Source organism: Hyla sarda, chromosome 3 (genome assembly GCF_029499605.1).
Source record: "Hyla sarda isolate aHylSar1 chromosome 3, aHylSar1.hap1, whole genome shotgun sequence".
Taxonomy (NCBI): Eukaryota; Metazoa; Chordata; class Amphibia; order Anura; family Hylidae; genus Hyla; species Hyla sarda.
Window position 1 is genome coordinate 81,897,469 of NC_079191.1, and position 121,896 is coordinate 82,019,364.

General features: G+C 43.1%; 1 protein-coding gene across 1 annotated transcript; it reads left to right on the forward strand.

Moving 5' to 3' along the window:
* Window positions 1-45,602: 45,602 nt before the first annotated feature.
* Window positions 45,603-120,738, forward strand: RAB6B (RAB6B, member RAS oncogene family). Its single transcript, XM_056564407.1, has 8 exons — window positions 45,603-45,951; window positions 87,638-87,696; window positions 90,582-90,635; window positions 93,885-93,990; window positions 103,087-103,198; window positions 114,088-114,181; window positions 115,047-115,113; window positions 120,117-120,738. The coding sequence occupies exons 1-8, from the start codon at window positions 45,882-45,884 to the stop codon at window positions 120,179-120,181; spliced, it is 627 nt and encodes a 208-aa protein (XP_056420382.1). The 5' UTR covers window positions 45,603-45,881; the 3' UTR covers window positions 120,182-120,738.
* The last annotated feature ends 1,158 nt before the right edge of the window (window positions 120,739-121,896 follow it).

The window sequence follows — 121,896 nt, forward strand, 5'->3', positions numbered from 1 at the left end:
CAGAGCATTTTACGACCACATATGGGGTATTTCCGTACTCAGGAGAAATTGCGTTAGAAATTTTGGGGGTCTTTTTTTTCCTTTTACTTCTTGTGAAAATAAAAAGTATGGGGCAACACCAGCTTGTTAGTGTAAATTTTTTCTTTTTTTACACTAACATGCTGGTGTAGGCCCCAACTTTTCCTTTTCATAAGGGGTAAAAGGAGAAAAAGCCCCCCAAAATGTGTGGCCCTAAACTGTTTCCTTGAAATTCAACAGGGCTCCGAAGTGAAAGAGCACCATGCGTATTTGAGGACTAAATTAGGGATTGCATACTGGTATTCTACGCCAGTGATTCCCTTACAGGGTGCCTCCAGCTGTTGCTAAACTCCCAGCATGCCTGGACCGTCAGTGGCTGTCCGGAAATGCTGGGAGTTGTTGTTTTGAAAGAGCTGGAGGCTCCGTTTTGGAAACAAAGCCGTACAATGCGTTTTTAATTTTTTGGGGAGGGGACAGTGTAAGGGGGTGTATATGTAGTGTTTTACCCTTTATTATGTGTTAGTGTAGAGTAGTATTTTTAGGGTACATTCACACAGGCAGAGGTTTACGATGAGTTTCCCACTAGGAGTTTGCGTTGCGGTGGAATATTGAAGCTGGAAACTCACTGTAAACCTGCCCGTGTAAATGTACTCAGTATTTTCCAACCAGTGTACCTACATCTGTTATAGTTTTGCAGCATCTGGAGGGCTACAGTTTAGAGACCACTGTATAGTGGTCTCCAAACTGTAGCCCTCCAGATGTTGCTAGGCAACTCACCGGCTTCCGTAGTCTACACCAGGGAGCCAGCCGCACATCATCACCGCCCTTTGCCGCTGATAGTAAGTGGAGAATGGAAACAAAAAAAAAAAACACAAGGCGCCTACTGCGTTATCCCAATATTCCATAGTTTTTTTTTTTAAAAAGCTAGTAATGTGCTCACCTTGAGCGCAATATATATGCGCATATCACCCAAATACATTGGGTACAAGAGTCCAGTGGATTCCTAGGAGTGCTGCGATGTCGTAGGGTTGTGAGGACAGGTGTAAGACTGTCCACAGGTAGAACAGAAAGTAGCGGGGAAAAAATCCCTCTCTAGGCGCTGCTTCTCCCAATGGAATCACACAGAAGAGGTAGTCAGGCGAATAGGTATTCTTTATTGACCAATGACACGTTTCGGGTTTAACCCTTCCTCAGATTTGCATAACAATACATACAATGTGATGAGGTATATATGCACTTAAAAAGCCACCAATGTTTTGGCAGGTAGGACTAAAAAGGGGAGGGGTTACATGTTCAGGTAAATCACGTGGTAGCAAACATGTACAGGAATAAATTCATTTATTGTTAAAAGAGAAAAAAAGAATGAAAAATGGGGTCTACTGAATTTAATACAATGAAGTAATGGGAGTATTAACTTCTAGAACATAAAATATACAAGTTAAATAACACAGCAGATTGTTAGTTCTTGCCAGTGGTATTGAAGATGAGGCTTGTACCGCACGTTGATGTTAGTATTACGGAGTGGCAGGATGTTGGTCCTTGCAAGCGGTGTTTGAAGATGAGGCTTGTACCGCACATGGGTGATAATGCGAAGGACGTCAGGATTCTCAGTGAAGCTGTAAATGAGGTATAATGATCACAGTGCTCTAAGCGATGTATTTTTTGCACATTCATTAATAATAGGTACATAAGTTTGTGGTACCCGGCTTTCCCAGGTGCAGAAAACACTGCTGTAAGGTAATATATAGAATAAGTAGCGGAATCAGATGATATAGATATCACCTCTGACAGTAAGGTGATCAAAGTGGTCGGAACAAACCGAAAGAGCAGGTCTACCCGTAAAGTGTAGAGTGCAAAGGATGAATTGAAATTATAACATGGAATATGGTAATATATTGCTAAAAATCAAAAAATCTAAGTCTCCATGAAGGGTGAGAGGAATAAAATATTTTACTTACGATCTGTATGTATAACAATGTCGGCAATAAATTATTTGTTAGCTAAAAGATAGTAAAAGGAAGCAATTTATCATAAAATTTTGAATGGCAACTAGAAAGCACAAATTTTAAAAAAACCTCTGGAATATTGGGATAATGCACTAGGCGCCTTGTGTGTTTTTTTTTTGTCTCCATTCTACATTAACAACAACGGTTTTCCGACTCTTCGGATTTACCGGATTCAACCACGGCGATGGCGTGTTCCCTCCACCTCCATCATGGAGTTTAAAGCGTCCCGTTTAACCAAACAGAAGACACACTTTCAAGATATCTTATCTACGTCTAAGAAAATTAACCCTGGATCTACAACCAAACCTTCCAACCAAGGTACTGTACCTAACGAACCTAACAGATTGGAAAACATGAAATATCTTTTTAATAATTTAGGAAGACTATGCATAGATGAAATTCAACACTCCCTGGATAGTTTATATTTACATATTTATTTGGAAGAAAATATTATACCGAGAGGATTAAGACTGAGACCAGAACTTTCTGTTCGATCCGATCAGCTAACAGTGTGAGGTCTGGATTTAATCAGAACCCCAAGCCAAACAAGGAGAACCCACTTCATCCAACCAACTCATAGCTGAAGAACACACCTATACATCATAGCCGCAGCCATGGTTACCATCTGAGGGGCTCATCTTCTACCAACAAATACCAATTCACAGCTGCCAATCACCATACCAATACTACCAAGAAATCCAAACCAACCTTCAATGGCACACAAACCTTTACAGCATACAAACCACAGATCCTCCAGATCTAATTCACCCCATATATCATTCAAGACTACCAAACCTTCAATCTCTAACCGCTCACATTTTAAGTCCTCCATCATCCAGTTCAAACTCATCTACACACAGCTACCAACCCAATCAGACCCATACTAATTCATATTCATCCTGTATGCAACCATCTCCCACTCATCCCCCACCCAAGAATAGACCCTATATATCATGTGTCGCCCATATACACTTTTCAGCTATAGAAGCTGAGAAGAACTATCCATTCACAATACCAGTGTCATCCATGATGTTTCTGATGCATCTTAAAAAGATTCTCTACTCCCCATCAACATCACCCCCTCCCTACCACCCAGCAGATGACCCTCAGACCCCTATTTCACTCCTAAGGGAGCTAACAATACATCTCTTAACCGTACACAACCCATTACAGACACTACAGTTTTTTTTATGACTACCGATCACCATAACATCTCCTTTCCCACAATCCCTCAACGACCTCGAGACCCACACATCCATAGAACATGTGGCCCCACCAATCAGACCAAAAAGAAAATTGTCCGAAAGAGAGGACGTAGAGGAGGAAAAACTGAAATCAAAAGTAAAAGAAAAGAAAAACCATTAGCATCAAAAACAGTTGAACCCAATACAGTTAAAATACTTACTGTATCCACCTAAAAACTAAATACTACTGAATTATCGGTTCTAGACAAGGGACTATCGTTTTGCCCAACAAACAAAAGCAATGATTTTGATCTATTTTTGGACATCAATAGATTGGTTAGAAAACAAACAAAAGAGACACTTTGCTATTAAAGATACAGAACCCAATTTTTCCCAGTCACCCTCCCTCCTACCCTATCATGTCCTATCCAACCCATCATCCCTGCCCCCATTCATACACACCTGAAGCCAAAGTCTGATTTCAATCCTGTACATCATGAAGGCAATTTTCTTGATACATTTTCCACCCTAGTTCTTTCTGGTTTGGAAAACCTCACTCAGTCTCCATCTACTTTTCATGCTCAAAATGTCACTCCATCTGAAAAACAAGCACTTAAATCCCTGGCAAATAATGAAACAATAATAATTAAGCCTGCGGACAAATGTGGAGGAATAGTCATTATGAACAAAACTGACTACATAGCTGAGGCTGATAGACTATTGTCAGACACAACTTTTTATAAACCGTTAAAATTTAACCCTATCCATGAATACTCCTTGATTTTGAAAAAATGTATCACTTCAGGTTATGAAAGCGGAAAAATAACTAATTAGGATGAACTATGAACTATATATATCGGTTAAAGAACCCTCATTGCCAATTTTTTACTTCCTCCCCAAAGTATATAAAAGTATCACAAAACCACCAGGCCGACCGATTATTTCTGGTATTAATTCACTTTCATGTAACCTGTCACACTATGTCGATATCCTTCTACAAAAACATGTTACTGCACTTGCATTGCACTTAAAGGATACCGCTGAATTTATTAAAGACATTGAACTGCTAAAATGGGAAGAAGATTATATATGTTACCATGGATATAGCATCCCTTTATACAGTCATCGATCATGATCTGGGTACAAAAGCTGTCGGACACTTCCTTTCCCTGGATACAACCATGCCCAGTTTACAAGGAATTTTATTTTCAAAGCCATCATGTTTATTTTAACCCCTTAAGGACCAAGCCCATTTTCCCCTTAAGGACCAGAGCGTTTTTTGCACATCTGACCACTGTCACTTTAAGCATTAATAACTCTGGAATGCTTTTACTCATGAATTTGATGCCGAGTTTGTTTTTTCGTGACATATTCTAATTTAACATAGCGGTAAAATTTCGTCGATACTTGCATCCTTACTTGGTGAAAAATTCCAAAATTTCCTGAAAAATTTTACAATTTTGCAATTTTAGAACTTTGAAGCTCTCTGCTTGTAAGGAAAATAGACATTCCAAATAAATGATATTTTGATTCACATATACAATATGTCTACTTTATGTTTGCATCATAAAGTTGACATGTTTTTACTTTTGGAAGACATCAGAGGGCTTCAAAGTATAGCACCAATTTTCAAATTTTTCACAACATTTTCTAAATCTGAATTTTTCAGGGACCAGTTCAGTTTTGACGTGGATTTGAAGGGCCTTCGTATTAGAAATACCCCATAAATTACCCCCATTATAAAAACTGCACCCCTCAACGTATTCAAAATGACAATCAGTAAGTGTGTTAACCCTTTAGGTATTTCACAGGAATAGCAGCAAAGTGAAGGAGAAAATTCAAAATCTGCATTTTTTACACTCGTATGTTCTTGTAGACCCAGTTTTTGAATCTTTATAAGGGGTAAAAGTAGAGAAATCCCCCCCAAAATGTGTAACCCAATTTCTCTCGAGTAAGGAAATACCTCATGTGTGTATGTCAAGTGTTCGGCGGGCGCAGTAGAGGGCTCAGAAGGGAAGGAGCGACTATGGGATTTTGGAGAGTGAATTTTTCTGAAATGGCTTTTGGGGGGCATGTCACATTTACGAAGCCCCTATGGTGTCAGAACAGCAAAAAAACCTCACATGGCATACTATTTTGGAAACTACACCCCTCAAGGAACGTAACAAGGGGTCCAGTGAGCCTTAACACCCCACAGGTGTTTGACGACTTTTCGTTAAAGTCGGATGTGTAAATGAAAACATTTTTTTTTCACTGAAAACTGAAAACTTTTTTTCCCCAAACTTACCATTTTTACAAGAGGTAATAGGAGACAATGCCCCCCAAAATTTGTAACCCCGTTTCTTCTGTGTATGGAAATACCCCATATGTGGATGTAAAGTGCTCTGTGGGCGAACTACAATGCTCAGAAGAGAAGGAGCGCCATTGGGATTTTGGAGAGAGAATTTGTTTGGAATGAAGGTCGGGGGTCATGTGCTTTACAAAGCCCCCCCGTGGTGCCAGAACAGTGGACCCCCCCCCCCCCACATGTGACCCTATATCGGAAACTACACCCCTCACAGAATTTAATAAGGGGTACAGTGAGCATTTACACCTCACTGGCCTTTGACAGATCTTTGGAACAGTGGGCTGTGCAAATGAAAAATTAGATTTTTCATTTTTGCAGACAACTGTTCAAAAAATCTGTCAGACACCTGTGGGGCGTAAATGCATACTATACCCCTTATTACATTCCACGAGGGGTGTAGTTTTCAAAATGGAGTCACATGTGGGTGTTTTTTTTTTGTGTTTATGTCAGAACCGCTGTAACTATCAGCCACCCTTGTGAAAATCACCTCAAATGTACATGGTGCTCTCACTCCTTAGCCTTGTTATACGCCCGCAGTGCATTTTATGCCCACATTTGGGGTATTTTCATACTCAGGAGAAATTGCGTTACAAATTTTGGGGGTGTTTTTTTCCTTTTACCTCTTGTGAAAATGAAAAGTATGGGGCAACCCAAGCATGTTAGTGTAAAAAAAATGTAAAAACATTTTTACAATGACAGCTGGTATAGACCCCAACTTCACCTTTTCATAAGGGGTAAAAGGAGAAAAAGCCCCCCAAAATTTGTTAGGCAATTTCTCCTGAGTACGAAAATACCCCATATGTGGCCCTTAACTGTTTCCTTGAAATACGATAGTGCTCTGAAGTGAGAGAGCGCCATGCACATTTGAGGACTAAATAAGGGATTTGCATGAGGACGGAACCGGATGCAAGAATTACACTTGCCTCCGATACCAAAAATACCCTATGGCAGGGTTTCCCAAACAGGGTGCCTACAGCTGTTGCAAAACTTCCAGCATGCCTGGAAAGTCAATCGCTGTCTGGCAATACTGCGAGTTGTCTTGCAACAGCTGGATTCTCCGTTTTGGAAACAGTGTTATACGAGAAATGTTTTATTCTTATTTGGGGGGGGGGTGAAGGGGGGCTGTGTAGGGGTAGGTGTATATTTAGTGTTTTACTTTTTATTTTGTGTAATGTAGTATAGTGCAGTGTTTTTAGGGTATACTCACACGACCGGGGTCTACAGCGAGCTTTCCGCTGAGAGTTTGAGCTGCGGCGGAAAACTTGCTGCATCTCAAACTTGTATCATGAAGTTCGCCGTAGACCCCCGCCCGTGTGAATGTACCCTGTACATTCACATGGGTGGGGGGGGGGGGGGGGGCTCAAACCTCCAGCTGTTGCAAAACTACCATAACCAGCATGCCCTTTGGCTGTCCGTGCATGCTGGGGGTTGAAGTTATGCAACAGCTGAAGGCACACTGGTTGAAAAACACAGTTTGTTACTTAACTCAGTGTTTCGCAACCAGTGTGCCTCCAGCTGTTGCAGAACTACAACTCCCTGCATGTACAGTCTATCAGTGCATGCTGGGAGTTGTAGTTTGAAACAGCTGGAGACACACTGGTGGCGAAACACTGAGTTAGGTAATAAACTTCGCAACCAGTGATCCTTCAGCCGTTGCAAAAACTACAACTCTCAGCATGCAGTGACAACTGAGGGCATGCTGGGACTTGTAGTTATGCAACAGCTGGAGGGATACTACTAACACTCCCAGCATGCCCTCTGGCTGTCCGTGCATGCTGGGGGTTGTAGTTATGCAACAGCTGGAGGCACACTGGTTGCAAAACACTGAGTTTGTTACTTAACTCAGTGTTTCCCAAAAAGGGTGCCTCCATCTGTTGCATAACAGTTTGGTGACCACTGTGCAGTGGTGTCCAAGCTGTAGCCCTCCAAATGTTGCAAAATTTCAACTCCAAGCATGCCCAGACTGTCCAGGCATGCTGGGAGTTGTAGTGCTGCAAAATCTGAAGGGCCACATGTTACAGAACTACAACTCCCAGCATGCCTGGACTGTCTGGGCATGCTGGGAGTTGTAGTTTTGCAACATCTGTAAGAGCACAGTGGTCTCCAAACTGTGGGCCTCCAGATGTTGCAAAACTTCAACTCCCAGCATACCCAGACAGCCTTTGGCTGTCTGGGCTTGCTGGGAGTTGTAGTTTGGCAACTCCTGGAACGCATCAGTGAAGATCACTTACCGGTGATCTTCACAGCTCCGTCCGCCGCTGCCTCCGCCGGTCCCGCGCTGTCTGTCCGGTACCGCCGCGGGTCCCGCTGCTATCGCTGGCCCCGGGACATGATTGCTGGTCCCGGGACATGATCGCTGGCCCCGGGACCCTCCGCCATCTTCCCCCCGCTCTGCCCCGACATCCAGGGGCGGGGCAGAGCTGGGATTTCACCTTTAACCTCCTGCCCCCCCTCCTGCCATTGGTCGCTAGTCCTAACGACCAATGGCAGGGGTTTAGGAGCGATGTGGCAGCTGCCACCTCGGTCCTAACCCTTCAGGATGATCGGAGCGGTCTCTGACTGCTCCGATCATCGTTATTTTCTGGGCGATCGGGTCACCAGAGACCCGATCAGCCCGGAACCCCCGCAAGTCCATTGTCATTGACTAATGACAATGATCTGCAGCAGGGGGCCAGTCTGATTGGTCCCCAGCTGCATAGTGTCATCGGTCAGCTGTCCAGGACAGCTGAGATGACGTTTCTATCACCATGCCAACGGACAAAAAAATTTACGTGTATACACGTCCATTTGCGGGAAGGGGTTAAAGCACAGTTATTTTGAATGTAATCAGGTCATCTTCGAACATCATCGGGGCACAGCGATGGGGACGCACTTCGCCCCAAGTTTCGCTAACCTATTTGTAGGTCTGTTAGAAGAAATCATTATTTATAAACACCCACTTTTTAAAAACTGTCTATTTTTTAAGCGCTATATAGACAATGGGGGATATTTATCAAAGTTGTCTATGTCCCGCATCAATATAGACCAAACTACAGAGGGTTAGTCTGGTCTATTGTGCACCTAATTTATCAAATGGCGCACAGCTCTTGATAAATTCTGTGCACAGACTGCATGATCTATGCTTTAGTCTATATTTAAACCTGCTCCAACATGGTCTGACATTTCGGCGTACTTTCAGCCTATGCGACTTGTCGCTGAAAAGTCGCTTTTGATAAATTCAGCACCAATGCATTTTCCAATGCATTTCAGTCTAAAATAGACTTGCGTGCATCATGTTCTAAAAATCCTCTAGAGCAAAAGTCGCAGAAAAGTCGCACATATTTAGACTGCGACTTTCTGTGCGACAAATTTAGACAAGAATAACCAGTCTAAATCCTTTGATAAATCTCCCCCAATATTTTTATTGTATGAAAAGGATCCACTGCACTACTAGATACCTTCTTTACTGATATTAATAGCAATAACTGGGGTCTTACTTCACTCATTCCATTTTTCACAATAATGCAGAATTCCTGGATGTAGTGATCACACATACTCCGGACAAATTGATCACCACAAAGTCCTTCTTCAAGAAAGTGGATAGTAATAGCTATTTGCACTTTAAAAGCAATCATTACAAAAAATGGCTAACTAATGTGCCTTACGGCCAACTTAAAAGGATTCGGAGAAATTGTACCGCCATAATGCCATTGATGATTATAATAAACAGAGTACAATAATAGCTGAAAGATTTAAGGCCAAGAAATATCCAAAATCACTAATCAAAACATCCAACCATCGGGCAAGTCTTCTAACACAAGATGAATGTCTTGCTCCCAGAAAACACCAAGTAAAAGAAACAGACTGGCAGTGTAATTTTATTACCACCTATTCCAGTGATCATTCCAAAATTAAACACATTTTGGAAAAGCACTGGCACATCCTACTACGAGATACTTTTTTATGTCAACCACTTCCAGATAAACCCGGTATAACTTTCAAAAGAGCCTGTTCTTTGAAAAATATTCTCGCTCCCAGCCATTTTAAAAATTCCAAAAATTCTAAATTTCCAGATAACCCCACTACAATTTTCTCCAAAGAAGTCCTAAAAGGTTATTTTAAATATGGACAACAGAAATGCAAATGTTGCATGAGCATCACACATAGAAAAAGGACTTTTTGCTATAACATCACAAAGCAGGAATTTAAAACAGACATGTTTATAAACTGTGGCTCATCTTTTGTCATCTATTTAATAGATTGTGGTTTGCAATACATTGGCCGCAGTTGCCAATGCCTACGAAGCCACATTAATAAACATAGGAGTAACGTTATTAATAATTTCCCCCTACATAGCATTTCCCGGCATTCCACTATGCATCACAACAGCTGTTTACCCATTGAATGGATCCCAGAAGGATTCAACAGATTTGAGAAACTCAAATAGAGAGAAAATTATTGGATATTCAAATTAAGCTGTCTTACTCCCTTGGGCATAAACGAGTATATAGAATGTGCTACATAATCAGTGAAATATCAATATTTCCTATTTTACATACAACACAGTTATATTTATTCTCAGGCATATTTTATTATATCTACCACCAGAAATTGCTTTTTATACCTCTAGATATTGTCTTCTGTCCCAACTGTTATTTAATTTTTAATAATTTTATTACTAATATTTTCTATATATATTATATACCCTTTTCTCTATATTTTTATTTTCCTCTAGTCATATATTCATATATTTTTTTTCTATATAATTTTTATATATATTATATATACCATCTTTTTTTAATGCTACATAACTTCTAATACCTGCCTGTAATATCTACTAATCCATCTACTAATCCATTTATATACGGTATTGTATTATCCCAGCCCTCTTGGCCCATCCCCCTCTATGATTATTTATTCTTTATCTATTTCTTATTCAAACACATCAAATTAATTTGTGCTTTCTAGTTGCCATTCAGAATAATATGATAAATTGCTTCCTTTTAGTATCTTTTAGTTAACCAATTATTTATTGCCGACATCGTTATACATACAGATTGTAAGTAAAATCTTTTATTCCTCTCACCCTCCATGGAGACTTAGATTTTTAGCCTGTTTAGCGATATATTACCATATTCCATGTTATAATTTCCATTCATTCTTTGCACTCTACACTTTACGGGTACACTTGCTTTTTCGATTCCATCCGATATTATCTAATGAGCAAAGAATACATGGTTCCGACCACTTTGATCCCCTTACTGTCGGAGGCCGGAAGAAGCGCTTTCTTGCGCAAAATTGACGGCAGTTGCCCCTATGAGCGCCCCACGCCAAGTAACCTGCCAGCCGGATGCTTCTTCTTGAGAGCAGCTGAATATACAGTACCTGGGCGGTGAGTGCAGGATTGTCTTTATTCTTAGCTTGTAATTTTGACTCTTACACTGGTTTGTGTTAAGTCCTAGCACCACCGCAGGACTGATTCTTCAAGTCTGAATATCGGTTCTGATTATTAGATACACCTGTCTAGTACAATTAGTGGTGCCACTCTGCTCTGTTCTTTCCTGTGTGATTCCATTGGGAGAAGCAGCGCCTAGAGAGGGGTTTTTACCCCGCTACTTTCTGGTAAATAACCTCCGGCGCCAGTCACAGGACAGTTCCGGAGTTCTGCCCTGACTACTGTGGGTGGGCAGAATGGGGGAAACAAACTTTAACCCCCCCCCCCACCCCCGATCTGCTATTGGTCGGTCACTTCTGATCGACCAATAGCAGGGATGGGAAGGGTGGCACCCCTGCCACCTCACTCCTATCCCTTCAGGGGAATCGTGGGTGTCTTGGACAGCTCCGATCCCCCTCATTTTCTGGGTCAATGGAGACCCATATGACCCGGAATCGATTTGCAGCGATATCCGACATGCGGAGGGTCTCATGGGCGTTGTCACGGGATGCCTGCTGAATGATTTCAACAGGCATCCCGGGTCCCCACTCGGTGTGCGACAGGGACCGAAATTCCCACTGGCGTACAGGTACGCCCTGGGTCCTTAAGTACCAGAGAGCAAAGGCGTACCTGTACGCCCTGGGTCCCTAAGTCGTTAATGGTATGGGAGGATTACAGGACCAAGACAGATTGTCAAGCTTGGGGTTATTAGTTTGGAGAAAAGACATCTTAGGGGCGATCTGATTACAATGTACAAATACATGAATGGACAGAGATCTTTCTAGTGATCTTTTTAACTCCTCTAGCAGGCATAACAAGTGGGCATCCTCTATGTCTAGAGGAAAGAATATAACACTGCAAAAATAAGTGTTAAAAAAAAGTTAATAAAGATCATTTAACACCTTTCTAATAAAAGTAAGAATCACCCCCCTTTTTCCATTAAAAAATAACTGTTTAAATAAAAATAAACATATGTGGTATCACCACGTGTAGAAATGTCCAAACTATAAAAATATATTGTTAATTAAACCTCACGGTCAATGGCGTATGCGCAAAAAAAATTCTAAAGTCCAAAGTAGCGTATTTTTGATCACTTTTTATATCATGAAAAACTGAATAAAAAGTGTTCAAAAAGTCTGATCAATATAAAAAATGGTACTGAAAAAAACTTGAGCCCCATACCAGCCCGTACGCGGAAAAATAAAAAAGTTATAGGGGTCAGAAGATGACACTTTTAAACATGTAAATTTTCCTGCATGTAGTTATGATTTTTTTTAGAAGTAATACAAAATCAAACCTATATAAGTAGGGTATCATTTTAACCATATGGACCTACAGAATAATGATAAGGTATAATTTTTACCAAAAAGTGTACTGCGTAGAAACAGAAGCCCCCAAAAGTTACAAAATTGTCTTTTTTCACAGAATAAAAAAAATTTCCGCTTCACCATGAATATTTTGGTAAAATGACTAATGTCACTGCAAAGTAGAATTGGTGGCGCAAAAGCCATAATATAGCATTTTAGGTGAAAACTTGAACGCGTTATGATTTTTAGAAGGTGATGAGGAAAAATTGAAAATGCAAAAACGGAAAAATCCTGTGTCCTTGTTTTGTGAGACTACAGAAGGTTCTCTTACCCACTCGATCCAAGAATTGGAGAGAAAAAATCTTTTAAATAATGCTGCCCAACAGGAAGATAGCGAGGTTAATAAAAAAATGGACATAATACTATTTATAGGCACTGGAAATTAGTATGTGTTCATGACTTAACATACATTTGTATATTTATGCTCTTTTTTATATAGATGTTGAGTCTTTTTGAAGAATTAGACAAGAAGTACAGTAACAAGAGATGAGCGAACTTTTGAAAAATTCGAAGATTTGTGGTAGCTAGTCCTACCATGAAAATTTGTAGGTAATGTCCCAGGCCCAGCAGCATCAGTACACCATATAGTGGCTGAATGACACAGACTGCAGCTCGCGGCAGCATGAGGAGACCATAGGGCCTTACAATCCCTAAGATTTAAAGATTAATTTTCAGCCTGGAGTTGGCTGAAGCATGAGGAGACCATATAGTGGCTGAATGGCACAGCCTGGAGGTGGTGAAGCATGAGGAGACCATATAGTGGCTGAGTAGCACAGCCTGGAGTTGGCAGAAGCATGAGGAGAACATATAGTGGCTGAATGACACAGCCTGGAGTTGGTGGTATCATGAGGAGACCATATAGTGGCTGAATGACACAGCTTGCAGCTCGCGGCAGCATGAGGAGGTCATAAAGCCTCACAATTCCTAAAATTTAAAGATTAATTTTAAAATTTAAATTGAATATTTATGGTAGCTAGTGCTACCATGAAAATTTGTAGGTAATGTCCCAGGCCCAACAGCATCAGTAAACCATATAGTGGCTGAATGGCACAGCCTGGAGTTGGCGGCAGCAGGAGTTGAACATATAGTGGCTGAATGGCACAGCTCGGAGTTGGCGGCAGCATGAGTAGAACATATAGTGGCTGAACGACACAGCCTGGAGTTGGCGACTGTTACGCCGTGCGCTACGGGTCCCTGCTCCTCCCCGGAGCGCTCACGGCGTTCTCTTATTCACAGCGCCCCGGTCAGACCTGCCGACCGGGTGCGCTGTGATAATGTTCCTAGCCGGGATGCGATTCGCGATGCGGGACGCGCCCGCTCGCGATGCGCATCTCGATTCCCTTACCAGACCCGTTCACCGTCTGTGCTGTCCCGGCGCGCGCGGCCCCGCTCCTTAGGGCGCGCGCGCGCCGGGTCTTTGCGATTTAAAGGGCCGGTGCGCCACTGATTGGCGCATCAGGTTTTCATCAGTACCTTCACCTGTGCACTTCCCTACTTATACCTCACTTCCCCTGCACTCCCTCGCCGGATCTTGTTGCCATTGTGCCAGTGAAAGCGTTTCCTTGTGTGTTCCTAGCCTGTGTTCCAGACCTCCTGCCGTTGCCCCTGATTACGATCCTTGCTGCCTGCCCTGACCTTCTGCTATGTCCGACCTTGCTCTTGTCTACTCCCTTCTACCGCGCTTATCTCAGCAGTCAGAGAGGTTGAGCCGTTACCGGTGGATACGACCTGGTTGCTACCGCTGCTGCAAGACCATCCCGCTTTGCGGCGGGCTCTGGTGAATACCAATAGCAACTTAGAACCGGTCCACCGAGACGGTCCACGCCAATCCCTCTCTGGCACAGAGGATCCACCTCCAGCCAGCCGAATCATGACAGTAGATCCGGCCATGGATCCCGCTGAGGTCCCGCTGCCAGTTGTCGCCGACCTCACCACGGTGGTCGCCCAGCAGTCACAACAGATAGCACAACAAGGCCACCAGCTGTCTCAACTGACCGTGATGCTACAGCAGCTACTACCACAGCTTCAACAATCATCTCCTCCGCCAGCTCCTGCACCTCCTCCGCAGCGAGTGGCCGCATCCAGCCTCCGATTATCTTTGCCGGATAAATTTGATGGGGACTCTAAATTTTGCCGTGGTTTTCTCTCGCAATGTTCCCTGCATTTGGAGATGATGTCGGACCAGTTTCCAACTGAAAGGTCAAAGGTGGCTTTCGTAGTCAGCCTGCTGTCTGGGAAAGCCCTGTCATGGGCCACACCACTCTGGGACCGCAATGATCCTGTCCCTGCCTCTGTACACTCTTTCTTCACGGAGATTTGAAGTGTCTTTGAGGAACCTGCCCGAGCCTCTTCTGCCGAGACTGCCCTGCTGAACCTGGTCCAGGGTAATTCTTCCGTTGGCGAGTACGCCATCCAATTCCGTACTCTCTCCTCCGAATTGTCCTGGAATAACGAGGCCCTCTGCGCGACCTTTAAAAAAGGCCTATCCAGTAACATTAAAGATGTGCTGGCCGCACGAGAAACCCCTGCTAACCTGCATGAACTGATTCATCTTGCTACCCGCATTGACATGCGTTTTTCCGAAAGGCGTCAGGAGCTCCGCCAGGATATGGACTTTGTTCGCACGAGGCGGTTTCTCTCCCCGGCTCCTCTCTCCTCTGGTCCACTGCAATCCGTTCCTGTGCCTTCCGCCGTGGAGGCTATGCAAGTTGACCGGTCTCGCTTGACACCTCAAGAGAGGACACGACGCCGCATGGAGAACCTTTGCCTGTACTGTGCCAGTACCGAACATTTCTTGAAGGATTGTCCTATCCGACCTCCACGCCAGGAAAGACGCACGCTGACTCCGCACAAAGGTGAGACAGCTCTTGATGTGAACTCTGCTTCTCCACGTCTTACTGTGCCTGTGCGGATTTCTTCTTCTACCTTCTCCTTCTCAGCTATGGCCTTCTTGGATTCCGGATCTGCAGGAAATTTTATTTTGGCCTCTTTCATCAACAGGTTCAACATCCCGGTGACCAGTCTCGCCAGACCCCTCTACATCAACTCTGTTAATAATGAAAGATTGGACTGTACTGTGCGTTACCGCACGGAACCCCTTTTAATGTGCATCGGACCTCATCACGAAAAAATTTAATTTTTGGTCCTCTCTAACTGCACTTCAGAAATTCTTCTTGGATTACCGTGGCTTCAACGTCATTCCCCAACCCTTGATTGGGCCACCGGGGAGATCAAGAACTGGGGTACTTCTTGCCTCAAGGACTGTCTTAAGCCTGCTTCCTGTACTGTCAGTCAAGACTCTGTGGTTCCCCCGTTATCTGGTCTCCCCAAGGCCTATCTGGATTATGCTGATGTTTTTTGCAAAACTTTACCTCCTCACAGGCCTTATGACTGTCCTATTGACCTCCTCCCGGGTACTACTCCACCCCGGGGCAGAATCTATCCTCTGTCTGCTCAGGAGACTCAAGCCATGTCGGAGTACATCCAAGAGAATTTAAAAAAGGGGTTTATCCGCAAGCCTTCCTCTCCTGCCGGAGCTGGATTTTTTTTTGTTTCCAAAAAAGACGGCTCCCTACGCCCTTGCATTGATTACCGGGGACTTAATAAAATCACTGTAAAAAAACGCTATCCCCTACCTCTTATCTCGGAACTCTTTGACCGCCTACGTGGCGCCCACATCTTTACCAAGCTGGACTTAAGAGGTGCTTATAATATCATCCGCATCAGGGAGGGGGACGAGTGGAAGACTCTATTTAACACCAGAGATGGACACTTTGAATATCTGGTTATGCCCTTTGGCCTTTGCAACGCCCCTGCCGTCTTCCAAGACTTTGTAAATGAAATTTTTCGTGATCTTCTATATACCTGTGTTGTGGTTTACCTAGACGATATTCTGATTTTTTCTGCTAACCTAGAAGAACACCGCCAGCATGTCCGCATGGTTCTTCAGAGACTTCGGGACAATCAATTATATGCCAAAATGGAAAAATGTCTCTTTGAATGTCAGTCTCTTCCCTTCCTAGAATATTTAGTCTCTGGCCAGGGACTCCAAATGGACCCAGATAAACTATCAGCCGTATTGGATTGGCCACGCCCCTCCGGACTCCATGCTATCCAACATTTTTTGGGGTTCGCCAATTATTACAGACAATTTATCCCACACTTCTCTACTATTGTGGCTCCTATCGTGGCCCTAACCAAGAAAAACGCCAACCCTAAGTCCTGGCCTCCTCAAGCGGAAGATGCATTCAAACATCTCAAGACTGCCTTTTCTTCTGCTCCCGTACTCTCCAGACCTGACCCATCCAAACCCTTCTCACTGGAGGTAGACGCCTTCTCGGTGGGAGCTGGAGCAGTTCTCCTACAAAAAAATTCTTCCGATGCTGTTACTTGTGGTTTTTTTTTCTAGGACCTTCTCTCCGGCGGAGAAAAACTACTCCATTGGTGATCGAGAACTACTGGCCATAAAATTGGCGCTTGAGGAATGGAGGCACCTGCTGGAGGGATCCAAATATCCAGTTATTATTTACACTGACCACAAGAACCTCTCTTATCTTCAGTCTGCCCAACGGCTGAACCCTCGCCAGGCTGGGTGGTCGTTGTTCTTTGCCCGTTTTAACTTTGAAATTCATTTCCGCCCTGCTGACAAGAACATTAGGGCTGATGCCCTCTCTCGTTCATCGGATGCCTCTGAAGTGGAAACTTCCCCGCAACACATTATTCCTCCGGACTGTCTGATCTCCTCTTCTCCAGCTTCCATCAGACAAACTCCTCCAGGGAAGACCTTCGTCTCTCCACGCCAGCGCCTCAGGATTCTCAAGTGGGCACACTCCTCTCACCTCGCAGGCCATGCTGGCATCAAAAAATCCATCCAACTCATCTCTCGATTTTATTGGTGGCCTACCCTGGAGACGGATGTTGTTGATTTCGTGCGGGCTTGTACAGTCTGTGCCCGGGACAAGACCCCTCGCCAGAAGCCTGCTGGTCTCCTCCATCCTCTGCCTGTTCCTGAACGACCTTGGTCTCAGATTGGTATGGACTTTATTACTGACTTACCTTTATCCCATGGCAACACAGTTGTTTGGGTGGTCGTTGATCGATTCTCCAAGATGGCACATTTTATCCCTCTTCCAGGTCTTCCTTCGGCGCCTCAGTTGGCGAAGCAATTTTTTTTACACATTTTTCGCCTTCACGGGTTGCCCACGCATATCGTCTCGGATAGAGGCGTTCAATTTGTGTCTAAATTCTGGAGGGCCCTCTGTAATCAGCTCAAAATCAAATTAAACTTCTCATCTTCTTATCATCCCCAATCCAATGGACAAGTAGAAAGAATTAATCAGGCTCTGGGTGACTATTTGCAACATTTTGTTTCCTCCCGCCAGGATGACTGGGCAGATCTTCTACCATGGGCCGTATTTTCATACAATTTCAGAGTCTCCGAATCCTCTGCTAAATCCCCATTCTTCGTGGTGTACGGCCGTCACCCTCTTCCCCCCCTCCCCACTCCCATGCCCTCTGGTTCACCCGCTGTTGATGAAGTGACTCGGGACCTCTCCACCATATGGAAAGAGACTCAAAATTCTCTTTTGCAGGCTTCATCCCGGATGAAAAAATATGCCGATAAGAAAAGAAGAATTCCCCCCATTTTTTCTCCCGGAGATAAGGTATGGCTCTCCGCCAAGTATGTCCGCTTTCGTGTCCCCAGTTATAAACTGGGACCACATTATCTTGGTTCTTTCAAAGTCAAGTGCCAGATCAACCCTGTCTCTTACAAACTCCTTCTTCCCCCTTCTCTTCGTATTCCCAATGCTTTCCATGTCTCTCTTCTTAAACCACTCATCCTTAACCGCTTCTCTCCCAAAGTTGTTTCTCCCACTCCAGTTTCCGGGTCCTCTGACGTTTTTTCGGTGAAGGAAATTCTGGCATCCAAGACGGTCAGAGGTAAAAAATTCTTTTTGGTTGACTGGGAGAATTGCGGCCCAGAGGAGAGATCATGGGAACCTGAGGACAACATCCTGGACAAGAGTCTTATCCTCAGGTTCTCAGGTTCCAAGAAGAGGGGGAGACCCAAGGGGGGGGGTACTGTTACGCCGTGCGCTCCGGGTCCCCGCTCCTCCCCGGAGCGCTCACGGCGTTCTCTTATTCACAGCGCCCCGGTCAGACCTGCCGACCGGGTGCGCTGCGATAATGTTCCTAGCCGGGATGCGATTTGCGATGCGGGACGCGCCCGCTCGCGATGCGCATCTCGATTCCCTTACCAGACCCGTTCCCCGCCTGTGCTGTCCCGGCGCACGCGGCCCCGCTCCTTAGGGCGCGCGCGCGCCGGGTCTTTGTGATTTAAAGGGCCGGTGCGCCACTGATTGGCGCATCAGGTTTTCATCAGTACCTTCACCTGTGCACTTCCCTACTTATACCTCACTTCACCTGCACTCCCTCGCCGGATCTTGTTGCCATTGTGCCAATGAAAGCGTTTCCTTGTGTGTTCCTAGCCTGTGTTCCAGACCTCCTGCCGTTGCCCCTGACTACGATCCTTGCTGCCTGCCCTGACCTTCTGCTACGTCCGACCTTGCTCTTGTCTACTCCCTTGTACCGTGCTTATCTCAGCAGTCAGAGAGGTTGAGCCGTTGCCGGTGAATACGACCTGGTTGCTACCGCCGCTGCAAGACCATCCCGCTTTGCGGCGGGCTCTGGTGAATACCAGTAGCAACTTAGAACCGGTCCACCGACACGGTCCACGCCAATCCCTCTCTGGCACAGAGGATCCACCTCCAGCCAAGCCGAATCCTGACAGCGACAGCATGAGTAGAACATATAGTGGCTAAATGGCACAGCCTGGAGTTGGCGGCATATGAGGAGACCATATAGGGGCTGAATGGCACAGCCTAGAGTTGGCAGAAGCATGAGGAGACCATATAGTGGCTGAATGACAAAGCCTGGAGGTGGCTGAAGCATTAGGAGATGATATAGTGGCTGAATGAGACAGCCTGGAGGTGGCAGCAGCAGCATCAGGAGTCCTGAAAGTGACCTAGTGACAGAGTGGTGCGGTGGGTGGCAATACCAGTACCCGGTGACGAAGGTGGGTGAAGAAAGGTCTGATGAGGAGGAATATTCGTAACTGGGGAGCAGTGCCTTAAATCTGTTTGGCACAATCCATATTTGTAAAGTGTTGGTGTGGCACCATAGTCAAACTACTCTGATGCATCAGGCATTGGTGGTTGGAAATCCTGGCTGATCCATGCCTGATTCATCTTCACAAAGGTCAGTCTCTCCACATTTTTCGTGGACAGACGAGTTCTCCTTGGGGTTACTATGGCCCTCGCCGCACTAAACACCTGCTAAAGAAATCGGTGATGGCTTTTCTCTGTTTGTATAGTTGGTCCAACATATGGAGGGTGGAATTCCAACATGTGGCAACATTGCAAATAAGACTATGTTGGGGGATACCGTTCTGAAGCTGCAGCTCAAGGAGGGAGAGCTTTGAGGTGTACGAGTGGCTGAAGTGCATGCAAAGTTTCCTTCCCATTGTTAGGATGTCTTGCAAATAAGGGGAACACTACAGGAACTGCTTGACAACCAGATTGAACATGTGTGCCATGCAGGGTGCATGGCTCAGCCTTCCATATCGCAGCGCAGACAAGATGTTCTTCCTGTTGTCAGTCTCCATGGTTTCCAATTCCAGTTCTCGTGGGGTAAGCCATGTTCCGATTTCTTTATGAATTACTTTTAACCATGTGAAGAACATCGTGACACTGCCGTGCCCTGCACACATGATATGCTGAAGGGGCACTGAGACTTGTTTGTGCAGTGGAGACTGAGGACACAGTTGAGGATGAGGAGGTGGAGTCGCACACTGTCACAGGACAAACAGCCTGAGAGCTTGGAGGAGGAAGCGGCGTGACCTGTCCAAGTTGGTGTTGTGGCTGTGCAGGAACCACATTAACCCAGTGGGCCATAAAGGACATGTATTGTCCCTGACCATAGTTACAGCTCCAGACGTCAGTGCTGCAGTGCACTTTGGTACACACCGACAGTCTCAAGGACTGGCCCACCTTCTCTTCCCCAAAATTGTGCAGGGCTGGTACTGCCTTCTTCCCACAGAAATGACGGCTTGGCACTCTCCACCTTGGCTCGGCACAAGCCATCAGTTCTCTGAAAGGTGCAAAGTCCACCACTTGAAAAGGGAGGGACTGCAGCACCAGCAACTTTGACAGGAGCACATTCAGCTTCGGCGCCGTTGGATGAGTGGGTGCATACTGTTGTCTCTTGGACATGGCTTTGTTTTTAGATTGTTGGCGGAATGACTGACTAAAAGTAGGAGGAGCAAGAGCATCTGGAGCAACAAAAGGAGGGTATGACACACAGCTCCCATCGGCTGAGGTGGTGGAGCCTTGGGTGGCTGAAATAGGGAGCGGCATGCCACTGGGTGATGCAGCAGGCTGGACCACCACATCGGAGCCACGATTCTCCCAGGCCACTTTATGGTGGTGCAGCAAATGTTGATGCAGGGCTGTGGTGCCAACATTGGGACCCTGGCCACGCTTTACCTTCTGCTGACACATCTTGCATGTGGCCATGTTAACCTCCTCCAGATGCTTGATGAACACACCACCGAGTAGCTGATTTTCCCACCAACAGTCCACACTCATTGACTGCTACTGCCGCCCTCTCCAGGAACCCCTGTTCTACTACCTCCCGGGAAGGTAGGCTGCCGCGAAGCGGGTGGTCTCCGCCGGGCTCCTTTGGCTCCAGAATTTCCACTTCTGCCACCATGCTGGCTGCCAACCATGCTACCACCTTACTGGCTCAGCTGCTGTCTCATGGACAACCTGCAACCCTCTTCTCCTGATGATGATGAAGCCCCTTCTGCACCCGACTCCCAAGTGCGATCGGCTTCATCATCATCGAGTTGTGTCTGCACGTCACTGATGTCCTCCTCGGGTTCCTCAATAGTGTCTGCTTCAGGACCCTGAACGCTGGCAACACCGCCTCCCACATCACTCTCCTCATCACTACTTGCCCGACTAGCGGAGGAAGCGGTGGATGTCTCCTCCACTTCTTGGCTGGGCAGTAGCTGCTGCTGACTGTCCTCTATTAGATCATCCTAACTGAATAGTGGAGCTGAACCCACAGCATAAGATACTTCTTTAGGGAAGGGAACAGCATAGGGCAGAGGCAATGGGAGGGCAGGGACTGCTCCCGGGCGATGCCAACTGAGGATTGTGTCTGAGGAACCCACCGACTGTTGACTGTGAGTATCAGATGTCACTTGTGATGAAGTGGATGACCGTGTTAACCAATCGATGATGGCAGATGGGTTACTGGTCGAGACACGACCGCTAGCTGATACCGGGTGCTCAGGCCTCTTGCTGCGACTCCTGCTGCCACTCGCCCCTAGTCTGCTGCGACCTCTGCCTGTGCCTGATGAATTTAGGCTTCTGCCACTGCTCTGTGCACGTCCAGGCACTTCTCTGCCTGACATAGTGCGTATATGAGGGGAGTACAATATGCTTCACTACGCTTAAAACAGTACTTGTCTAGAACAGCAGCAGGTGTGTACTTTTGGCTGTCCTTTCACAGTATCTAAGCCCTTGACAGATTAACAGGTACAAATTAGTACACTACTTAGATGTAGGTATGTGGAATGCACTTATGAGGGCAGAAAAATGGACTACAGTACGCTTAAAAACGTATTTGAGTAAAACACCAGCCAGTGATTACTTTTCCCTGGTCTTTCACAGTATCTAGGCCCTTGAGAGTTTAACAGGTATAAAATAGTTAAAGCGCCAAAAAAGAGAAGGAGATATGCTCATAAATGTATGGGGTCCTGTGGTAAGCACTCTAAATATAGAACCAAAAAGTAAAAGAAACCACTTGGAAACGGACTACGTATAGACTAAAATGAATTTTATTTAGAATAATACAAAGACATATAAAAAATATATATAATATACACACACAGCATGGACAAACATAGGTGGGAACCAGGGACATAGGCGTGCGCAGCCTATTGCATTAGGGTGTGCACCCTAAAGCACAAACTCACTCCAGGCATGCGTGTGTGTGTGTGTTTATGTATGTGTATATATATATATATATATATATATATATATATATATATATATACACACACACACACACACATACATATACACACACACACACACACTCTTGCTTGCATAGTGTAGGAGGATTGTATCCAGGGCCAGTTTTAGGCTTAACATGGCCCTGGGCAAAATCAGAAGTGGGGTCCCAAAAGTTGTAAAAGTGCACTAATCAGATTAGCACTATTAGTCACTTCAAATATCATAAAAAATATCTAAAAAGCAAAAAAAATAAAATGGTACCGATAAAAACTACAAATCACAGCGCTAAAAATGACCCTCACATCCCCATATACAGAAAAATAAAAGTGCTATAGGGATCAAAATAGTACAATATTATATTTTTGTATAGTTCCCCCACATTAGGTTGGCAGTATAAATCTCCCACATTAGGATGGAAATATATTTCCCCCACATTAGGTTGGCAATATAGTTCCCCCACATTAGGTGCAGTATAGTTCCCCCACATTAGGTTAGTAGTACAGTTCCCCCACATTAGGTTGGCAATATAGTTCCCCCACATTAGGTGCAGTATAGTTCCCCCACATTAGGTTAGTAGTACAGTTCCCCCACATTAGGTTGGCAATATAGTTCCCCCACATTAGGTGCAGTATAGTTCCCCCACAATAGGTTAGTAGTACAGTTCCCCCACATTAGGTTGGCAGTATAGTTCCCCCACATTAGGTTGGCAGTATAGTTCCCCCACATTAGGTTAGTAGTACAGTTCCCCCACATTAGGTTGGCAATATAGTTCCCCCACTTTAGGTGCAGTATAGTTCCCCCACATTAGGTTAGTAGTACAGTTCCCCCACATTAGGTTGGCAGTATAGTTCCCCCACATTAGGTTGGCAGTATAGTTCCCCCACATTAAGTTAGTAGTACAGTTCCCCCACATTAGGTTGGCAATATAGTTCCCCAACATTAGGTGCAGTATAGTTCCCCCACATTAGGTTAGTAGTACAGTTCCCCCACATTAGGTTGGCAGTATAGTTCCCCCACATTAGGTTGGCAGTATAGTTCCCCCACATTAGGTTAGTAGTACAGTTCCTCCACAGGTGCAATATAGTTCCCCCACATTAGGTGCAGTACAGTTCCCCCACATTAGGTGTAGTATAGTTCCCCCACATTAGGTGCAGTATAGTTCCCCACATTAGGTGCAGTACAGTTCCCCCACATTAGGTGCAGTACAGTTCCCCCACATTAGGTGCAATATAGTTCCCCCATATTAGGTGCAATATAGTTCCCCCACATTAGGTGCAGTATAGTTCCCCCACATTAGGTGCAGTATAGTTCCCCCACATTAGGTTAGTAGTACAGTTCCCCCACATTAGGTTGGCAGTATAGTTCCCCCACATTAGGTTGGCAGTATAGTTCCCCCACATTAGGTTAGTAGTACAGTTCCCCCACATTAGGTTGGCAATATAGTTCCCCCACATTAGGTTGGCAGTATAGTTCCCCCACATTAGGTTAGTAGTACAGTTCCTCCACAGGTGCAATATAGTTCCCCCACATTAGGTGCAGTACAGTTCCCCCACATTAGGTGTAGTATAGTTCCCCCACATTAGGTGCAGTATAGTTCCCCACATTAGGTGCAATATAGTTCCCCCACATTAGGTGCAGTATAGTTCCCCCATATTAGGTGCAATATAGTTCCCCCATATTAGGTGCAATATAGTTCCCCCACATTAGGTGCAGTATAGATCCCCTACATTTGGTGCAATATAGTTCCCCCACATTAGGTGCAGTACAGTTCCCCACATTAGGTGCAATATAGTTCCCCCACATTAGGTGCAGTATAGTTCCCCCACATTAGGTTAGTAGTACAGTTCCCCCACATTAGGTTGGCAATATAGTTCCCCCACATTAGGTGCAGTATAGTTCCCCCACATTAGGTTAGTAGTACAGTTCCCCCACATTAGGTTGGCAATATAGTTCCCCCACATTAGGTGCAGTATAGTTCCCCCACATTAGGTTAGTAGTACAGTTCCCCCACATTAGGTTGGCAGTATAGTTCCCCCACATTAGGTTGGCAGTATAGTTCCCCCACATTAGGTTAGTAGTACAGTTCCCCCACATTAGGTTGCCAATATAGTTCCCCCACTTTAGGTGCAGTATAGTTCCCCCACATTAGGTTAGTAGTACAGTTCCCCCACATTAGGTTGGCAATATAGTTCCCCCACATTAGGTTGGCAGTATAGTTCCCCCACATTAGGTTAGTAGTACAGTTCCCCCACATTAGGTTGGCAATATAGTTCCCCCACATTAGGTGCAGTATAGTTCCCCCACATTAGGTTAGTAGTACAGTTCCCCCACATTAGGTTGGCAGTATAGTTCCCCCACATTAGGTTGGCAGTATAGTTCCCCCACATTAGGTTAGTAGTACAGTTCCTCCACAGGTGCAATATAGTTCCCCCACATTAGGTGCAGTACAGTTCCCCCACATTAGGTGTAGTATAGTTCCCCCACATTAGGTGCAGTATAGTTCCCCACATTAGGTGCAGTACAGTTCCCCCACATTAGGTGCAGTACAGTTCCCCCAAATTAGGTGCAATATAGTTCCCCCATATTAGGTGCAATATAGTTCCCCCACATTAGGTGCAGTATAGTTCCCCCACATTAGGTGCAGTATAGTTCCCCCACATTAGGTTAGTAGTACAGTTCCCCCACATTAGGTTGGCAGTATAGTTCCCCCACATTAGGTTGGCAGTATAGTTCCCCCACATTAGGTTAGTAGTACAGTTCCTCCACAGGTGCAATATAGTTCCCCCACATTAGGTGCAGTACAGTTCCCCCACATTAGGTGTAGTATAGTTCCCCCACATTAGGTGCAGTATAGTTCCCCACATTAGGTGCAGTACAGTTCCCCCACATTAGGTGCAGTACAGTTCCCCCACATTAGGTGCAATATAGTTCCCCCATATTAGGTGCAATATAGTTCCCCCACATTAGGTGCAGTATAGTTCCCCCACATTAGGTGCAGTATAGTTCCCCCACATTAGGTTAGTAGTACAGTTCCCCCACATTAGGTTGGCAGTATAGTTCCCCCACATTAGGTTGGCAGTATAGTTCCCCCACATTAGGTTAGTAGTACAGTTCCCCCACATTAGGTTGGCAATATAGTTCCCCCACATTAGGTTGGCAGTATAGTTCCCCCACATTAGGTTAGTAGTACAGTTCCTCCACAGGTGCAATATAGTTCCCCCACATTAGGTGCAGTACAGTTCCCCCACATTAGGTGTAGTATAGTTCCCCCACATTAGGTGCAGTATAGTTCCCCACATTAGGTGCAATATAGTTCCCCCACATTAGGTGCAGTATAGTTCCCCCATATTAGGTGCAATATAGTTCCCCCATATTAGGTGCAATATAGTTCCCCCACATTAGGTGCAGTATAGATCCCCTACATTTGGTGCAATATAGTTCCCCCACATTAGGTGCAGTACAGTTCCCCACATTAGGTGCAATATAGTTCCCCCACATATATATATATATATATATATATATATATATATAATGCATAAATACAAACATAATACATACATATGCACACCATACATAATACATACACAAATCCATTATATATACACACACACACATCATACATAAATACATCATACATACATAATACACACACCATACATACATAATACACACATCATACATACATATTACACACACACCATACATACATATTACACACACACCATACATACATACATAATACACACATCATACATACATATTACACACACACCATACATACATACATACATAATACACACACCATACATACATACATAATACCACACCATACACACATACTACACACACCATACATACATATTACACACACCATACATAATACCACACCATACATACATACATAATACACACACCATACATACATACATAATACACACACCATACATACATAATACCACACCATACATACATAATACACACACCATACATACATACATAATACACACACCATACATACATAATACCACACCATACATACATACATAATACCACACCATACATACATAAATAATACACACACCATACATACATATTACACACATCATACACACACACCATACATACATACATAATACACACACCATACATACATACATACATAATACACACAACACCATACATACACACACCATACATACATACATAATACACACACCATACACACATACTACACACACCATACACACATACTACACACATCATACATACATAATACACACATCATACATACATAATACACACATCATACATACTACACACATCATACATACATAATACACACACCATACATACATAATACACACCATACATACATAATACACACCATACATACATAATACACACCATACATACATAATACACACATCATACATACTACACACCATACATACATAATACACAACATACATACATAATACACACCATACATACATAATACACACACCATACATACATAATACACACCATACATACATAATACACACCATACATACATAATACATACATCATACATACATAATACACACCATACATACATAATACACACATCATACATACTACACACATCATACATACTACACACATCATACATACATAATACACACATCATACATACATAATACACACATCATACATACTACACACACACCATACATACATAATACACATCATACATACATAATACACACATCATACGTACATAATACACACATCATATATACTACACACACACCATACATACATAATACACATCATACATACATAATACACACCATACATACATAATACACACCATGCATACATAATACACACATCATACATACTACACACATCATACATACATAATACACACATCATACATACATAATACACACACCATACATACATAATACACATCATACATAATACACATCATACATACATAATACACACATCATACATACTACACACACCATACATACATAATACACACACCATACATACATAATACACATCATACATACATAATACACACCATACATACATAATACACACCATACATACATAATACACACCATACATACATAATACACACATCATACATACTACACACATCATACATACTACACACATCATACATACATAATACACACACCATACATACATAATACACACACCATACATACATAATACACACACCATACATACATAATACACACACCATACATACATAATACACATCATACATAATACACATCATACATACATAATACACACCATACATACATAATACACACCATACATACATAATACACACCATACATACATAATACACACATCATACATACTACACACATCATACATACATCACACATCATACATACATACTACACACATCATACATACTACACACATCATACATACTACACACATCATACATACATAATACACACACCATACATACATAATACACACACCATACATACATAATACACATCATACATACATAATACACACCATACATACATAATACACACCATACATACATAATACACACCATACATACATAATACACACCATACATACATAATACACACATCATACATCCCACCCCCTCCCGTCCTCGATCTGTGCACTTTTCTTACCTGTGGCAGCCATGTTGGGGTCAGAGGCCGGGCACGTCCACTCCCATATGCTCCACACTTTGCACCATCGCCCACTTCTTCCTCATGCCGAGGAATGGACACTCGGTGCCAGGATCATCCCAGGAATGGAAGGAGACGTGCGCAGCTGCGGGGCAGCCCCTGCGTCTGCAGTTAGCGCAGCAGTGTGCGCGGCCGGGGAAGGGGGAGGAGCGGCCCGGAGGAAGGGGAAAAGAGTGGTCCAGAGGAAGGGGATAGAGCGGCCCGGAGGACGGGGATAGAGCGGCCCAGAGGAAGGGGATAGAGCGGCCTGGAGGACAGGGGGATAGAGCGGCCGGAGGACGGGGGATAGAGCGGCCCAGAGGAAGGGGATAGAGCGGCCTGGAGGACAGGGGGATAGAGCGGCCGGAGGACGGGGGATAGAGCGGCCCGGAGGAAGGGGATAGAGCGGCCCAGAGGAAGGGGGGATAGAGCGGCCGGAGGACGGGGGTAGAGCGGCCCAGAGGAAGGGGATAGAGCGGCCCAGAGGAAGGTGATAGAGCGGCCTGAGCCGCAAATAAAAAAAAAATGCATTTTTAAACATCCGGTGTGCCCTGAAAGTCTTTCAGGGCACACCGGATGTTTAAAAATGCATTTTTTTTTAAAATTTGCGGCTCCGGCCAATCTATCCCCCGTCCTCCGGCTGGTGATGTCGGGGATGTCCGGTGGGGCTGGGGTTTAGTAGTGAGGAAAAAAAAAAAAGTCCTGCAGCAGCGGGCCGCAGTGATTAGGGTGTGCCTGTGCACACCCGGCACACCCCGTGCGCACGCCTATAACCAGGGAGCAGGGGGAGACAGAAAGGGAGGTCAAAAATATATGTATATAGTGTCCAGGTGTGCTAAACAGTGGTGCAAAAAAAAGACAGGTATATCAAAGTAAGATTGAAGAAATTACATATACACATAAGGCACATATCAGGGCAACATTGCCTCATAAATATAATAATAAATGTGCACTTATTAATTACAGTGCAACTCACATGTTTTAAAGTGCCAACAGTGTGCAAAATAAATGAATAAGACCAATATGTTTAAAAACGCACACAAGACGGATCACAGAGAAAGCCACATGTAGTGGTGGCATAGATCAGTAACACTCCCTCCGCTCCCCAGTTACCCACCAGACCTCCAACGCGTTTCACCCAACGGGGCTTTGACTCCTGGATAAAGCCCCGTTGGGTGAAACGCCCCCAGGTGCCACTCTCAAGGGGGGTGCCAGGGGCGGACTGATCCGCCGCCGCTGCTGAGGTCCGGGACACTCGTCCCAGATCCCCAGCAGACAGCGATGCCTTCTCCTGTATGCGCGATACACGCACATACAGGAGAAGGCGTCCCCTCTGTGTGAGCCGCATCTGCAGCTACACAGAGGAGACATGACCTCCGCCCCCACGCAGCACGCAGTACTGGCGCCGGTGACGTCACTCATCGGCACCTGTACTGTGAAGGGGAGAAGACGCGGGCCCTGCAGCTGAGGAGATCGCTGTGTGGGATATCAGGTGAGCATCCTTTTTTTATTTGTTTTTAACCCTGCCTTTACCTATAGGGGGTGTGCTCTGCATATACTTAGAGGGAAGGGGGGAGAGGGGGCTGGGCTCTGCATATACTGTACCTATAGGGAAGGGGGAGGGGGGCGGGTGCTCTGCATATACTGTACCTATAGGGGAGGGGGGGTGCTCTACATATAATGTACCTATAGGGAAGGGGGGAGAGGGGGGTGCTCTGCATATACTGTACCTATAGGGAAGGGGGGAGAGGGGGTGCTCTGCATATACTGTACCTATAGGGAAGGGGGAGGGGGGTGCTCTGCATATACTGTACCTATAGGGAAGGGGGGGAGAGGGGGGGGTGCTCTGCATATACTGTACCTATAGGGAAGGGGGGACGGGGGGCTCTGCATATACTGTACCTATAGGGAAAGGGGGAGAGGGGGGTGATCTGCATATACTGTACCTATAGGGAAGGGCTGGAGAGGGGGGCTCTGCATATACTGTACCTATAGGGAAGGGGGAGGGGAGGGCTCTGCATATACTGTACCTATAGGGAAAGGGGGAGAGGGGGGGTGCTCTGCATATAGTGCACCTATAGGGAAGGGCTGGAGAGGGGGGCTCTGCATATACTGTACCTATAGGGAAGGGGGAGAGGGTGTGCTCTGCATATAGTGTACCTATAGGGAAGGGGGAGAGGGGGGGTGCTCTGCATATACCTATGGGAAAGGGAGGGAGAGGGGGGTGTAGCTCTGCATATACCATGGGGAAGGGGGGTGTAGCTCTGCATATACCTATGGGGAAGGGGGTGTAGCTCTGCACATACCTATGGGGAAGAGGGGGGTGTAGCTCTGCACATACCTATGGGAAAGAGGGGGGGGTGTAACTCTGCATATACCTATGGGAAAGAGGGGGGGTGTAGCTCTGCATATACCTATGGGAAAGAGGGGGGTGTAACTCTGCATATACCCATGGGAAAGAGGGGGGTGTAGCGTAGCTCTGCATATACCTATGGGAAAGAGGGGGGATGTAACTCTGCATATACCTATGGGAAAGAGGGGGTTACCTGGCTACCTACCTACCTGCCCTTTTACTGTGCAGGACACCAAGGAGGGAATTATTACAGTTTGTGGGCCTGTAGATGGAAAGATTGTGTAGAGGAGGGCACTGAATATATGCAGATTCTGACATGTTTTTCCTGCAGATATTAAGAGATCCACATGGCGGTCTTATCCAGACGGAGAAGAAAAGAAAAGAGGACGCCGCTGATCAGAAAAGACGTAATTATGAGTCCCAAAATGTAACTGTAATCACTTATATGGTATACACATCCTGTGTACAGCTGATATCTACCGCCATATGGTCTTGCATATAATCACTTATATTGTATACAGATCCTTTATAGTATACTGGTCTGTATATAGTGGTTTTATACAGTATGGCGGTATTATCCAGTTATTGTGTGGTGGTATATATTTACTCCTTGTATACCAATATTATTGGTCATGGAAATTTACCTTCGTTAAAGTGTTTCTTACATATATAAATTTTTATTTATTGTGTGTGGGATTTGGGTGGAATAGGAGCGTGGCAGAAGATTGACGAGCTGCAGAGCCTAGTAGGGGCCCTTGCCTTTTTTTTGGTCCGGGGGCCCCGAGTGTTTTCAGTCCGCCCTTGGGGGGAGGGGAGGGAGGGGGTGTAATTAAAGGGGGGGGGGGTGTTTGGGCGGGGGGTGCCAAACAAAGGGTCCACCCCGGGTGCCAAATGCTCTAGGTACGCCCCTGGGTATGTGGTATGCACTTATGAGGGCAGAAGAATGAGCTACAGTATGCTTATAAAAGTATTTGAGTAAAACACCAGCCGGTGATTACTTTTCCCTGGCCTTTCACAGTATCTAGTCTATTGAGAGTTTAACAGGTACAAAATAGTACACTACTTAGATGTAGGTATGTGGTATGCACTTATGAGGGAAGAAAATTCGGTACAGTACACTTAAAAAAGTATCTGAGTCCAACACCAGCCGGTGATTACTTTTGCCTGGACTTTAACTGTATCTAGGCCCTTGACAGATTAACAGGTACAAAATAGTACACTACTTAGACGTACATATGTGGTATGCACTTATGAGGGCATAAAAATGCGCTACAGTACGCTTAAAAAAACATATTTTGGTAAAACACATGCCGGTAATTACTTTTCCCTGGCCTTTCACAGAATCTAGGCCCTTGAGAGTTTAAAAGGTACAAAATAGTACACTACTTAGATGTAGGTATGTGGTATGAAATTATGAGGGCAGAAAAATGTGCTTCAGTACAGTTAAAAAAGTATCTGAGTACAACATCAGCAGGTGATTACTTTTGCCTGGACTTTCACTGTATCTAGGCCCTTGACAGATTAACAGGTACAAAATAGTACCCTACTTAGATGTACGTATGTGGTATGCACTTATGAGGGCAGAAAAATGCACTACGGTATGCTTAAAAAAAACATATTTTAGCAAAACACCAGATGGTGATTACTTTTCCCTGGCCTTTCACAGTATCTAGGCCCTTGAGAGTTTAACAAGTACAAAATAGTACACTACTTAGATGTAGGTATGTGGTATGCACTCATGAGGGCAGAAAAATGTGCTACAGTACGCTTAAAAAAACATATTCTTACACAACACCAGCAGTACACAACAGTGCTACATCACACAAAAGCTGTGTACTAAACCCAAAATTGCACTCTGTCAAAGACTATTAGGAATAGACTGCTGGGTTTTATACCATCTACAGACTAGTATAACCAGCAGATGATTTGTTGTGGAAAAAAGACACAGAATTGGGCTGAAAAATTATTCCTGCCTCCTCTGCTAAGGTTTATGAAGTTGAAGCAGCTTGTTGAAATGTATGAGGCAACACACAGCTCTCTGCCGCTCTCTGTAATACAATGCTGTACAAAGTGACTGGGAGGTTAATGTAGTAAAAATCCTTTTCAGTGAAAAAAAGCAATGCTCTTTGTCCACCAGAACACTGATGTGACTAGGAGGTGAAACGCTGCTGGAAAAAGCTTTTCTGTGTAACACACACACAGCAATGTCTGTCCTATCTCTCTGCAGTGTAATGAATGAAGTGACTGGTCGGAATATGGCTGCTGATTATATAGGGCTGTGACATCACAGGGGTGACTGGCTGCTGATTGGCTGCATCCTGTATGTGATTCAGGGTCATCCCACCTAACCGCCTTGTCTTCCCATCTTCCCAGAGTTCCTTGCTGTCACGATCACACTCTATCGGTCCAGCCAAGACGCTAGAGAGAGTGTGATGGTGCAAGGGTTAAAGCCCCCAGACCTCTGGGTATCCACTACTAGTCCCAGCAAGTCACCAAATTAACCCTTAGATAAACGTGTTTCCACCAGAGTTGCCTTCAGAAAGGTGAGCTCCTATATTTAGAGATCAAAGACCAGAGCTGATTAATTAAACATTTAATCTGATAAAAGGTATCACAGTGCTATGCATAAAAATACAGAAACAAATGACATACAGTTACAAAAATATATAAAAGAGTTTAGCAAGGCAAGTTCAGAAAACAAAAAATTAAGTTCTTACAGCATCATGGTATAGCCCTCCTTGTCAGTGAGGGTCCAGCTCTTGTCAGCTTTTGGCACAGCCTTGAACACACCGAGTCTAGCATTGTTAAATATTACATATCTTCCTTTTTGGAGGGAGACTCCATTCCCCCCCTCCCCTCTGATCCCACCAGGGGGGCACCTCTGTTCCTTGCCCTCTTATCTGGTTGATTATATGATGGGACCAGAGTGCCCCTTACATCCTGCTGCTTCAAAAGAGCCTTTGACTTCAAAGGAGATGTAAACAAACAGCCAGACCCCCCAATAAAATGCAATACACAAGAAGGATACACCGTCTGAATGACCTCTCACCCATGTCTTGGATAATACATCACACACAGTTATAACTATAATACACATATAGAATTCAATAATCAGGCCTTGGGCCTGACACCTCCCCCTTAAGATGGAGACAGAGAGATCTGGCCTCTCCAGGCTGATAGATCTGTCTCCATTAACCGTCTATTTCTTTTCTTGACACCACAGGCCCTGCATTCCCAGGCAAAGATGGCACTGAAGGGGCATATTTCCTCATTTAGCTGCCTTTTCTTTGCAGCTAAGAGCTGTGGATTGATCGCTACATCCTGAAGGGATCCCTGGCTCTTAGCGTCCTCCACTAGGTCTAGTAGGGGATCACTACCCAGCCCTTCCTCTGGTGCACTACATACAGGGTCATAGTATGCCATATTAATGTGGTATTGTCTCTGCCTCTGACCTTTCTCATCAAGGGCAACTACATATGTGGTGGGTTCTAGGCCCTGCAAAATGGGGAAGGGACCCTCCCAGGCAGCCTGCAACTTATTCTGCCTGATGGGGTTCAGAACCATTACCTTCTGTCCCACTTCATAGACCCGGTCCCTTAAATTGTGATCATACCAGTACTTCTGCCTGGACTGTGCTGCTATGAGGTTGTCCTGTACCAGCCCAGTCAATGCCTGCATCCTGTCCCTGAATATCAGAACATACTCCACAACAGAAGTCTCAGGGGCAGGTAGCCCCCCTTCCCATTCTTCCCTAACTAAATCTCGGGGTCCCCGCACTTTGTGACCATATAATAACTCAAAGGGCGAGAAACCTGTAGGCTCTTGGGGTACCTCCCTGTAAGCAAATAACAGATGGGGTAAATACTTTTCCCAGTCTCTGCCCTCCGATTCTACAACAGTTTTTAGCATTTGTTTCAAGGTGCCATTGTTACCGGACACTCTGTCCAACCAATGTAGAGGGTTGTGATCAGTTATGACAGTAAAATCCCTGCCATACAGGTATGGCTGTAATTTTTGCAAAGCCCAGACCACAGCTAGACATTCCTTCTCTATGACCGCATAGGCCACTCCCAAATGTCCTGCCAGGGGGGTCTCATGGGCCAACCTCAGCAGCTCTTTCCTGTACTGCCTAGGAACCACTAACGGCCTTTCTCCCTCCTGGGCCCCTAGCATGCCTTTGGAAAGGGACTCCCAGTACAAGATATTATTTTCCCAATATACCTGATGCCCCTCTGTGTCAACATCTGTATGCTCAGCATGTTGTCTCAGCCCTTCAAGGGAAGGGTCACTGCGCAGAGCTGCCCGGAAATGTTCATTTCCCTCCCCCATCTTGGGGCATCAGGGAGCACATTTCCCCCAGATGAATTAGCCTCTCCACCTTCCTCTCCCTCAGTTCCAGACATAACAATGTTACAGGCATCATACACAGGGCTATCACTCCTTCCCTCCTCCTCCTTAGGCTCACAGGATTGGGACATATCACTCACTGATGGTCCCTCATCCTTAAATGTCACCAGGGGCACACCAACCCCACCCCCTAGCCCATCTCCACTAGGTTTTGGCATTGGCAATGCATTGTCACCACATTTTACAATACACCCCATTTCACTTTTGGAAAACATTCCTGGTTCAGTCACAGGTAAACAATTATCAATCCCCTGCACTCCCTCCCAGTTACCACGTTTCACAATACACCCCATTCCACTTTTGGAAAACATTACTGGTTCAGTCACAGGTAAACAATTATCAATCCCCTGCAATCCCTCCCAGTTACCACATTTCGCAGTGTCTCCCAAAGTCTCGCACAGTACCTCAGAATGAACAGGGCTCTCTCCTAGCCCATCCGGTGTACAGGTAGTGTCCTCTGGAGCATAATGACAGAGCATCCGACCCAAATCATTCCCCAGCAGAACATTAACAGGGATGTCCTCAGAGACCCCCACCTCCCGCAAACCTTTGCCTGTACCCCAATCCAGGTACACACAGGCCATGGGCACAGCAGGCCGCACACCTCCAATTCCTTTTAAAGCCATGGTTCTTCCAGGGATTATGTCCTCTGTATCCACCACTTCAGGCCGCACCAAGTTAAAGGAGGCTCCAGAATCTCGCAAACCCACTGCCACCCGGTCACCCACAGTTACACTCTGCAGGTTATCCGCTCTTTTCTCCACCGCTCTGGACACCAGAAGAACGGCTGTGTGTCCTCCAGCTACTGGTGGAGAATTCTTTTTGTTGGGGCAAGTGGCACTCAGATGCCCAATATTGTTGCATCTGTAACATCGGCGGGTGTAACCCTTACCCAATGTGGATCCTGTTGCTTTTCGGAATGATGGCAAGAATTTCCCGGCTGGCCTGGTGGTGCTTTGTGATTGTGTGGCTCCCCTCCAGGTACTTGCTCCAGCTTGTGCAGATCCACGCTTTTCTGCTGGCGCCCGGTTATTGGCTAAGTCATCTCCTAGTTCTGCTGCTTCCATTGCTGTCTTTGGCTTGTGGTCCAAAATCCACTCTCTGGCTTCAAAGCTCCGTGTTTGGAGAAACTGATCCAGGACCATCAAGTCCTCCAGGGCCTCATAGGTAGTGACTTGTAGGCCCCCAGTCCATTGCCTGAATGAAGTCCTTAGCTGACCTGCATGTTCAGTGCAGCTTTCTGTGGCGCTTTGTTGCAAAGTCCGAAACTTTTTCCGATAAGTCTCTGTAGTCAGATTAAAACTTTTTAGCAGGGCAGATTTTATTGCCTCATAGTCCTGGTCACTCTCAGAGGAAAGAGAAGCAAACACATCCAGAGCTTTCCCTCGCAACCGTGGGGTTAGATATCGTCCCCACTGTTCCTTAGGTAGATGGAACTGCCGGCAAACCTTTTCAAATCCCCTCAGGAGCATATCCAGATCACCATCTTTCTCCAACATGGGGAAATGTTCCAAGCGGGGTTTGTTGTTTCCTTGATCCTGCACAACACTCCGTGCGGATGAAGCATCCCCTCTCAGCCTCAGAACCTCCAGTTCATGCCTCCGCTGGGCCTCTCTTTCTGCGGCTTGTGCCTGGGCCTCTGTTTCTGCGTCTTGTGAATTGGGCCTCTCTTTCTGCGGCTCGTGCCTCTCTCTCTGCAGTTTGGTACTGGAGAAGCAGTTGGAGTTTCATATTGGCATCCACATTTCCAAGGTGTTGTAAGAATATAAGAATCCAAGGCCTCATGGGGAGTACTGTCCTTATGGGGAGTAATGTTATATTCCCCAGGAGATATCAGTCCTTTGATGGCAGTTCAAGCTGTAGGACTTGGTCTCATGTCACTCAGCTCTTCTGCACGGGCATCATACTCCACAAGATCAGCAATAAGTTGTTCCTTGCTCTTTCCTGCAGTAGGGATCTCCTTTTCTTGGCACATTAGCTCCAGTGCAGGCTTGGACTGCTTGCGATATGCCTCCATATTTCCGAGATGAGACAGAGGAGGTAAAATAGGAGATGGGGAGGACAGAACTGTCTTGCACTCTTTTTGTATATCTTTTAAACCAGCACTGAGCTCTGTCTTTGGAATATACACACAAGAATATGTATGCAATTTATTTTTAGTGCTAAGATTTCCTTATAGGTAAAATCCAGCAAGCACTAAAAATCTCTAAACATATCCCAACGCTGCCACCAGTTGTCACGATCACACCCTATCAGTTCAGCCAAGACGCTAGAGAGAGTGTAATGGTGCAAGGGTTAAAGCCGCCAGACCTCTGGGTATCCACTACTAGTCCCAGCAAGTCACCAAATTAACCCTTAGACAAACGTGCTTCCACCAGAGCTGCCTTCAGAAAGGTGAGCTCCTATATTTAGAGATCAAAGACCAGAGCTGATTAATTAAACATTTAATTTGATAAAAGGTATCACAGTGCTATGCATAAAAATACAGAAACAAATGACATACAGTTACAAAAATATATAAAAGAGTTTAGCAAGGCAAGTTCAGAAAACAAAAAATGAAGTTCTTACAGCATGATGGTATAGCCCTCCTTGTCAGTGAGAGTCCAGCTCTTGTCAGCCTTTGGCACAGCCTTGAACACACTGAGTCTAGCATTGTTAAATATTATATATCTGCCTTTTTGGAGGGAGACTCCATTCCCCCCTCCCCTCTGATCCCACCAGGGGGGCACCTCTGTTCCTGGCCCTCTTATCTGGTTGATTATATGATGGGACCAGAATGCCCCTTACATCCTGCTGCTTCAAAAGAGCCTTTGACTTCAAAGGAGATGTAAACAAACAGCCAGACCCCCCAATAAAATGCAATACACAAGAAGGATACACCGTCTGAATGACCTCTCACCCATGTCTTGGATAATACATCACACACAGTTATAATTATAATACACATATAGGATTCAATAATCAGGCCTTGGGCCTGACACTTGCCCCATGTCCTCACATGTGAATCTGCCATTTTAGATGCCCTGGAGCCTGGACCACACTAAATGGAGTTTAATGAAGTGATTCATAATGAATTCGGATTCATCAGCTTCGATTCGCTCATCTCAAATTATTAGTGCAGGTGTTATTGCAGTGCCGGTGCCTTTTTGCCTTTGGACTGTTGGTGTATTTCATATAGTAAATAGATTCATGTATACATAATAGACAAGTCTCTATGGAATATCTGTATAATTAATGAGTTCCGGTCTTTCCTTATAAGCACATAGATCTGATGCTATCACATTAGGGCCCATTAGCTAAATGTGTACATTGCAAGGAACTACTCCCTCACTGTCATTTGGATCAGGCAATAGAAGCCACCCAAAATCTACACAGGTCTGTGTCTTTATAGAGACCGGGACAATCTGCAATATGTTATTATATGATATCACTATAGTGGAATGCACAGCACTGACTGTAGTCATACAATGATCAATTCTGAATATTGCATTACAATTTGTTCATGGTTATCAAGTTGTGAAATAAACTCATTGACAAAAACAAATAACATACAAAGAATGAAATGATGGAGTCAAATGAAACTTTCTATGTATGAATGTAATAATGATATATGGAAGTGATTACAATGAATATTATAATGAAAGGATATGTTTACTGGGGAAAACAGTACAATTGAAAGGAAGCTCTACTCTGTAAGATGCCTCTAGTTTGAATATGAGATGAGAAACGACTGGACATGGAGACACACATTTCTGTATAGCATCCTGTGGCACATGTGATCCTGCACACTGGTAGGTTGGTGAAGCTAGTGTTTAGGCTGGTCTCATAAATGCTGGATTGGTGATAAACCTGGTGACCACGCAGATCATGGGAGTGTTACAATTTGGAGAAGACATTCCTGGGAAACTCTCGCTGTGTGTGGGAGACCCTTATCCTGCTGAACAATGCTGTTGGCAGCAATGAGAGGATGTACTGCAAATATCACTGAGCTGTTAGTGACCCTCGTATGAGTAATGGTCTTATGAGATGGCTCTTCAAATCCTCACTCCAGCAGTTGGGGTAGTGTCAAACTCCACAGCAAAGCCAGGATTGAAGCGCTCACCACTAGGCTTCCATACTCTAACTTGTTGTAGCAGTCAAGGTTTCCTGCTCAAGATATCACTGCAAACGTAGTTGGCTGTCAATGGCAGCACAGGTAATGGGCACCGTGACTAGGGACAGTCGTCATTGGAGCTTTTAAAGCTCCACCTTCAGGCCTGTGTTCCTTGTTAAACGGGAGGGGGGGGGGGTATCAGCCCTGATCAGTGAGAATGGCAAGTCTGTGGTGTTCACATGGTGTTAGTAAGAATACCTGATCACTTTGTGACGCCAGGGCACCATTATCCTATACACAGTCCAAGGTTGGAGACAGCTTCTCCTGGCCCAGACACGGGGAGTAAATGAACACACCGACGTCAGGTTATGGATAACTGGCTTTACTGAGCTGGGGGCAAATGGTGAGAGAGTACAGCGTAACCACATGGAACCCCTGTTGCCTTGCTGGGACATATGGTGCTTACACCAAACAGATCAATACTGACTTGTGAGACGGAAGGTTGGGTCCTGTCAAGGTACTGAAGACATTTCCACAGCGGCATGAATTTCCTCCTTGCAAATAATCCTTGGAGGATAACCAGTTGAGATTAGATTTGAGCTAGGCCTCTCCTCGACACGACACACAACACCTGAGCTAAGCTGCTGCTAAGGAGCCACACTAGGGTGAACTGAAAAACTCCTCCCCCCCCCCCCCCCACTACACTATACAGGGGAGGCTTTAGGAGTTCCCATTGGCAGGCAGGGTCACATGGGGTTCACTGCTCTCAATTAAAGGTACAGTAACATGGAAAAACATATCTACATATAACAATAATAGAATTAATTGAATAATTTTTTTCTATTATATATCTGACATTATAATACACACATAATTGATTCAACTGTAGAACTTTGGTGGGCCCGACACCTTGTGCTGCCAAGCTGCCCGAGAGAGTCCAACGCCACAGGACGGCTATTGGTGCTGGGACACCACAAGTCCATGGATGAGTTTAGGTACAGCCATAGGCTCACACCTAAGAACTATCACAAGAGTGTATCCCCCTATGGGAGCTATAACCCTGCAAAAAAAAAAGTTACAAAAAAAAAGTTAATAAAGGTAATTTAACCCCTTCCCTAATAAAAGTTTGAATCACCCCCCTTTTCCCATAAAAAAAAACTGTGTACATAAAATACACATATGTGGTATCACTGCGTGCGTAAATGTCCAAACTATAAAAATATATCATTAACTAAACCACACAATCAATGGCGTAGACGCAAAAAAATTCCAAAATCCAAAATAGCGTCTTTTTGGTCATTTTTTACATCATAATAAAATGAATAAAAAGCAATCAAAAAGTCCAATCAATGCAAAAATGCTACCGATAAAAACTTCAGAACACGGCGCAAAAAATGAGCCCTCATACTGGCCCGTATACGGAAAAATAAAAAAGTTATAGGGGTTGACAAAGTACGACAAAATCAAACCTATATAAGTAGGGTATAATTTATGGACCTACAGAATAAAGAGAAGGTGTCATTTTTACAGAAAAATGCACTGCAAAAAAACGGAAGCCCCCAAAAATTACAAAAATGAAATTTTTTCTTCAATTTTGTCACACAATAAAATTTTTTTACATTTTGCCGTGGATTTTTTGGCAAAATGACTAATGTCACTGCAAAGTAGAATTGGTGGCTCCAAAAATAAGCATCACATGGAATTTTATGTGCAAAATTGAAAGTGTTATGATTTTTAGAAGGTGATGAAGAAAAAAGGAAAATGCAAAAACTGAAAAAGGCTGAGTCCTTAAGGGGTTAAGCGACTCTTTGAAAAGGTGCGAATATGTAGCGCAATTGGATCTCAAATGTCGCAAAATCACACAAGCCCAGGCCACAAAAACTGTCTGTGCTGACTGCAGAAAGTTATAACTGCCAAGGTTATATATGCCATGCGACAAAATTATAACTTTGGCACAAAGGCTGGGTGACCTCTGTCGATAATGTAGGATGAATAGAAAGGACATGATTCATTATACAATTGAATCCCAACCAGGGAGCCTCCAGCTTTTGCAAAACTACAACTCCCAACATGCCAAGACAGCCTTCGGCTGTCCAGATATGCTGAGAGTGGTAGTTTTGCAACAGCTGGAGGGACTCTGGTTGGCAAAGACTGCATTATGCAGATTCTGGAGCAAAGGGATAGCAGAAATACAAGATATACAGTGGGGCAAAAAAGTATTTTGTCAACCACCAATTGTGCAAGTTCTCCCACTTAAAAAGATGAGAGAGGCCTGTAATTTGGTTTCGTCTGACCATATGACATTCTCCCATTGTTACTTTGGTCCCAGCTCTCTGTGATAATTTTGACACCACAGGGTGAGATCTTGCGTAGAGCCCCAGTTCAAGGGATATTATCACCTGAGCTAAGCTGCTGCTAAGGAGCCACACTAGGGTGAACTGAAAAACTCCTCCCCTCCCCCCCCACTACACTATACAGGGGAGGCTTTAGGGGTTCCCATTGGCAGGCAGGGTCACATGGGGTTCACTGCTCTCAATTAAAGGTACAGTAACATGGAAAAACATATCTACATTGTTACGCCGAGCGCTCCGGGTCCCCGCTCCTCCCCGGAGCGCTCGCAACATCCTCGCTACGGCAGCGCCCCGGTCAGATCCACTGACCGGGTGCGCTGCGATTCCGCCTCCATCCGGGATGCGATTCGCGATGCGGGTGGCGCCCGCTCGCGATGCGCACCCCGGCTCCCGTACCTGACTCGCTCTCCGTCGGTCCTGTCCCGGCGCGCGCGGCCCGCTCCCTAGGGCGCGCGCGCGCCGGGTCTCTGCGATTTAAAGGGCCACTGCGCCACTGATTGGCGCAGTGGTTCTAATTAGTGTGTTCACCTGTGCACTCCCTATGTATACCTCACTTCCCCTGCACTCCCTCGCCGGATCTTGTTGCCATCGTGCCAGTGAAAGCGTTTCCTTGTGTGTTCCTAGCCTGTGTTCCAGACCTCCTGCCGTTGCCCCTGACTACGATCCTTGCTGCCTGCCCCGACCTTCTGCTACGTCCGACCTTGCTCTTGTCTACTCCCTTGTACCGCGCCTATCTTCAGCAGTCAGAGAGGTTGAGCCGTTGCTAGTGGATACGACCTGGTTACTACCGCCGCTGCAAGACCATCCCGCTTTGCGGCGGGCTCTGGTGAATACCAGTAGTAACTTAGAACCGGTCCACTAGCACGGTCCACGCCAATCCCTCTCTGGCACAGAGGATCCACCTCCTGCCAGCCGAATCGTGACATACATATAACAATAATAGAATTAATTGAATAATTTTTTTCTATTATATATCTGACATTATAATACACATAATTGATTCAACTGTAGAACTTTGGTGGGCCCGACACCTTGTGCTGCCAAGCTGCCCGAGAGAGTCCAACGCCACAGGACGGCTATTGGTGCTGGGACACCACAAGTCCATGGATGAGTTTAGGTACAGCCATAGGCTCACACCTTTCTAATAATTGCTCCACAGTTGATTTCTTCACACCAAGTTGCTTGCCTATTGCAGATTCAGTCTTCCCAGCCTGGTGCAGGTCTACAATTTTGTTTCTGGTGTACTTTGACAGCTCTTTGGTCTTGGCCATAGTGGAGTTTTGAGTGTGACTGTTTGAGGTTGTGGACAGGTGTCTTTTATACTGATAACAGGTGCCATTAATACAGGTAATGAGTGGAGGACGGAAGAGACTCTGAAACAAGAAGTTACAGGTCTGTGAGAGTAAGAAATCTTGCTTGTTTGTAGGTGACCAAATACTTATTTTCCACCATAATATGCAAATAAATTCCTTAAAAATCAGACAATGTGATTTTTTTATGGATTTTTTTTCTCGTTATGTCTCTCATAGTTGAGGTATACCTATAATGCAAATTACAGGCCTCTCTCATCATTTTAAGTTGGAGAACTTGCACAATTGGAGGCTGACTAAATACTTTTTTGCCCCACTGTATGTTATCCCAGAGCCAAGTATTTGTGTTCTGGGAGATTTGTCATCCATTTAAATGGCAAGACAAATGCAATTACTCAGCTATTATATATAGCTAGAAAGAAAAGACACAAAGTATTATGTATTTAAAAAAATAATAATAGTTAAGAGGGCTTCCTATTTATATTATTTATTATTTCTATTTGTATTATAGAAATCACAGTGGGAGTTGTAGACAATTTAAAACTTAGCTTTTAATAAAAACATACCCCACAAGTAACAGGTCCATCCGGACCAGACAGAAACCATAAGGATGTAGCTGCCTGCTGGAAACCACAAGCAAGTGGTCAACCAAGGAGACAACAACTATACATTCCAAACAATATAGGGCCTTTTAAACCTGCATGATGTAAGGAGGAGAAAGAAAAATGTTTTATCTCACCTGGTCCTGAAGTATCAGCAAATATTATGTGTCTTAGCATTAAGGGGGTCACCATATAATTGCAGATGGTAGAGCAATGGGAACCAGGTACCCCTGTCCTGTTATATGGTGAGCCCTCAATGCTGCCGTACATAATATATACACCCCACCTTGTGTTGAATTGTCCGGTTGTATCTGGAATAGTACTGTGAATTTGCTATTTATATTATATAATAAATATTTATAAATAAAAAATGAATATAAATAATCTGAAGATAAATGTTTATTAAATGAATTAGTAATGTGAATTTGCTAGTTTTATTATATAATACATATAAAAAAAAATACTGATAATAAATAATCTGAAGACAAACATTTATAAATATGCAATTGCAAAGTCATAAAATTGTTACACTTGTCCTGCAGGAACAACCTCTATTCTTACCTTATCTCCGTCTCCTCCCCTGCCCCGGACTGCTAGATGCTGGAGATGTAGGACCTGTGATGATGTCACCATCACATGTTGGGGCGGAGCTTAGATGTGGAGGAGAGGAAAGATCGTGGTTGAAGGACCTGTGTGATGCTGTGGAGGAGGCGGGGCTGAGCTGGAGGAGATATGTCACCCCAGTAAGGTAATTACATGGAAGGAGATTTGTTGCAGTGTGTCACCACAGTAATAGGGTAATTACATGAGGAGGAGGTTTGTTACAGTGTGTTACCCCAGTTGTAAGGAGATTACATGAGGAGGAGGTTTGTTACAGTGTGTCACCACAGTAGTAAGGAGATTACATGAGGAGGAGGTTTGTTACAGTGTGTCACCCCAGTAGTAAGGAGATTACATGAGGAGGAGGTTTGTTACAGTGTGTCACCCCAGCAGTAAGGGGATTACATGAGGAGGAGGTTTGTTACAGTGTGTCACCCCAGTTGTAAGGAGATTACATGAGGAGGAGGTTTGTTACAGTGTGTCACCCCAGTAGTAAGGAGATTACATGAGGAGGAGGTTTGTTACAGTGTGTCACCCCAGTAGTAAGGGGATTACATGAGGAGGAGGTTTGTTACAGTGTGTCACCCCAGTTGTAAGGAGATTACATGAGGAGGAGGTTTGTTACAGTGTGTCACCCCAGTAGTAAGGAGATTACATAAGGAGGAGGTTTGTTACAGTGTGTCACCCCAGTAGCAAGGAGATTACAAGAGGAGGAGGTTTGTTACACTGTGTCACCCCAGTAGTAAGGAGATTACATGAGGAGTAGGTTTGTTACAGTGTGTCACCCCAGTAGTAAGGAGATTACATGAGGAGTAGGTTTGTTACAGTGTGTCCCTCTTATACTCTGTAGGCAGCTGTATGCCTGTGACCTGTAAGAATCCTGGAACCGTGCAGGATCTCAAGTTTTAGCTTGGACATTTTTGTTTTTTGTTTTTGTTTTTTTTGCGCAAACTGGGGGGGGGGGGGGGGGGGGTGTATTAGAAATCTTGGGTGAGTTCCCACACTTTCTTTCCAGGACTTGAACCCTGAACATAATAACATAGTTTGTAAGGTTGAAAACAAACAAAAGTCTATCAAGTTCAACCTAATACTCTACTGGGTTTATCCAGAGGAAGGCAACCCATCCCCCCTATGAGGCTGGTGCCAATAGCCCCATGACAGAGGAAAAAATATTTCCTGACCCCAATATGTCGATCAGAAAAAATCCCTGGATCGACATTCCATCCCCATAAATCTAGGACCGCTTGGAAATGCATTTTCGACAATTTTACAAAAAACGCTGAACAGGTGCAATGTTTCTGCGAACACCGGAATTGGGATTTTCCATGGCAGAAACATCTGCGGTGGAAATTCCGCCGTGTGCACAGTGTAGCAGAATCCCATTGAAATCAATGACACTCCGCTGCAACAGAATTTCCAAACAGAATTTCACTTGGAAATTCCGCCGTGTGAACAAGAAAAATATTACAAATTTTATGATTTTGCATCTGTATCACTAAACTCCAAACTAATGTATAATGTGCAAACTGAAATGCAAAAGTCCTGTTTAATGCTGCCCGGCGGGACGACAGGAATTGTGTCTGCTCCAACTGCATAGGAGTGCAGGTATTTCTACAGCAGCAGTCTTCAGCTTGTCTGTCTCCCTTATTCATTCAGTCTCTGAATCAGCTTGTGCACTGACATCAGCAAAGCTTGGGCAGCAGTGTGTCTGAGGGGGAGAAGGAATACGCAGGCGTGCTGGATATGGGTGGGGAGGGGAGAGATGTTGAGCAGAGCAGCCTAAAGCATCCTTATTCACCTACTGTACTGCCTGCTCTGCCTCTCCTAGGGAAGATATTAACCTTTTCCTGCCATACTGCAGACAACACCCAGTAAACCCACATCTTTTCCTCCTCTCCAGCCTCCATTCAGCATCCCGGTCTCCAGAGCAGACACACAGGACCAAGAGGAGAGAAGACCATCCTGTAGAAAGGGATTTGGCTGCTCTTTTTCCTGGTCCTGTCTCCTGGTCCTTCCCCGAGCATCATGTCTGCAGGGGGAGATTTTGGAAACCCACTGAGGAAATTCAAGCTGGTATTTCTAGGAGAACAGAGCGGTAAGTGCTGCACTTTATCCAGTGTACTTTGCTGCTTTTTCCTTTCACAATAGGTTCATTCACGCTCCAGTATATTGCATTTACAGGTAATACCATACTGTATTTCCCAGCAACCTACCATTACAGGCATTGACTGGTAGATGTGAATTCTGCAGGTCTGAATGTCTCTCTCCACACCACCTTCTAACCTTTCTTCACCACCGAATACATTTCATCCTCATACAGGCAAAGCCCCAGAACCCATTTATAACCAGAGAGGGGCGCACAGGTGAGGTTTTAACCCCTCCCACATTGACGCAGAAGTGTCGCCCCACACCGATTAGTCCGTCTTGTGGGGTTTTTTATATGGTAACTATACATTCCGGTAAAAATTCCATTCAAATGTTTTTTTTTGTTTTGTTTTGTTTTGTAATTTCTCAATATATCATCATTTTTTTGCTGGTCAGCTTAAAGGAGTGTCACGATGAAGAGACGCCTTTGTAGGCATTAGCTGCGGTATAAAAATGTTATATCGGTCAAACCATTGTTTAATGTCATATCGAGTCAAGGCCTAATGTTGTTTCTTGTAAGACATATCATAAGTTGATTTTTGTTGAAAACAATGATATGAAATCAGGGAATGTATCTGATATCCTCGGCATTATTCTATTACCCAGCAGGTTGCAGGCAGCTTCCTATGGTGTAATGTACATTTTCTCCAGTCGGACACACCCTTAATGACTCCTGGGATATGTACGGGAGACACAGACGGCTTCTCTGTTATCTCTAGAGCAGGGGAGGATGTTAGTCAAAGGTGGTAGATATATATTCATACATATTTATTTTACTGTACTAAAGCCCCTGCCACCATCTACTTGACCTTCCTATACATAAAGAAGTGAATTACTGCATATTTACTGATTTCTATCAAGATGAAGCAGAAAACAAGCAGTTGTTTCAGGGGTTATTCATGGAAGGAAAAAGCCAGATCAATACATGATAACATCATACACGGCTGTATACCAATGGCTTCAACAGTGACTGATGATTGGGACACTATGCCGATGGTTAGCGGTGGATTATAATACCAATTATTATCTCTAACTTTCCAAGTATACGGTAATTCATAAGGATGATGAAAGACGTGACAATGATTCAGCCAAACTGTGCTCAGAGTCTGGGATGATGATCTTTGTGTGGACCAATGCTTTGGATCTATCAGTTCATCCGATGTATCCAGCTTGTTTCCATATTACATAAAACATTTAAAGGGGTACTCCGGTGGAAAACATTATTATTATTTTTTTTTTTAAATCAACTGGTGCCAGAAAGTTAAACAGATTTGTAAATGACTTCTATTAAAAAATCTTTACCCTTCCAGTACTTTTTAGCAGCTGTATGCTACAGAGGAAATTATTTTCTTTTTGAATTTCTTTTTTGTCTTGTCCACAGTGCTCTCTGCTGACACTTCTGTCCGTATCAGGAACTGTCCAGAGCAGCATAGGTTTGCAATGGGGATTTTCTCCTGCTCTGGACAGTTCCTGATACGGGCATCAGGTGTCAGCAGAGAGCACTGTGGACAAGACAAAAACGAAATTCAAAAAGAAAAGCATTTCCTCTGTAACATACAGCTGCTAAAAGGTATTGGAAGGGTAAAGATTTTTTAATAGAAGTCATTTACAAATCTGTTCAACTTTCTGGCACCAGTTCATTTAAAAAAAAAAGGTTTTCCACCGGAGTACCCCTTTAAAGTTTCTATGAACAAAATCTCCAAGCAGCATTGAAGAAGTTCCTGCATTATTTGGAATACAATGAGGACCATTATTTTGGGGAGCCATGGTAGTGGGCATCAAGGTTCAGTGCTCATAGGCCACTGCTGTTGGTATTTAGCTAAGATGTCACATGATATAATTTGCTGTACTGTATCCCTTTATTGGACCTGTCCACCTATTACAATGCCTTGTTCCTAGAAGGATTCCATGATATTTATGCACAGTGTCCTGTTGTGCTGACCCCTATTATTCATCTGTTATCTTTGGTTGAATTAGACAGCTAGTATTCAATTCCCCTGCAGCGCCACCACAGGAAAAATGAAGCATTGCACAGTGCTTATTGTAATCAGAAGGCTGTTTTTAAAGCACTTTTTGTAGCTGCTTTTTCCGTTAGATAATGTAGTAGGATTCAAAGTCATATAATAGGCCCTAAATGTGTGGTCATTCAGAAATACCAATTATCCTAGTGCAAAATGATATGTATTATGCACAGCAATATTTAATATATTTCACCTTCATTTCAATTTCCTAAACTCTAATTACCTCACCAGCAGAAATTAGTTAAAAAATAAGGTTTTCTTCCCTACCATGTATTATTCATTTCATCTGGGTTAACTGTCAATCAGATTTTGTGCTGCCTTATCTGTATTTTAGATTTGATATCATGACTGAAGCTCATGGCATCAAAAGTGTAATTTCCTAGTTAGGAAAAAAGAACTAATTAATTATTAGCAAAGCATCTCCATCTCCAACATGTTTCACAGTTACTTGGCATCCTCAGGGTTTGCGGGACTTTGGCCTTTTTTTCAACAATCAATTACTGTAAATGCATGATTTCCTAGCACCTCAACCTCTAAGGATAACAAGTAGCAGCACAACATGTCAGGGAAGCTCTGCAACTTACAAGTTTGGCTCCTGTTATATATCTATATACTGAAGTGTAATAGGTAATATATATTACTTTACATCTTGTTGCTGGAGTCTATGGGGCAGGGCAGCCTATAAGAAGTTGGTTGGGGATCACTGCACATTTCTGCATTGGAAAGTCTGCTGTGTGAATGGGACAGCGGAATCCCCATTTAACACAATTGTTGGTTTTTCCCTACAGGTATTTTTCCGTGTTGATTACTATGATGTTGCCCTTTTCCCTACATTTTGCTCTTTTCCCCCTTTGTCGTAGACACGCCCCTTCCTGACACCCTGCAATTCTTCTGTGATTTCGGCCCAAAGGTTTATATTTAACAGCATATAAATGAGTGTCATCTCACTGGGTTTTCCCAGGTTGCAGTGTGGCCCGAGACATTACATCACTAGTCAGGTGACGACAGGGAGCCTGTCTTTGCTTCAATGGGTGGAGCAACTGCTGTGTGGGAAGGAGATCATTCTGCAAATCATTTTTTTTTAACCAGGGTGCTTCCAGCTGTTGCAAAAATACAGTTGTCTTTTGCATAGAATGCAGCTCATTTGTCTTTCAACAGATGGGGTGGCTGATGTGTGGGAGGGAGAAAAGTGACCTCCCACTTTCAAACAAGGAACTAAGGGACTTGTAGGTGAAAAAGGGAACTCCAACAGGAAATTGTCAGTTCACAAAAGCTAGCCACAGTGTTGCGGTAATCTCACAACATAGTCATCAGCCCCAAGACAAGCGCAGATCCTTCCTAAGCATTTCCATTACTGTCTGCCAGGTACGTACTAAAATCACCTTATGGTGGAAAAACCTTTAACTCAAAATCCCTTTATAGGTTACATAAAAATACATTTTCTAAAATGGACAACCTCTTCAATAATACATGGTTGGAAAGGATGCAATATCGTTTAAGTAGTTCATGTTGATGAGGAAATTATATTTTTCATAGATGTGTAATAAAGATAAAATCTAAATAGTCCAGTATTCATGTCATAAGAATATACAATATACAGAGTAGAGCTATAAAAAAAAGACTAGAGAAGACTGAATCCCACATGGTTGTCCCATGAGCCTTTCTCATTAAGAATATTGCCATCTCTACATTCCACATAAAGCTTCGGGTCAGAGGTGACAGCTCTGGACTAATATTTAGGGACCTTTTGACCCCTGGACAATTTTTACTACTTGAGACCTTTATGAGCAGCTGTTAAAAAATGGGGCAAAAAGGTTTTCAGTTATTAATCTAAGTCTTGTCTTGTATGTGAATAGCAGTGATAGTGGAGTATATGTGTGTCTATTGGTGTGTAAGGTATATAGAAACCTTCACTATTATATTATACAAGGTACAGAGGGGGAGATTTATCAAAACCTGTCCAGAGGAAAAGTTGACCAGTTGCCCATAGCAACCAATCAGATCCCTTATTTCATTTTGCAGAGGCCTTGTTAAAAATGAAAGAAACAATCTGATTGGTTGCTATGGGTAACTGGTCAACTTTTCCTCTGAACAGGTTTTGATAAATCTCCCCCATAGTGCTATAATGTTGTAACAAAGTTCTATAGCATATAATAGCAGATGAATCTCTTTTAATGACCCCTACTTATATACACTTGTACTCAAAATTTTTCATTGATTTAGAAAAGATGACTGATCATACATAAAACTGTATTTAAGGATAGTGAGGGAGATTTATCAAAACCTGTGCAGAGGAAGTGGTGCAGTTGCCCATAGCAACCAATCAGATTGCTTCTTTCATTTTCCACAGGCCTCTTTAGAGGCCTGTGGAAAATGAAAGAAGCGATCTGATTGGTTGCTATGGGCAACTGCACCACTCTTCCTCTGCACAGGTTTTGATAAATCTCCCCCAGTGATCATATAAATCAATTTATCATTACATAATTGTTTGGCTTCTTTTTAAATCATAATGATACTCATCTAAAGTTTACATACCCTTGAATGTTTAGCCTTGTTAGGCTGGGTTCCCACCATGTTTTGTTAAATATGGTTTCCGTATACGGCTGGGAGGAGGGGCTTAATCGCGGTGCCCGCACTCAGCCGTATTCGGGAACCGTATTTAATGTATGTCTATGAGCCGACCGGAGTGAACCGCAGCCTCCGGTCGGCTTCGTTTTCATCCGTATGCGGTTTCCTGACCACAGGCAAAAACGTGGTCGACCGCGTTTTTGCCTACGGTCGGGAAACCGCGTGTGGCCAAAAACGAAGCCGACCGGAGGCTGCGGTTCACTCCGGTCGGCTCATAGACATACATAAAATACGGTTCCCGAATACGGCTGAGTGTGGGCGCCGCGATTAAGCCCCGCCCCCCTCTTCCCAGCCGTATACGGGAACCGTATTTAACAAAACGTGGTGTGAACCCAGCCTTACAGATACACAGGTTAAAATGGCAATCACATGTTAAAGGGGTACTCCAGTGCTCAGCGTTTGGAAAAAAAACTGTTCCGAACGCTGGAGCGGGTGCTGGGAGCATGTGACGACATAGCCCCGCCCACCATGTTTTGTTTCATGATTGCGCCATTCTGTTATAACCTACTGTTAAATATGATTCCCATAGGAAATAAAAATGTGTTTTACCTGGTAACTCAGGCTTTCTAAAAATGTTACATATATTACAAATTCTTTATGGGTATGCAAACTTTTTGGCAAAACTGTAGGTCACTGTGTTGTGCAGAGGTTTTGTTTCCTAGTGGTTGCTTGCTGTAAAGAATTCTATCCATATGTGATTTTAGGATGAAATAGACTGAGTATGGCAGGCAGTGTCAGGAGGACCATAGGCCGTCCATACTAGTGTTGAGCGGCATAGGCCATATTCGAATTCACGATATTTTGCGAATATATATTCGTCATATATTCGCTAAATTCGCATATTCGTAATATTCGTGGTATATTTTCACATATGTGAAAATTTGTATATGCGAAAATTTGCATATGGGAAAATTAGCATATAAAAAATTAGCATATGCGGAAATTTGAATATGCGAAAATTTGCATATGCTAATGCACGCCAGTCTAACTCAGTAGTATTAGAGCCTTCTTTACACCACACAAGCTGGAAGCAGAGAGGGATGATCACTGTGATGTGTACTGTGAAAATAAATAAATAAAAAACAAACAAAAAGAATATTCGTAATTGCAAATATATAGTGCTATATTTGCGAATAAAATTCGCATTGCGAATATTCGCGAGCAACACTAGTCCATACCACACAGCCCTTTAAACAGGAAATTAGTAGATCTATCGGTATTGAGATCTGACACCCTAGAAACATTACACACAATACAAAGATTAGATATAGTCTACATGCTGATGTTTTTAATAATAGGATTCAAACTCATGGACTCAAACCATCAAGGTAGCAGTCCAATAAGACTGTCCCATAAAAATACAATGGCCCAGTGATTTATCATTGAAGGCAAAATTGTTTCACACCATTTACAGTTCAGAGTCAATTCTTTAGTGAGACGTGTAAGGCTGGGTTCACACCACGTTTTTGCAATACAGTTTCCGTATAGGTTTTCAATTTGAAAACCGTATGGAACCATATTGAAAACCGTATGCATTGACTCTCCATTGAAAACCATTTGCCAAACGATGCATCCAGTTGCATCCGTTTTGCGTCTTGTACGGTTTTGTCCGTTTTTCTCCTGTACCCAAAACTGTAGCCCACCGCAGTTCGGGTGAAAAACCGCATTGAAACTGTAGACGTTTTTTTTAAACATAGGAGTCAATGGGAACCGTAGAGAACCGTATGTGCGTACGTTCCATCCGGTTTTCACCATACGGTTTTTTACTTTGCACAGGTTTTTTCTTGGAATTTCAGTCAAAGAAGTGAAACTTTATTCATAATGGAGTGAAAAGTTAATGTATAGGGTTTTTTCTTAAAAAACTGATGCAACCGGACATCATTTTTCACACCGTATACGGGTTAAAATTTGTACAGTTTTGATACAGTTTTGATACAGTTTAGTACGGTAATCCATTTTTCATCAAATACCTGAAACGGGAACTGTATTGCAAAACGTGGGGTGAATGCACCCTAAGATTTAGAGGCTTGTATCTTGAGGCAAACTCCCACTAAAGGTGTGAAAGCCTCAGCTGGTGGTGTGACCAGAGACCGGAGCCAAACTGAACATTTGCTTTAGGGTCATGCCCATGTCCCTGGAGACTGGACGAAGCTAGGACAGCCTTTTGCCCTTAATTGGCTGAAGGGCTGGACATGTGACAAATTACTGGTTCTTATACAAAAAGTATTGATTCTTGGGTAAAAAAATGAACCCCTAAGACTTATATAAGCTCAGTACATGTGTGGTAGAGGGTGTGATGCAGGGCAGATGGAATTACCCTAGGGGCAGATAGCATTAACCCCTTGTATTCGTGATGCCATGGTTTATCCTCAATTCCACCCGAAGGTATACCGCTGGATCCTGGACTAGGCACGGAGGCAATAGTGAGTCCAATGCCAAGTTACGGACAATGGTAGCTTTACTGAGGTTAGACAGGTGGAAAAGTCTATACAGTTCAGCCAGGCCCACATAGGTGACCAGTGACTTTAGAGACCTTAAGGGCTTGCTGGGACTTGTAGTAGAAGTGGACAATGTTGAGCAGGCCACTTTGACTAGACAGATGACTTTGACTTGACTGACTTGTGACTGACAAGACTGTGACTGTGGCTTACTTGCAGGTTGGTAGCTTGTGGCTGCAGACTGGACTTGAGGCCTCCTATGGCTCTGGACACACACTTAGGCACGATTTAACTGGACCTCAGCAAAGACTAAGAGAGCAGAGACTCCACCCAGGGCTTATATGGGGAGACTCAGGGGGGTCCCATTGGTCACTCTCACGTCACCTGGTCACTGATACCTCCTGGGTAACAATCACATGACAACTCACATGGTAAACAGTCTTAAAGTGAAAACGCTTTCTTCACACATTACACAATATAATACGTAATAAACATATTTACATGGGGGACAGATGCAAGTGGTCCCAGGGGACACTAAAGGGAGGCTGCCTGACAGGGCAGCAAGGATACGGGGTAAAACCTCCCGTACTGAGCCACCACACATGCAGATAGTGTTTAAACCCACAGAAAACCGCATTGGCATTGTAATAAATTTGAAGAAATAGGCCTGAGACTGAGCTAGAGACCTTTCTTTGAAGCTACAGCCGCAGTGTTACGAGTAGCAAAAGGTGACCCTGCTCCGGGACACCACAGTTGTACACATAATAGTACATCATCTTCCCCCTACTTCTCTAGCCAACCACAGCATAACACATCACATTGTCCTCTCTGCTTTGCCATAACAGAGTGCTGGTGAAGTGCACTGAATGGGCTTGCTCTGGGATTTACACAGTACACAGCTATAGAAGGGATGTGGCGGGAGAAGGGGTTACTAATGAACTGGGTTTTTGCAAGGTGCTATATCAGCAGACATTAAGGAAACAGCAGGACAGCAAAAAAAAAGGTTTCCTATAGATGGAAAGTAGCGAGAGAAGGAGTTACTCAAGCATTGGTTTTGCAAGGTGCTATGAGTAGATAGGTAAGTAACAGGAGCAACCTCAGCAATAAGGAAAGAAAAGGTTTACACTATAAGCAAGCACTGCTTCTGAAATGAGAGGGAAGCTTTCATTTACCTTGCATGGGCAGTGCAGGTCCTCTGCGCACTTACAGATGCAGGTATACAGCACAGGCTCTTTCCCTCTCTCCTGCACAGTGCACATGCTAAGTTCTGTTCCCCTGTAATCGGTCTTGGTGTCTTTGTTACTAGAGATGGATTTAAATGTACGGATAATATGAATGGTGCTATATGTCAGATATCCCTCACAATAGTGCCAGATAAGAAAAAACAACAATTTACTAGCTGGTAATCAGTAATTGATGGCACTTTCACCTAGAGTTTACAGATAAATGGCGCTAGTACTGGGTGATCCCTAGAAAGTGGCACTATAAGCTTGCAATGGTGGCAGCGAAGGGGGATCACTGAGAGGTGGCTCTAGTAGAGGGGGATCTCTGAGAGGTGGCTCTAGTAGAGGGTGATCTCTGAGAGGTGGCTCTAGTAGAGGGTGATCTCTGAGAGGTGGCTCTAGTAGAGGGTGATCTCTGAGAGGTGGCTCTAGTAGAGGGTGATCTCTGAGAGGTGGCTCTAGTAGAGGGTGATCTCTGAGAGGTGGCAATAGTAGAGGGTGATCTCTGAGAGGTGGCTCTAGTAGAGGGTGATCTCTGAGAGGTGGCTCTAGTAGAGGGTGATCTCTGAGAGGTGGCTCTAGTAGAGGGTGATCTCTGAGAGGTGGCAGTAGTAGAGGGTGATCTCTGAGAGGTGGCACTAGTAAAGGGTGATCTCTGAGAGGTGGCACTAGTAGAGGGTGATCTCTGAGAGGTGGCACTAGTAGCAGGGGATCAGCTAAAGGTAGCACTAGTGTCTGGTATTCAGTAATAGGTGGCACTAGTAGTTCATAATCACTGATAGGTGTTACTGTTAGCAGATGATCACTGGTAGGTGGCACTAGTAGCTGGTGATCACCAATAGGTGGTGTTTGTATCAAGCATTCTCTGATAGGTGGTAGTAGTATCAGGCGATCCCTGATAGGTGGCACTAGTAGCTGGTGGAGATCCCTGATAGGTTGAACTTATAACTGGTATGCACTGATACAAGGCAGTGGTAGCTGGCAATCACTAAAAGGTGGCTCTAGTGGCAGGTGATTGAGAACAGGTATCATTAGTAGCAAGTGATCACTGATCAGTAGCTCTAGTGACTTATATTCATTGTTATGTGGCAATAGGAGCAGGTGATCACTGAAATGTGAAGTAAGTGACTTTTAAGCAATGCTAAGAGAAGCTAGCTAATAATCACTGATAGGTGTTACTATTAGCAGATGACCACTGGTAGGTGGCACTAGTAGCAGGTTATACATGATAGGTGGAACTAGTGGTGAGTGTGGTGGAACTAGTAGTGAGGTAGTTCTTGTGACTGGTATGCACTGGCATGAGAGATGGCCCTAGTAGCTGGTAATCCCATATAGTGTAGCACTAGTAGTAGTGGATAACCAGTGTTAGATAGCACTGGTAACTGATGTGCACTGATAGGTAGCAGGTATTTACTGATAATTGCAATGTTTTCTAGCAACAAAAATGACTGGTGCATTTTTTTTTATTACAGGTTTAAAGATTTTTATTATCCAAATTAAAGGGATACAGGGAAATCAAATTCTTAGCTGTCATCATGAATACAAGTTGTGCACATCATTGTGACATCTGCTAAAGGATCATGTACCTGGTGACTGGTTTATTCAGCCCACTGTACGGTTGTATTCTGGTTGCCGCATGGATCCTGTGTCTCTGGTTCCAGGAACTAGAAACTCATAAACAAAAAGCGCTGGGTCCACTGCTTCTTTGTGTTTATGACCTGGTGACTGTACACTTCTATTAGCATCTACAGGGTAGCAGCGAGGGATTCGTTTTTTCTGCCGATAGACATTGGGAACCCTTCATTTTGTAGATGTTCTTATTTTTATTTACAATTAGTATCAAATAACTGGATCTATTTTTATTATCAGAAGCAACTTTTCTTAGAGAGTTCTAGCAAACATTTATGATCGACCCTCCCAGACCATATACAATCAGATGCCGATAGCCATGTCACAACTAAGCTCCTCATTATGCTGAATTTAGGGTACAGTTTTAAGTTATTTTATTTTTTTATCCCTGTTCTACATTTATGAAAACTGCCCTATAATGTAAATATTAGAGTTACAGCAAGTTCTATCACTCCATATCTAATCTTAATACCCATCCAAAATGTAACTATGACATTATTAAACATAATTTTAAAGCTGGCCAAAACACTTGTATTCATAGGATACAAGGCTGCTTGGAAATTAAATTCAGCTTAAATTAATTCTGGCATCAATATGCCCCGACAGGTGCCCAGTTATCAATTATTCTGAATTACTGGATGTCCATAGCAGAGTATATATTACGTTTTCTCATGTAGAGTAACTACAGGCTGTAATTTTGTTGCACCAGAGCCAAGAAACTCAGATGTTTTAGTGGACAATTCTTCTTATTTGGTTTAATCCAACATACATACAGGTACATCGTAATGGGATGTGAAAATAAGATTTGCACATGTCAATTCCATAATGTGGTTTAAGTAGCTATGTATTCGAATTTGAATCAGTTGAAGCTGCCACATGGCTGCCTTAAATGTACGTAGAGCAGAAGTCTCCATAATGTGCCCATCATCCAGCCATTGTTTGTGTGTACCCAAGTGTAAAGGGCATGGTGTGTGGAGTATCATGGTAATTTAGGACATTGGGGTCTGAGGAAACAGAATTATTGGCTTATGAAATGTGAACATGCTTGATTTTGGAGTAAAATATTCTAGAAAAATGGTGCCGTATGAACAATGTCTTGGAAATGGGAGGTTTAGATTATGGGAGATGTTAAAGAGTTACTCCGCCGCTCAGCATTTGGAACAAACTGTTCCGAACGCTGGAGCTGGCGCCGGGAGCTTGTGATGTCATAGCCCCGCCCCCTCAATGCAAGTCTATGGGAGGGAGTGTGATGGTTGTCACACCCCCTTCCATAGACTTGCATTGAGGGGGTGGGGCTTGACTGACGTAATGAGGGGGCGGGGCTATAACGGCACAAGCTCCCAGCTCCAGCGTTTGGAATAGTTTGTTCCAAACGCTGAGAAGCGGAGTACCCATTTAAACTGGCTGTACGTATCATATATAGGATGTCCATTATCCACTCTGCTGACAGCTATCGATCCCCCTAAAACATGCCTAGCCGAGCATGCATGTCTTTATCTGAAGAGTGAATGGGCTGAGGAGAGAAGGTCACTGGTAGACTCTAGTGATGGCTTATCTTCCAAACAAAAGGGTCAGCAATAAAAATCCAACATGTCTGATATTACTCTTCTTTCATTAGACCAGAGTCCTTTAGGTACCTGCAAATCCAAGATGAGTATTTATGTAAGATTAACTAAGGAGAGACTTCTTTCTGGCCACTTTGTCATAAAGCCCACATTTTGTGGCAGGGTGACCATTGGATTCTTGGATACATCCCTAAGACCCTTATTCCCTAATTTCATAGTTGGGAGTTGGGGGGGGGGGGGGGGGGGGGGGGAGATCAGTCAGCTCAGCTCTAAGATGAGTCCAGGTTGAAACTTCTTCCATTTAAGAATTATAGAGGACGCTGTGCTCTTGGAAACTTTTAGGCAGTTATTTTCCCTGCATTTAGTAGATGAGGGAAAATAAATGACCCGTGCAGCAGGTGCTGTTCAGAGTTCCAGTGGATGAATACAATTTTCAAATTCAGATGTAGCCTTTAAAGTACCATTTGCCATTATGTTTATTAAGGAAACCAATGACGCGTTTCGGAGGTAGAGCCCTCCTTCCTCAGATTGGCATAAACAGTATTAAATGGACAGCATATTCATAGACAAGAAAATGGAAGCCAGGTATGGGTGGGCGGAGTCGACCTCTCCCGCCTGAATCATAAACTGGCTCCATATAACATTAAAAACATTAAAATGAGATTACATAAAAAGTAAGGCAATACATAAAACGAAAATGCATACATATAAGTTGCATAAGTCAACAGTAAAACTGTAATGACTGTAGGTCACAGCATGCCCGTTCACTGCATGAACCGGCAGTGCTGTGTGAGAGGGAGGCTGAATGAGTGCAGATGTAAATAAACAGATGACGTTTTTACTACCTTGCTAAAACGAGGCTGAATGAATTAGGACAACACTGTAGTATTACATTGCCCGCATACAGGCTAAAGTGATCTATACATTAGTTTCATGAAAAGATCAAAAGCTGTGTGGGACGTAGGTGGCAGAGTGTTGCTGCAGATCGGAGGTTACTGAAAGTTACACCGATCGCACATACTTCCCTGTACTACAGCGCATATCACTGTGCTCTGTTTGGAGCCAGGTCCACGGGCATCGCTAACCAATGGGCACCTGATGCCGGAGACCGCGAGGAGAATGACAGCCCTGGTTCGTGTGTGTGTTGTGGAGGCTGGAGGAAACAGAGCGCAGGGGATACAGCACTTAACCGAAATGAAAAGAGATGACTGTTAAAATAGGATAGAGATGAAAAGAGATGAAAATGAAATGCGCTCTGTTTCCTCCAGCCTCCACAACACATGCACGAACCAGGGCTGTCATTCTCCTCCTGGTCTCCTGCTTCAAGCGCCCATTGGTTAGCGGTGCCCGTGGACCTGGCTCCAAACAGATCACAGCGATATGCGCTGTAGTACAGAGAAGTATGTGCGATCGGCGTAACTTACTGTTTATTCCAATCTGAGGAAGGAGGGCTTTACCTCAGAAACCCGTCATTGGTTAATAAACATAGTGCCAAATGGTACTTTAAACGCTACATCTGAATTTGAAAATTTTATTCATCCACTGGAACTCTGAACAGCACCTGATGTACAGGTCATTTCTTTTCCCTCATCTACTACATTCAACACGATTGGAGTCTCCATCCCTGTGACCCTTTGGGCTTTGCAGTTCACCTCTACCATGACTATACCCTTATCTAGGGGTGATAAGCACAGATTATTTACAACAAGGTGAGCGGTCAATCAAAAGGCTGGTGCTACCCATCCACCCCCTCCATTTTCCCTGCATTGGCAGCTGTGAGACCTTATATAGAAAGTGGTTTGTCTTTCCTAATTATGTCCAGTCACCTGAATTTACCACAGGTAACTCCAGTCAGGGTGTAGAAACATGTCAGAAGTGATATGGTAAATGGGAGGAGCCAGAGCTACATTTCAAGTGTCATAGTAAAGGGTCTAAATACGAAGTTTGCTAAAATGTCTATTTAAGCACAAGGCTGCAACATGACAAAATGTAAAAAAGGTAATAGAGTCCTAAGACTTCCCAAATGCATTGTATGCTCAGGAAGAATCGGTAGACGACCACACAGATTAAATGGTCAGCCTATTCTTTTGAACTTGACTGGTGTGGCCAACACTTATCTAATGTTCATGGTCAGCTTAAAAGAATACTGTAGTGGAAAATGACTTATCCCCTATCCTGAGATCCCAGATCTCCTGTATGGGGCCCCGGCAGTCCGCAGAAAGGGAGCGTTTCTGACCCTATGTGACACGGCGGCGCCCCCATGTACCCATAGAGATACATGGAGGGGGCATGTCAGCTGCGGCTTGCTGCTGGGGACAGCACAGCGCTTCCTGCAAACTGCTGCAGCCCTGTACAGGAGATCGTGCACGCGGAGGGGGGGGGGGGGGGGGGTCCAGCAGATGGATCCCAGCAATAAGTTATTTTCCACTACAGTATTCCTTTAAGTGAAAGAACATTTTGTCATGCTAATTATACGGCCCAAAAATGAATCACTATGTTTAATAGAATAATAGCATGATGTGTCCGCCATGTTGTATGTTCTAAATAGACCACAGTGTATTCTAAAGTTCTCCTCTAAAAGTACCAATCTGAGAGAAGAATACTTGCTGTCTCTTTAGATATTTATGGCTGTTTAGATAAGACAGATAAGAGGGCTAGTTAGCCAGTCTTGTGAATGTTATTCTGACTAACAATTAATTACCTAGACTTGGCACAGAGACATTCACACGTCTGTGTGAAAGAGACCTCCATGGTATTCTTATCTGTCCAATAAATGTGGACGTCTAGGTAGGCTCCAAGATGTCTATGAGAATCCAGGTTGTAATTACTTATATATATCAAAAATAATCCCTGAATTTATAATATAGTGCTCCATACTTCAAGTGTGGAATGTGGGTTTAAGACCAGTTATTGACAGTTAACCCTTAATGGCAATGATGCTAATTGTTTATGCAATAGCACCCCCTAGCATATGGGTAGTTGACATTACACCGACAGGAAAGGAATTATGGATGATATAGTGATGTCATATACATTACCATTAGAGATGAGCGAACTTACAGTAAATTCGATTCGCCACAAACTTCTCGGCTCGGCAGTTGATGACTTATCCTGAGTAAATTAGTTCAGCCTTTAGGTGCTCCGGTGGGCTGGAAAAGGTGGATACATTCCTAGGAAAGAGTCTCCTAGGACTGTATCCACCTTTTCCAGCCCACGGGAGCACCTGAAAGCTGAACTAATTTATGCAGGAAAAGTCATCAACTGCCGAGCCGAGAAGTTCGTGACGAATCAAATTTACTGTAAATTCGCTCATCTCTAATTACCATATGTACATGCCCAACCTACTTTCATTGGGGAATTCCAATTTAGGAGGGTGTGTCTAACTAATTAAAAAGTCTGGTAAACCAGATGTTAGGGACTGTAGAGAACACACAAAGACACAAGGGAAGAAGGACAAGGAAAAAAGAAAGACAAAGAACTCTCTCTCAAACAAAGGAAAGAGTTCCAACAAGGTGGAAAAGCCATGTGAGATCCCAGCAAGCCGGACTGATCACACGGTACCAGACCAATGGCTATCCATGACGATGAGATGGACCGTTTAATTTTCCTAGGACCAGAAACGAGGTTCTTCCATAGACTTGGTAAGAGACACAAATATGGTATTCCATTTAATTAAGACCAATTTGGTAAATGTGGATGGAATTATACCATTTAGATTGGCAAATAAATTAATTAAATAAAATAATTCTCTCCATATTGAGATTATAGTTTTAGTATATTGTAAGACTTCATTCTAACTGCAGAAGAATCAAGACTTATTATCTATCAAAGCATTAAATAATTGCTTAGACATAGTGATAGAACTCCTATACTCACCAAACTAAGTGTCATAAGTAAATTTCCCACACAGGAAACTTGTTTCCTCTTAAAATATAGTCTAGCAAGATCATAAAGCTCTGCTATTTATCTTAATGTGTTACCAAGATCATGTCTAGAAAATAGTCCAGAATGGGATGGAAGTATATTAAAGGGTACCTTTCATCAAAAAAAAAAAAACTTTTGATATATTATAGATTAATGTATGCAGAATAACTTTTCAATAGCATGTAATAAAAAAATATGCTTCTTTCTATTTCATTTTCAACTTAGAAAAAATGACCACTAGGGGTCTCCCTACCAGTCCTGGCCACAAGCCTTTTTTTTAAAATAAATTTTAGACTCATGCTGGAGTCCTAAATCTCAGACTGCAGCCTGGCAGGGAGCAGTGCTGAGCTTGTCTGTGTCCCGGCTGCAGGCTGAAATTTAGGACTCTAGCATGAGTCTGAAATCTATCAAAAAGGCTTGCGCCCAGGACTGGTAGGGAGACCCCTAGTGGTAATTTTTTTCAAAGTGGAAAATTAAATAGAAAGAAGCATTGTCACGATTCGGCTTACAGGTAGTGGATCCTCTGTGTCAGCGGGGGATTGACGTGGACCGTGCTGGTGGACCGGTTCTAAGAGGCTACTGGTGTTCACCAGAGCCCGCCGCAAAGCGGGATGGTCTTGCTGCGGCAGTAGCAACCAGGTTGTATCCACTAGCAACGGCTCAACCTCGCTGACTGCTGAGAAGGCGTGGGACAGAAGGACTAGGCAGAGGCAAGGTCAGACGTAGCAGAAGGTCGGGCAGGCGGCAAGGTTCGTAGTCAAGATGGATAGCAGGAGTTCAGGTAACACAGGCTTAGGACAACACTAAACGCTTTCACTGGCACAAGGCAACAAGATCCGGCAAGGGAGTGCAGGGGCAGTGAGCAGATATAGCCAGGGAGCAGGTGGAAGCCAATTAAGCTAATTGGGCCAGGCACCAATCATTGGTGCACTGGCCCTTTAAGTCTCAGAGAGCCGGCGCGCGCGCGCCCTAGAGAGCAGAGCCGCGCGCGCCAGCACATGACAGCAGGGGACCGGGACGGGTAAGTGACTTGGGATGCGATTCGCGAGCGGGTGCGTCCCGCTGTGCGAATCGCATCCCCGACGGCCATGTCAGTGCAGCGCTCCCGGTCAGCGGGACCGACCGGGGCGCTGCAGGGAGAGAGACGCCGTGAGCGCTCCGGGGAGGAGCAGGGACCCGGAGCGCTCGGCGTAACAAGCATATTTTTTAATAACATGCTATTGGAAAGTTATTCTGCATACTTTAATCTATAATATATCAAAAGTTTTTTTGATGAAAGGTACCCTTTAAATGTCTTCCATGTTTATATCCTTAGATGGATTTGCCCATTCATGTAGTCTTGTGATATGTAGTTGGTTAGAAGGGGGCAGGGAGTGCATTTAGCATTCCATATTGATATGTCTATGATTAGATATTGCCCATCATGATATCATAAGATTTTCTCTGAACACAGTGATATGTAACCTTTTTCTTGTATGATATTCCTAACCTAGTAGCTTTTGTTTTATTGTAACAAGTTACTTACTACTCACATGTATTGTTCTACTATATGTAGTCAATTAACAAGCTTGTAATGGTTATCAATACTGTTTATTACTCATTAATGTTTATAACCTTATAACCAATAAATCTGCATACTTTATAATACCTGCGTATTATTGTATATTGCAAAACTACATCCTTAAGCATTAATGTAACCCCATCATAAAAAGAACTTGTTGATATCTGAGGAAATAGTTGGATTCAGATGTGAATTGTATTCATTGGCTTTGTCTACAATTCACCAGGTCATAGTTTTGATATTTGTGATCATTTTCAAATTTTTTTATTTTTCATACTTAATTTTTTTATGACCATAATTCATAATTGAGTTATTACCGCATGACAATTTGAAGAAAGCAGAAGCGGGTAGGGTGGTAGACAGGGTTGGGACCAGGGCTCAAGTCCGGCAGGATTGCACAGAAACTGAGTTCCTGCACTTTTTTCACAGAAGGAACAATGTTCCCATTAGCAGAAGAAATGCATTTTGCTGCAGCATTTAGAATAGACTAGAGACATATCTCTGATTAGTAAAGAGTTTTACTATGTTCACATATTTCTTTTTATAGCATTTACAGAAGGGGTGCACGCCAATTAAAACATAACTTTCGAGGAGTGTCCTGACAGTCCCCTGTGTTAGCAGGGGTAGCTGCACATGTATGTATAGGGCACAACGGGGAGCTACCTTTCTGTTTTTGTTTTTTTTCGGTGACACTGCAAAAAAAATTGAAAACAGAACAGGGAAGAATACTTTATGGAGAAAGGTTACAAAAAAGAGGACCGGACAATGAAAATAATCCTACCATTTATCAACCAGTACAAAAAAGGTGAATAAATTATCAACAAGTACTGTCTGCTACTACAGCAGGACAAAGCACTGGCTCCAATTCTCACCAAGAAAGCAAAAATTGTGTACACCAAGATACCGAACCTTGGATTAATAGTAGCACCAAGCACAAAACAACCGATGATGGAGAAAGAGGACAAACAGAAAACGTGGCTATCCCTAAAGGGATTCTACAAATGTGGGAAGTTTAGCAACTGTAAAATAACAAACTTCCCTAAGAAGACCATCATGGCTACCTAAAAACAGCAATTCCTACCAACACAAGATCACAGATCACAACACTTCTGTTATCTACAGGATAACATGTCCCTGTAAAAAGCAATATATTGTCAGGACAAAGAGAAGTTTGAAGATAAAAGTCAGTGAACATATATAAAATATAAAAATGGGATTCCAGAAACTATGCACTTATCTATGCACTTTAAAGAATGCCATGGTTGTGACCCATCCGGATTATCGTTTACTGCCCCAAAATCAGTAAAGTGAGAATGGAGAGGAGAAGAACACACTCCAAGAATGTCAAGGGAAGAAAGTAAACTTATTTATGAATATAACACCTTGGCACCTTCTGGACTTAACGTCGATCTAGAAATATTTGGATTTTTGACGTAACCATTGTCTAAAAACATAGTTTTTATATTGCTTTTCTATAGTATTTTTAGTGTCTACTTATGAGTTTCTTATTCTTTCAAATAATTGCTTTCTAACACAATTTTTCTCCACTTATTGAACACTATGTACATAAGTGTACTTTTTATACACTTTTTATACTATTTAAACATTGAAAATCCATTTCTACTATATATTTTATACATATGTCATCTATTCTACATATTTATTCACCATCATTATGCTTATGACTTATTACCCTTTAAACGGTTGCCATGCCAAATCTCTCTCCATATATTGAACACTACATAAATGTACTCTTTATACACTTTTTATACTATTTAAACATTGAAAAATCCATTTTCTTATACATTTTATATGTATGTCATTTATACTACATATTTATTCATCATCATTATACTTATTGCCCTTTAAACTGTTGCTATGCCAAATTTCCCACCCTTTTATTTCATTTTCACAATCCAGTCCCATATTTTACTTTCCAGCCACCAAAAGTGTGTCCATGCAGAAGTACATTTCAGATTTTCCCTTGTTTTTTTTCTCCAATTGAGATCACTATAAATACCATCTGGTTTCACTACAATCTTATGCATCACTGAGGAAGGGCTAAGAGAGCTCGAAACGTGTCTGATGAACATTGATAAGATTTCACAAGTTACCGTTGAAGAACCTGCAAAGAAATTTATTGACTGCAAATTTATTGACTACAGAACCAGATTGAAGCATGCTCTCCACCGTTTACAGCCCAATACAGCATTGGGGCGCGTGCTCCTCCACGAGGACACACAGCTTCCAGTGCAGCGCACATCGCCTGTTAGTGCGGCTTATCTGTCAGAAGGCAGACTTCGCCGCACACCTCCAGGCGCTGCAAACATCCGGAGCTATTGAGGATCCATCTCCCTCCCAGACAAACATTTTGAGGTCAGGTGAGTGGACTGGTTCCCCGCACTTATTACAATCATGTCGACCGCCGTGTCGCGCTACATAATTACAGGACAAGCGCTCACTAGCTAATGCTCTGATTGCAAGATGAGTGCAAGATTGAGAGGCTCCAGTGCTTCTCCACTTGTTTTAAACACGCTTCTTAATGCATCTGCCTTTTGGCAGCACAAGCTCTTGCAATTGAAGGTGACTTTGAGATCAAGGTTTAAATTTGATTATTTTTGGGACTACAAATAATATATGTTAAAGATCATGCACACATTTGACTAATTAATCTATTTATTACCGTATTTTTCGTCCTATAGAACGCACCGGCGTATAAGACGCACCCAATTTTTAGGGGCAAAATCTAAAAAAATTAAGATTTTGAACCCAATAGTGGTCTTCAACCTGCGGACCTCCAGATGTTGCAAAACTACAACTCCCAGCATGCCCGGACAGCCGTTGGCTGTCCGGACATGCTGGGAGTTGTAGTTTTGCAACATCTGAAGGTCCGCAGATTGAAGACCACTGCATAGGAGGTAATACTCACGTGTCCCCGCTGCTCCGGACCCGTCACCGCTGCCCTGGATGTCGCTCCATTGCTGTCGCCGTGTCCCCGTCGCTCTGGAACGTCTCTGCTGCCGGTCGGGTATCCTCGCTCTCCGTCGCCGCCATCACGTTGTTACGCACGCCAACGCACGTACGCGACGACGTGATGACGAGGAAGGAGAGCGCCGGCATACAGGGGATCCCTGAACGGAGAAGACACCGAGGAGGCAGGTAAGGTCCCTACCGGTGTCCTGTAAGCACTAACCCGACTATTCAGTCGGGCTGTTCGGGACCGCCGTGGTGAAATCGCTGCGATCCCGAACAGCCCAACTGAACAGCCGGGTTAGTGTCACTTTCCCTTCAGATACAGCGGTCAGCTTTGATCGCCGCGTCTGAAGGGTTAATACAGGGCATCACCGCGATCGGTGATGTCCTGTATTAGCCGCGGGTCCCGGCCGTTGATGGCCGCAGGGACCGCCGCGATAGGGGTGTATTCGCCATATAAGACGCACCGACTTTTTCCCCCCAGTCTTATACGGCGAAAAATACGGTACTATGTTTTACATTATCTTAATATTACCTTTACCAGAGTGGATAGCCGGCATCCACTTTGGCTATGGTATTTTAATTTTAAAATAAATGTACTTTAGAACTCTGCATTTGTAAATTTTTGGATGTTTTTAGGCAATATATTTCCCCCTTTTTTCTTCTTTCCCCCCTGCCCCAGAATCTACATTATATAAATCACTACACGTTAACCACTTATTTTTTTTTTTCTGGCAGTTTTTGGATATCTGCCACTGCAGTTTTAAGCCAAAGTCAGAAGTGGATCCATAAGGAAGGAGACGTATAAGTCCTTCCTTTATATGTCCTATTCCTTTTGAATTCACTTCAGGCTTTGGCTCAAAAACTGCAGGGTCAGTATTCCAAAAACTGCCAGAAAAAAAACAAGTGGAAACTTAGCCTTACACCACTATCCATTGATTGCATCTTCATTGTCCTTGAGAAACCAGCACATTTTCTTTCATTTGTACTGTCAAGCATTCATTTGCACATTGGATGTAGCCATTTGGGGTCTACATTGTACTGGAATTCTCAGACGAACCTCAGATTGAGTAAACCCAAATTATAATTTTTTTGTTCATATTTTTTACTGCAAAATATGTGACAGAAATTCTGCAACATTTTACTCTTTTAAGGGTACATTCACATGTACGCAGATTTGATGCGCAGAATTTTCTGCTGCAGATTTCAATGTAAACGAAATGTCTGAACACAGCTTCTAACCTGCAGTTACAAATCCTGCGCATAAAATCTGCGCAGGATCCTGTACGTGTGAACGTACCCTAAATATGTTTTCCTCTTTTGACCATGTAACTCATTTTGACATATTTTGAAATGCACTTTCAAAAGAACATTCGCATAAAAAATAATAGGGCACGCATTACATGAGTCTTTCAGCAGATATTTTAGCGAGGGATAAGCTGGAAAAAAGAAGCAAAAAAATGCCATATGAACCTAGCCTTACTGTAATCAAAATGAGTAGACAGGAAAAAAAAAACTCTAACAGGGTTGTTAGAAAGTTTTTTCCTGTCTACTCCTTCTCATTGCATGTGAATAGTGTATATACGTCTGCCACCCTACAGCGAAGCTCTGTACACATCTCTACAACTACCCTTATTATGGGTCATATGCATATATTTTGTACACTCCAGGAGAGCGGCCATCTTTTCTCTATCCCTGTCTCACCCCCTGTATGTTAGTTAATGCACTAGGTGCCCGTTAGGTAATTTTTTTCTACTGGTTAGGGAGAAAATAACGGGAGAAATAGTACATGCTATTTCTTCCATTCTTTCTCCCGTCATAAAATAACGTCCGTTATTAAAGGGGTACTCCAGTAGAAAACTTTTTTTTAAAACCAACCGGTGCCAGATAGTTAAACAGATTTATAAATTACTTCTATTAAAAAATCTTAATCCTACCAGTACTTATTGGCTGCTGAATACTACAGCGGAAATTATTTTCTTTTTTGAACACAGAGCTCTCGGCTGACATCATGACCACAGTGCTCTCTGCTGACATCTCTGTCCATTTTAGGAACTGTCCAGAGCAGCATATGTTTGCTATGGGGATTTTCTCCTACTCTGGACAGTTCTTAAAATAGACAGAGATGTCAGCAGAGAGCACTGTGGTCATGATGCCAGCAGAGAGCACTGTGGTCATGTCAGCAGAGAGCACTGTGTTCCAAAAAGAAAATAATTTCCTCTGTAGTATTCAGCAGCTAATAAGTTCTGGAAGGATTAAGATTTTTTTTTTATAGAAGTGATTTAGAAATCTGTTTAAAGGGAACCAATCATCAGATTTTACCCTATATAATGCTTAGTAAAGCGTTATACAGGGTAAAATCTTTATTTTCACCATTCCCGGGGGACGCTCCTGCCCCCAGGGATGGTGAAGATATGAAGTTATAAACTAGTCACCGACGCCGCCGTAAGTAGTCACCTGGGCGGGGAGCTCTTCTCATCTACTCCAGTTCTTCGGCCGGCAGCGACGCCCCCTCCGCTTGATTGACGGGCCGCGTCATCACTCTGCTCCGTCTGTTCAGTGAGCGGAACGATGACGCGGCCCATCAATCAAGCGAAGGGGGCGTCGCTGCCGGCCGAAGAACCGAAGTAGATGAGAAGAGCTCCCCGCCTAGGTGACTACTTATGGCGGTGACTAGTTTATAACTTCATATCTTCACCATCCCTGGGGGCAGCAGCGTCCCCCGGGAATGGTGAAAATAAAGATTTTACCCTATATAACGCTTTGCCAAGCGTTATATAGGGTAAAATCTGATGATTGGTTCCCTTTAACTTTCTGGCACCAGTTGATTTAAAAAAAAAAAAAAGGTTTCCACCGGAGAACCCTTTTAACCCCTTAACCCCTTAAGGACCCATGACATATGCGTACGTCTCCGCAGTACATCATGGCGTTTTGCTGTCTCTGCCGCTCACCGGGCAAGATCGGAACGGCATGCCTGCTGAAATCCTTCAGCAGGCATACCGAGCAAATGCCGGGGGGGGGGGGGGGGTCCCGGGACACCCCCCCCCCCCCCCCCATGTCAGCGATCGCAGAAAATCGCATGTCAATTCAGACATGCGATTTTCTCCTATTCCGGGCTGATCGGGTCTCTGGTGACCCGATCACCTGGAAAATTGTGATGATCGGAGCTGTCAGTGACAGCCCTGATCATCTTGCAGGGCAGGAGTGAAGTCGCAATACTGCGATCTCCTCCTATCCCCTGCCATTAGTCAGAATCCCAGCATGCCCAGACAGCCTTTGGCCACAGTTTGGAGACCACTGTTACAGTGGTGCCCAAACGGTAGCCCTCCAGGTGTTGCCAAACTACAACTCTCAGCATGCCTAGACTGCCCAGGCATGCTCGGAGTTGTAGTTCTGTAACATCTGTCCCTTCAGTTTTAGCAATTTTCATGACATTTTTGAAAATTGCTGCTCTACTTTGAAGCCCTCTAATTTAAAAAAAAAAGCAAAAATATGTCCATTTTATGATGCCAACATAAAGTGGACGTATTGTATTTGTGAATAAAAATAAAATGTATTGGGAATATCCATTTTCATTACAAATAGAGAGCTTCAAAGTTACAAAAATGCTACATTTTCTAAATTTTCATGAAATTTTGGGATTTTTCACCAAAAAAGGATGCAAGTAACGCCGAAAATTTACTACCAAAATAAAGTAGAATATGTCACGAAAAAAACAATCTCAGAATCAGAATGATAACTAAAAGCATCCCAGAGTTATTAATGTTTAAAGTGACAGTGGTCAGATGTAAAAAAAATGGCCGGGTCCTAAGGTGTAAAATGGCTGGGTCCTTAACGGGTTAAGGACGCAGCCCATTTGGGCTTTAAGGTCGCAGACATTAAAATTTTAAAATTTTAGTTTTTTCCTCCTCGCATTCAAAAAATCATAACTCTTTTATATTTTCATTCACAGACTAGTATAAGGGCTTTTTTTTGCGCGACCAGTTGTCCGTTGTAATGCCATCACTCACTTTACCATTAAATGTATGGCGCAACCAAAAAAATACTATTTGTGTGGTGAAATTAAAAAGAAAACCGCAATTTTGCTAATTTTGGAAGGTTTTGTTTCCACGCCGTACAATTTACTGTAAAAATGACGAGTTCTTTCTTATTTGGGTCAATACGATTAAAATGATACCCATGATTACCTCTTTTTTTTATTATTGTTGCGCTTAAAAAAAATCGCTAACTTTTTAACCAAATTAGTACGTTTAAAATCCCCCTATTTTGAAGACCTATAACTTTTTCATTTTTCCGTACAAGCGGCGGTATGAGTGCTCATTTTTTGTGCCGTGATCTGTGCTTTTTATTTATACCATATTTGCTTATATAGAACTTTTAATCAATTTTTTTATAAAAAAAAAAATTGGGAATAAAATGTTATAAAAAAGCATCTATTTTGGACTTTTTTTTATTTTTATGTTCACGCCGTTCACCGTACGGTATCATTAACATTTTATTTTAATAGTTCAGATATTTACACATGCGGTGATACCAAATATGTATATAAAATATTTTTTTAACACTTTTTGGGGGTGAAATAGGGAAAATGGGACAATTTACGTTTTTATTGGGGGAGGGGGTTTTTCAAAATTTTTTTACTTTATTTTTTTACTTTTATTTTTACACTTTAATAGTCCCCATAGGGGACTATTTATAGCAATCATTCGATTGCTAATACTGTTCAGTGCTATGTATAGGAAACAGCACTGATCAGTATTATCGGTCATCTTCTGCTCTGATCTGGAAGGCAGATCAGAGCAGAAGACGCAGGGAAGGCAGCGGAGGCAGGTAAGGGGACCTCCATCTGCCATGCTGGATGATCGGATCGCCACGGCAGCGCTGCGGGCGATCCAATCATCCATTTTAGTGACCACGATGCTGCAGATGCCGTGATCTGTATTGATCACGACATCTGAGGGGTTAATGGCGGACATCCGCGGGATCGCGGGTGTCCGCCCTTACGGGTGGGTCCCTGGCTGCGTTCAGCAGCCGGGACCTGCCGCGCATGATCCGGGCATCGCTCCGATGCTTGTGGTTATGCTTAGGACGTAAATGTACGTCCTGGTGCGTTAAGTACCACCTCACCAGGACGTACATTTATGGCGCTCGTCGTTAAGGGGTTAATAACGGTCTATGATGGGTTAAAATGGATAATGTAAAAATCCCATAGACCATAATGGGATTTTGTAACGGCCGTTTAATGTCCATTTTTAATGGTTTTGTTAACAGATCATTATAATGGATCTTTAAAACGGATGAATTTATAGTGTGAAAGGGGCCTTACAGTAATCAAGACAAGAAAGAATCAGAATGGGTTTCCACAATAAAAAAAAAAACGGAGGACCCTGCTGATCTTTTTCTGTTTATGTGGCATTAGCATTCAAGGGATTAAACATAGGGAATAAAAAACAGATTTGAATCACACATAACCCCAAAACAACAGGCCAGCTGCCTAGGAGTTATGCCAATACCGAACATACTGTAATGGAAATATCAGGTTTAGGTAGGTTAGCTGTTGCATTATTACAGTGGTCCCTCAACATACGATGGTAATCCGTTCCAAACGGACCATCGTTTGTTGAAACGATCGTATGCTGAGGGATCCGTGCAATGTAAAGTATATGACAGTGGTCTACAACCTGCAGACCTCTAGATGTTGCAAAACTACAACACCCAGCATGGGTATGCTGGGTGTTGTAGTTTTGCAACATCTAGAGGTCCGCAGGTTGTAGACCACTGTTAGAGAAAGTTGTACTCACCTGTCCGCTCCGGACAGTAACCGCTGCTCGGGATGTCGCCGTCAATCGCTGTCGCCGCGTCCCCGAGGTGTCCCCGACGCTTCGGCAAGGCTCTCTATCCCCGCCATCACGTCGCTACGTAGGCCGCTCCTATTGGATGACAGGACGGCGTGCTCAGAGACGTGATGACGTCGATGGAGGGCGCCGACGATGCAGAGGATCCCGAAGAGGACGTGCTGGAGCCCCGAGGACAGGTAAGTGACCATCACCGGAGCTCGTGGGGCAACGTAAACGGCTATCTGGTGGCAGCTGAAGCAGTCAGCGCTGCCGGATAACCGTTTATGCGATGGCCCCGACATAAAAAAGCATTGTATGTTGATGCTGCCTTCAACATGCGATGGCCTCTGAGAGGCCATCGCATATTGAAATTATCGTATGTCGGGGCCACCGTAGGTCGAGGGGTCACTGTATTTACAACCCTTAGCATGTCCTCACAGTTGATGGAGAATATCTGATAGCGTCACTCTTCAGATGAAGATCAACAATTTTGCATCTATGGCGTTATGTAACGATGTATGGCGACGTCTCCCGGACAATGCAAGATTTAATACTACATGAGAAGAAAAAATAAACTGCTTACTATTACATCTGAGGCTCTTGGATGTTAAAGGTTGAATAGCGCAAATTCTTTAGACAACATTTTTTAACTGCCATCAAGCTGTGCATGTTTAATCCCGGAGTGCACCAATTTCCTTCCGAGGTGATCAATACTTAATGAGTCCTCGGCTGAATTCAGATGGTTAATGGCTTCCAAATGAATCTTCCTCCATCTTCGCACTCCCTCCTTCTCTCTCACTTACTGTCTCTCTCTCTCTCTCTCTCTCTCTCTCTCTCTCTCTCTCTGCGTTGTTACATTTGTTCCCTTTCCCTGCATTCTTCATTGAAATGTTATTTCATTTAACCCAATAAAACATGACTTAATAAGAAAATTCCACATCTGTTTCTGGGGACGTTGAGGGGGTCGGCTATATATGGTAGCCGTACCATGGCCTGTAACCCAATTTTACTAGCATTCTGCAGCAATATGAGTGTCATTGCTTAAAGGGGTACTCCACTGTCCCACCGTTTCGAACATTTTGTTCCGAAGAATGGGCGCGAGCTGCGGGGTTCGTGACATCACAGTCACACCTCCGTGTGATGTCATGTCACGCCCCCTCAATGCAAGTCTATGGGAAGGGCGTGGCTGCTGCCACGCCCCTCCCATAGACTTCCTTTGAGGGGTGTGACATGATGTCACGGGGGGGGGGGGGGGGGCATGGCCTTGGCATCACAACCCCCGCACCCAGCGTTTGGAATACTGGGGCAGTGGAGTACCCCTTTAACTGGGCAAGTTTACTCTTTAGGCATCCAGGATATCTGGAAGACAACCCCTAAAGAAATACCAAAATTGAATTCTGAAAACTTTTGGCAGGAAAAGGCAACTCAAGGGCTTCCTGTACTGGTAACTTTCTAATTTTAAAGAGGAGTGCCCTTTAGATGTCCTTGCATATGTTTTGCCAGTTAAATGGCCTCCTCTGTATTCATCTCTAAACAGAATAATAACTCCAGGTAGCTCTCGGCTTTCTGACAGCTAGGCTGTTCCTGGAGACAGTGCCAGTGTTGTTATAGGGGAGCTGTCAGTCATGCCGGCCAGACGTGGGAAGTGCTTTGTGCTGGCTACAACGCCGACTGCAAAGTGATCACCTTTCTATGGGATGCGAGGAGTTCACGGAAGGACACGACATCTTTGAGAAGAATCCTAATGACTTGCCCCGGTCTGGGATTTATTGTTAGTCGGTACCTCAGTTGACTAGAGAAATTATTCTTCCACCACTGAAGCTATAAAAATACATGTTGAAATCCAATATTTTACCGTTCCAGGAACATATAGATTCCGTATCACTTACACTTGAGCTGACGAGAGATATAGTTGCCCGGCCCTCTTCGTATAGTATATCTAAAGCATCTATCGATGGGCAAAACCTTTCCTGCAATGTAGTTTCTGAGTTAACGGAGCCAAAAGAAAGATTTCATTAAGGATATTTACTGTGAGGGTTGTTCTCCCGCAAGGTCTCTGGGGAAAATCTGAAGAAAGGCTGAAAGGTCCCTTCTGTCTTTGTTGCTAAGTTACAATACAAAAGAGACGAGCGGCTGTCAAACCATTTCGGTCAGTTAAGGTTGCTCCTCTGCTACAAATATATTAAGGTTTTTTTTTTTTTTTTTTTAACATAATGAATACTGTAACTAACTAGTGATGTGTAAAACAAAGGATCATCAAAGGATTATAGAATTAGGGGTTTGTTCATACATAGCGGATACACCACAGATTTTCACACAAGGAAATGTACAGGTAAAATCTGTATATTTAGCTGCATAAATCCTGCACTCAACACTGTGGATTTGATGCTGAAGATTTTATTGTGGATTTGATGCTGCAGATTTTATTCTGTGTCTGAAGATTAAAAGAAGAATTACGTGAATATTAACATCACAAACTGTGGATATTACCTGTGGATTTCCATGCATGAAATTTGCAGCATGCACAACGTGTGCACATTCTCTTAAAGGGGTTGTCCCACCAACAACTCTTATTTTTAAGAGTATGATTACTGGGGGTCAGACTGCTGGGATCCCAATAGGCCCTGTATGCTGTACCTTATCCGCCCATCATATGCATATTAAAGGGGTACTCCGGTGGAAAACATTTTTTTTTCTTCATCAACTGGTGCCAGAAAGTTAAACAGAATTGTAAATGACTTCTATTAAAAAATCTTTACCCTTCCAGTAATTTTAAGCAGCTGTATGCTACAGAGGAAATTATTTTCTTTTGGAATTTCTTTTTTATCTTGTCCACAGTGCTCTCTGCTGACACCTGATGCCCGTGTCAGGAACTGCCCAGAGCAGGAGAAAAACCCCATAGCAAACCTATGCTTCTCTGTGTCAGCAGAGAGCACTGTGGACAAGACAAAAAAGAAATTTAAAAAGAAAAGAATTTCCTCTGTAGCATACAGCTGCTTAAAAGTACTGGAAGGATTAAGATTTTTTAATTGAACTAATTTATAAATCTGTTTAACTTTCTGGCACCAGTTGATTTAAAAAAGAAATTATATCTATCTATCTATCTATCTATATATATATATATCCACCGGAGTACCCCTTTAATTTCTCTTCACTCTCATGTCACTAGGACGTGAGAGTGAAACAACTCTTCTTGGCTTTATTGGTAGAATATAGTAAGATTGTTGGTGTTCGTATTCGTTCAATGTATAAACATATACAGGCATCAGTGGCATAGCATGGTGTTTGTTCTTATTCACATGTAGGTTTCTATTTAAAAGTAAACAGATAAAGGCCAGTTTAATCCAGACAGATATGTTTCAAAAAGAATCTTGTTAGTTCAAATTTCAATTGCGGCACAGATTGGTGGGTACATTCATCCTAGGTGGCACTTTATCTTAAACGTTTCAGGTAATGTAAAGTTCACAAAATTATAACAATATTCGACAACTTATATTGGTCTTAAATTCCTGTTACCTTCACAGGAGACCCCTCCGTTGTTCTGTGTTGCTACACATAGGGCCATACCCTTCTCTAAGTTTCTGATGGCTGTCTAGCAACTACTTCCTTTTTCGCAGACCCTATTCTTAGGGTCTATGATCTAGAGATAGTTTATTGTACCAAATTACAGCACAGTAGACTGCCTCCCTCTATTAGCATTACTAGGCCTTACTAAGGCCTACCTACTGCTACTCAAAGACTGACAGGACACTCACCCTACACGGCTCACACAAATTACTGCAAGCCCCTCACTCCCTTTGCTATTCTCTTCCTAGCCCCAGGATAGAAGTAGTGTTAAAGGGGTACTCCACTGCCCCAGTGTCCAGAACATTTAGTTCCAAATGCTGGGTACAGGCTTTGGGGGTTGTGACGTCACACCTCGCACACTCAATGCAAGTCTATGGGAGGGGGCGTGACTGACGTCACGCCCCCTCCCATAGACTTGCATTGAGGGGGTGTGACGTCACGGGGGCGTGGCTGTGACGTCACGACCCCCGCACCCAGCATTCTGAACTAAACCTTCCGGAGGCTGGGGCAGTGGAGTACCCCTTTAATGTTACTAGCTCCACATCTGTTTGATGGTGTCTAGATCCAGCTTCACACAAGCTGCTTCCCATCTCCTGAATTCCAGTCACCAACATATTCTCAAATTTCTTATTAGTCTCTAGTCCTCCTACTGCACCTGCACATTTGTCTTTTGTCTACAAAACAGGAGATCATTCAAATTGAGAACAAGTGTATTTCTATTATATTGTTCTAAATGTTTTGTTAAACGAAACTCTTTTCAAAATCCCATTTCTAACCACATTATTAGATTTTTTTTGTTTTACGGCTTCCTCCATTTAAATGAATGAAAAGCCATGGAGAGGAGTTTGCACAGTTTTTAGTACTCAGAATATTTGGGCTGTTATTTAGGTATTCCTACCTCAGTAAAAGTATGCACGGAGGGCTCAGGGGAGTGAATATGAGAGGAACATACCCTAAATTGACAGTCACAGAGAGGAGAAAAGGGATGATAGTCATAAATTATATTTGCCTTTCTATGGGCACTCTTTGGTAGTATTGTTGGTATGTGAGCACTGTATGGTAGTGTTGCTTACTGTGTGGCCGTATCGTTAGCGAGACCCACTGTCATCTGAATATCTTTGCAGGGGAGACTAAGGTCACGCAGCAGCCAAGATGGTGTGCAGATCTTGTTGAGTGGAGACACCTCTGTAGCATATGTGTCAGGGTACTGTACCTATAATATGTTGTCCATGAGTCTGAAACGCGTTTCTCTCTTAAGCAAGATATTAATGCTTTAGTAGCAAACGATTTTGTGAGCTGAGAGGCAGGAGGGCCTGGTCTGTAAGTTCTGAGGGTATCTATCTCTTCAGTTCGACTCAGAGGCAGGGATACTTGTTTCTTGCTTCCACAGTTCCACAATTTCTATAATGCTGGGTGTGGATATTGTAGTTTTAATTATGTGGAAGCTATGCTGCACTAGGCCTAGTCTGAAGCCCCTAAAGGTTTCCCTCTCTCTCTCTGAGCAGCAGAGAGAGGTTAAGTGTCTGATTGGCTTAAGCTGCACACACCTCCCAGTTCTCAGCACTAAAGAGAGCATTACTCATCAGTGCAGGGTAGAAAGCACATGGTCTGTGTCTCTTATGAAGGTGGGGGCTGCTTTCAGAGAGGGATTTGGACAGAGTCAGAGTGGATGACTGGAGGATGTCATTCCCTCACTTCATGCATGTAAGTGAAAACCAAAGAGGGAAAACTGCTCTATATAGCAAATGACTGATACATAGACAATCAAATAGGTTGATAAGAGGGAAAGGATGGGCTATGGGTTAAGTTTCCTGGAGTAGCCCTTTAATTCTCCACCGGAGCCAGCTTAGACCTATGTGATTGTGGGTTTAGGCCTTGTTAGGCCTACTCTTTCTAAAGAAGAAAACAGTATAAAACTAATAAAACTTCCTCTGCCTAAGGGCAGCTATCCAGACTCAAGTAACTCTTGGGTAGACCTAAAGCTAAAATCCTCCCTGGCATGGAACATTGACAGTGTGAAGTGTATGTCGTTGAATGGATGACAGCACATAGATAAACATTATATAAATGTAAAAATTCACAGCAGAAGATAAATATACGTGCAAAAGAACATAAATAGTAAGACACCTAACCAACAACTGTACAACACACACACACATAGTGAGACACTGCAATCATACTGTATGTAGACTTCAGGAATATAATAGATTTTCAATGCAACAGCTATTGATTATATGACACCTGATATTATTACATCCTCCATTAGTTCCTCAACAAATACAGATTAGGTTTTACAATGATAAAATGTTGTTACTTATTGACAATAACAGGAGCAGGACCTGTTTGGTAGGCTGATCCAATAAATTACCAGTTTCTATTACCAAACTTATCTGTGGAGTTATATGAATATGGCGGAGGGCGGAGTAATGGAAAAAAAAAGAGAAAAACACAATTAAGCAGCTTTTGGGTGGTTTATTTTTTTTTATGTAGTGCACTTTACGGTAAAACTGGTAAAAACTTTGGAACAATATGATTAAAACAATACTCACACTTGTCTAATATACTATTACTTTTAAAAACAGTCAACTGTTTTGGACAAAATAAATATGTAAAAAATGTCCTATTCTGACCCCAAATATTTTATTTTTATTTTTCCATATACAGGGCTGTATGAGGGCTTATTTTTTGTGCCGTGATCTGTAATTTATATCAGTTCCCTTTTTGTTTTGATGGAGCTTCGATCGCTTTTTATTATTATTTTTTCTCTGACATTTGATCAACAAAAATCAGCAATTCTGACATTTAGTATTGGAAAAAAAGGGGGGGGGGGGCATTTATATATTTGTAAAAAAAATGTAATATTTGTTTTACACTTTTCCCCATAGGAGAATATTAGAGGCAAACATTAGATTGCTGTGTACTGATCAGTACTATTGTCAATCTTCTTGTGGGGGACATGCAAGGCTGGAAAAGAAAAATGTTTCCCCTAAAGAAGGCACTGATCCCACTGGATAGGACACATAAACTTTAATGCAGTGCATTTCGATCCCGGACAGGGATCTTCATCATGCCTGATGAAGATCTCTGTCCAGGATCGAAACGTGTTGCATTAAAGTTTGTGTCCTATCCAGTGGGATCAGCGCCTTCTTTAGGGGAAACATTTTCCTTTTCCAGCCTTGCATGCATCTACATCGGACTGACTGGCATCACTCCTGGGAGTTCCCCCTGGCGGCTATCCTGCTATTTTCATTTCCACAAGCTACCGTAGGTGTTGTGCCCTCAGCGCAACACCTAAGGGTAAGGTAAGGTAACCCTAAATTATCACTCTTTTACAACTATCTGAGCGATCTTCACTAGCAGTGCACCCTGCCTGTTGTGTTTTTTTTATCCCACATTTTCTTCTAGGAAACAAACTTTTTCTGCTGTTTAACATGTAAAATTGCATTGTATCATGATCACGTCACGTAGAGCAGGAAAGCAGTGCGCCTAAATTTCCCTAAAGCCACTTTCCATGCCTACTTGCAAAGACACCCTAAGCGGTAAATGACAATTTGGAGCCAGTCCATATACAGCACTAATGTGCTGGGAGGTCAGAGTCAAAATAAGAAAGGAAGTCTACACATCAAGAACACAAAGGGTTAACAAAATAACCAACAAACATGACTAAGGACCTAATATACAGCAGGAATGCTAAATAACAACAGACTGAAATATCAGGGCACGATATAGCATACTGACAATCATTTCAGGAACCAGAGACAAGTAAAACAGTAGATATGATAATAGGAACAAGACTGGATAACAGGATAATAATACAGCTAAACAGGACCAGGATATGCAGGGGGTGAACGGGTTAACTGATGGTCAGACACCAGCCAAACGCCATAACATGGAGGAATACGGTCAAGATACTAAACAGAAATACAAGCAGGTGTGAACACACACCAACAGAGAATACGAAATACGGAACACAAGACTGAGAACCGGATAAGTCTAAATAGACTCCAAAAACAAAACAGGACTGATAACAAAATACAATCTGAACACAGGTCTAAACAAGGTACACAAAATATATACAAGGCATAACAATAAAAGCCTGAGCAAAGTACAAACATAACAAGGCTAAAATCTAGATACATGGATACAGGACAGAAAGCCATGGCTGAACTCAGGATACATGTGACAGACATAGACCAAGGAGCTGTGTGAAACTTTGTGCAATTAGCAGCCAGGAATAACCCAACATAAGGGCCTATTGGCTGGGAAAATTAACACTAATACTGACCAAAGCACAAAACATGAAAATACTGGTCAGGCATAAAAAGCAGGTGTGAATACACCACCACAGAAAAACACAGAATACAGACATTACACATTGCATCTTCTCCACGTATCCCTGTCTGATTATCTGCACCTACAAATAACACCAAAAGCATCCCGACCATCAGTACCAGCACATAGGGTTCTCGCTATGGTACCAACACGTGCAGCTCTCCATTGACAAAGAGTATGTTCATTTCGGAGAGATACAAGGGTCCACAACACTACTCACACCACCAGTGACATATCCACCAGTGTCGTATCCACCAGGGACACTGCTGTGTAGTACCACAGGTCCCAGCATATATACTCCCCAGGTTTCCAGATAAGGACACTATACAGCATGCCGAACATTAGCAATTACTCTTACAAACCACTAAAGAAAAGATAACTTTTAATAAAGGGGTACTCCTCTGGAAAATATATATTTTTTTAAATCAACTGGTGCCAGAAAGTTAAACAGATTTGTAAATTACTTCTATTTAAAAATCTTAATCCTTCCAGTACTTATCAGACGCTGTATTTTCCACAGAAAGTTTTTTTCTTTCTGAATTTCCTTTCTGTCCGACCACAATGCTCTTTACTGATGCCTGTGCCCATTTTAGGTACTGTCCGGAGCAGGATAGGTTTGCTACGGGGATTTGTTCCTGCTCTGGACAGTTCCTGACATGGACAGAGAGCAGACAGAAAGGAAATTCATAAAGAAAGGAACTTCCTGTGGAACATACAGCAGCTGATAATTACTGGAAGGGTTAAGATTTTTAAATAGAAGTAATTTACAAATCTGTTTAACTTTCTGGCACCAGTTGATTTCAAAAAAATGTTTTCCAGTGGAGTACCAATTAAAAAACAATACACCCACACACATATTGGGGATATTCCCCTTCATCAGAGGTATGCTACACTTAACACACACACAAGTGCTTGCTACAATACTTTTAGATTTCCCTTCAGCAAACAAAATCCCTTCACAGTAATTTAGCCACTCCTCTCTTTACATAGAAAAACACTACACATAAAAACACTAATACAAACTAATTACACATAAAATTTACACATAAGAACGGCATTGCACATAACCTTATATAAACACTCCAATATAATTAGAATTATCCCCTATCCACTACAGTTAACCTACAAAGCATTTCTGTTTTATTAACTAGTAACATTTTCCAAGGCCTAATTGAACCCATTAGGTACCAGGATATTTTAACTACCCAGCTGATCACTCATTTTAAAGTACGGTAGAAGTTCAGAGGGGAAAAAAATTAAGTGGAAAGTTTTCGACAAAAACTGCCTAGTGGAATCCCAGCTTAAGGGTGGCAATAAAGCCAAACCCAGGGAAGAAGAGATTAAATTAGACGGACAGTTTCTAGTGTAAAGAAGTTTAGTAGGTGAAAGGTATTTAATCTGTCAAAAGCATACTTCTCATGGGAAACATTTGAAGTGTTGAAATTCAGTTTATGGTTTTGTCCTTCCAGTCAAATTGATTTGTTTAAAATATTTTTTGAATTTAAACAAATTAAATTTGAAATTGGAGTTAAACCTATACACTGTATATAAATTGTGAACTAAGGGAAATGAGTCTGGAACAAAAATTCTACCTGAAGAGTTAAGCACACTAATAACCTTGTCTTTGAAAAACAAGTCCAAAAGTTGTCCAACTAAAAGTAAACGTCATTATCTTGGTACTTTTTACAAAATAAGTACAAAGCGACCTATAAGGACTCGATCAGAGAAATAAGACTGAGAAAAACGGGAAGAATAATATGTATTTTCAGTAGAGACTAGCAATAAAGGCCTTAATGGAAAGTAGTGGTCATCAAAGTAGATAAGGGGGGTGGGTGGTTGTAATGGACAAGGAGTTTTATATATTAGTAAAGCTTTTAGTATATTAAGTGATCCGGGTTATTATAATGTTGGATGATTATCCATTCCACTCCATTGAAATGCTTATTAAAAAAAAGCTTATGATCATGAAATACCAAGGACAAAAAAGATTGTATTTTAATTAGTAGCCCTGTGACCCCTTATTTTTTTTTTTTCTTCCAAATTTTCACAAAAATCCTATAAAACCCCCATGCAGGGGCCCATTGTGACAGAGGCTAATTCTCTTACTACCCAGACTACATCTAAAGACAATTACAGAGAGTCTTTCATTATATTTGCATGACTCAGGATATTTAATTCCCCAGCTAAAAGAATTTAAGTAGAAGGAAAATATGACATGGGTAACGCTGGACGTCTCAGCGTTATAGTCAAATATACTGCATGAGACAGGGTTCGGGTAATTTTTAGGAAATAATACCCTAATTCTATACAACCAAAAGTAATTTATGTCCATACATGAGAAAAGAAAAGTCCCGGCACAGCTAACCACTATCGCTCTTATATAACGTGGAAATGGTTCTCTTTCTAGAGTGTCCCCGGACTGGTGAAGTGCGGTGCTAACGTGGGTAGATCAAGTGTATATATAACATAGTGACGAAGAAGACACGTTGCAACTCACCACTTCTAACTCGACTTTATTGCGGGAGTCATCTCAGGCTGACACACAATACATCGGGGACGCCGTGCAGGGAGAGACAGACGCGGCGGGGGGAGCTCAAGACAATAGATCCATATCGGATCCATATGGATCTATTATCTTGAGCTCCCCCCGTCGCGTCTGTCTCTCCCTGCACGGCGTCCCCGATGTATTGTGTGTCAACCTGAGATGACTCCCGCAATAAAGTCGAGTTAGAAGTGGTGAGTTGCAACGTTTCTTCTTCGTCACTATACAAAAGTAATTTATGATGAATAGTTTACAATTTCTACTTTAATACAATTATTTAGTACTTAATAAAAATAATTAAACAGCATAACGGAGTGGCAATGGGGGTAAAATTTGCCCCTGCGATGGCTAATTTATATATGGGGGTCTTTGAGATGTATATAGCCTAATACAGAAAGTTTTTTTTAGATAGTCTGATAATGATTTGGAAGGGATCCGAAGAAAGGCTTAGTGAATTCTAACATGCATTGAATATTCATGACTGGGAGTTGTCATTTACAGAACAGATTAGTAAAACAGAAGCAATATTTTTGGATCTCAAATTATTTATTGAAAAGGAGAGGATTAAAATTAGAACTCACGTCAAACTGACAGAGGCCAATAGTTATATTTGTGTTGAAAGTAGTCACTGAAAGCAGAGGAAAACTGTTATATCTATTGGTCAGCTAGTAAGAATAAGAGCAAAACAGAAAGAAAAAGATTTTAAAAAATAGGAGAGGAACGAAAAGCTGAAGGACCAGGAGTCTGATTAATTGCTATGCGAAAACCAGACAGTTTTAGCCCTTGGGTTATATGGAAAGAAAAAAAAAAAACAGTAGGGCAGGTTCCAATGAGCTAAATGAAATATAGACAACTTTGTGGCTGTAGGATGTCCTGATAATTTTCTTAAATATCCTGGTACCTGATGGGTTAACTCCTTAACGACGCAGGACGTATATTTACGTCCTCTGCCGGCTCCAGCGTTATGCCGCGGTGTCCCCGCGTCATATCGGGTCGGTCCCGGCGGCTATCAATGGCCGAGACCCGCGGCTAATACAGACATCACCGATCGTGGTGATGCCCTGTATTAACCCTTTAGACGCGGCGATCAAAGCTGACCGCCGTGTCTGTAGTGAAAGTGAAAGTATCCCGGCTGCTCAGTCGGGCTGCTCGGGACCGTCGCGGTGAAATCGCGGTGTCCCGAACAGCTTAGAGGACACCGGGAGGGCCCTTACCTGCCTCCTCGGTGTCCGATCAACGAATGACTGCTCCGTGCCTGAGATCCAGGCAGGAGCAGTCAAGCGCTGATAACACTGATCACAGGCGTGTTAATACACACCAGTGATCAGCATGAGAGATCAGTGTGTGCAGTGTTATAGGTCCCTATGGGACCTATAACACTGCAAAAAAAAGTAAACAAAAAGTGTTAATAAAGGTCATTTAACCCCTTCCCTAATAAAAGTTTGAATCACCCCCCTTTTCCCATAAAAAAAATAAAACAGTGTAAATAAAAAAATAAAAATAAACATATGTGGTATTGCCGCATGTGTAAATGTCCAAGCTATAAAAATATATAATTAATTAAACAACACGGTCAATGGCGTACGCGCAAAAAAAATTCTAAAGTCCAAAAAAGCGTTTTTTGGTCACTTTTTTTACCATTAAAAAATGAATAAAAAGGGATCAAAAAGTCAGATCAAAACAAAAATCATACCGATAAAAACTTCAGATCACGTCACAAAAAATGAGTCCTCATACCACCCTGTATGTGGAAAAATAAAAAAGTTATAGGGGTCAGAAGATGACATTTTTAAACATATAAATTTTCCTGCATGTAGTTATGATTTTTTCCAAAAGTGCGACAAAATCAAACCTATATAAGTAGGGAATCATTTTAACCGTATGGACCTACAGAATAATGATAAGGTGTCATTTTTAACGAAATATGCGCTGCGTAGAAACGGAAGCCCCCAAAAGTTACAAAATGGAGTTTTTTCTTCGATTTTGTCGCACAATGATTTTTTTTTCCGTTTCGCCGTGAATTTTTGGGTAAAATGACTAATGTCACTGCAAAGTAGAATTGGTGACGCAAAAAATAAGCCATAATATGTATTTTTAGGTGGAAAATTGAGAGGGTTATGATTTTTAAAAGGTAAGGAGGAAACAAGGGGGAGTCCTTAAGGGGTTAAAGGAGGCCTTGGAAAAAGCAGAAAGGCATTGCTGGAGTGTTTATACAAGGTTGCATGCAATGCTGTTTTTATGTGAAAATTGTATGTGTAATTTGTTTTATGTGTGTTTTAATGTGCAGTGTTTTCCTATGTGATGAGAGAAAGGACTACCGTATTTTTCGCCATATAAGACGCACTTTTTCTTCCCCAAAACTGGGGGGAAAAAGTCGGTGCGTCTTATACGGCGAATATTCCCCTATCGCGGCGGTCCCTGCGGCCATCAATGGCCGGGACCCGCGGCTAATACAGGACATCACCGATCGCGGTGATGCTCTGTATTAACCCTTCAGACGCGGCGACCAAAGCTGACCGCCGCGTCTGAAGGAAAAGTGACACTAACCCGGCTGTTCAGTCGGGCTGTTGGGGACCGCCGCGACGGTCCCGAACAGCCCGACTGAATAGCCGGGTTAGTGCTTACAGGACACCGGGAGGGACCTTACCTGCCTCCTCTGTGTCTTCTCCGTCCAGGGATCCCCTGTATGGCTGGCGCTCTCCTTCCTCGTATCACGTCGTCGCGTACGTGCGTCGGTGTGCGTAACGACGTGATGGCGGCGACGGAGAGCAAGGATACCCGGCCGGCAGCAGAGACGTTCCGGAGTGACGGGGACACGGCGACAGCGATGGAGCGACATCCAGGGCAGCGGTGACGGGTCCAGAGCGGCGGGGACACGTGAGTATTACCTCCTATGCAGTGGTCTTCAATCTGCGGACCTCCAGATGTTGCAAAACTACAACTCCCAGCATGCCCGGACAGCCAACGGCTGTCCGGGCATGCTGGGAGTTGTAGTTTTGCAACATCTGGAGTTCCGCAGGTTGAAGACCACTATTGGGTTCAAAACCTTTAATTTTTTTGATTTTGCACCTAAAAATTGGGTGCGTCTTATACGCCGGTGCGTCCTATAGGGCGAAAAATACGGTAAATGACTCTAATGGGTTTGAATTTGCTAAAGGTAAACCTGAAAGTAATGTAGTGATCACCTGTGTGTACAGTGATGAAGGGGAATATCCCTGATATGTGTGTGTTTGTGTGTATGATTTTTTAAGTTCTTTTAGTAAAATTTTTTATCTAGTGGTTTGTATTAGTAATTGCTAATATGTAGAGCTGTACAGTGTCCTTACACTGCATTTTTATTCTTCATCACAGGTATCCAAGGTCAGGATGCCAATGTACACTGTGGCATATAGCAGTGGGGGCCTTTTATTTCAATGACTGGAATGGAATCACCTAGTGACTCCATACAGGACAAATGAACTATTTTAACTGGACTGGACAACGCAGCAGACCACACTTTTCAGTCCAGTTAAAATAATACGTTTGAATTCACTCTCTATAGGCATATATTGCTATTTTTCTATATTTTTGTCTAGATTCTAGTACCATGACTATAGTGCAGAAAGGCTTCGTTGCTCATGTACAAATAACTACTACTGATTTCCATGGGGTATGCTGATTTGCATGAGGCAGCTAGAGATGAGCGAACTTACAGTAAATTCAATTCGTCACGAACTTCTCGGCTCGGCAGTTGCTGACTTTAGCCTGCATAAATGAGTTCAGCTCTCAGATGCTCCGGTGGGCTGGAGACTCTCTCCTAGGACTGTATGCACCTTTTCCAGCCACCGGAGTACCTGAAAGCTGAACTCATTTATGCAGGATAAATCATCAACTGCCGAGCCGAGAAGTTTGTGACGAATCGAATTTACTGTAAGTTCGCTCATCTCTAAAGGCAGCTGGACAACTCCTTACAGATGTCCCTGAACTCTTGACATTAAAACCCAAATGCAACTTTTACCTCTGCACCCCTTTAGTTTTAACCCTGCTTACAGCACTGTCTTCCAAACATGGGCTTTTTGGGTACTTATGTGGCATGTTGTATACTGAAATTTTGAAATTTAGTTATTTGTTTCCCTATATGTGACAAGTTAAATTATTACTTCCTTTAACATTTAAGCTATGGGTTACATGGTGAATTTGGCCACAACATCAGTCGTGTGGCCGAAGATTTGTGTTGAGCTTCCTGAACCTCACTGCATTGCAACTAATAAGTATGAATGGGGCTGCATTGTGACCCCCAAGTGACATTGATACATTCAAACTTGTATTTATATTAATAGATGAGGGTTCCTTGCTAAGGTCATGGTGCAAAGAGTATATTTTGTACTGGACTTGTACTTGGTGGGACTGTGGTGTCCCAGCAACAAGGGCTGTCCTGTGACTTTGGACTTCCTCAGGCAGGCCTGTTGGGCCCCCTATAGGACTGGTTATCACTGTTATCCTGTTGAAGCACTTTATGAAAGGGTTAATATTTTTTTCCTTAGGCATTATGTTATGTGTTATTTATATATGTTTTGTACCTTTAAGAGAGGAGCAGTGAAAGCCCATGTGACCCTGTATGCCCAATGGGAACCACTAAGTTCTTGGCCATATAGAGTAGTGGAGGGAGTAGTTGCCCCAGTTCAGTGCTAATCACAGTTAGGAACAGTCTGAGCACAAGTGTGGTAAAGGTGTGAGGTGTGTGGAGAAGCTCTGAGGAAGGCCCAGAACAAATCTACCTCTTCAATTCTTATGCAGTCATTCTGCAAGGATCACCCACACATAGGAAATTCAAGCCTGGCGGAGAAAGCTAAAGGACCTTGACAGAACCCTAGCTACCTGGAACAATCTTCAATGCTCTCTCAAGTCAGTATCAATCTATTGGCTGAAAGCACCATAAGTCCCAGCAAGGCAACAGGGCTCCTAAGGGGTTACGCTGCATCCTCTTCACTCTGCACCCTACTGTCTGTGTATCAACATCTGCACCCAGCTGAGTAAAAGCAGTAAAAAAGTTATCTGTAACCTGAAGTCAGTGTCTTCCTCTACTCCCCGTGTCTGGCCCAGGAGAGGCTGTCTCCAACCTCGTAACGGTGCCCTGGCGTCACGAAGTGATAAGGTATTTCCTTGCACCCCCGTGGCTACCACTTGACTACTTATTTACAACACCTTTATAGACCCATAGATGAATCCATTATGTGGGGAGCTGTCACCAGATGGGGTTGTCCTAGCTGGGGATCCTCTTTAAGTACAGATACCTCAATATTGTGCCGAGGGTCCTTTAGGAAAACATATCACAATGAATTAGAGTGAATGCTAGAAACATTTTTTTCTTTATGTCATGTTAACTATACTAAAAATGTCTTTATCTTTTCTTACAGTTGGAAAGACGTCTCTGATCACAAGGTTTATGTATGACAGTTTTGACAACACATATCAGGTAAGTGGGAAAATGTTGAGTACCGTAGATGTAACATTATGGTGATGCAAATATTCAATAACTAACTGGATCCAAGCAGATATTAAACTTTACCAGTGAAATAAAAAGCAAGCAACACCTCTCATTATGATCCTTGCCTGTTAGAGTCTATTCACACTGTTCAATTTGCTGTGAAGTCTGAAATACAGTATACAATGGGAAGGTCTAGCCGCTATAGGGAGCTATGAATGTAGGTCACGGTTTAGGTATACAGGCTTAAAAGAGTAGAAGGTTGAATAAAGGTATTCTTTATCCTTCTATTTTTCTTTTATAAAGACCACTATTCTTCTCTCTCTAGCTGTTTTTCACTCCTCATGACACTAAAGCTAATTCGGTAAGGTCAGCCAACTATTTCATGTGTACTGGGGACTCAGTATTCCCCCACCCCCATAGCCCCGCCCCCTCATGACATCACATCTCGCCCCCTCAATGCAAGTCTATGGGAGGGGGCGTGACGGCAGTCACGCCCCCTCCCATAGACTTGCATTGAGGGGCGGGGCTATTTCGTCACGAGCGCCCGGTGTCAGCTCCAGTGCTCGGAACAGTTTGTTCCAAACGCCGAGTAGCGGAATACCCCTTTAAGTTATTCAACAAACCAAAAAGATTTATGTTTTTTCTTTCAAATATATATATATTATTGTGTGCTCTTAAATATTCAACATACATTGCAGTTTTCTGATGGTCTTTGACCTGACTCTTCACCAGAACGCTTCTTTTGCTAATAAGGAATAACAACTCCAAACCAGTGTTGTCAATATATATAGGTGTCTCTGGTTTAGCTGAGTCTTTGAAGACTCTTTTGGTCAGTTCGGTTGTTGACTTGCATGGCTAATTTACCATTACATGTGTCATTGCAGAGACAGTTAAAGGGGTACTCCAGTGGAAAACTTTTTTTTTTTTTTAAATCAACTGGTGCCAGAAAGTTAAACAGATTTGTAAATTACTTCTATTAAAAAATCTTACGCCTTCCAGTACTTATTAGCTTCTGAAAACTACAGAGAAAATTCTTTTCTTTTTGGAACACAGAGCTCTCTGCTGACATCACGAGCACAGTGCTCTCTGCTGACATCTCTGTCCATTTTAAGAACTGTCCAGAGAAGGAGAAAATCCCCATAGCAAACATATTCTGCTCTGGTCAGTTCCTAAAATGGACAGAGATGCCAGCAGAGAGCAATGTGCTTGTGATTCAGCAGAGAGCACTGTGTTCCAAAAAGAAAAGAATTTCCTCTGCAGTATTCAGCAGCTAATAAGTACTGGAAGTAATAAGATTTTTTTAATAAAAGTAATTTACAAATCTGTTTAACTTTCTGGCACCAGTTGATTTAAAACAAAAAGTTTTCCACCGGAGTACCCCTTTAATTTCCTTCTCAGTAAGAGCTATTTTCTATCTCTGGTAGAGATATTAATCAGATTTCACCACAAATACATTTAGGTGAAGAATATCTTAAAGGGGTTTTCTAGGCAAAATTTATTGATAATCTATCTTCAGGATAAGTCATCAATATCAGATTGGTGCATGATGTCACCATCCAGGACCCCATTAATCAGCTGTTTTCCAGATCCACAGCATTACCTTACACCCAGGGGTCATGTCCTGGAAGAAAAAGTGTGGGAACTCACCCATGATTTCCACTCAAGGACTGGTCCTGAAGGACCCTAGATAATGGGAACAGGGTTCTTGCAGTGGAAAAAGTGCAGGAACTCCGTTCCCATGAGTTCCTGCAGGACTTGAGCCCTGCTTACACCATAAAACACAGCAGGAAGCAGATCAGTCCATACATTGGAAAGAGGCCAAGCTGAGTTAAATTTTAATGACAGTTTTTTTGCTTCTTTTGTTTTTTATATTTTATTTATAATTTAATTAATTAAAATTTTATTTAATTTTATTAATTTATAATTTAATGTAATTCATTAAAAATTTATATATATATATATATATATATATATATATATATATATATATTATTTTTTATTTATTTATTTTTTTTTTTTTTCCGGACCTCATACGGTTCTATGCAACAGAATTTTGATCATTATAGGGTAACATGGTGATCTTAATTTGGTTCAGTAAGACTATGGTGGGATGTTATAACCGAGATGTTAAAATTGCATGAGTGTTCATGTGTTTTCAATGGGCAGGGGCGAGAAAACCATAGTCACTGCCCCTATCTCCCACAACTGCCATTCCAACATCTTCAAGTGCTAGCCGCAGCCTCCGGTGACATTCATAGGGGAACTCAGGTGGATAACAAATGTTTTCAAATCAACTAGTGTCAGAAAGTTAATCAGACTTGTAAATGACTTCTATTAAAAAAATCTTAATTCTTCTAGTACTTATCAGCTGTAGTATGCTCCAGGACATTGTGTAGTTGCTTTCAGTCCAACCACAGTACTCTCTGCTGACACCTCTGTCCATGTCAGGAACTGTCCAGATTAGAAGCAAATGCTCTGGACAGTTCCTGACACGAACAGAGGTGTCAGCAGAGAGCACTGTGGTCAGACTGGAAAGAACTACACAACTTCCTCTGAAGCATACAGCAGCATGAAAGAATTAAGATTTTTAAATAGAAGTAATTTACAAATCTCTTTAACTTTCTTGCACCAGTTGATCTGAAACCCCTTTAATTTGTGCAGGAATTGTCCACTCAGCAAAACACTGTCCACAATAGTGACCCACCACAGATAATGACTGGCTGATTGATTGCACTAATAAAATGTTGTCGGACGCGAGGGGCAGCGAGGCTCTCTATATGTTGGAGCCCTCACTACATTTTATAATATTTATAATGCATGTAAAACCCCGTTAAGACTGAGATTTCGCATCATTCTCTCTTTGTCTGTACTAGGCTACAATTGGAATAGACTTCCTGTCAAAGACAATGTATCTAGAGGATCGGACGGTGAGTTTCTTCCTTCGAAATCTTTAACTGTTTAATGGAGCTACAATGAAGCTGATCAAGGCAATTTATCTATTTAATGTAATCTACACTAGAGGGTCAGATGAAAGTCAATAGCTTAGCAAGAAGTGAGATCAAAATCCATTTATGGTTTTCTTACTGAATATGTATTTATTCTTGGCTACTGTATATTGCGCCAACATACTCAGCATCCATGTACACAATTCATCATCTCTCACATTAGTGCCAGTCCCCAGTGAGGTCCTCAATCTACTTAGTAAACTCCATTCTTGTTGGACGCTCTTGCCAAGCGCATAACATAAGGAGGATTATTGCACATTATAGTGTTATGGGAAATAAGACACAGAACGCTGTGAGTTTATATGGTTATGGAATATAACTTGTAATAAATTTGTAATGACTATAGACTCCAATTTTCACAAAGCATCCAATAAAAATGTTACTCGTCTGTCATGAATTATATTGGGGCTGAGCTGCAGGAAAAGTAATGAGAAAACATTGAGTACTCTGGATATACTGGCTGGACCAAAAACATAAACTTATCCAGGGGAAGATTTATCAAGCTGCCTTAGAGCCCATACACACTACAGATTGAACACAATCATGTTTAGTATAGTCCTGAGAAGACACATCTAAGGGGGAACATTATTAAAGGAGTAGTCCGGCGCGCACTTTTTTCCTTTTATCCCGTCCGGGCTGCAAAATATATATAATCTCCTCACTACTGGGGTGACACACTGTAACAAACCTCCTCCTCATGTAATCTCCTTACTCCTGGGGTGACACACTGTAACAAACCTCCTCCTGATGTAATTTCCTTACTACTGGGGTGACACACTGTAACAAACCCCCTTCTCATGTAATCTCCTTACTACTGGGGTGCCACAGTGTAACAAACCCCCCTCCTCATGTAATCTCCTTACTACTGGGGTGACACACTGAAACAAACCCCCCTCCTCATGTAATCTCCTTACTACTGGGGTGACACACTGTAACAAACCTCATGTAATCTCCTTACTACTGGGGTGACACACTGTAACAAACCCCTTCCTCATGTAATCTACTTACTACTGGGGCGACACACTGTAACGAACCTCCTCCTCATGTAATCTCCTCACTACTGGGGTGACACACTGTAACAAACCTCCTCCTCATGTAATCTCCTTACTACTGGGGTGACAAACTATCACAAACCTTCTCCTCATGTAATCTCTTTACTAATGGGGTGACACACTGTAACAAACCTCCTCCTCATGTAATCTCCTTACTACTGGGGTGACACACTGTAACGAACCTCCTCCTGATGTAATCTCACTACTGGGGTGACACACTGTAACAAACCTCCTCCTCATGTAATCTCCTAACTACTGGGGTGACACACTGTAACAAACCTCCTCCTCATGCAATCTCCTTACTACTGGGGTGCCAAACTATCACAAACCTCCTCATGTAATCTCCTTACTACTGGCGTGACACACTGTAACGAACCTCCTCCTCATGTAATCTCCTCACTACTGGGGTGACACACTGTAACAAACCTCCTCCTCATGTAATCTCCTTACTACTGGGGTGACAAACTATCACAAACCTCCTCCTCATGTAATCTCCTTACTACTGGGGTGACACACTGTAACAAACCTTCTTCTCATGTAATCTCCTTACTACTGGGGTGATACACTGTAACGAACCTCCTCCTCATGTAATCTCCTCACTACTGGGGTGACACACTGTAACAAACCTCCTCCTCATGTAATTTCCTAACTACTGAGGTGACACACTGTAACAAACCTCCTCCTCATATAATCTCCTTACTACTGGGGTGACACACTGTAACAAACCCCCTCCTCATGTAATCTCCTTACTACTGGGGTGACACACTGTAACAAACCCCCTCCTCATGTAATCTCCTTACTACTGGGGTGACACAATGTAACAAACCCCCTCCTCATGTAATCTCCTTACTACTGTGGTGACACACTGTAACAAACCTCCTCCTCATGTAATCTCCTTACTACTGTGGTGACACACTGTAACGAACCTCCTCCTCATGTAATCTCCTTACTACTGTGGTGACACACTGTAACAAACCTCCTCCTCATGTAATCTCCTTACTACTGAGGTGACACACTGTAACAAACCTCCTCCTCATGTAATCTCCTTACTACTGGGTTGGCACACTGTATCAAACCCCCTCCTCATGTAATCTACTTACTACTGTGGTGACACACTGTAACAAACCTCCTCCTCATATAATCTCCTTCCTACTGGGGTGACACACTGTAACAAACCCCCTCCTCATGTAATCTCCTTACTACTGAGGTGACACACTGTAACAAACCTCCTCCTCATGTAATCTCCTTACTACTGAGGTGACACACTGTAACAAACCTCCTCCTCATGTAATCTCCTTCCTACTGGGGTGACACACTGTAACAAACCCCCTCCTCATGTAATCTCCTTACTACTGTGGTGACACACTGTAACAAACCTCCTCCTCATGTAATCTCCTTCCTACTGGGGTGACACACTGTAACAAACCCTCTCCGCATGTAATCTCCTTACTACTGGGGTGACACACTGTAACAAACCTCCTCCTCATGTAATTTCCTTACTACTGGGGTGACACACTGTAACAAACCTCCTCCCCGTTTACTCACCTTACTACTGGGGTGGCAGGGTTTTTCTGGATGGGCGGGTGCTTCGAATGCTAGCTAACTTTATTGCAGCGGGCAAACCGGCACCCCCATCAAGAGTGCACTCTGAGATGTGCTGAAAAAGTGCCATCAACTTATAGGACTAAAACAGTGGTCTCAAACTGTGGCCCTCCAGATGTTGTAAAACTTCAACTCCCAGCATGCCCGGACAGCCAACGGCTGTCCGGGCATGCTGGGAGTTGAAGTTTTACAACATCTGGAGGGCCACAGTTTAAGCCCACTGGACTAAAAGGATCTGCTGTGAATGTCTTGGTGCCAGACACCACCCCCAGGGCACTTACAGAGGTCAGAGCTCAAGGTGGACCCGCATGATATTACATTTGTTAGATAGATTGGTAGATTGATCAATAGATAGTAAAACAAACTGATAGTCAGGCCGGCCCAGAGAGTCTATCTATTATGCTATAGGAAAATGTGGTTTAAATATGAGACTTATTAAAATGAAGATATTCATAGGAGGGTCCAGCAATAATGTCATCATCTGCTGTTTCTTCTATTACTTGTTATGTTGTCCCAGGTCAGACTGCAGCTCTGGGACACGGCTGGCCAAGAGAGGTTCCGCAGCCTCATCCCCAGTTATATCCGGGACTCCACCGTGGCTGTGGTAGTTTACGACATTACAAGTAAGTAGATTCTGTAAGTAGTTTTCACCATGTAAATGTCTGCAGCCTTGTAACCGCAGTCAATATGGTGGCCATAATGACATGTTCCAGTTGGCTAAGTCGGCTATGTCTACTGTATATATTTTTTACTTGCGATTAGAGATGAGCGAACTTACAGTAAATTTGATTTGTCACGAACTTCTCGGCTCAGCAGTTTGTCTTATCCTGCATAAATGAGTTCAGCTTTCCGGGGCTCCGGTGGGCTGGAAAAGGTGGATACAGTCCTAGTAAAGAGTCTCCTAGGACTGTATCCACCTTTTCCAGCCCACGGGAGCACCTGAAAGCTGAACTAATTTATGCAGGAAAAGTCATCAACTGCCGAGCCGAGAAGTTCGTGACGAATCAAATTTACTGTAAGTTCGCTCATCTCTACTTGCGATTAAAGAAGCCAGTTTGAGGCTATATGGTTATGCCATCAGCTTATTCTTTAGGTCCCTGTTTCCCAACCAGGGTGCCTCCAGTTGTTGCAAAACTGCAACTCCCAGCAATTACAATACAGGAATCATATATATAAACTACATACAAGATGGCTGCGTAGATGTAAGGAGATATCTCAGGAAGGCATTAGGGAATTAAAACCCCCTTGAAAACAATAATAAATGTAAGCAAATAACAATAAATATAGCAGAAATGGTACCCTCTCAAAAAATATATACAATATATATATATATATATATATATATATATATACCCCCAGACACCATTGGCATAAAGTCCAATAATACACAATAGGTAATGTTACAGATCTTGCCAGATTAAAGAGACACCATCTTTTATAGAGCCCATATTAGCACCCAAAGCAAGGACCGCAGAATACACATCCTTAAAGGGGTCCTCCGGTGGAAAACTTTTTTTTAAAATTTATTTATGTTAAAAAAAAAAATGTATTTGTTTTTTTAAATCAACTGGTGCCAGAAAGTTAAACAGATTTGTAAATTGCTTCTATTAAAAAAATCTTAATCAATCCAGTACTTATTAGCTGCTGAATACTACAGAGGCGGAACACAGAGCTCTCTGCTGACATCATGACCACAGTGCTCTCTGCTGACATCTCTGTCCATTTTAAGAACTGTTCAGAGTAGGAGAAAATCCCCATAGAAAACATATGCTGTTCTGGGCAGTTCTTAAAATGGACAAAGATGTAAGCAGAGAGCACTGTGCTTGTGATGTCAGCAGAGAGCTCTGTGTTCCAAAAAGAAAATAATTTCCTCTATAGTATTCAGCAGCTAATAAGTACTGGAAGGAATAGAAGTAATTTACAAATCTGTTTAACTTTCTGGCACCAGTTGATTTAAAAAAAAAAAGTTTTCCACTGGAGTACCCCTTTAATTGTAGGCTCAGATATTGGTTCTGCATCACTAGGTAGAGTAGGGCCTACTTCAGAGGAGGCAACTCCAGACGGTCCATGAAGGTATCGGAGGAAGAGTCCCCATTGTAAGTGTCATCCCGGGGTGAGGATGAAGGATGGGTGAATGTTTCCTGACAGGTAAGAAATCACTGTGGAAAGGAGAGGTGACAGGATACTTTAGCAGGAGCTCAGACCCACCCCTGCTCAAATCACAGGCCATTCCCCCGAGCAGGTATTTACATGAATAGATAAGTTATTCTGTTAGTTATTCTAATTTTCCAATTAAACTATATATCAATCTGCTCAGATTTTCTTGCTTCATGACATGATGTCTGCAGATTAAACTGCATTTTCAATAGGACAGGTTCCCTTTAAGTAAGGGAGTTTCATCTCCATAGTCTGAACAATTGTGGGGTCTGGTATGAAGGTCGAACTTGTGGGGTGATCTAGGGGTCTTGTGACATACTGATCTTTACCATCTAGCAAGAAAGTCCAGGTACAGCTCTGGGTATAGTATGGGAATCTCTTAAAGGGGTATTCCAGGCAAAAACTTTTTTTATATATCAACTGGCTCCGAAAAGTTAAACAGATTTGTAAATTACTTCTATTAAAAAATCTTAATCCTTCCAATAGTTATTAGCTTCTGAAGTTGAGTTGTTGTTTTCTGTCTAACTGCTTTCTGATGACTCACGTCCCGGGAGCTGTCCAGCTCCTATGGGGTTATTCTCCCATCATGCACAGCTCCCGAGACGTGACATCATCATTGAGCAGTTAGACAGAAAACTTCAGAAGCTAATAACTATTGGAAGGATTAAGATTTTTTAATAGAAGTAATTTACAAATCTGTTTTACTTTCCGGAGCCAGTTGATATATATATATATATATATAAGTTTTTGCCTGGAATACCCCTTTAAATGTGCAACGAGGGTGTATTTATGTGGCCTCCGTGCACGATGAGGGAATTATCCTGTTACTGCGATGTTACACTGTTCATGGGTTCCTCCTGCACAACGTTTCATGGCACCTAATGGAAGTTCATGCTGGGTGTTTTGATCGCATCCGTGTTACACTTATTGAAGGTATAGGTAAAGATGTATCCCAGAGGTTCAATACCCTTAGAGGGCAGGAGAACTTCTGGATACACACTCTCCAAACCCTGTCACCTCGAGGTCTTAATGACATGATCGAGTGTAATCTGTAAAACCAGGTGCAATTTAGTTTCCACCTGTTCTTCTTATCCCATATGGTGTATTTAGCTGTTGGTACGGTTTGCCCCAGTTGTTTTGATACATGGGTGTAGAGATGAGCGAACTTACAGTAAATTCGATTCGTCACGAACTTCTCGGCTCGGCAGTTGATGACTTTTCCTGCATAAATTAGTTCAGCTTTCAGGTGCTCCGGTGGGCTGAAAAAGGTGGATACAGTCCTAGGAAAGAGTCTACTAGGACTGTATCCACCTTTTCCAGCCCACCGGAGCACCGTAAAGCTGAACTAATTTATGCAGGATAAGTCATCAACCGCCGAGCTGAGAAGTTTGTGACAAATCGAATTTACTGTAAGTTCGCTCATCTCTACATGGGTGCCCACATGTATACTTTGTAGTACTTATCCCTCTTTATATTATTTACATTATATATATATATATACAACTCCCAGCATGCTGTCCGGGCATGCTGGGAGTTGTAGTTTTGCAACAGCTGGAGGGCCACAGTTTGAAGACCGCTGTCTTAGATATTCCCAACATATAGCTTTGTACATATATATCTCTGATTTTATTATATAACTCTTATATACATCAATTAGATTGTATAAACAGCTCTTAGATATGACGCCTTGTTTGCTTTACTACGTTCAACCTGTCACATGTACGCTATGATATTTTAACCCTTCTTTGAGTTTTAGCCACAGGCATTAAAAGTGTATGGAAAGCTATTGCCTCCCTTAAAATTGTTATATGATTTTGTGCTGTTTTACTATTATGTACTGTTTACAGGATGTAATGTCATTGTCAGGTGACAGGATGTGATGTCATTGTCAGGTGACAGGATGTGATGTCACTATCAGGTGTCTATCCCACCTCAATGAGAAAATGAGGTGGGATGGACAGCTGATAGTGACATCACATCCTGTCACCTGACAATGACATCACATCCTGCTTGTTCATTTATTCCTATATATACCTTGCTTGTACACTATGTTTTCATACTGATCTGAAGAAGGGGTGGCACACCTGAAACGCGTCATCTGTTTTATTGTTTTAGCTCCAATAAAATCCTCCAGTGTCTATGCATTAACCGCAACTCTGGTTCGATTTTTTTTTCCTTTTCTGGATTTTTTTCACTTTCGCAGCGCCACTCCAAGGGTCTTCTTTCTGTCTTCTACATCACACTGGCTCGCATGGTCACATGGGGTTGCTGCTCACAATTTTTAAAGGCACAGTGATACATTAAACTTGCATATATATAGAACAGCAATCAAATTAATTTAATGAAAAATATATTATTTTATATTACACTATACACATAATTTATTATACTAAGCAACTCCATTGGGCCCAACACTATATGCTGCCAGGCTGCCTCAACTACAGGACAGTCACTTGTGCTGGAACACCACATTTACATTCACAGTATTCTGTGCAAGCTGCAGATTTTATGCTGCAAAGTTCAAGGTAAACTAAATATGTGCAGGATACTGTACGTGTGAATAGACCCTTAAGGGAGAAGTACCATGGGGAAAAAACGTATCCCCTATCCAAAGAAAAGGGAATGCGTTTTAGATCGAAGGGAGTCTGACTGTTGGGACCCCTGCAATCTCCTGTACGGGGCCCTGGCTCTCCCTGGGAGCAGCACCTCACAACCCCCGCACTAAGGGGGGGCTGCCACACTCCCTTCATATATCTCAATGCCGAAGATAGCCGAACAGGTCTCCCATAGAGATATATGGAGGGGTTGTGATGCGCCACTCCTGGGGAGAGCCGGGGCCCCGGAAAGGAGATCGCGGTGTGGCCCAGCAGTAATACCCCCCGCGATCTGAAACTTTTCCCCTATCCTTTGGATAAAGGATTAGTTTTTACCCATAATATATCTCCTTTAATGAAGAAAAAAAAATTTATGTATTTATGTACTGACAAATCATAGGAAAAGGAAAAAATAAAAATAAAAAACCACTGGTAAATACAGACCCTTAAAGGGGTATTCCAGGAAAATTTTATATATATATATATATATATATATATATATATATATATATATATATATAAATCAACTGGCTCCAGAAAGTTAAACAGATTTGCAAATTACTTCTATTAAAAAAAAATCTTAATCCTTCCAATAATTATCAGCTGCTGAAGTTGAGTTGTTCTTTTCTGTCTGGCAACAGTGCTCTCTGCTGATATCTCTGCTTGTCTCGGGAACTGCACAGAGTAGAAGAGGTTTGCTATGGGGATTTGCTTCTACTCTGGACAGTTCCCGAGACACGTGTCATCAGAGAGGACTTAGACAGAAAAGAACAACTCAACTTCAGCAGCTCATAAGTACTGAAAGGATTAAGATTTTTTAATAGAAGTCGTTTACAAATCTGTTTAACTTTCTGGAGCCAGTTGATATATAAAAAATTTTTTTTTCCTGGATAACCCCAGTGTACCTGTTGTTTGAAAAGATATTTTAATACCTACCTGGGTTTGTTAGGTTAACCCTTTAGAGCAGTGGTCTCAAACTGCGGCCCTCCAGATGTTGCGAAACTTCAACTCCCAGCATGCCCGGACAGCCGTTGGCTGTCCGGGCATGCTGGGAGTTGAAGTTTCGCAACATCTGAAGGGCCGCAGTTTGAGACCACTGCTTTAGTGTGATGCAAGGCAACTTGAGTGCAGTGTGAACAACTCCATTCATTTGTAATAAAGTAGTGCAGACACTAAAGCTATTGGCATTTGACAACTTTGTTCATAATGAGTGCAAACGGTTGATCAAATAGCGCAAAAAAAAAAAAAAAGCCTGTTATTGGCAAATAAGCGTATGCTGGATAATGTGCACTTCCCTGCCTGATACTTAACATTCAGCTTGTGAGCAGGATAAGGAGATGCTTCAGAAAAGAAGAAAAGAAAAGGTTGGTAGTGGGGCCTGCAGGATTTAATTAGGACAGGGTCCAGCATGTGCTGCTCTCTGGTCACATTGTGAGTGCGCTGCCCCCTGGTGATCACTGAGTGTGTCACTAGCAGCTTCAAACCCCCTAGGGGCAGCTTCATTTCTGGAATCAGAGAAACACCATCAGCTCATTAGATAATTAACAGCATCTATTTAGTGACTCTTTAGCATCTTGCTAGCATGTTTAATCCCCTCTTATCACATTCTACAGAGCTGCGATCACAGATCCGGGCGTGTGTGCATTAACAGCAAGGAGATACATTACTTTAATGATAGCGTTCAGACAGGCAATGTTTGTTGGTGCTGTTACTGACACTGAGATTTATTGTTTGCAACCTTGTGCGCACACATTCCGATCACTAACGAGGTTCATTACTATGTAGATTTCTTCCATATAGTTGACAAACAGCATGTGCATCTACTGATCTCAATTTCCATTAGATTTTCGATAACTTTTTAGGATCCTTGTTTTACGGCTCCATCTCAGAACGTTCTTTTAGGGTACGTTCACACGCGCTGATTTTTTAGCGGGTTTTCCGCTGCGTATTTGAAAGTCGGCGGGCTCTTCTCGGCTGTCCGCAGCAGATTTTCCGCGGCGGAATTTACGCTGCGGAAAATCCACCACAGTCCCTACTGACTTCAATGGGGCTTGCGGCGGATTTTCCGCAGTGTACATTCCGCCGTGGAAAATCGTCTGCGGACAGCCGAGAAGAGCCCGCCCACTTTCAAATACGTAAAAAAAACAGCGCGTGTGAACGTACCCTTAGGGTAGTATCACATCTGCATCGGGTGTCCTGCAGCTGAAATTTCGAAAGCCAATCCACAAGTGGACACCCGCTGCGGATGCGCTACATGCGCTACAAAACCCTATTCTTAGGCTGGAATTCCACTGAGTTTATTTTTTTGCAAAAACGCCGTAAAAAAACGCCAATTTTCCCACACGGCTTTTTTTCACCGAAAAAACGCCGCGTCCAGTTGTTAGCTGCAAGTCAATAGTAAACTGCAAAATGCCAGATTCCCTTGGCGTTTTTCAGTTTGCCATTTTTTTTTTATCCTTTTGGCGTTTTTCAGCAAATTGGGGCAAAGAGGCTGGATTTTCAAAACGCCCAACAATGGGAAAAAGGGAAAAGTTAAACACACACACACTTTCTAAAAAAAAAATTATTCAAATTTTGTTATAAAAAATAAACATTTAGTTAAATACTTTTTTTATATCCCTACTGCATCCTTCTTTATTTTTTATTTTTTTTCTGGTACTCAACTAATTTTGTACAAAAAAGGGGCCAAAAAAGGCAAATTCCATACAAAGGTAAAATCGCCAGAAAAAAACGCCAAAATGCAGTGAAAAACAGTGGCAGTTTTTCTGGTGTTTTTAAGCCCAAAAAATCGCAGGGCAAAAATCTCAGTGGAATCCTAGCCTTAGGGTTGTTTTTATGTATTTTTATTTTCTCAAAAGAACTGCAGCCCGATGTTACACAAAAGTTTATAGTATAGTACACACTACATACAGGGCATTTTCATTTTAAAAACTCTGCATCCTCTGGGTATGGTGTTTTTTTTCCCCAGTGTATTTACCCACAGGTTTCCCTATAAGACTTGAAAGGACACAGAATAAAAATGCCACTAAAATGCCATAAGAACTCAAGTCGCAATCAGAAAAAGGAATGGTGTTTCCATATTCTATTTTTCATATATATATAAAAAAAAATACATAAAACCCCACTGTGTAATGGAGGCCTTATAATGCATTAAACAGATAATATGTGCTGTTATATCATTTTTAAAGGGGTTGTCTGGCGTTTTTGATAGCAGTTTTTATTTAGTCAATTATACGCGCACTTTTCTCCCTGCGGCAATATATTATTTGTGTTTGACCTCTAGGCGTCTTACTACTTGTATTTGTGTACTTATACTTATGTTGAAGCTTGTTTATCTTTAGCTTGTTGTACCAGGAAAGCCATCACAGCCGTGCACCTCATGTAAAAAACAGTTTGGAACCAACCTCACAGTATAAAGCATTCCAAAGGACACACTTAGGCTAGGTTCAGACTACGGAATTTCCGACAGAAATTCAGTCGTAAAATTTCCGTCCGAAATTCCGCTTGCTAAAATGTCTAGTATAGTGAATGGGTTTCCGTTCACAAATTCACACTTCGGAATTTGTGAAGTGGAAAATCCGCTTAGAAATTTCCGCCTGAAGAAAGGCGGTGCTCTTTCTTGAGGCGGAAATCCGCGCGGAACACATTGCAGTCTATTGGAGTTTGCAGTGTCCGCGCGGTCCTGATTCAGCCGGCGCTGGTCGCACTCAGAATCTCCAGGCGGAAATTTTCTGCCTGGAGATTCCGTAGTCTGAAACTAGCCTTAGGGTCTATTCACATGGCAGAATTTCTGCTTGAAGAATTCCACCTCAAATTAAAGTCTGCACTCTCATTCACACTTCTGAATTTCCGCTTGTATATGGACTTTAATTTGAGGCAGAATACCGCAAGAAGATGAATAGACCCTAAGGGCTCATTCACACTATGGAATCTCTCTGAGCGGAGATTCCATCTGTATCGGCCACCAAGCTGGCACTAGTACCACTCGGAAATGCTCAATCTCCATAGACAACAAAGCATTTGTGAGCTCCTTCCGCCGAAAGCATGACCATGTTCATTCATTTGGCGGAGTCTGGGGTCCAGAATTTCGTAGTGTGAATGCAGGGCTGGTGCAAAGATTTTTGCCACCCTAGGCCAAAGCTGATTTTTACACACTGTAACAAACCTCCTCCTTATGTAATCTCCTTACTAATGGGGTGATACACTGTAACAAACCTCCTCCTCATGTATTCCCCTTACTACTGGGGTGACACACTGTAACAAACCCCTACTCATGTAATCTCCTTACTACTGGAGTGACACACTGTAACAAACCTCCTTATGTAATCTCTTTACTATTGGGGTGACACACTGTAACAAACCTCCTCCTCATGTAATCTCCTAACTACTGGGGTGACACACTGTGACAAACCTCATCCTCATGTAATCCCCTTACTACTGGGGTGACACACTGTGACAAACCTCATCCTCATGTAATCTCCTTACTACTGGGTGACACACTGTAACAAACCTCCTCCTCATGTAATCACCTTACTACTGGGGTATCACACTTTAACAAACCTCCTCCTTGTGTAATTACCTTACTACTGGGGTGACACAGTGGTTGGGCAGGTGCTGCGGGTGCGTGCAGGGCGGCGCCCCCATAAATAGGGGGCTCTAGGCGGTTGCCTATTTTGCCTATAAGCAGAACCGGCCCTGTGGGAATTGTGATGCAGAATTCCATGGTTACATTACACTGCAGCACTGTGGACAGTCAGACTTTTATGGGCACCATATAAATGCCGTTTTAAGGATCAGTATATTTACAACTGGCTTCCACGTCTTTCAGAATTCGTTACATGTATGCTTGTTGATTTCTTTGGATACATCATTGCAAAGGTAAATAATGTGGTGGATGCTCACAGTAAACAATACAATATACTACCTCATCACTTTGTGCTAAATATGACATTCCGGTTTGTTTTTTAGATTTGAATTCCTTTCACCAAACATCCAAATGGATTGATGATGTCAGAACAGAGCGAGGAAGTGATGTCATAATAATGCTGGTTGGAAATAAAACAGATCTTGCAGATAAAAGGTACCAATGAGCTAAAGCATATTTATTACTGACTGCAAAGTACTCTCTGCTGTGGTCCACAGGGGTATTCTGGTTGAAATCATTACTGTCATTTAAAAAAAACTTTCGACATGTCGAAAGTTTTGATTGGTAGGGGTCTCAGTCCTGAGACCCCCACCAACCTCTAGATGTAGCTGGATGAAGCATGCGGCAGTACACTTCTCTCCCAGACTCAGGCTCATTCTGTCTGAGAGTAGAAGATGGGCTTTATTTAAAGTCTATGGAACTGACAAAAAATATCGGTATGCCATCACTGTGCCTGTGTATATTTCCCATGATGCATCATTGTTACAACTAGTGCTCCAGCCAGACAATCTGTCTTCGAGCGCTCCCCTGTCTCGTCCTCCTCTGTCGGCAGTGCCGCGGTTCGCATCACGGGACGCACCCTCATGCGATCGCTGGGCTGTTACTCACCTCCTGCTTCCTCCGCTGTTCCAGGTCGCCGGCGTGCGTGTACCCACCCTCTAGGGCGCATGCACCCCGACTCTCTGCGATTTAAAGGGCCAGTATGCCCTTAATTGGTGACTGCTGCTCGCTGACACTATAAGTGTCAGCACTTCCTGTTTCCCCTTGCCGGATCTTTATGCCCCACAGCCTTAGAGAAAGCATACCTTACTTGTGTTCTGCCTTACTGTGTATCAGAATTCCTTTCTACGTTTCCTGTCCACTCTCCAGTGCCGACTGTCTTGACCTTCCTGCCTGTCCCCGACTACGGGTTTGCCTTATCCTTCCTGTGCCACGCTTCACCTCAGAAGCTTGTGTGGTCGAGTCGTATCAGGGGTAGCGACCTGGGTGCCGCCTGCCGCAGCAAGTCCATCCCGATTTGCGGCTGTCTCTGGTGAAAACCAGCGGCACCTTAGACTCTGCTCCCTGGTACGGCCCACGTCATCATCCACACAGGCTCAGCGGATCCACTTCCCCACAGCCGTTATAATCATGGAGTGTGAAAGGCCTACATTTCTTCTAAGGCTGCATTCACACACACTCATTTTACAAGGCAGCATACATATGAATTGTCTTGTAGAATCAGCCGTTAAAGGAGAGTGCTCATTGGTGTTGGAAAGACATCTATTACATACAAATACATAGATCTAGATCCTTATTGTGTGACAGGCATCAGTTATAAATGGTTAGTGCTTTTGGGTAGGGGGGAGTCATCTTCTAGAAAAGCAGTGGAAGTATCGGAAAGAAGACCTAATGGAAGCCGGCGCTGCTTTATTCAGGGTATACGCGCGAAAAATTCTCCGGATGCCAAGGTATTTTTTAATCGCAAAAGTCTTTATTGAACAAACACAGAATGCATACAGGCAATCGCCTCCCTATATCACCTGTATGCATGCTGTGTCTGTTTAATAAACACTTTTGTGATTCAAAAATACCTTGGCATCTGGAGAATTTTTCTGGGATATATCCTGGATTAAGCAGCGCCTGGCTTCCATTATAAGGTCTTCATTTCTGATACTTCTACTGCATTTTGACAGGTTGGGTACTTCCCTTCCTGTGACCTTCAGGCTGCAGCTTTATCCATGACATCTGGAGACCCCATTAGGGGTGATATGCACTTTAATCTCTAGAACAAGGTAAGAGGCCATCTTGGCCATTTGACCATTGTGACCTTGCACCTACTGAAGAGATAAGGGATCCCTACTAAAGGATCCAAGCCATCCAAAAGTGACGCACGAGGTGCTCCCCTCCAGTCTTCCCTTTTCTACTTCTATACAAACATCTTCTAGAAAAGAGCATGGTGGTAGGAGGTGGAGGACGGTGCATTTTAAGACTCTTGCCTTCTGGTTGGGGCACATTATGATTTCAGGGCCTAGGCCCAGCCAAATTCTGCTGGCAGAGACAAAACCAATCCATGTTTGTTTTAAAAAGGATCCTAGGATGTAAAATCTTATGTCACATCTAAAGCTGCCTATACCCATTAAATACTTGTCAGCCAACCAATCGACATCTACTAGCTCTCCTGACCCCTCCCCCCTGATGCACATGCACTCCTGAATCCACCGTACACTTGCAAACATGTAAACCTTTCTAGCAGTGACTTATGCCATGTGGTAATAAAGATGCCCTTTCAAGAACATCCGGCACATTGGGGGTGATTTATCATTGAGTTTACCCCTTTTTCGGGTGTATTTGTTTGCGCAGTGACTTTCATTGCGTCTTTTTTGTGCGTCTTTTTTTAAAAGAATATTTTCCGATGTTCTCTACGTGCTCGTGTACCGTAGAAAGAAAAATGCTTTACACACTAATTTACTAATTGCGCATTTTTTGTTTCCATATTAAAGCTTTACGCAAACGCAACAGATTTTGCGCAAACATAGAACACCGAGGAGTACATGTACGAATGTGTCAGACAGTAGAAACATGAAGGAATGTCTATGTTTGAGCAAAATTTATTAACAAACGTCTGCACGGTTAATATATTTTGCACACACATGCAAAAAAATAGAAAGCACTGACATGGTTTAAATGATTTCTACCTCACACCGACATTGATAAATCTCCCGCATTGACTCCATAGCTAAGGGCTCGTTCACACAACCATTGTGCTCCTGTAAAGGGAGTTTTGTTGGCCAGTCTGTCAGAAGGACGGGAGTTTGGCAGACAAAATAATACTGCATGTCCTATGTTTTTCTCCGCTCAACTCAATGGACCTTATTCAAGTCAATGGGAACCGTTTGGACCCGGCCCCTGAATGGGTCGGAACACAACAGCCTAACCTAACCTAAATTTGATAATGTTTCTACTGTGTTAAAAGCATTCAAATATTGATTCCACTGACACAAAATATATTAAAATACCTTATGGACAAAGAAATATATTCTTTTTATGTTTACAAAGGTGCAAAAATGAATGGGGTTAGTTAACCTTAAGATGCTTATGTAAAGCTTTCCCGTATAGCTCGGTTTCTGCAGCTCCCTGCTGACCAAGGTCATACGTTCCTGTCCTGGCACTACACAGAATGCAATAGCTGGAGGAAGGCAATGATATATGTATTGCTGGATGTAGAGCTCATTATCTTGATGCATTGTCTTCCCTAACCAAGCGGCATCTTGGAAAATTGAAGGATTCTTATTTAACCTTTGACTCTCAGCGTGTGGTGTATCAGTTCCATGGATCCTTAGACAGTTTGAGGTTAATACAAGCAATGGCAACAAAAGCAAGAAGTAACATCCTCAAGTAAAATAGATCTCTGCTGCAATCTGTAGTGTACATAAGAAAAGGGGCTCCGTAGCACAGATCGTAATGGGCCTCCTATTATGAAGTCTGAATTACCCCCCCCCCCTTAACAATATAATGCCCTTAACAATATAAATATATAAATTCGGATAATTTCTACAAAAACAAGAAAACTGACACTAAATGGGAGACTTTTAAAAATACAGTATCTGGATTTTTCCAAAGCATTTGATACGGTGCCACATAAAAGGTTGGTGCATAAAATTAGAAGGATTGGGCTGGGGGAGAATGTGTGTAAGTCGGTAAGTAACTGGCTCAGTGATAGGAAACAGAGGGGGGTTATTAATGGTACTTATTCTGATTGGGTGACTGTTACTAGTGGGGGACCACAGGGGTCAGTCTTGGGTCCTGTCCTATTTAATATATTCATTATATTCATAAATGACCTTGTAGAGGGGTTGAATAGTAAAGTAGCAATCTTTGCAGATGATACTAAACTCTGTAAACCGGTAAACACAATAGAGGACAGTGCACTGTTACAAATGGATCTGGATAGGTTGGAGGTTTGGGTTGAGAAGTGGAAAATGAGGTTCAACACTGATAAATGTAAGGTAATGCACATGGGGAAGAAAAATCCAGGCTGGGATTATGTATTAAATGGGAGAACACTTGAGACGATTGATGTGGAAAAGGACTTGGGAGTCTTAGTTAACAGTAAATTTAGCTGTAGTGACCAGTGTCGGGCAGCTGCTGCCAAGGCAAATAAAATCATGGGGTGCATCAATAGGGGCATAGATGCCCACGACAAGGAAATAATTCTACCGCTGTACAAATCACTAGTCAGATCACACATAGAATACTGTGTACAGTACTGGGCACCAGTGTACAAGAAAGATATAGTGGAGCTGAAGAGGGTTCAAAGACGGGCAACCAGAGTAATACGGGGAATGGGAGGACTACAGTACCCAGAAAGATTATCAGAATTAGGGTTATTTAGTTTAGAAAAAAGAAGGCTTAGGGGTGACCTAGACCTAATAACTATGTATAAATATATCTAGGGGGACAGTACAGGGATCTCTCCCATGATCTATTTATACCCAGGACTGTATCTATAACAAGGGGGCATCCTCTACATCTACAGGAAAGAAGGTTTCTACACAATCACAGATGAGGGTTCTTTATAAGAGCAGTGAGACTGTGGAATTCTCTGCCTGAGGAGGTGGTCATGGTGAACTCTGTAAAAGAATTTAAAAGTGGTCTGGAGGCATTTTTGGAGAATAATAATGCAGACGTGTCCAATGTGACACCTGCCAGCAGTCTCCCTCACTCCTATGTACATTCAGACTTCATAAACAAAGGACACGGCACACGGTATGTACTGCTTCTTACTTTCATCTCATAACATAGAAAATATATTACCAGTGGTCTCCAAACTGTGGAACTCTAGCTGTAGCAAAACTCTAACTCCCAGCATACCTAGACAGCTGTTGGCCAACAGTCAGTAGTGCTAACCACTGAGCTAGTTACCTATGGCTGTTGGGGATGAAATAACAATATAAATTCAATTTCTTATACAGTACGAACAAAGTTCACAGCGCTGTACAGAAACAAACACATTAGTCATCACTCACATTAGTCCCTGTCCCCAATGGGGTTCATAATATAAATGAAGTGTACAGAGATGTATACAAGAGATGAAAGATACAAGGGACACATGATACTACACTGCTCAAAAAAATAAAGGGAACACTTAACCAACACAATGGCCCTCATTTACTAAGAAAATCGGGTTGTAAGTCTTTCTTGCTTTCTTACCCGACTGCATTTTTCCCCTGGTATTTATTATTATGTCGCATCCTGTTTGTCGCACGTGGGTTTTGTAGGTTTTGGTTTCCAACTCCTCTGAGCTGTCGGGAAAAAATCCACAACAATTCAACAAATTCGGGTTGGAAACCTTAATAAATACGTGGGAAAGCTCAGAAATGTCGGGTAACGCCCCTTTTTCGGGTTTGGGAGAATCCACATCGGGTCCGTCGGGAAAAAATGTCGCATAGTGTCGCAGACTGGCGCACGATGTCTGCGACATGGCGCAGACAAAGATGCGACAAAAAAACCCGACAAAAGAGGTCGGGTTTAGAATAGTAAATGAGGGCCAATGTAATTCCAAGTCAATGACACTTCTGTGAAATCACACTGTCCACTCAGGAAGCAACACTGATTGACAATCAATTTCACATGGTGATGTGCAAATAGAACAGACAACAGGTGGGAATTATAGGCAATTAGCAAGACACCCCCAATAAAGGAGTGGTTCTGCAGGTAATGACCACAGACCACTTCTCAGTTGCTATGCTTCCTGGTTGATGTTTTGGTCACTTTTGAATGCTGGCGGTGCTTTCACTCTAGTGGTAGCATGAGACTGAGTACAACCCACACAAGTGGCTCAGGTAGTGCAACACATGCAGGATGGCACCTCAATGCGAGCTGTGGCAAGAAGGTTTGCTGTGTCTTTCATTGTAGTGTGCATGGAGGCGCTACCAGGAGACAGGCCAGTACATCAGGAGACGTGGAGGTGGTCGTTGGAGGGCAACAACCCAACAGCAGGACCGCTATCTCTGCCTTTGTGCAAGGAGGAGCACTACCAGAGTCCTGCAAAATGACCTCCAGCAGGCCACAAATGTGCATATGTCCACTCAAACGGTCCGAAACAGACTCCATGAGGGTGGTATTATGGCCTGACGTCCACAGGTGGGGGTTGTGCTTACAGCCCAACACCATGCAGGACATTTGGCATTTAATAGAGAACACCAAGATTGGCAACTTCTCCACTGGTGCCCTGTGCTCTTCACAGATGAAAGCAGGTTCACACTGAGCACATGTGACAGATGTGACAGAGTCTGGAGACGCTGTGGACAGCTGCCTGCAACATCTTCCAGCAGGACCAGTTTGGCGGTGGGTCAGTAATGGTGTGGGGTGGTATTTCTTTTGGGGGCCCTACAGCCCTCTATGTGCTTGCCAGAGGTAGCCTGACTGCCATTAGGTACCGAGATGAGATCCTCAGACCCCTTGTGAGACCATATGCTGATGCGGTTGGCCCTGGGTTCCTCCAATGCAAGACAATGCTAGACCTCATGTGGCAGGAGTGTGTCAGCAGTTACCGCAAGAGGAAGGCATTGATGCTATGGACTGGCCCGCCCGTTCCCCAGACCTGAATCTGATTGAGCACATCTGGGACATCATGTCTCACTCCATCCACCAATGCCACGTTGCACCACAGACTATCCAGGAGTTTGCAGATGCTTTAGTCCAGGTCTGGGAGGACATCCCTCAGGAGATTATCCGCCACCTCATCAGGAACATACCCAGACGTTGTAGGTAGGTCATACGGGCACGTGGAGGCCACACACACTACTGAGCCTCATTTTGACTTGTTTTAGGGACATTACATCAAAGTTGGATCAGCCTGTAGTTTGGTTTTCCACTTAGATTTTGAGTGTGACTCCATATCCAGACCTCCATGGGTTGATAAAGTTGATTTCCATTGATAATTTTTGTGTGCTTTTGTTGTCAGCACATTCAACTATGTAAAGAGGAAAGTATTTCATACGATTAGTTTCATTCATTCAGATCTAGGATGTGTTATCTTAGTGTTCCCTTTATTTTTTTGAGCAGTTTATTTTGCTGTATACAAAGCAGGAAAACAGAGCTGTCCTTAAATCCCTACCCTCTAATAATAATGAAAAAAAAAAAAAATTGTAATAAAAAAAATGTAAGGAGACTCTGATACATGAGAAGAGACCAAATGGCAAATAACACATAAATACAATCATGTTGAATGTTCCTCTACGTTGTTTTAATATATATGTTTTTTATATCCAGTTTGCTTTGCAGCTTTGTTGTGTAGACTGGGACAGGGTCAGCAGAGTTGTTTCATTGTAATTTCATTGCAGCTGCTCACCAGTTCATAGTATCTTTTATCGCTTAGATTGTGAGTCCCATTGTGGACAGGGACTAATGTGAGAGTCCCCCTTAGGTTTTTATGATGAATCCTTATTTAACATGATGGTATGCATGTGTAATTTGTGCAATATGCCATTGGGTCTCTTCTTATGTATTAGAGTACCCCTAGGTATAGGGTCACATGAAATATTTGCTGAAACCTCTATAACAATTGTTGGGACCCCACAGTGATGAAGCCTTAAATGGTTCTTGTAGCAAAGTCGTAAGTATATGAACTTTCCTATTAATTGCTGCCAATTAATCCGCACATTTACCTGAACTCATTTCCAGGATAATCACTTCTCCTGCTGTTCCCAAGGCATCTTTCATTCTCCATCTGATATATTTAAGTGTCTCATTTTACTCTCTTTCAGTCTCTTAATGAGCCATGATTAACACGGTGAGAGGGAATAGGTTCACAAGCTTTTAATATACTGTAATGATATGGGGTTGATTTATGGTCAGGAACACTTGGATTACACGGGTGCTACCCTTTATTTTATCACAAATGATTGGACGGTTATCACAGTAAAATTAGCAGCTATAGGGCAGCCTGTTCTGCAACCTGAACACTTCTCTTATCTGATAGTATTAGTGTATAGTAATGGCGCTGAAGATGCTTATCACACACAATACAGTGGGGTCATGTTCCCACAATGTTTACAGCTGGTATCTTATAGCCATAACAAAACGTCTGGAAACACCAATTAAAAATGGATATTTTTCTGGCCGCCAAAACAGCATTTAAATGAGCTTTACAGCCATAGACTTTAATGCAGTAAATTTAACATGCGTTGAACTAAAGGCTGTTTTACTAATGCATTCAATAGATCTGAAAAATAAAAAATCTAAAAACAAAAAATACTGTTTGGCACATGTTCACACAGCAGAAATTCTGCTTTTCCACTCAAATTCCGTGCAGAAAAGCAGAATGCTGAGTTTGTGCAGATGCACCGGAATATCCATTGCGGAAATTCCGCTATGGAATGGGACAGCGGAATCCCACAGCACTTAATGTGCAGTAAATTTAGCAAAATTTTAGAATTTTCCGGCGAAATTCCGCTGTGTTAACATAGCCTATTGCTGCAAAAAATAAAAAATAAATAGCTAAAATAGATTTTGGGAACATGTCCTATGTACAATATCACCTTTTTAGCTGGTATTGACACAGTAAGGGTATGTTCACCAGGCGGAATTTCCGCAATTCCACTGGAATACCTGCAGAAATTGCTCAGAATTTCAGGGGGAATTTCTGTGTTCCACCAAAATTCATGCCCCATTGACTTGAATGAAATTCCACCGCGTTATTCTGCAAAATATAAGACTGGTCTTATCTTTTTGCAGAATGCGGAAATTCTGCTGTCTGAATGGGACTCTGTCTGGAATCCTCTTGAAATCAATGGGCAGTAAACTTTGAAGAAATATTTGGCAAAATTCTTCATCGGAAATTCCGCCATGTGAACATACCCTAAGGGCTTCATCGTTAAGGAGGTGAAGTTATACATAGGCCATGGTACTAAAATCTAGTTTTGCTCTTTATTTATTTTTTTATTTTTTTGCAGTAATACAGTATTTGTCTCCAGAAAATATGTTCCCCCCCCCCTTAATTATTAAAGGGTAGCTCCCACCATCCTATTTTATTTTTTTCTGTCCATGCCTATTGCCAATCTATCCCTAACCCCCTCCCTGCTTTTAATTTTTCTTTTTACTATTTTAAAAATAACTTTTTTTCTGACTGGCAGTGTGCTCACTACCAGGCAGACTTCGCCAGCAGGCACCACGTCACTGATGCCTGCTGGGGGGGACTTCCGCCCTTAGTTTATCTACACAGGGTGCCTGCAGCTGTTTCACCACTACAACTCCCAGCTTGCCCTGACATCTATTGGCTGTCAGGGCATGCTGGGAGTTGTAGTAGTGAAACAGCTGGAGGCACCCTGTGTAGATAAGCTATAAGTTAGTTCCATGCGGCGCTACGGCGCTAGCCCGTCACCTCCGTCTCCCTCCCCCCCGCGCCATACCCCGTTCCCTCCATCACAACCCCCCCGCATACCCCGTTCCCTCCATCACAAACCCCCCTCCCGCAAACCCCTTTCCCTCATTACACTTACAGTTACTGCAGAGTCCGGCAGCGGGCGTGCAGGGACAGCGGCGCGACGACATGTGCGGGAGGAGTGGCCTCCCAGCGAGTGGCCGGGGAGCCAATGCGCTCGCTCCCTGCCTGTCTGATTGACAGGCAGGGAGCGAGAGCAGCCTAAATGAAAAAGGACTGATTGCCAGGCTAAAATCAGTCCTTTTTCAGGCGTGACGTCACGCCAGGCTGCAGCCGGCCACTAGGAGGGTGACCCCTAGTGGCCGGTTTTTAAATGTAAATTAAAGCATTTTAATGAAAAAAGAAATAATAAAAGTATATTAGAGATATGTTGTAGTACATAAGTACTACAACATATCAAAAAATAAAGTTGGTGACAGTGCCCATTTAAGTTTTATTTGTTTTCTTTCTTAGGGCTACAAATACCAGCTCTAAACATTGTGTGAACATTTCCTCACTGTATTGTGTGTGACAAGCATCTTCAGTACCTTTCCTGTACTCTAAGGCTAGGTTCAGACTACGGAATCTCCGGGCAGAAAATTTCCGCCTGGAGATTCTGAGTGCGGCCAGAGCTGACTGAATCCGTCGGCGCTAGGACCACGCGGACACTGAGGGGACAGGACGTGACGTCATGACGGGGCGGGGCTATGAAGTCACGAGCTCCCAGCGCCGGCCCCAGTATTCGGAACAGTTTGTTCCAAACGGTGAGCAGTGGAGTATCCCTTTAATGTTCTTTAAATCTTAATTTTTTTCCTATTTTTTTTTAAGTCATTTTAAGGCCTTCTGAACCAATTACCAGGTTTCCCTACAGTTATGGTCTCAACGTACAATTGTTATCCTGGAACCAGTTAATATTCTAGGGTTTATTTCTCATTACCTATTATACTGATGCTTTATCCTGGATGTACAATGGAATTAAAAGTAGACTTGTGCTGCACATGAACCTCGATGGGCCCAAGGTCCTGCACTCTGACATTTCACAACCACATGTCTGAGATGACGTTAATACTTAGTTATTCGATTTGCTTTCTTATTGCGTTTATTTACAATGAGAATATTTTCTCCGTGGTTCAGTATTAGTGTTGCTCGCGAATATTCGCAATTCGTATATTATTCGCGAATATCGCATATTCGCGAATTCGTGAATTTCGCGAATATAGCGCTATATATTCGTAATTACGAATACTGTTTTTTTTTTTTTTTTTTTTCACAGTACACATCACAGTGATCACCCCTCTCTGCTTCCAGCTTGTGTGGTGTAAAGAAGGCTGTAATACTACTGTGTGAGACTGGCGTGCGAAAATTCGCATATGCGAAAATTAGCACATGCTACTTTTCGCATATGCGAATTTTCGCGTGCGCTAATTTTGTATATGCAAATTTTCACGTGTTCATTTTCGTATACGCGAATTTTCGCATATGCGAAAATAAAAGGAGGAGATAACGAATATGCGAATATTCGCGAATATATGACGAATATTCGTCCATATATTCGCGAATATTCGCGAATTCGAATATGGCCTATGCCGCTCAACACTATTCAGTATAACCTTATGTGAACTATTCCGTGTTTTATTAGGCAGATCACCATTGAGGAAGGAGAACAACGGGCCAAGGAGCTGAATGTCATGTTTATTGAAACTAGTGCCAAAACCGGATACAATGTTAAACAGGTAAGATGGACTCATTGGGGGAGATTTATCAAAACCTGTGCAGAGGAAGAGTGGTACAGTTGCCCATAGCAACCAATCAGATTGCTTCTTTCATTTTCCACAGGCCTCTTTAGAGGCCTGTGGAAAATGAAAGAAGCAATCTGATTGGTTGCTATGGGCAACTGCACCACTCTTCCTCTGCACATGTTTTGATAAATCTCCCCCATTGTATCTACTGTATATCCTATTTATTTCATTTTTCCTATTAAGAGTATGGAATTGTGTAATTCTGTCGGAATTTCATCGGGATTACGTGTTCTCAGAACACAGAATTCCAATGAAATTCAAGCCCCATTGATTTCAATGTTATTCCGCTGCGGAACTCAGCAAAATACAAGATTAATCTTATATTTCTGTAGAATTTCTGTGGTGGAATCCTGCTGTCTGAATGGAACAGCGGAATTTAAGGTGGAATTCTTCCACACGGAAACTTTGCCATGTGAACATTCCCTTAGAATAGTTTTAAATGACACAAACCCCATCCAGGTTATTAGCATTTTACCAGCAATTAGAGTTGAGCGAACTTACAGTAAATTCGATTCGTCACGAACTTCTCGGCTCGGCAGTTGATGGCTTTTCCTGCATAAATTAGTTCAGCTTTACGGTGCTCCGGTGGGCTGGAAAAGGTGGATACAGTCCTAGGAGACTCTTTCCTAGGAATGTATCCACCTTTTCCAGCCCACCGGAGCACCTGAAGGCTGAACTAATTTCCGCAGGAAAAGTCATCAACTGCCGAGCCGAGAAGTTCGTGACGAATCGAATTTACTGTAAGTTCGCTCATCTCTACCAGCAATGTTCTATAACTATTGTGTACTTTCTGTTCCAGCTATTTCGTAGAGTGGCGTCTGCCTTGCCAGGCATGGAGTGCACAGAAGAGAAGAGCAAGGATGGAAGTATCCTTTAACTAATTTGTTGCGCTGATGGCCTCATTTCTATTTAGGGGCATAGCTATAGGGGGTGCAGAGGTAGCAGTCTCATCGGGCCCTGGTGCCTAAGGGGGCCCCAGAGCACATCTGCCCCATAAGAGACCAGTATTATAATTGGCACATGGGACCCTGTTGCAAACTTTGAATCGGGGCCCAGAAGCTACAAGTTACACCTTTGTTCCTACTTTACTATTTAATCAGTATGTTTTACCTGTTGTTTAATCCCTTAATGACACGGGTTGTTTTGATCTTAAAGGGGTATTCCAGGCAAAAACTTTTTTTTTTTATATATATATATATATATATATATATATCAACTGGCTCCAGAAAGTTAAACAGATTTGTAAATTACTTCTATTAAAAAATCTTAATCCTTTCAGTACTTATGAGCTTCTGAAGTTAAGGTTGTTCTTTTCTGTCTAAGTGCTCTCTGATGACACCTGTCTCGGGAAACGTCCAGTTTAGAAGAGGTTTGCTATGGGGATTTGCTTCTAAACTGGGTGTTTCCCGAGAAAGGTGTCATCAGAGAGGATTTAAATAGAAAAGAACAACATTAACTTCAGAAGCTCATAAGTACTGAAAGGATTAAGATTTTTTAATAGAAGTCATTTACAAATCTGTTTATCTTTCTGGACCCAGTTGATATATATATATATATATATATATATATAAAAAAGTTTTTTTCCTGGATAACCCCTATAATGGTCGAGCCCCATTTTTTAAATCTCTATGTGGTAATAACTTAGACTGTTTTTCTTGACATATTTACTAATAGTGGAGTGGAGTTTTCTTTGTGGGTTTTGATTCCCAACAATCAGCAATTCTTTTTTTTTTTTTTTTTTTTTTACGGAGCTCACAGTGCAGGATAAATAACACTAAGGTTTTATAGTATTAAATTTTTATTGTTTATATTTCTGTGATAATATAGGGCTATATTGGAAAATGGGCATTTGTTTATTTATTACACTTTATTTAGTTATTTATTGGAAAACATTTTATTTTGACACTGGAGCTCACAGACTTCTGTACTTGGCAGGTGCGGAGACCATCATCTGACCTCTGGCTGCCATGGCAACCTTCGGGACCCCTCGTCACAGAGTTGCCAATGGGGGACAGGGTAGCCCCCTCCCCCTTGTCAATCCCAGTACTGACCACAGCATCTATGGGGATAAAACTGACAAGAGCGACATAATCTCAGCTTTGGCATTTCCGGTGGGATCCCATCTGTGACTGACAGCCGGCTCCACAGAGCAGGAAATAGCTGGGATGTTGGCATAAAAATGGCTGACAAATAATAGTCGAATACTGATCATGGGAGCCTCAGGATCATTTAAAGGGAACCAATCAGCAGATTTTAGAATATATAACGCACAACAACGCGTTATATATGCTAAAATAACTATCCACACCATCCCCTGGTGATGTTTGTGCCCCCAGGGATGGTGAAGATATTAAGTTTTAAAGCCCCCCCCAGCCACCTGGCAAGTAGTCCCCTGGACGGGACTTACACTTACTAGCTCCCGTTGCTCTGGCCATGGCCCAGCCCCCGACGGCTTGAATGACTACTCCCTTAGCAGACGGAGCAGAGCAATGACGCAGGCCATCACAAATTTACAACATGAGCAGCTGAGGCTGTAAATCTGCAGCAGTTCTGACCCATCAGTATTCTACCGAAGGGAGAACATACCTGGCAACAGCAACTACATGAAAAAAAAAGTATTTTTTTCTTTCTCACTGATGTGCTACCCTTTCGACGCTGCTGCCCTAAGCACAGACCCACCGGTGTTTATTGGCAAACAGCCCTGGTCAGGACACGCAGTGCAATGCGTAGACCATTCAGAGCACCCAGGCTGATCCTTGTCAACTGTGCAGATTTCATTTATATAGTAGAAGGAATAGCAAGAGTAATAATCAATAGGGCAAATTGCTATTGATCAAAACCGATTTTTTTTTTGTACCATGGAAATAAGTCCCTACTATGCCAACTAGAGATGAGCGAACTTACAGTAAATTCGATTCGTCACGAACTTCTCGGCTCGGCAGTTGATGACTTTTCCTGCATAAATTACCGTATTTTTCGCCGTATAAGACGTACATTTTCTTCTCCAAAACTGGGGGGAAAAAGTCGGTGCGTCTTATACGGCGAATACACCCCTATCGCGGTGGTCCCTGCGGCCATCAACGGCCGGGACCCGCGGCTAATACAGGACATCACCGATCGCGGTGATGCCCTGTATTAACCCTTCAGACGCGGCGATCAAAGCTGACCGCCGCGTCTGAAGGGAAAGTGACACTGACCCGGCTGTTCGGTCGGGCTGTTCGGGACCGCCGCGATCTCACCCCGGCGGTCCCAAACAGCCCGACTGAATAGCCGGGTTAGTGCTTACAGGACACCGGGAGGGACCTTACCTGCCATCGGTGTCTTCTCCGTTCAGGGATCCCCTGTATGGCCGGCGCTCTCCTTCCTGGTCATCCCGTCGTCGCGTACGTGCGTCGGTGTGCGTAACGACGTGATGGCGGCGACGGAGAGCGAGGATACCCGGCCGGCAGCAGAGACATTCCGGAGCGACGAGGACACGGCGACAGCAATGGAGCGATATCCAGGGCAGCGGTGACGGGTCCGGAGTGGCGGGGACACGCGAGTATTACCTCCTATGCAGTGGTCTTCAATCTGCGGACCTCCAGATGTTGCAAAACTACAACTCCCAGCATGCCCGGACAGCCAACGGCTGTCCGGGCATGCTGGGAGTTGTAGTTTTGCAACATCTGGAGGTCCGCAGGTTGAAGACCACTATTGGGTTCAAAATCTTTATTTTTTTAGATTTTGCACCTATAAATTGGGTGCGTCTTATACGCTGGTGCGTCCTATAGGGCGAAAAATACGGTAGTTCAGCTTTCAGGTGCTCCGATGGGCTGGAAAAGGTGGATACAGTCCTAGGAGACTCTTTCCTAGGAATGTATCCACCTTTTCCAGCCCACCGGAGCACCTGAAGGCTGGACTAATTTACGCAGGAGAAGTCATCAACTGCCGAGCCGAGAAGTTCGTGACGAATCGAATTTACTGTAAGTTCGCTCATCTCTAATGCCAACGTGCAAGTGGTCTATAGGTGTTATTTTCTTTCCAAAATCTCTGTCCAATGGTAACAGATAATCTAGCATTCAGGTAGAAAAACAACCATAAACTTTGTGACTCTGTTGCCAAAATCAGTTCATCCAGGTGGCATTTAGCCAGAATAGCCCCCCACGCTCACATGTTTGTACCAGATTTGACGAAAATCTAAAGGGCCATCAAGATGAGCAGTATGGTGACCACATGGTTATTAGAGCCCAAAGGACCGTACATATAGAGGCGTTGGTGATATGGTCAGTTCTTCTGAATTCTATATAAATGGCACATTATGTAAGCAACTTAAAGAGGATGTTCAGTGGGATTATTTTAAAGGGCCAGCCTGGTTAAAAAAATTATAAGATAACCATTATTGAACAAATCCACCTTTATAGCTGCCATTTATATTCTCACCAGTTCTCTTCTCCACACAGAGGAAAGAACTGTGATTGACCTGGCAGGACTTTCCTTCTTCTACCTGTGTTCCGATGGGACAGGGCGTGGAGAACAGCGTGGTCTCCGTGAGCACCGTTTTGGCACTAATGGTGGAATCGAGAGGTTATGCTTAGTATTTTTTTTTCCCAGTCTGCTCCTTTTAAAAATAAAATGATCTTATAGGAAAATCATTAAAATATAATATACTGTATCTATGTATAAATAGCGTGCATAGAGATTTATTTAAAGAAAACATTTTTACACTTAAAAAGTAGAATAATCTGCATTTTTAGAGGAGGTGGAGCTGAGCAGATAGATATATATAACTGTATGGGAAAAGATGTGGTATAACTTGCCCTTTCTTCATGTAAATTTCTACTCATTCTCTGTCACGCAGTCAAGTGAATGTTTCCGTAGGACCGCCCACTTGACTACTTAGCCCAGCATAAGCAGAGATTTGCATAAATAAAGGACAATTAATATAGATTTTTTCCCCATAAAGCTATAAATTAGTCTATCTCCTCTTGCTCTATATAATGCCTACAGACTTGATTGTGTTTTTAATGTGACAGGTACCATATTTTACGCCGTATAAGACGCACTTTTTCTTCCCCAAAACTGGGGGGGAAAAATTGGTGCGTCTTATACGGCATATACACATTAAAACCCTGTCCTATCGCGGCGGTCCCTGTGGCCATCAACGGCCGGGACCTGCGGCTAATACAGGACATCACCGATCGCGGTGATGCCCTGTATTAACCCTTCAGACACGGCGATCAAAGCTGACCTCCGCGTCTGAAGCGAAAGGGACACTAACCCGGCTGCTCAGTGGGGCTGTGCGGGACCGCCACGGGGAAATTGCGGCGTCCCGAACAGCTTTCAGGACACCGGGAGGGACCTTACCTGCCTCCTCGGTGTCTGCTCCGTGCCGGGATCCCCTGCATGGCCGACACTCTCCTTCGTCGTCATCACATCGTCGCGCACGCTGTCCCGTCATCCAATCGGAGCGGCATGCGTAACGACGTGATGGCGGCGACGGAGAGCAAGGATACCCTGCAGCAGAGACGTTCCGGAGTGACGGGGATGGAGGGCGACATCCAGGGCAGCAGTGACGGGTCCAGAGCGGCGGGGACACGTGAGTATTACCTCCCATACCAGTGGTCTTCAACCTGCGGACCTCCAGATGTTGCAAAACTACAACTCCTGGCATGCCCGGACAGCCGTTGGCTGTCCGGGCATGCCGGGAGTTGTAGTTTTGCAACATCTGGAGGTACGCAGGTTGAAGGTTCAGAATCTTTTTTTTCTAGATTTTCATCCTTTAAAATTGGGTGCTTCTTATATGGCGAAAAATACGGTAATCTTTACTCAGGGTATATATGCTATGATCTAATATTACGTTTTTTCTGTTCCTTAACCATTTTCACCTCAGTGATTGATATAAAACTTGACAAACCCCAAGAACCGCAAGTTGCTGATGCTGGATGCTCTTGTTAATATGCAGCACATGACAGGTGAGCTGCCAGAGGCCATGTGCTTAGCCCCAAGATGCTTCCTATTGGTTAGCCTGGAAAAACAAACAAACATTAACAAACCACATCTAGAGAATGTCAAGATCCACCACTGTTCCTGACCTCTCCCACCTTCCCCGGAGACCTTGTTTGCCTTTTGTCTACTTTCTCTGGTTCTTGTGTTGGTCTTGAGTCTTTTACCCTCTCTTCAGAGATGTCTGACTCATTTCACGATTATTCCACCATGTCTCTTTGGCCCTCTTGTGCTCACATTCCCAGATCCTTAAAGGGGTACTCCGCCCCTAGACATCTTATCCCCTATCCAAAGGATAGGGGATAAGATGTCAGATCGCCGCGGTCCCGCTGCTGGGGACCCCGGGGATCGCTGCTGCAGCACCCCGCTATCATTACAGCACAGAGCGAGATCGCTCTGCACGTAATGACGGGCAATACAGGGGCCGGAGCATCGTTATGTCACGGCTCCACCCCTCGTGACGTCACGGCCCGCCCCTTTCAATACAAGTCTATGGGAGGGGGCGCGGCGGTCATCACGCCCCCTGCCATAGACTTGCATTAAGGGACGGGCCGTGATGTCACGAGGGGCGGAGCCATGACGTCACGCGGCTCCATCCCCTGTATCGCCCGTCATTACGCACAGAGCGAACTCGCTCTGTGCTTTAATGATAGCGCAGTGCCGCAGCGGGACCGCGGCGTACTGACATCTTATCCCCTATCCTTTGGATAGGGGATAAGATGTCTAGGGGCGGAGTACCCCTTTAAAAATGCACCTTGAGAGTAACAGATTCCTTGCCTAACACATGTACAGTATCACTCACTTATTACCAAATGTCTAGATGTAGTTAATAGAACGCGGTTCACCAAGTGGTTTAGTCTCTACCGACTAGTAAAAGCCAAGAATATCCAAATATGTGTAAAATAACGTGATATAAAGACACACAAATTCCCCATTAGATCACTAAGAGTTATACAAGCAGACTTGTAAAAAAGTTTCTCTTCTCTTACCACCCTCTCATACCCAAACTCTTTTCTTCTTCTTAAAAGACGACAAAGAAATTCCTGCTGTTATTAACATTGACGTTATAGTTTTATTTTCACTTTTTTGTTGTAATATATATAATTGTACTTTATTAAAATTGCCAAAAACTATGTGACGGGACTGTGTCGCACGTGGTATTTTAGGGGGTCGTTTCATCGGCGGACACAGATATGCGTTTTTCATTTGGTGATTGGGGATAATGTATGTATATGAATGCGGCTTGTACACGTTCACAACAATATGCTCGGTAAGACAATTCAATGATTATTATCTAAATGTAGCAATGGGTTAATAAAGACTGAATCCAATTCTACATGCAGGGTTATGTGTGTACATTATAGGGTACGTACAGGTTGCGATGTTCCTAGAAGAACACGTTTCGGGGTGAACATGTCCCTCGCACCCCTACAGAGCATTATTCCCATTACTATGTTCTTTTTAATACCACCCAATAAAAGCTTTTACTTTCATAACATTTATTTTATTATATCATAGTTGTTTTTCTTAATTATTAGAGTCAATGAGAATTAAATTGATGAACATATTAACACGGAAAAGGTAAAATCACAACATAAGTATACAGTGTAGGTAATATGTGACTATCACTGTAAGTTCAGCCCTCTATTATGCGGCTGTAGAGAGGA

Excerpts from the sequence above, each read along its gene's own strand:
- RAB6B (XM_056564407.1), top strand. The coding sequence starts at position 45,882 with ATGTCTGCAGGGGGAGATTTTGGAAACCCACTGAGGAAATTCAAGCTG. Across the intron at positions 87,697-90,581 it reads GTTTTGACAACACATATCAG|GCTACAATTGGAATAGACTT; the intron begins GTAAGTGGGAAA and ends TGTCTGTACTAG. Across the intron at positions 103,199-114,087 it reads ACAGATCTTGCAGATAAAAG|GCAGATCACCATTGAGGAAG; the intron begins GTACCAATGAGC and ends GTGTTTTATTAG.